The sequence below is a fragment of the Sturnus vulgaris genome, chromosome 7 (genome assembly GCF_052056855.1).
Source record: "Sturnus vulgaris isolate bStuVul1 chromosome 7, bStuVul1.hap1, whole genome shotgun sequence".
In the NCBI taxonomy this organism is placed as follows: Eukaryota; Metazoa; Chordata; class Aves; order Passeriformes; family Sturnidae; genus Sturnus; species Sturnus vulgaris.
In genome coordinates this window covers 8,482,982-8,604,877 of record NC_142249.1, presented here as the reverse complement: position 1 = coordinate 8,604,877, position 121,896 = coordinate 8,482,982, and the positions used below count along the sequence as shown (strand labels likewise).

The window sequence follows — 121,896 nt, the reverse complement described above, 5'->3', positions numbered from 1 at the left end:
CACTCACAGCTGGATGTTCCATGCTGAGTGTAAGCAGAAGGGCTGTGAGCCCTGAGGGCCTGTGCTCAGAGTTAGCCAGTCAGTACTGACACTACAAATCCAAATTGCTGCCTATTTTTAAAATCTGGCATTTCTAGGGGGACAATTAAAACTACCATTTAGTTGAAAACTTACTCTTTAAAGGACAGTTGGCACATCCTAGGGATCAGTTCTGTTTCAAGGGAGTTTGGCTTTGCATTGGCACACTTTAAAATCAATCTGCAGGGCCTTTTTTATGTCCCAGAATATGCAAGGCTGTTCCCAAGCCTTGGCAGAGCTTTGCATTCAGAAGAACTTTTCTGTGGCACGCCCCTCCAAGAGTCTCCTTTTGGACAGTCCCTGTTTCCAGTAACACAGGTGGGACATGGAGGTAAGGGGCAGATGCTGCAGCCTCCCATTCAGGAAAGAAATCTGCACATAAATGCTGCCTTGAGAGGCTACCTAGAACAGAGGCTAGACAATGTTAAAGGAATAAAGTGGGTATTTATTAAAAGGCCTTCAAAGGACACACCTTGGGCAATACAAGAGCCTGGCCAAGGCTACACCCAAGATGGACAATGGATCACGAGTTTTCACACTTTTGTCAGTTTTGGTCCGTGTACATATTGGGGTTAATTGTCCAATTACAGCTCCAGGTTATGAAGTCCCATCCTCCCAGTTTGCTCTCCTCAATTTGCTGTTGTTTGCACTTTTTGGGCCTGAAGCTGTAATGATGTCCTTGGTTCTTGGGCTGCAAAAGGATTGTTTTGTCTGACTGAACTGTGAAGAGAACTTGCTAACACTTTATATGAAGTTCAGAGTTATATAGTAATGTACAGAATCTGGAAAATATGAAAGCTAAAACTTAAGCATCAAAGGAATCCAACCCAATAGGATCTGAGCTACAGGTACTGTGTTCCCATCAGTTCCCTGATACCCACAGACAGCTTTCTGAAGAGGAGTGGAAACAGAACTGTTTCTGCCTGGTGTAAGGGATGACATTTTAAGTAATATGGTGTTCCTAGTGCTGGTATGGTGTGTCTGTGCCCTCGGAAGGGCAGCCACATGGGACACGCTCTCCTGTGATGTGCTAACCTCAGTAATCTGAGTGGAGAAATCGGAAGCCTCGATAAGAACCCAATCATCCCAAACAGGAGCAGTGTTTTGGACAGAAGCAGAAGACTACTCCTCAGATTTCCCTATTTTCTAGTTCTAGGAAAGTTGCTACTGCCAGAGCAGTTTGGGTGGTCAGGACTGCTGGTAAGGTCCTGGATTTGCTTCTGGGAGGGGACAGGAATGCCAAAACATCAGATCCTGCGACACTCACCCTGTAACTTACAGTTGAACAGGGAAAAGCTGCTGCCTCAACACAGCCACCAACCCAAGCACTTCCTGCGCTCTCCACTGCCCTTCGAGAGGTGGCTGGCTTTAGAAGAGACACCCTCACTAATTTTTATTTTTTTTATTTTATGCCGTCCCAGACACGACTTCACATCCAGGCTCTCACAGAGGAATTCTGTCGATGGAAATGTCCATGCCCTATCCTGGGACACGCGCTGGGCTGGGTGGGCTCAGGCTCGGCCACAGCTCCTATTTTCCGCTGGGAGGAAGGAGTGGGGAGAGAAAGAAAGGGCAGTTTCGGTATTTTCAGGAAAGGGGCCTCACCACAGCAGGTGCCAAGGCAACGCGGAGCGTGAGGAAAGGGAAGAGAGCCTGGGAAAAGCAGCGGCTGGATGAGGAGCGGGCGGGCCGCGCTGGGGCCCCTCCCCAGCCCAGGCACGGCCCGTCCGGGCTGCGGCAGCGGCTGCGCGGGGCGGCGGGCCCGGCACCACCTCCTCCCTCCCTCCTTCGCTGCCTGCCGGCCGGGCCCGGCACTGCCCGCCCCCGGCCCGCCCCCGGCCCCACCTGCGGCAGCGCTGGGCGGTGGCTCCGCCGGGCCCGCTCGCTGCTCGCCCACCCGCGCCATGGCGGCGGAGCGCGGGGGCTGCGCGCTGGAGGCCGTGCCGCTGCCGCCCGAGGTGCGCGAGAGCCTGGCCGAGCTGGAGCTGGAGCTGTCGGAGGGTGAGCGGGGCCGGGCTCGGGCCGAGGGCGGCTGTGCGGGGCCGGGCACGGCCGGCGGCGCGGCAGGAAGGCCGCGGGTGGCTGCAGCGGGCGCGGGGCCGCTGATGGCTCTGGGGGCGGCGGTGTCTCGGTTCCCCGGCGCTGCTCTCGGCGGGCCCGGGTTCCTCTCCTGCCGGAGCCCTCGGCCGGGAGCTGGGAGCCGGGAGCGGGCGGCGGCGCCGGGCTCGGGCGGGCCTGCGCCGTCCCCCGCCATCCCCGCGGCTGCACCGAGCGCCCGCGGCCCCTGCGACTGACGCCTGGTGGTGGCCCCTCAGGAGCTCTTCCACATGGGCGGCTAGCGTGCTGCTGGATACTCCGGAAAGACAATTTATTTCAGTTTTAATACCTGTTCCTAACTGTAGCTGGAACCTTAAATCTCGCTCTCTGCATCTGTCATTAATTTCCAACTTTTTTTTGTGCTTCGCCGTATATACAGGCAGGAATATGATGATGCTAGCTCCGTTTTTATAGAACTACAGAGTCATGGGATGGTTGGGGTTAGAATCTTTAAGCTCGTCCAGTTCCATCCTCCTGCCATGGGCAGGGACACCTTCACTATCCCAGGTTGTTCCAAGCGCTATCCAGCCTGACCTTGGATCACTGCTAGGGATGGGGCAGCCACGGCTCCTCTGAGCAAGCTGTGCCAGGCCCTCCCCACCTTCCCAGGGAAGGATTTCTTCCCGATATCCCATCTAACCCTGCCCTCTTATCAGTGGGAAGCCATTCTCCCTTGAAACTCCAAAGTCTCTCCAGCTTTCTTGGAGCCCTTTCAGGCACTGGAAGGGACCCTAAGGTCTCCTTGGAGTCTTCTCCAGTCTGAACACCCCCAGCTGTCCTTGCCTTCTGCAGAGCAGAGGGGCTCCAGCCCTGTGCATTAATGGGCTCAGAGGTGACAATATGCAGTGCCAGGCAGAGGATCACTGTGACTATTTGATGGATTTTCAGCCCCCAAAAGGAGACATCCCTTCCACCTCCAGGTCAGTGTTTGATGATGACAGCCCTTCTGTAATCCCTTTGGGTGTTAGTCGTGGTATCTCTGTTAAAGAGCTGGGGAAGGATTTTCTGCATACTGATTCTCTGGCACAGCCCGTCCTGCAGACAGGCAGGTATAGGAGAGCACGCCAGGGTGGAGGTGATGGAGGCAGCACGTTTTGGGAGTGCTTGTTCATTGCATTTTCCCCAGTTACACTATCAAGCTGTACCCTTGAACAGAAGGGCTAAGAACCTGTTAATACCACCTGTGGGTTTAGGATTAGGAGTATTCAGTGTGCTCCTCAGATAAATTTTCAGATCAGCCGGTGAGCAAAACTGGGGCTATTTCACCCAAACGTGCTGCCTGATTCGGGTCACGGTTTCATAAGTTATTCAGAGGTCTGCTGTCATCATCTCCAGTGTGGAAGCTTTGGTGCAGAGGCAGTGGAGAAGTGTAGGATGGGTGACTGTTGTCCAAGTGTGACCTGTTGCTGCATGTCTGCAGGCACAGTCAGAAGCAGTACCTGGCATGCCCTGTTGCAAGATGAGTTGCTGCGTGTGTGCTGGGGCCGTGTGCCCTGCTGGGTGCAGTGGTTCTTCCTGTGTGCCTGCTGACACGTGCAGGCATATCCTGGGGCTGGCTCCTCTGCTGTGTGACCTGTGTGTTTGTTTAACTGATAAAATACGGGTTTTTATGGGTAGATCTGCAGTATGTTAAACCTGTGAGACGCCTGAGGTGATTGCACACTGTCCTAGTGCTGTGGGTCTGATGTAGAATGTGTATTATTGCTGTGTAGCTGCTGGACTAATGGAGTGAGCTTGAATTTCTTGATCACTCTGAAGACTTAGTTTATGAGCGTAGATATGACTCCCTTTCTGTCTTTCCTAAACTGGAAAACATTTGCACGTAGTTCTTCAACATCTGGAAATATGGTACGTGCTTGTATCCTGCCATTCCTTGATGTTTGTATCGGCAGCTTTTAATGGAGCCCTCCATCATTAATGCTCAGAACTTGGAGAGGAAGGAATAGCAATCTAAGATTTCTTATGCTTAATATGCCTCAAGTTAGAGAAGGTCAGTACTTGGGCGGATGTTCCCATCATTGAGGGGAAGTGTGGAGGGAGAAAAGAGAAAAGGAGAAACGTGAGAGCAAGTTCCTTTCTGCTTTGTCTGTGTGCTTTGAAATATTGTGTGTGTTGTGATGAGGCAGGAATAATGTCTGCTCTCTTTGATTACATTTTTACCTGTAAAAACTAAGTCGAGAAGATGATTAATCTCCTAGTTTGGTTTTGCTTCAGATGATCATAGCAAAAGTTGGGAAAAATGTTTCTGTTGAGGTGTAGAGAAGAAGGAAGACACGAGTACATTGGTATTTTCTAAAGGCAATTCAAAATCCTAAGTAGACCATTCAGCTGAGAAGAATTTTGGATGAGGATGGAATGCCAGTTCATGCTACAATTCCAGTCATGTGCACTGTTAGGAATCCTTCAGCTTTGCAAGATCTTAATTTCTTGCTTGATGTCGTTTGTATTCTTCATGTACTAGAAAAATAATAGTTTGGGATAAAAAGTGACCCTACTATGATGCTACTGCTTTGCTTTGTTATATCACCACTAATTTCGTGTTGAAAAAAATTTGTGAATCTTGTAAAGAAAGCTAAGAGATCTGCTGCAACCTTTTGGGGAGACCTTTTGAGACCGTGCCTGGCGCCTAAGCTGAGTTTCAGCTGATGGATCTGTGGACTAGGCTTGCTTATCTTAAGACTCTAAGATGCTGCAGCTTTCTGATGTAATGGAAAGATGCAGAGTGCCAGAGTATGATGGGGATGCTGTAAAGATCCAGTACTTCAGGTTGTTTATTTGTAACTATAAAACACTGGTGTTTTGGCGTTTGTTTGTTTGTTTTGGGGGTTTGGTGTGATTTTTTTCTTCCCTGCTCTGAAAGAGAGCTAAGGTTATAAACAGTTCTTTAAAAAATTCTTATCTGCAGTGGAGATTCTGTAGGAAAGGGATCACTGTTTTAAAGCCTGTACTTGTTCGATGATATTGCATCATATATATGTATATGTTTTTATGTACCTAAATTTACTTGTACACCGCTTTGGAATTGGGTTGTTTTTTGCTTCTTCTGGGTTATCTGTGTGAGAAGATGCTTCACTTGTTCCTTGATCATTTCAGGACAAGATATGTAGAAGTAGTCAAAGATAAAATTATGTGATACAGCAACGAGGACCTGGTGTCAGCTTGTGTTGGCTTTGTCTTGTAGGATTGGTGGTGGTGGCAGTGCCCTCAGCCAGCAGTTCAGGGACTTACAAGAATATAGGACTACGTTTGTTTCCTTTCTTGGGAATTTTTGGTGCTTGTTGCTATCTGGATCCAGTTAATCTGGGCCTTTTGGATGCACAACATTGAATTTGTCTTCATTAAAAATCAGGAAAAAATTGCAGGAAGAAAAATATGCTTGTACCAACTTTGAGGTGGTGTTTGACCGGCATGTGGATGGTACAACATTTTCTTGGTCTGAATTTCTGCAGCTTGAAACATTAAGTATATGGCTTTGGGTTTCCTTCCTTTTTATTGTTTTGGGGATTTTTTTTGCAAGGATTGGGGATTTTTGGCACATTTTGAGGTACTGCAGGTAATACCTGAGTGGAGGAAGATACCAGCTATGAAGTATTGCCTCAAAAAAGTAAAGGTATTTAATGTCTCACATCTTTGGCTACTGCAAATATTCCACCAATACTTCAGCATGTACTTTTTGTAATTAGTTTGATTGGGATTTTTAAAAAATAAATTGATAAAATAATACTTTTTTTTGTCAGAACGCCTTTCTTATAAAACCTAAAGATAGTGGTCAGAGCTGAAAGGTTTTAGGTCCCTTTGTTACACAACAGTACTGATGTGGTATTAAATTTCCTCATGTGAAATCGGGGGAGGAAGAGACAGCCACACACGCTTATTCCTGCTTTCCTTGTGGTAAATCATGATATTTAGGGCTTAAGTTTTTTCTGATCTTAAAATGGTAGTTTTCTGTAATGGAAGTCTTGGAAATACTTGGAAATAAATATAATCTGAGGCTGTCAGTGGGAAGAACTGTTGTGACTGAGGAGGCAGATGGCAGTCTGTGAAACTTGACCTGCAGCATCTTCCTTGTTTAATTTCTGGGCTCTCCAACAGAAACTATTAATTGTGCCATGGTACCTGGGGCTTGCCAAATGCCCATGGGGACTGAGGAAGTTTTCAAAGCTTGTTCTCACATGTTAACACCCGGCCTGCGCAGGTCTGGGCACCTGGCTGGCATCCTTCAGGCTGTCCCTTCCAATCCCCAGAGCCAGTGAGGAGCTGAGCCCAGCCAAAATCTCCTGCCCTTCCCAAGGGAAAGCCCCTCAGCTACAAGAGTGCAGCCAGGTGTACCCCTCCCTCTCCTCCTTGGCTGCATATTTTGTCTATCTTAAGTAAAGGTTGTTGTCATCTCTTAGGCAGCAGATGGGAGAAAATACCCTGAGAGGGGAAAAAAAATTTAAAAATCCTAACCTCTTGCATTATCCACCCTGATTTTTTTTCCCACACCAACATGTTACACCAAACTTAAACTTCTAAACTATATACATACATGCATTACTTCAATTATATAAATATATACATCTAGATTTAGATACAGACACAGTGTGACTGTCCCCTTGAGGGATGCATCTTGTCTTTCCATCCTTTTGCACCACCACGTGCAACCTGGTCCCTGAGCAAAGACAACCCCACAGATGGGTTAGTCTTTGCTTGAGGCAGAATTAATCCAGTTTTTCCCAGGATACCTCTCATGTGTTCCACCGGAACCTGATCTCTGTTGTTCACAAGGATTCAGATTGGGCAGGTCCAGCTCCATTAGGGGAGTGAGATGTTAACTAGCAAGGTGGTCTTTGCTAAATGCAGCTCCCAGTTTTTGAAAGTCTCCCTGCCCAGTGCTTTCAAGGTGGTTTTAAGCAGGCCATTGCACCATTCAGCTTTCCCAGCAGCTGGTGCATGATAAGCCACTCAATGCCATGTTTTCTGGCCCAGGTGTTTATAAGGCTGTTCTGGAAATGAGTCCCGTTGTCAGACTCAATTCTCTCAGGGGTACCATGCCACCACAGGACTTGTTTTTCCAGGCCCAGGATGGTGTTCCAAGCACAGGGTAGGTCTCCAACCATCCAGTGGTGGCTTCCACCATGGTCAGTACATAGCGCTTGCCCTGGCGGGTTTGAGGCAGTGTGATGTAGTCAATCTGCCAGGCCTCTCCATACTTATATTTGGACCATCGCCCCCCATACCAGAGGGGCTTCACCCGCTTGGCTTGCTTGATGGCAGCGCATGTCTCACAGTCATGGATAACTTGAGAAATACTGTCCATGGTTAGATCCACCCCTCGGTCTCGTGCCCATTTATATGTGGCATCTCTGCCCTGATGACCTGAGGCATCATGGGCCCATCGAGCCAGGAACAACTCTCCCTTGTGCTGCCAGTCTAAATCTATCTTCGACACCTCTATCTGTGCCGCCTGATCTACCTGCTCGTGTTGTTGGTGTTCCTCATTAGGACTTTTACAGGTAGCTTCTCTACCTGAGTGGCAATGTCTTGCCATTCTTCAGCAGCCCAGATTGGTCCTCCTCTATGCTGCCAGTTGGCCTTTATCCCCCTTCCTGGAGCCAAAGCCATGTGCCAACCAGGCTAGGCTAGACCACATGGTGCCGCTTAGCGAGGCTTCTATATTCAGCACACAAAAAACAGGTTACCCAGGAACTGTTATTCCTTTTTCACCCTTTCCTCTCAATGCCCTCAGGCCTCACATTGGGTGCCAAGAGTCCTCTGAACGTTTCTGCACTAGGAAGGTAAAACAAAAAGAAAGCATTTTATTTTTCTTTCCATGTCTGCTGTGCTGGATGATCAGATGAGATTTTTTTTTAATTCTCCCCTCTATTTTGGAAAGTAATAAGACGCTGGTTAAGAGGCTCTTGTTGAGTTGACCTAAAATATTGCAACCATGTTAGAAAGCACTGTGGTAGTATTGGAATAGTATGATTGGCAATGGTTTTCATCTGTAATGTGCCTTCCGTTTTGCTTTCATTCCCACTCCCCCATCATACTCATTTTCCATCATTGTTATTCTGCTGTCCCTCCCTCCTCGTCTTTCTTTCTGCCTTCTGGAACATAGGAGGATAAGCAAGGTATCTCATCTGAGCTGAGAGCATCCTTACACTTCTTAACTTTAACTGTTCTTAATGAAACAATTTTGTGAGCAGTGAGGACATCCAATTTTATTTTGTTGACTCTGGCTTCCAGCTTAAGAATTATGGTAATGCACTTAAAGGCTTGCAGAAAAAAGGACTAAATGTACTATTCTGTTACCTTTATCACTGTGAGGAAACAGAAGATTCTAAACCAGGAAAACTGGGATTGCTAGGTAGTCAGCTTCCTTTCCCATCAAAGCAGAATTTCAGACTCGACCAGTTAGATGGTTGGGGCTTTTAGTGATTGTCTTCTGGATTTCTGCTCTATTTAATCAGTGTTTAAATTAATCTCTTCCTTGTGTTTGAGTAGAAATCTTGTTATTCTTTTACACATTGCTTTGGCAGCGAAGGTTAACACGTGTCGAGGAACAAAAGTAGGACGGCAACCTGTACATTAAGAAAATTAAAAGAAATAGTTCTTCTTCCAGGTGTTCTTGTGCAAAAATAAACTTCTCTTAAAATTATAAATGCACATTTATGAAGTAAATAGACCTTTATAAAATTAGCATTGAACATTAATCTGTGTTTTACCTCCCTATCCTTCCCCTAAACCTAGATTAAGCTCTGCCGATCTTGAGATCATGAAATGACTTTTTATTTTCCATTTGCTAGTTAAAATGCTGTTGGAGAGATTTTTTTCCTTTGGGTTTGTTAGGTTTTCTGAAAGGAATGGATTATTCTTCTGAAATGTGACTTCATTGAGGATGGGCTGTGGCATCTCTTGGACTAAAGAAGGTGCCTGCTTGATGACATTTAATACAGCTGAGTTACAGATGTATCATCCAGTTCTTTTACTGAAAGACTTTAATATACCTGTATGCAAATGGGAGGGAAAACATATCAGTCTGTCTTGATTACATGACAGTCATTTGGTTATTAAGAACCCTTGTATTTACCTTGGAATAAGCATCAAAGTATTTGACAGTTTCTTGGCACAAGGTTTGTAGCTCTCGAGGAAACATAAACTTGGTGTATTAGCCTGAGTTCTCTTGACATGATGATTGCAGACTCAAATTCTAGGATCATAGAATTGTTTAGGCTGGAAGAGATCTCAAGAGTTCATAAAGTCCAGCTGTTAGCCCACCATGATGTGCAGTAAAATACAATGTATGATTTTCCCGTGCAGAGGTCTAACAAAGCAATTCTGCAATGCAGAATTCAGGGGACCGAGTTGAAACGTGCGACTGAATAATTAAAGCTTCCAAATTGTCATCATATCCTTTTATCACTTTCTCACTGCTTTATTATGACCTTTTGTCTCTCTCAAAGTGTTTGCCCAGCAGTGCTCCACAGCACTCAAAGATTTGAAGCTTCTGTGGATTTTTGTTGCTATTGTTTCCCTGTGTGGAAGCTTGTGCCTTGTAGCAGGTGTCTGCGATTTACAATTCTGTGAAGAAAGAAGCAGCTCTTAATCTTCTATGTCTGTTGTTACCTTTTAAAGGTCAAGACACTTCTAGTTTACATCCCTTTAAGAACTTGAAGAGAATTCCAACACTCTTTGAGTCCGGTTGGGCCTCATCCCTCAACTAGCAGGGACTTTTTGTTCAGTGATGTCTGACAAAAAACTGCCTCTTGTAGGATTTGCTATTTATGGACACTAAAAGGATACTAATAGCTGGTGGTGTGTTATTATGAAGATAGATGCAAATAATTTTTCTGGCCTTTTGTTATAATTCACTGCGGCTCAAATTTTCATTTTCTTCTATTTTTCCTTTTTCCTACTTGCAGCCATATGGCCTCAGAGCTGGATTGGGTTGAGGGCAGAAGAGTGAAAGAGGGTGCCAATACTTCAGCTTAGCTGCAACATGAATCCATACCCAAAAATAAGATTTTTCAGCGTCTGCCTGTATCTGCACGGCTGTTCCTTCAATCTGTTGAGGATCCAGCCTCAAATGAAACGTAGGGCTTGCTGATTGTAGCAGCATTTTGTCCTAGAACTTGAAATATGAAAGCTCCCATAAATCATAATCAATATGTTTGTGTCCCACAGATCTGAGATTCATCAGATACAGGGAATATACCAGCTAACTCAGCATTTTATCACATAGTGTTTGAGAAGTTATTTGCTTATGGAGAAATGAGAACTTGTGTTGGGAGGTAGGTTGGCTATAACTGGAGGGGCTTCAGCTCCATATGTACCAGCTGCCTGTGCATTAAGGCAGAATTCTGTCAAAGTCTCTCATTATGAGATTTCTGCCTTACATTGTAAGGAGTAGGAAATGTTAAGAAAGTTCCAGAATGTGTGGTTGCAAAGAGAGCATGTCTGACAGGCCATGTTGTGGAAGCACACAGTTTGTAGGGTTAAGGAAAAGGCATTGCAACCACTAAACTTTAGTTGGCAATTATGTGTTGTCTAACAAAATTAATAAAGTTTCTCATTTCAGATGTTTGTGTATAATTTGTATTTGGTGGAAGTTACTTCAGCTTGCAAAGAATATTTAGTTTTCAGAGACGAGAGCTCAGTAAACATTTTTTTCCTTCATTTTTCTTTCAGAAATACTATTTGAAAAAAGTGAATTTAGGTGTGAGCATCTTTTCTAACTTTTTTTGCCTAAGCTCTCATGTGCTAAGTAAAAATCATGAAGAAGCTTAAACTTTATCAACCAGCTAGTTGAGGTTTTGTAGTACACCTTGTAGGAATTTAAATGGTTATGCTTGGGGATGCTCATTTTTGCTCTTTGCTTTTTTTCTACTGCCTCTGGCTTAGATGTCTGTGTAGTAAAATGCATGACCTTGAAACAACAGTCAAGCAGATGACCCCAGAGTAACTCCTGGTGGGAGCTTGAGGTGTTTTTCCCTGCCTCCCACCCCCCACCTTAGTCTAGTGCAAGCATGTTAAGAGCTTCTCTCTGGAGGTCCTCCCAGTTCGAGTCTGCAGAATATTCAGTTTTCAGGGATAGTAGCTCATTAAAGATTTTTTTCCTTCATTTTTCCTTCAGAAACAGTATTCGAAAAAAACAAGTTTGGGTGTGAGCATAGTCTCAGTTGACTGTGTACACACAAACACCAATGAGGTCAGGGTTAGTTTGACTGCTGTGGGTTTGTGTATTGCATTTTTGCCATGTGTTTGTCTGCCTTGAGTAGTTTGGGAAAGAGAGAAATAATATATTCTGTGTGGTCAGATCCAGATCCGTGGCTGGACATACTAGTTTGAGCAATAGCACAGCAGTCAAGGCAATGGGCACTGCTGTCCCTTGTGCTCATTTTCCATCTGCAGCCTCCTTGTTAGAGAGGACTTGGGTTACTTTCCATGAATAATTGAATAAACCAGTCTATTTAAAAAGCATTACTTACAGTAATCAACCAGTGTGATGGTGCAACAGATGAAGGAATGTGAAGATTAAGGAAATGTTTTTTTTTTTAAACAGGAAACTCTTCTGATGAACTTGGAACAAATTATAGTTGTGATTCCAGACTTTTCATATTTGTGAAGCCAGGATTAGATGCATCGGCAGCTATTGCCTAATTAAATGCACAGTCGTAGTTTTCTTCAGATTTAGGTTTTAACAGATCTTGACAGGGCTCTGATTTGATTTGATTTCCACAGGACATTAATTTATCAGTACCTGAGACTGACTATTAGCAAATGAGGCTCTTCCATTCCTAGCAGATGTTTTCATGTGCTCTTCAGAATGTTTAGATTCTGCTAATTGCAAGAAGAACTTCAGGTGCTGGGAATACCTGTAACACAGGTCTTTACAGAAGACAGGGGCTGGGACAAAGATCTGAAAGAGGTATCACTGTGGATATTGCCCTTTTCCAGTGAAATTGATTTTTGTTTGATTTTTACCTCATTGTTACCCACAATGTAAGCAATTTGTGGCACAGCACTGACAAAACTTCAAAACAAAAACCTTCCTTGACATACATATTCTGTATTTGCTTGTAGCTGTGGCTTGATATTCTAATCTTAAATTACTGTTAAGATTATAAATTATAAAATGTCTGTGCATGAGTCCTTGTATATGTTACTTTTATCCTAGCAAGTTATATGGGTCTTAAATTGGGATAAGTCTGTGTTGCAGAGTTGTAGCAGGGTAGTTGGGATGAGGTGCTTACAGGCTGGTTTGGGACAGAGGAGGAGTAGCAGAATGCTTAGTGAAACCAGAAAATGGTAGATAGTAGTAAGGAATAAATAGTCTTGTATTTTTATTTAAAATGGGAGCCATATAAATTAGATTTGACAAACTCAGTGGCTGAGCTTGTACTTACACAACTGCTATATTGCTGCTCCTTCTTCCTGACAGGACCAGTGTTCCCTGGACTGCAACCAGAGGGGGAAAAAAAAAAAGTTAAACATACAAAACTTGTGAATAGCTAATAACTGACAACTTATTCTTGTGATCATTACATGTTTTCTGTGCCCTGGAGCCCTGCGTCTTCCATGGGCAAGCTCTTGCATCAGGGTTGCTCTTACCATTTATTTGGGTAGTTCCCTTTTTGGGTTAGGGCCTTTTAGCCACTGTTGTGCTACAAACAGGTAGGTTTTTCCTTGCTGTAGAAAGAGCTTTTTCTGCGTTTTATGCACTTCTGTCCACAATATTCAGCACTAATAATAACCCACGAGGTTATTTGGAGGATTTTCATTTCTTTAGTGAATATTTGTAAGTAGTGACTTTATGTTTAACTCGGAGCTGTGCTCTGCAGGGCTTCAGTCACATGTTGGTGCAGCTGGTGCAGTTTGGGAAGCCCAATAAACTGACTCATGACAAGAGGTAGCCTTGCTGTGTTCAAACAAGCAATGTTTTGACACTGCAGAATAAAGAGAGATTCTGAATCGGTATGAGATAATTCCTTGGGGTGATTGAAGAGTACTGTGGGATAGATTGATGACTCATGTGGTACTGATGCTATCAAAATTGTGTTCATCACATGAAATAGGTTCTCAATGCTCTTTCATAAAGGAAGCTATGAGCTGCAAAATTTGAGAACTTATTTTGTGGCCCTCAACAGTGGTTGTCATATTTGGGAGAATGATTGCAGTGAAATTTTTACCTGATGCTGTGTAAGGAGCATTGCCTAATTTTGGGCTAGAAGGACAGTACGACAGTTCACTTGAAGTTAATGCTGCTGTTTTGTAATTAGTAAAAGTATCTTCAGCAAAACATGGTTCAGATTAATTTAAATAGAGATATTTCTGTAAGCACAATGCTTTTACTTTGTGACCAGAAGAGGATCACCTGCCCAACCACACCCCCCCACCCAAACCCCCAAAAAATCATGGTGACATACTACCTTCAGATGATAAACCTAGTGATAGTATACTAACTTCTGCAGATTTGTCAGTTTCTAGACCTTTTTAGTAAAAGTGAAGTAATACGTGTTTAGTAGAATTAGCAATTGGTGTTTTATGGTAAATGCAAGTGAGTTGCATTTTGAGACTGAGGAAAACTTAGTTTTAGAGGAAATCCAGTTGCCATCTTTATAGAAATTGGTTATGCCTTTGAGACTCATCTTCAGGTTTTTTTAGGTGTTTCAAGAAAGTTTCTGATGTCTGGGCTTTCACATGACACTTCTGGAGAGTCTTGAATACATGAGTTTATTAGCAAAGATTCTGAGCAGCAGATCCCTGACTGAGGGCTATTGAAAGTGAGGCATAAACATAGAAATTAACATAGAATCTGAAATCTGACAGAAGAATCTTGCGTTGATGCCTTTAACTCTCTTTTGGTCTTTCTGTAGATCTTACTAGATCTTGACAACATGTTAATAATACTGCTGATTTCCAGCTTCTGCAGGAAAGGCCTTTACTTTCATGGTGTTTGTTTTTTTTTTTCTCACAACATAGAAAGTACAACAGGATCCTGAGGAAAATTGATATGCAGAGTTATTGACTTTGAAATTACTTTTTCTTTTTTTTTCCCAACTGCAGTGGCTTGGAGATTTTTTAAGGGATGTTAGTCTGACATGAGTAGAATTCCTTGGAGATTTCATGAGAATTTCTTGATTTCAGTCTTATTTTTCTGGGGTGTCTTGGTTTGAAAGACAAGTGTCTGCTAAGGAAAGTGGGAACCTTCCTTAGAATGGAAAATATGATCCCTTCCATCTGAATTATTATAACTTTGAAGTTCAAGGGCTTTCAGGTAAATACATGGGAAAAGGAAATAGGTGAGCATATCCTCCTAGGACAGGAGGAAGTCGATCAGTGTGAATAGGGAAGACTTGAGAATACAGTTTTTTGAATGGACCAAAATCTTCTGTGAATAACTGCCACTGGGGAATCCTGGAAAAAAATAGAGGTATTGGAGTTAGTAATGTGATAGTAAGAAGCTGGAAAGGTAAGAAGTCACTGTGAATGAAAAAGCAGCTTAATGATATGACCTTAACAAGGGAATTATAAATTATATTAATTATATCATAATTGTAAATTATAATACTTTGATTCTATTGTGGGCATTATAACACTCATTATATAATAACTATAAATTATAATTAATTGCCTGACCATAGTAGGCTATTAAAACTAGATGAGCTTTAAGGTTCCTTCCAGCCAAACTATTCTCTGATTCTATAAATGTGACCTCCTCCCAAATGACAGCATTTTTGGTAGATTTCTCAGGTTTGGTCCAGTTAAAGGTGCTTTATATTACTGATGTAATTGACAATCAAATACTTTTTATCTTACAGTAGGATTAATAAAGGTAAATAACCAAGTAGCTTGGTAGAGATATTTAGACGTAATGCCATCAAACACATGGATACAGGTGTCCAAAAGATACCTGATCTGCAAAAGATACTGGACAGATCCATATCCATATGCATATTTTGGGAAACAGCAATTGCACAGATTAGGCAGAAGTGGTAAGGAAGAATAAGTGACTTAAGATACTGCTAGCTTGTCTGTTCCTGATCATCATTAATGTTGGTAAGGATATGTTACTGGCAAAAGAGTATTTTTCAGACCTTTGATTATGGGTATCACTGCATGGGATATTCTGGAAACATGTTTGGTATGTTCTAGAATTGGTTCATCTTTTCTCCCTAACTTGCTTGCTTTTTAAGCAGCCAATTTAAAAATAATTCTTGTGTTCAATACTTATTTGTGCTAAAGATGCATTTCACAAATAAGGTTTTAACAAACCTTACTTCATAGAAAATACTCCTGCTGAGCCCCTGCCTTGGCAGCAGCCTGGGATCAGCATGTAACATTCAACCTCAAACAGGTGCTGGCTGGGGGCTGGAGCATCTGAGACACCAAACCTGGCTTTCCTTTGGCTCTTTTTAACAGATAAACGAGGAAAAAGGTGCAGCAAAAAGTTGGCAGAAATCACAGAATAACAGAATGGGCCAGGTTGGAAGGACCACAATGGGTCATCTGGTCCAACCTCCCTGCTCAACATTTTCTGCCAACATTTGGTTCATGCTGTTCATGGAGAGCTCCATTTCATCCGAAAATACACTTAATAAGTAGTGTTGCAACTGGAAATAAATTGTAATAAGTTTAGGCACCACAGGGACACATGCTGGGTCTTCCCAAGTGTGCAAGCACTGAACTGTTCTGGTCCTAATAGGGATTGATGGGGTTTTTTTCCTGCCATGAGAGGATATTTGTGTGCACCAGCTGGCTTACTTTGCTGCCTCCTTCTGTGAATAATTCAGCTGGGTTTTTTTGTTTGGTTTTTTTTTTCCAGTTTATCATTCTGTAATTCAGCCAGGATCTCTGAATCATTCATCTGATCATGTCAGATGACTTATGTGCACCCAATATATTAGTGAGGTCTGATTTATTAGTAAAATTATGTTGTATTATGTTATTTATATAGCTTTAACATGAATACTGATGAAGTTGTTGGTTTTTTTTTAATATGCCAGTGTTTTATTTTAACAAGTCAAAGCGTCTACATTCATCCTAAAATTTTGCCCATTAGCCACCCCACCTCACCCCAATTATTTGAAGATTAACTGTAAATCCTTTCTTTAAAAGCATGGTTTTACAGTGCATATGAGGGCATGGTAATGACCTGTCAGGAAACGAATCAAATCTGAAACCAAGACCTAGAAATCCATTGAAAAAGTTTCATAGTTTACAAATTGAAATCACCTGTGTATGGGGGTTACAGATCTTCTCATTGTATGTTTTTAACATATTTGGTGAATTTTGAGTGTTGTTCTGCTGTTTAAGTGTTTTGGGGTTTGCTGGTGGGTTTTTAAATTATTTTGTGGTCTCATAAATTATTTGGATATTCCCATTGGTCATTTCCAACTTCTTTTGTTGGCTTTTGTGGAAGCAGACAGTACATTCCCTGTGGGCCAGAGGATTCCCATTCCTTCCTCCCCATGTGTGTAGCTTTCCTCAGCCTTTTAAAAGAGATGGCAAAATTACTGATCTCCATCATAATGAGAGCTAGGAATAGTACCTGGTGTGATAGATGTTGTTCACCCACAAGTGTACATATAGCTGGCATCTGTCACTCTGTGTGTGTGTCCTGCAGGGAGCTCCAACAGCACAGAAGAGAAGTGGTAGAGTTGGAGATTTTCCTGTCTCCCTGTGGACCAAGCTTAAGGATTTACGGCAGCAGTGGAAGAACAATTCATTAATTAGGCTTAACTGAGCCTAGAAACTGCTGCTAAGGCTGCTTTTGTGATCCAGTTATTTAACCTTCTTTTGTGCTATCAAATGCTGACTCCTGGCAAATGTAGCAAATCAGTGTTTAAGCCAGGCAGTTCCAGAGTTTGAAAGGAGTAGCTCTCTCTTCTCCCTATGTACACATGCAGTTCTCACGTATGGGTTGCATGGAACAGAATAACCTGGAATGCTCTGACTTTGCACATCCTCTCTGAGCTGTAGGTTTCACCCACCTTGGCTTTTTAAAGTTGTAAAATACAAGTGCTGTCTTTGTCCTGCAAGTGCTTTGAAACTTCAAGGTGAAAAGGTGATATGTAAATGTGTCAGAAGAGACTTTTCTTATTCTAATTCTAAATGTTACTTTGGATTGCTTTGCCAATTGCAAAATTCCTAATGGCTTGATCAGACTAAATCTATTCGTTTTGATAATTCCTTCTATAATTTATTAAACAGTTAATGATATTGTAAAATACAGTCCCACTGTGTAATTGTGAACAGAATGGAAGACCATATATTTTGCTATTAACATATTGGTCAAATTCCTTCCCTTTCTATCATTAAGATACATATAATTAGCTTGTCAGTATTTGCCTAGTGTCTAGAACTTGATGTTTCAGTGATTCTGTTCTATGTGCAAAGGTTTAATGAAATTCTGCATTTATATAGTTGTATATCTCCATGCTGCTACTTTTACATCAGACAAGATTTGTACTTTGATAACTTAAATTCCCTGAAAGGGATGCAAGTCCTGCTGCAAATTAAGAATTACCAGTAACATACATTTTCAATGAAGTCATGCTCAACTTCTAATACTGCTTCAAAGGCATCGTGATGCTCTCAGGATGTTTCAAATAGGATCTTTGAAATAGAATTTCTAATGGCTTAGTCAAATGCATCACCATATGAGATGATCAGATGTCATTTCCATTTTAAAGAGATTCCTGTAATATGAAAGATTCCAATCAAGATGTTTTCACACTTCACTTAGCTCTCATCATATGCAGACTAAATTAAGGTATCAGCCGACCTACCAGATGTGGTAGGCACAGACCTACCAGAGCCCTTATCTCAGGGCAGCAAGTGTTGGCTGCTGTATAGTTTGGAGAGCCAAAATTTTCTTGGATTGCAAGTAATGATTTTCATCTTTTAGTTCCTTCATTGCCTGTTGATCAGTTTGGCTTTTGCCTGATATACACAAGTGTAGTGTCTGGGAGAGCTTGTACCAGGTACGTGGTCGTCTTTGAATGGGTAATAGTGGCAAGTTTGGAGGAGTTGTTCTGGTTCCTAGATTTAGGTGGTGATAAAAGCTTGTGGGTTAAATAAAAATGATTGTGAACTGTCATGGGCCGAATCTTTTGGTGGCACACCTGTGTGTGTCCCAGCTTGAAGCTCACAGGTGTGCATATGGAGAAAATATTTGTCCCAAACCACTTCCAGTTTTCTTTAGACTGTTTAATTTCTGCCATTGTTCCTTAAACTTTTCTCATATTTTCCAGTGTTTCTGTAGTTTATCTTAAAGGATTTGTATGTTCATCTTTGGTTCATCTATAGGGACTTTTAAAAAAGTATCGTTTAAGACATAGAATTAGCAATGATGACTGCTGAATTGATTCTTCACCTCCATCAACTTTTCAAATACAGTGACAGCCTATCCCAGAAACAGGGGGATATGCTTTAAATACTTTTACAGATGACATGTGAGTTACATTTTAGACTGGCAAGTTGTCTGCCTTTCCAAACCACCCAGGAGCCACCTCTGCAATATTCATGCCCTTGACTTTATCCTGAAGGAAATGGCAAAGGTTCTTGCAGTCAGGGTGACAGACCTCCAATTGTGACTGTGCTCACCAGTGGCCAGAGAGTGCTGTTCTTAAAGGTTTCATTTTGCAGAGCTGATCCAGCTGATTGGGTTCATCCACGTTTAATGTACAGTCAGCTAGTTTGGAAATGTTTCTGCTCTTGACCTCTGCAAACTGGGTACCAGGAGCCATTTCCTTGTCTTTAGCAAGTGTCAGGCTCTCACAGGTCCATTCTCAGTCCTATTTAGTGAATTTGGCATTAAGATTCTGTGAAGTCTAGTGCTAATGTGGTGGAATAGAACCATGCCTGGGCACAGAATCGAGGTAACTACATGACAGATTCTTGTGTGCACTAATGAAGAATATATTTTTAAAGATCATTTTAAGAAATGCTTATACTTTCATCTCTCTCTAGATTCATTTTTCTGGTACCTCTGACATATTTTATGATACTTCAGATATTTCAAGTAAAAAGCTCTATCTGCTCAGCTCTGTCTGGCTTTATGCAGGCTTCCCAGCTGCCTTCTGAGGTCGAGGAACCTCAGATTGCTTTTGTGTAATCCAGTAACTCAGGAGAAAGTGAGGCTAAATGACAGCAGCTGTGGCCCCAGCGCACCAGATGTGGCAAAGTGGCTCTTTTTGGAAGAAATGAGGGATCACAAAAAACCCATATGATGGGTGAATCCCCCTGAGGCTCTGGGGGCAAGGGGGGGAACAGTTGTCAGGAAGAGCCCCACCCCCAGGCTTTGGAGAAAGGAACAAAGCCCAGCTTGGCTGGGCAGCACAGCTCGACCTGCCACGGCACTGCAGAAAGCGACAAGAGATGCTTTTGGCTTCGTCCTTTGCTTAACCTCATTCAGGGAAAGTCCTTCAAGTCAGCATTCCAGCAAAATCTAAGGATTTCCAAGTGCAGCAAGATGCCAGCCTGTGAAGTACTCTGGTTTAAACAGGACTTCAACCCTGCCTTTTGATGAGTGCTTCCATGGCTTACCTGTGCAGTTGGGTGGTACCTGGCAGAGGCTGAGCTGCACACAGGGTTGGGATAAGGATTATGTGGAGCATTTATGAATCTCTGCAAATTTCTGTCTTACAGAGCTTACAGTGCAGCACGTTTGTGTAAGGTACAGTTTTGATCCTTAAAAAATTTGCTGAGCTTTAGTTTTCCAAATTACTTCTGGTTTAAGAAAAATTGTTCTTCTTATTGATGCTTCTTGTCTATTAGATTGGGGGTTTTTTTTCTTCCATAACTAAAAATGATGTATCTCTTCTTATTGCCTTTTCTTCTCTTTGTAAAAAGTGTAGTTTGTCATTTTGACCACCTGTTCCCAGGCAGACAAATCTGCTTGGGCATTTGTGGTGCTTTGTTTTAGTTTGATCTAATTCACATTTTTTATAAACATGAAAATTCTATTTCTGTGTATTTCTTCTGCTCGGCTTTTTCCACTCAAGAAAAATGGTAATTTATTTCTTGTGTCCAAATTGTATATGTAATATTTACATGGGTGTATAAAGAAAAACTGGTAGATTGTAGTTTGAAATACCTGCAATGATTGAAGAACTCCAGGATGTACATTTGTTTTTCTTAACTGTTTTGAATAATGTCTCTGAACTCCCATTGCTTTTTTTTTTTAAAGAGTGTCAATAGCTTTAGATGATGCTTACTCACTTGGATGGGGGTTGGGGATGGCAGAATGAAATGACTTTGTGTCTGTTAGTGTTCTCTGATATAGGGGTGGGGCTATATTTGAGGAAATGAAGAATATTAAGCAAAAAATTAAACACAGTCCTTATGGATTAAGGAAAGTATTTGAGAATAATTTAGAAATACAGAGTAAGAACTCTTCTGTGTAAAATCTGACTGAGTGAAAGGAGTTCTATTTGGCCAGAGGTAGGCTGAATCCATATGTATATATATATATATATGTATGTAATTAATGTCTTTTTTGTTGGTATTTTTTCCCTGCATAGTTTGCTTTGTTAAACTCTTTCGGCAAAAAGTTGATGGCAGAAATGTGCTTGATGCAAAGTTTTAAATGTAGAATTTCTCAACAACATGTATTTATTTCTTCTTTTCTTTAGGAGACATCACTCAGAAAGGATATGAAAAGAAGAGGGCAAAGCTGTTAGCACGGTACATACCACTAATTCAAGGTGAGAAACTGCATGGAAGTTACACCTTTGTGCTAAATCTCTGAAAATATAGAATGGAAAACTTCTCACTAAATAGACTGGATGAGTTTTAATAGTGTTTGATATGGCATCTAACCTGCAGTGAGAAATGGCTGCCACAGAGAAGTACAGAGCAAGGAAATAGCCTGAAATATATATTTCTTATAGTTGTATATGAAATGTTAAATGCTAACATTTTTGTCAGCAAAACTTCGGTTTGACAAGTGTGTCTGAGACTTCAAGATAACTTTAGAAATGAGTAAAGTTATTGCTAAAAGCAAATTGGCTGCTTTCATTATGTGAAAATACTCAGTAGTCTTCACTCTCATGCTTTAATGTGCTGTTTTTTCCTTTTGCCCTGTGCCTCACCCCATTTCCACCCACTCCCTCACCCCCTCTTGTTTCTTCAAAGTACTGACTTTTTCGTTATAAACTATTTAATTCTGAATCTGATTATTATCAGACTTCATCATCCATAGCCAAACCAAACCTAAGTGCCCAACTTTTTTTCAATTTATTTTGATACTAGGACACTGAAATCACTCAGGGTTAGGGCTGTTATGCTGCCACTGAGCTTTAGTGTTCTATAATCCCCCAGTTTTCCACAGCTTGACAGATTTTAAGATAAAGGAAAATGAGAAGAAAACCAAGGTGTGTGGAAGCAATAATGAGGCACTGTAAACTGAGACAGTGTTGAACAGTCAGAATGTAATCTGGTGCTTCATCATGGGGGTTCTTAGCAAAGGCTCCTTTTTTGTGGTTTTGGTTTTTTATTTGGGTTTGGGGGGTTTTTTTAAGGATAAATGTAGGTTTTCCCTTAGCAAATTTGTAATCACTGTAGGCCAAGCAGAACCAAACTCATCTCTTTAAAATGGCTTGTTCCTTGCAAAGAAGCAGTTTGGATTTTTAGGATTTTTAGCAGCAAGCTCCAGCCTCACCTGCCACAGCTTCTCTTCCTTACATCATTTTTTTGGAAAGAACTGTCTCAGTTTTCTGTTCAAAATACCCTGTCCTCTGACTCACTTAGCTAAAGATTTTGAGACCGGGTGAGGTATGGATTTTGACTGAGGATTTACAATTGACAGAATTTTCTGTCAATGCCCTTTGTCTCCTAGAAAGTCTTGTCTTTGAATTTCTCTCTTGTTTAATCTCTGATAACGTTTGATTTACTCTGCCTTCATTCCTTTCTATTGACAGTGAGGGTTTTACTTTATATTTTTTCCTTCTCAGCTCTCAAAAGACTTGTTTGCACAAATATTCAAGTACTGAGCTCTCAAGCATAGCTTAGACAACTCCAGTACTTTGTCTGCCATGTTTGTTAAAGTAAGTGTAGATTTTCAGCTGCTTGAAGATTTTTCTCCTTGTTCAGCTCTATTTTCCCTAATCGCCTTAAGCAGCAGTTTAATGAGTCAGCGAATACTTGCTTGATACCACAATTTCGAAGAAATACCAGATTACCTGATCTTTTTTTACCACTTCTGCCTAGTTTAGCATTAAGCTGGCAGGAATTTAGCTTTAATATGCTAAAAAATTGAATAGACTGTCTGCCTCTGAGCATAAAGAATGATGCTCTGGCAAAAAGATAAAATTTGCTTAAAACGTGAAGCTAACTGCCTGTTTCAGTTTTCTGATATATGTTCCATTAACCCAGTTCTAACTTGAAATTTGCTTAATTGACACAGCTTTTCAGCATGGCTCTAAATACTGTGTGGGAGTCCCAAAGGCTTTGAGCCTGCAGAATTCTTTTATCATTAACAATTTAATTGCAGTATTCCTGATAGAATTCATAATGTTCAATATCCATCAAGTTTTTGCTGACTGATGAATGTCAGCATTTCACATTTGTTGAGTTCTTGCTGTATGATTTGATATCCCCAGGACCACTATATCATGTCTTTTTTACAGCTTTATGTCTTAAAAGTGTACTTGCATGCCTGTGGGTTTGAGTTCTGGAAGTTTAACTTTCCCTGTCAGACCTCATCAGCTCCACCTACAAAGTAATCATGTTTGATTAGTGCAAACTCCTCTCATGTTTGAGAGAGCAAACTCCTGCTCTCTCAATACCATGTAAAATGAATTGGGCTATGTTCTGCTGCACTTTATATCTGTATAGCTGAATCTGTGGGGAGCCAAATCATTACCCAGTGTTAACCCCACAGAGGGCTTGGTGAACAGAAAAAGACAGACATGGCTGCAAAGCACATTTTCAATTCACAGGAAAATTAAGCAGAACACCTTGTGATTCAAGAGTCTCATTCCTGTAGATTGTTTTGTATTTTAAAATTCTAAATCTGCAGTGATGAAGAGTCAGTAGAAATGTAAAGATTTTGCTTAGGAACCATAAAACTGTGTAGTTATATGGAAATAATAACTAGAATGAATTATTTTTCACTGATCCAGCCAAGTGCACTGTGCAAAATCAAAAACAAGCGTTGAATAATAGCAAGCATTAAACAGTAATTAATTATTTTAATGAAGTAAAATTTAACAGTCAGAAATTGGCTTCCTCAGTCAACTTCTGCATGCAAATTACAGATAAAACTCTGAGGAAATAATTAATTATATCTGTAGGCAATGTGCCATGCTGCATAGTGAAGCTTCTGAGTGATGGATAACATCAGATACATGGCAGAGGGTGATTTTGAATGAGGGTAGAGCTGGGATGTAAAAACATTCAGAAACAGCACAATAAAATAAGCAGCACTTACAGTGAGTATCCTGTCCTGATGGGCAGGTGATGGTCTTAGGCTTCCTTTCTAACAGCTCAAGTAAAACTTCTGCCTTGTGATGGTTGTTTCCTGATTATCCTGATTTCTTACTGATCTTTTTACAGTGTCACTGATTATTTTCAAGTTGCCTCTTTGGCTGCCTAAATGAGGTTGCAGTTGCAGTTAGTGTCCTGGTGCTGCTTTAGAGAGCAGGATTTAGTCTGGATTTAGTCAGGATTTCACTGGATTTAGTCAGTGCTAGATAAACACCTTGGTGAGTGACTTCATTTCTCCTCTGGTGTCAGAGTGATTCCACTCTAAAATTATTTTCTTTTATTATTTTCATTCTCTTTTCTTCTGTAGCACTTCTTCTCCAGCAAAATTGAAATGTTAACCATTTTCAAATTTTTATTTTAAGGGAAAATGATGATGAAACCTCCTCTAATTTAGGTTGAGGCTGTCCCATACTTTTAATTTTCTCAGTTTTCATGGTTTTATGTCTCTGAAAAATGTATCTGCTGTTACCAGGAATGCATTCTATTTCTGGCTGGACCAGGTGATCTTCAAGGTCCCTCCAACCTTGCTCTGTCATTCTGTTACAGCTGTGATTTTTGTTTTTACATCTTTGTAGGTAAGAAGTACCCACAAATCAGCCTCTCATTCAGTTAGAGTGGGATGAGTTTTACATACCCCTATAGCACTTAGTACCCATAGTTCCATTTTTAAGGAATGTGCAACTTACTCTGGTAAGTTGGTAAGTCTTAGAGTCTACAAAAGCTTTATAATTTCTTATAATTTAAAGGAAAAACATGTAAGTACCTTTCTTGGTGCTATTGAGTTAAAATTCCTACTTTATATGATAGGTATAATGGCTATGATCAAAGGATGTCCAAAGTTTAATTGGCTAATTTTGTTGTACTTGATTTAAATTAGGTCTGTGAAAATGTAATGTGTTGACATGGGCTAGTTGAAAAAGCAGTTTATAGCTTATTGCTCAGTTTCTCAAATTATCAAGAGATTGCTATTCCTGTGCCTTTTCAATTCAGTGCACATCCTTGTACAGTAGGAGTGCTGGGCTGCTTGTGAAGCACCTCCTTAACTGTTGCTTAAAATGGACTATTATTTTGAGAAATTAAAATTCTAGCTAGTGCTATGTAGGTGTTCTGCTTACCAGTCTGCCAAATGTCTAAATAAGTGTGTCTCTTGCTTGTGGGTATTTTCATTGAGATGGTTTAGTCAGTGTTTGAATTCTCTGAATTGGATCCAAATTCTGGCTTGTATTTGGTTTCATTGTCTTCTGTGCTTTTGTGTTCTTTGCAGCTGATTCATGCTTCCTTGAACAGAAAGTGTTAATGCTCTTAAAATTATTTCACAGGCTTAAGTGGACCCTTATGAGCTGGAATTTACTTCCTTGAGTAGAGGAAAATATTACAGAATCATGGAAGATTGTCAAACATAATGCATGTGTACGATGCCTGTTGTTACCATTATTATTTCTAATCTCTTGAATTTCTAGTACCTTATTCTGGGTAATAAATTACATTGGGTAATTATCCTTGTTCAGTCTCTAATCTGGAAGGTGTGAACACTTAGTTTTGGATCTTGACAAGATCCAAGACACAAAAAGTGTGTACAGCAGGTAATATGTTCTGAGATGGGATATGACAGTAAAGGATGATAACATTGAACTCTGAACTTGAGTGAGGACTGGATACTCAGTAACTGCCCCAGAGCCAGACCTCCAGTTTTTGGATTTTCTGCCTTGTCATACCTTTTCCTTTCTTTTTGCACTTTGAACCTGGCTGCTGTAATTTGTTCCTTTCTTATTTACAGACCCAGTTCAATAGCTACAGAAAGCTTTGATAATGTTCAAAGAGTCTGGAGTTTCCTCTTTGGCCTCCCTCTTCCCCTCTCCTCTCTACAGAGCTCTTCAATACATTATGTTTTGAAAATTTGATCTCTACCTACCTGATGTCTTTAGCTGTGCATCCTCCCCAGTGATGCCAGCAGAGAATCTTCCTTGTCCTGGGAGCTCTTCACTGCTCTTATAGTAAAATCATTTTTGCTTGTGTAAATTAAAATTACTTGAAATGGCAGTATTAGTCTTGGTTCTTCAGTGCTTGTGAATGGACAAATACAGGAATAAATCAAATACTATTTTAAATTATATCCTGTAGAAGCAAATTGTTCAGTTAGTTGGAACAAGCAGCCTCTTTTAGGTGACTTCATTCTTGCTGGCTTTGGGCAAGCTAGAGAAAATGCAGTGATAGTGGATCAAGTGCCTTTATTATATTTTATTATTATTATTTTATTTTATTATATTTTATTTTATGTCCTTTCTGTAAAGGTGTTGGTGTGAGTGGGGAGACTTAACCTAATTACCCATCTGCTTTTGCTGAAGGCTGTGGTAGTTATTTGCATAGTAGGAGAATAAATGAACAATCTTCCCAAGCTTGTGGAATGGCATTGTACTGGCACATAGTTATGTAGCCTAAGAGTCAGATGTACTATCTTACTCTTTTTACCAAAAAGTGATGGTTTTCAGGTTCATTGTTGGTATTTTTGCATGATGATATGAAACCTACTTTGAGAAAGCAAGAAGGGAGACTTCATCTGAAGAAACTGAGTTGTAGTTTCTAACAGTGTCAAGGATTTCATGCCTCATCCTAATTTAAAGGGAACTTCTGAGATTCACTGATACATAATTTGTCACAATAACTCTGATTAACAAAAATCTGATCTTAGTCTTGAGAGGAGGAGAATGTTCTGGTTTTGGAGTTGATCATGCACTCCTGTTGTTACGTGTTGTCACTTCTTCCCTGCTCTTCCTGCCCCCAGTATTGGTGTGTCCAAACAGCAGTGCTTGGGTCACACATGACTCAGGACATCTCTCATGCAGGTTGTCATCTGCTGATGGATTATACCAGTCAGCTCATTTTCCAGATTATTTTCCTCCCACAGGGGATCACAAAGTGGAAAAGGGGTTCTTACAAGTCCTCGTTCCAAGGCTCTGTAGTTACTACAAGACTGCAAATGGGAAGAGTAAGGAATTGGGAAGAACATGAATCTCTTTTTCTGCTTACAACTAACAACCCTCCTGGAGGAAAAGAAATGGCACACCAGAAAAAAAGTTCTGGTTTTCTTTTGCTATCTTTTTCACCCAAGGTCTCTTTTGACAAGATCACACAAAAATGATGTAGATACACTGTTTTCTGAAAATTTCTTAAGTAGTCGTAGTGGAGGGAGTCTCCCAGCCCAGCTGGCTGTTCTCTTTTGTACCATTGTAGTTATTGTGTTATCCCTTTGCTTTGGCTATTTGCTTGGCTCAGGCTTAAGGAGATGACTTGCCTCCATCTTCTTAACAAAATCTAAAGTTGTTGTTTATTGTTTCCAGATCAACAAGTTCCCCTGGACTGTTGACCTGTTGTCATGAAAACTTGTGTTCCAGTGAAATGTGGAATAGAATTCTGCAGGGTTTTCACCACTCTATCAGATCTGTTGAATCCATTCAGTTGGTAGAGTACATTTGCTTTTCTCTTACAAACAGAATTCTGCTTAAGTGTTTCAAGGAGTGTTAGGTCTATATATTGGTAAACACACACTCCATCCTGTTCCATGAAGGGTTTTTTTGCTGGGCTTGTCCCCATTTATCCCATTGGCTATTGCAGCTGATGTTAGATATTCTGTCATCTGCTTAAAAAGCTTTACTTTTGGAAAACAGGAAAAATTAGATGAGAATGTGTTTGTTCTTTATTACAATTTGTAAAAGAGAGGAGCATATCTATGGAGTTGGACTGATTTCTTAAAACTTAGATCTGTGTGAATTGTTAAATGTTCCTTTGTATTTCTATTATTTAGGCTCATTTTTCCCACAGACCCCTTCCTGAACCCATATCTAGCTTAAGGTTGCCTCTTCAACATCCAGATGTGTTCACTGTTAGCTGCAAAGGGGATGGGAAAGGGGTTATGGAGTACATTCATCTTAATAGATACCCAAGAAAGCTGGTATATAGTAATTTATCTTGTCATGAAGATGATAAAACACTTTCCCTGAGGATATTGTATTTGAAAGTTCTTTTTCATCAGTTGAGGTAGAAATGGGATACTTAATCCAATTACACTCCTAATGTAAAGACTGTCTTACTGAAAGGCCTTCATAACAACGTCTTACAATTCCTAGGTTTGTTAGTAATTGCCAATTTCTTTCCTGATACTCACTTTGGAACAAAGGGAACAGAAACCCCATGAGAGAGAAAGGAACCTTTTCTTACTTGTTAAAGTAAGATATTTCCTTGCAAAGGAACTGACCCACATTCCTCTGGAATGATGTCTTCAGTTCAGTGAGAGCTGCTTTTGGTAAATATTTGCATTTTGAAAATGTGGTTTTCAAAATCCTTTGTTTCCAAAATGTGTTATTTTGAAAAGACTTGGGTGCAGGTAGGAAAGCAGAAGCTCTTAAAGGGAAGGAAGAAGTGGAATGAATTATATGTTCAGCCCTGTGTGGTACAAGGGCTGAGTAAATACAGTGACCTTGATGCAGCAGGTCTTATATGGCTGAGGAAAGTCTACTGTAAAACGCAGCACTAAGCTAAATTTATGTTAGGATTGTGCAAAAAGCTTACATTGGAATTCTTATATTACATTTTAAAGCGTGGATGTATAATAAAATTGCAAATGGAAGTTCCTATTCCAAATTTATATAGTCCTTGATGGATTAAGAGCCAGCAGAGAGTCTCCTCATTTTGGAGATCAGGAAGTGATAGTGGATATTTAATGATTACTGTCCACGCTTTTGATTTTTTTATTCCTGTTCTGCTACAATTGAAAATTGTGATTCATCTTCCTGAATATTAGCCAGGCTAAACTCTAGTTAAACAGATCCCTATTAACTAGAGCCCTGTTCTAGTAAGGTGCAGAGCAAACAATTATGGAATGGTTCAGTTCCTTTTATTTTTGTTACCTTGTCTTGGGGAAGGTCTGTCACCATTTCAGGAGTACATGAAGCATCCAGACAACCTAAATTACAGCAGGAGCTTTTACACAGCTAAAGCTGACAGTAATTCCATGTTAATTTCTGCAAAGGTTTTATTAGCATTTTTGTAAAATGTGAATCTTCTGCGGGTTGCTCTGTTATATGGGTATATAATAAATTGGATTAAAATGCAGGTAGAAGATCAGCCCTTTTTAAAGGTACTGTCTTGCACCAGGGTAGTGATACAATGTAGACACGGGGAGTAGATATTATATTTGCAAAGCTTAGTTTGAACTAAAATAATCTTCTGTTTCAGGTGTGGATCCATCCCTGCAAGCAGAGAACAGAGTCCCAGGCTCTTCCCAAGCCACTGCTGGGGTGTCCAAACAGCAGAAATCCCGATCCACCAACTCGAGGGACGAGCGCTTCCGATCAGGTAAGCGACAGAGGTAGAGCTGAGGCATCACATGTCCCAGGAGGAAAAGTATACCTGGAACATGGTACCTGCACCTACACACAAAGCTGGAAGTGCTTTGGAAGAGGGAAAGAGATCATTAATATCTTTCAAGTATCTTCTTGTTTTGATACACGAGTGGTTTTGTTTGAATCCAGATTCAAACCTTGGAGTTCCTCAAATTGGAGGAAATGCAAGAAGGGATAGAGATTGTAGGCCTGTCTTCTGATGTGTTTCCTGGTTTGAATTTTACCATGCTCAGTAGCTTTGTCATATTTGCTGAGAAAACAAAATTGGGTTTCCATTCCATTGGGTAACCATTCCAGCCTGTAGAATGGTTACTTAAAAATTTTGAAGGCTACAGTGTGTGAATTTGAGGGATGTTTTTGCTTGCTTGTTTGGGTTATTTTGCTAAAGCAAGGTTATGTATTTATTGTAGCATTCTTTCAAATATTTCCTGGTTTAAAGCAAGTGCACAAAAAAGGGAAATGTCACAATGGATATTCTATTTCATTTTAAATGGACACCACAGTGACAAACCTGTTTTGGAAAATTGTGTGAAAATATTGATATCCTCATTGCATCCTGTTCCCATTGTTACTTTTCAGGAGGTTGAAGTGCACCATTTCCCCGTGAAATTCCTTGTCACAATGAGTGAGGAAAAACAGGTGTTCAGAAGCTCTTCTCTCCTTTTGGACTTCTGGCTGGATATTTTTCTGTTTGTTGTCCAGGATAATTCCACATTTTGGGTTTGGGGATGAGAAATGCAGGTGATGGCATGCATTGCACATCCTTAACAGGAGGCTGGTCTTGGGTCACCTTGTCTTGTCACTGCCTGGGCAGAGTTGTTATTGCATCCTGTTTGCCCTGCTGATATGTAAAACCTTGTTCCAGAGTTGGAGCAGATGTGCCTTGCAGAGTCCTTAGGGCTAATGGAATGATGAATGAGACTTCTTAAATATTCTGTGGATATATACAGACACCTGGGAAAGATGCCTGTATTCAGCTACCCAGAGAAGAAACTTCTGAATGCCAGGGAATATTGCATAGTGTCATAATTAGCTAAATGACATCTTTAAAAATATATTTTAAATTGTTATTAAATTATAGAAATATGTTATAGAAAATTACATTATCAAAAATAATTAGAGTCAGATGTGCCATTGTTAAACTAGCAAATAAAAATCTGCAAGAGCAGAACCACAGCAGGAAATCCTTGGGAGGTAGTCCTTGGTGGGGACTGCTGTGTCCTGTGGTTTCCTATCACTGCTCCCCAAACTAATTTTTCATTTAAAATTTCTGCCTAGAAAATTCTTTACTTGAAAATTTGGAAAATTCTTAGTTACAACACACATCATCGGATTTCTTTCTCCCATTAGTGATATATGACAAGGCTGAATGTGCTGAGGTGATGGTTTTGTTTAACTTGGTTTAGGCTAAACTTATTTAGGTGTGTGCAAGAAAAATGTAGATGTGGCTTTCAGATGCCAATATCTATTCCCCTTTTTCCTCTGTAGTTAAAAAAAAAATTCTTCAGTTTCTTCTTTTTTTTTCCTTCCAGTCTTTAGTTCTTGTTTTCCTTTCTTCAAATCTCATCAGTTCTCCTGTGTCTTTTTCAAAAGTAGTTGATGAGGAGAGAATGTAGCTTTTCCTACAGCATGATCTCTTTCTGGAGAAATTATAGGTACTTAAAATAAGCAAGGAAGTGAAACAATTTTGTCTTTTTATACAATTAATCTGTCATTTATTCTTTGTAAGCACTTTTTGTAATAGTTTCACAGAAGAGCTGTGTATTTAAATCAACTGTATGTTTTAATCATCCCTAGATACTTGTCTTCAAACAGTAAATATTATCCAAAAAATGGCAACAGTGAATACTGCTGATAAATACAAACCTGCTGTCCAGGCTTCAGCTGGAATAGTGTTGATTTTCTTCTTAACAGCTGGGACAGTACTGTGTTTTGGATTACAATGAGAATAATGCTTATGTTTTCTTATTATTGTTCTGGGTTTATTACTATTCTTTTATTATGATCATCATAATTATTATTATATTTTAATTTACTTCAAATAGTATTGTTCATAACTCATGGATATTACCTTTTTCCAGGTCCTCTTCCCATCCCACCTAGATAGTGCTGATTGCTTTACCTGTTGGTGTTTTGAAATCCATGAGCAGCAGGGACACTGGTCAGTCTATAAATGTCATTTTTTTCTTTGACTGACTGTAGAAATTCTTCCTTCTCTGCCTAAGGCAGGGACAAGAATCATAGGCTGATAAATGAGCAGAGGCTGCAAACAGGAAAGAAAAATGTTCTTCTAATAGCTGGACAGTTTAGGAGCTGTATGAGTTTAGGTGATTTATAATCCACAGACTATTTTAGTTTTCCTCCCTTATCCTTTTTTGAGGACACGTGGAAAGAAAGAAAATGAGAATAGGTACAAAGAATGGGAGAGAAGATTATGTGGTTTACTACAGCAGAAGGAGAAGATGTTTATAATAAGTTTTTAATTGTTGATGGTTGCTTGCAGCTTAATAAAGAGCAGAAGCTTAGAAATACTTCTCCCAAGACTTTTTATTCTGCTTTTGGTTGGCAGTATTCTTTTTTTCCTCACTTTGGTACATATATTCTTTGTGTTAATGAAATGCTGGCCTTGCTGGTCATCACTTCCAGTGCTCAGTGCTGAGCATTTGTGATCCCTATTCTCAAAAATGTGACACATTTGGTCTGATTAGAAGTGTTTAATTCCCTGAAGAAAACCGAACTCCACAGTTCTTACATGGTGAATCACTTTCACAGTAAATTCTGAAGAATTTGAGTAACAGACAGTGGTAGAGAACTGCTTTTTGCAGTTCCAGTATCCAGTTAAAATTTAATTTATACTAATTTATGAATTTTTGTACCCTAAGCATTCTGCTTCTTAAAAATAATTTCATTCCTTTAACTTCTTTTATTGAAGTGTGTTCCATCATGTAGAAAATCTCTTAAAGCAAAACTGGAATGGGAACAAAGTGTTCCAGGGAAGTGAAAGCAATTACTTCATTGATTTGGATGAGAGAGGATGTTCCTACTCAGCTGATGTCCAAGGACAAGATATTATAAGAAAGATTTCAAGCCAGAAATAGACCTTAATGAGTATAGAGGGAATGATGAGTTAAATTGGCACTGTAACATGGAACAGAATAAAAATTCATCCTGACTGTTTCCTGGTTGCATTTTTATCAGTTAATCTAGTCTGTTCCAGGTTTTGGGGTGGGATTTAGGACTAGAGGAGGAGGTGGTGGTGATTTTGCCCCCTGGAAATGGAATAAAAAGTAGTTCCCATGCTTGCTCCCACAAATCTGTGTGATGTTATGACCTGCCCTGCTCTGCTTTGTTAAAAAGCCCCAGCCCACCCTTGCCTCCAACGAGGCCTTTCCATTCCCAAAATGCACAACTGTCTAAGAATGCTTTCCTTTTTTCATCTGCTACATTATTTAATGACTTCGTGTATTTATATGCAGACTACAAATACTGTGTGTTATTTTGCTCTTTGGAAGACCTTTTCTGGAGAAAAGCAATTTGTGTTCCCCTGCTTCCTATGAGATGTTAATGTAACAAAAATGTCTTTTAAATTGTATGTAGATGTAGGCATGGTGGAAGTGCCTGCATCTCACAGTTACTGTCTCTTTCTAGAAATATTCCAGCTTGGTTTTGACTGGAAGCTCTGCCAAGGAAATGTGTCCTGCAGAATGGGCATTTTGCCCCTACTTATAGGGCTGCAAAAACAACCTTTAATTGATGTTGAATCCTGCTTAATCTTTCTGAAATCTGGGGACATAAAAGGTTTGCTTCTAGGTATCTATGGGAATAAACTTCGTTGGTGGACAATTACAGCTAGAACTAAGGATCAGGAGAAACCAAGACTTGGCAAAAAGCTTAGATGTGGGAATGAGCAGGCAGACATAAGAAAAGGGTAATTTTTAATTTATAAAACATCTATTATTAAGCCCTTAGTGTGAAGAACAGCAGCAAAAATCTGACAGGGGGCCCGGGACAAAAAAAAAATACTGTAATAAAGGGTAGAGATTTTGCTGATTTTTTTTTTCCTTCTTAATATTTTTCTCTCATAACATCATCTTTGAACCTCCCATGTTGGTTGCACAAAAAATTCTTCTTTGAGATAAGCATCTCCTTAGTACATTCCTGAGTCTTGTAGGAACACACAGGTGGAATAGTGTATTTGCATGTATACATATTTTAAATAGTGCTCTGAACAGATTATCTGCAGGGAGCTGCAGAATGAGAAGTGGCATTGTTGCTGTGAAGAACTGGTTGGTGTCTGGGACCATATGCTCAGGGATTCCTGTGATTTTGTAGAATGCATTTGGCCACACTGAAAGACATGTTCCTTAGGAAGGGCCTTGTGCTGAGCATGACCAAAGGGGTTCAGGGCTAGTACAGAAAGGGTACAACAAAAAAAAAAAAAAAAAAAAAAAAAAAAAAAAAAAAAAAAAAAAAAAAAAAAACAAACAAAAAAAAAAAAAAAAAAAAAACAAACAAAAAAACCAAAAAAAAACAAAAAAAAAAAAAACAAAAAACAAAACAAAACCAAAAAAAAAAAAAAAAAACAAAACAAAAAAAAAAACCACAAAAAAAAAAAAAAAAAAAAAGGTACTGTAAAATACAGCATCTTACCTGTAGTCATCACCAAGGTAAATCCCTGTAGGTACAGGGATAGAGTAATTACATTACATTTTATATTACATGTTAAGTTGTGTAAGTATATGTCTGTCATACACACTTATATACCTACAAATAGTTTCATACCTTCAAATTTGTCTACCTGTTACATATTTGCATCTTAGCAAAAGAATAGGTGGATACTTACTGAAAGAATATGTATTTCCTCTCAAATTGAATAGTTAAATTCTGAAAACCTTGTACAGCAGTTTCCCTGTAGAAGAAATGCGGTCAGCCCAATGCATAATCATATACCCATTTCTGGGTTCTGTTACTGACAGGAGTTGCCACACTCAGCAATTGCAATTCTTTTCTTGTACCCTCTGTCATTAGTCTTGCTGTTACTGTTCATTTTCATAGCTTATTGCAGTTTTCAGTAAATTGTTCTTACCTCAACCCATTATCTTTGCCTTTTGTACCTCTAAGTAATTCTCTCCATTCTGCCACAGAGAGGAGGGAGCAGTGCCTGTCTTGAAGTGGTTTTAGAGGGAAAACTAAATTGGAGAATGCCATTCCTAAACTGCAGCAAGCCCACTGTAATGTTTAAGTGTATTAATGTTTAAGTTTAAAGCCACTATGTTTAAATGTATACATGTTGTATTGTGCTTTTCCTGAGTTTGAGTCTTAGGTGGTTGGTCTAAGTTTTTGGTCTGCCTCATTCCTCCTCAACATCTGTTCATTTCTCATGAATTTTCTTCCTGCATAAGTTTTAGCTTTTGACACCTTTGGAATGTAGATGTCAAAGAGAAAAAGCTGCTGAAAAATCACTGGAATACATTAAATTTTATCTGCAGTGAGGTCTTGAACACTCAATTCCTCTTTAAGCTCAGTTTTGGCTTAAAAATTAGAAAAGTTAAAATATAGCCTTTGAGCCTCTTAGGGTAATTTTTGCTTTCAGGAAAGTGTGTGTCTTTTCCCTAATTCTTCATATAGAATTGTAGGATTTTGTTAGAGTTGGAAAATACCTTTAAGATAATTGAGTCCATTAGTCTTTTTCTGATTTTTATTATTTGCATTGTTTTATGAGAACTTCAGTTATGCACATATGTGTACTTCTTTTCCCTTTCTGGATTTTGAGGATGAAGAATCAAATGCTGTTGCACATTTACAGAATCTGCATTGAAATTTTCCCCTCTAGTGAAAATAACTGGTAGTTCAAAACTGACATACTGGGTACTCTGTAACTGCAGTGTTTATTTCAGGGTGGTTTCTGAAATGCTGCTTACAGAGCGTTTTCATGAGGAAAATGTATCACCTTCCCTCTGTTTATATTCTCCCTTAGCTTTGCAAACCATTGCTTCTGCACTGGATTAGAGCTGGAGGCAGTGGTGTTGATTCAGTCCTCCTGATAAACTGAACTTGTAACCTTTTTGTTTGTTTGTTTTCTCTACAGATGTCCACACTGAAGCAGTACAAGCAGCACTTGCAAAATACAAAGAGAGGAAGATGCCCATGCCCTCGAAGAGACGCTCTGTCCTGGTGCACTCTTCAGTAGAGACATACACCCCTCCAGGTATATGTTATGTGAACACAGAGAATTAACAGAGCTGCCCAGAGAAGCTGTGGCTGTCCATCCCAGCATCCCAGCAAATGTCCAAAGCCAGGTTGGACAGGGCAGCCTGGGATATCAGAAAGTGTCACTGCCCCAAGTTGTTAGTAGGTTGCATTAAGTTCTGTATCATGGCTGTATTCCCAATAATTAGGTCTTGGTTGAATTTATGCTGTGATGTTTTTCCTCATGGTTTTATCTCATCTAGAGATAGTGTAGCTGCTGAAAGTCCAAATGAAAGCAGTCATAGAGTGAGCAGGTGCCCTTTATGCATTAAGTATCTTCTCTGACATCACATCTCACTCAGAGGAAATAATCTAGGCAAGCATGTCAGAGCTGAAAATGCCTCCTTTCACATTGCAGAAGATTCTTCTTTTAAAAGTTGAAGAAAATACCAGAGCATTAAGTGGCTACATTAATTGCAGAGCACTCATCTGATGGTTTCAGCTATTCAGTGATGAGCAAATTGAAACAGTCAGAAAATCATACACTATAATTGTTCAGATTGGTTATGGCAGAATGCCTTCTTTACTTTTCAGGGGGAAAAGTTAATCTTCTGTTGTCTCACAGTGAATTTTCTGGAGGTTAAGAAAATCATACAACATATTATGCTAGCAAGCCAAGTGGTTTGAGGCTAGTGTCTTACATACAAAGAAGAGGGATTTCCTAAGATGTTTGATTTTGAGAATGTGCACATGTCTTTTGTAATTTGGCCCAGGAGCAGAAGCACACTGACTTCTACTGCCCTTCTCTGTCATTTCTAGTTCTAAACCCCCTTCTGTAAAAGAAGAGTTCAGGTATGCTGCCCTCCTACTTTCTGAGCTGTTTTTCTTCTTTCTGTTCTTCCCATTTAAAGAGAATTCCACTTTAGTTTGCTAGTCACACACTTTCGTATATTATTTTTGTGGGTTCTCCAATTACTTCATTAGTTAATAAACAATGATCTTCTGTGTTTTTATGTATGGTCTTTCTTTACCCTTAATGTTTTTGCCTAGAAGATATGCTAAGTATTTTTATTAAAGTATCTTTTTTGTTTCTGAGCGACTACTAAAAAGAAGCTGAGATGTTATGGAGAGAATGTTAAGTTGTGTGGTAAAAGCTGCCCTGCTCACTTGCAGAGGAGCGTGGGACATGGCAGGTGGGGAGCCCAAATAATTCCTTTTTCCAGGAGCCACCAGCCTGTCCCAGTCCCATCTGCACAAGCCCAGAGGGGCACTGGGAACAGCAACAGGCAGGAAGGCAAGTTCGGGACTCTGAGAAGGGTCAGGGCTGTCCCAGGAGAGCCTCAGCCCTGCTGGGCAGGTGTGAAGCCCATCAAGACCAGTCAGCACGAGAACACCTTCTAGACTGGAGGGAGCAAAAGAGGGATGAGGGACACAGTATGGGATGCAGGGCAAGAGCTGTGTGAGTCTTGTTATGGGATATTAATGTGAGGAAGTGCAGACAGGCAAAGGGGCAGACTTAGGAAGGAACAAATGTGGGGATAACAGCAGGATAAGAGGATCATCAAGGGCTGTAGTGTGTAAATGGAACACGTGCCTGGCCATGTCCCTGAGCCTGCACTCCATGCTCTACATGTGTCTACAGAGAAGAAGAGGTGTGGGGTCTGCATGGTTTTTTGTGTGTTTGTGCTGCTGGAGTGTCACCTAACTAACATGCCTGTGCAGGTGGTCAGCAAAGAAGCCAAGGATGCTCAGTGGGATTGAGTAGGGTGCAGTCTCACCTTAAATAATAGGAGCTGAAAGCTGGTTGTGTGACCACCACAGGGATGTGGTCATGACCACAAGCCTGCTGGAGTTGATGAACTATTTGGACAACATTCTTGGGCACATGGTGTCATTGTTGGGGTGCTCCTGTGCAAGGCCTGGAGTTGGAGTCAGTATTCCTCATGAATCCCTTCCAATTCAGAATATTCTGTGAAGAGTTAAGTGCCTCTAGAATCTGTCAAGCTCTTACTAAGAGAAGGTGTTATGAGATCTCCTTATCTCTATAAGAAAATGGGCCATTGGATGAGTTCCATATCATGGGGAACCAGGACATTCAAAAATACTCTAGGTACTTTCTTCAGCTATATCAAATCATAAAAATAATTGTCTTTTTATGGGCCTGCCTTTATTTGCAAAGTTAGTTCAGCGAGAAGGATCCAAAGTTGCAAAAACCCAAGTAGTGCTCAGCATCTAATCCTGAGCCATTCACCCACTGCCTTAAGTCCTTGTATTGGCAGGAGTTGATGAAATTAAAACATGTTTTGATATTAATTACTGAAACTTTGTTTTGAACAACTACCATCAGGTACGAGGAAGGAAGCATTGGATTCACTTTCTTTTCACTGAGGGTGGTGAGGCACTGGCCCAGAGAAGCTGTGGCTGCTCCGTCCCTGGAAGTGTCCAAGGCCAGGTTGGACAGGGCTTGGAGCAACCTGGGATAGTGGAAGGTGTCCTTGCCCTTGGCAAGGGGTGGAACAAGATGAGTTTTAGGGTCCCATTCCCATTTTGTGAATCCGTGATTCTCAGCACAGTGTTAAATTGAAATCCAGCTCCTGGCTGACAGTAAAGGAACGACTTCTATCAGTCATCCACCAAAAATATTACCCTGCTTTTGGTCTTGTCCTTGTTGAGTCTCTGATCCTTCCCACATGGATTTCCTGTGATCAGAACTGGAGCTGAGCCTTCGTGTTAAGCCTGACTCTAAGGGGGTGGCTTCTGTCACTGTCTTGGGTCAGCTCCCAGCCAGGAAGGGCTGGAAGCCAGGCACACAGTATTCTGTCACTATTCTGTCACCACACACCAGAATCCGTGGATTAACCCATGCCACTGCCACAGGGCTGCTGCTGGGGTGACCTTGCCACTTCATGGTGTGTTTATGTTTTGATAAGGATCCTCCATTTTTGTACACAGACTTCATTTGTCTTGAATCTGAATAAGGAGATAGTGTCAGAGTATGTATTCTGTGAGAAACCTGCTTTTTCTGTAGTTTTATTTCTTGCTCTGAAGTGATTATAAATTGCAGACATGGTGGTTTGGTTTGGGGTTTTTTTTTTCGTAAATCCCTGGCTGTTCATAATCCTATCTTGTTCCCTATTCCTGGGATTATTTATTTTTGATTTCCGCCTAAAAGAAAGGGAAGGTGCAAGCAATATGGGATAAGTTTGGCTTCTCTCCAGGAGCAAATGAAGTCAGCTGCCAAAAGTTCCAAATGTAGCAGCAGCCTGGAAGTATCACATGAAACATGGACCCAGGAACGGGGATGCACCACAGCTGAATCTTCTCAGAGATCTGGTTTTTGGGTATTTTCATTCAAAATTGTCCTGTTTGATGAGGGAGGTCAAATAATGAGAAATCTACAATTTTAACTTTGAAAATGCTATCAAGATAGTGAGATTCTTACGAAATGGTTTTCTGATTTTTGTGATTTTAGACTCCCAAGAGAAATTATTCTGAAGCTATTGGAAATGCACATATTCTTGAAAATCAGAAAATTAAAGAGCTGGTAACTGAAATGTATTGCCCAAGATGAGGAGTAGGTTTATGTTGCTTCAAGAAATTTATACGGAATTGTATCTAGCTGAGCAGTTGTCTCTAAATCAACAATTATGTCTCCAGAGGATTAAGAAAATAACCCAAATTAAGGCTGCAGAATTCCTGATATAACCCACCCTAAATTTCCATGTCTGGGCCTCTTAGTGTATAGTAACAGACACCCTACTTTATATAAAGCATGTAAAAGATCAAGTCGTTAAAATTCAGCAATTTCCTTATGAGGGCAAGATTTCTTTCTGTAATAAGACTTTCTGTTTTTCACTCAAAATCGTGAGGGATGTGTTTTCTTAATATTTATAATGACCTTTTAATTTTTTCTTGGATGGTTAATAAATAAGGGAAGATTGCGTGCCAGAGGGAAATGTCTGGAATGTTGTAACTGGATGGTAATTAAATTTGGATCCCTTTGTCAGACTTCTAACAACAACAAATACATATCTAGAATGTAAAGATGTTTTACTAAGCATTTCTGTGTGTTACTCATTAATATCAGTTTATGTGGTTAAATATATGCTTTATAACTACTCTTTCATTGAACTTCAGAGCACCATGGCTTTTTTTAGGAATTAGTACTCAAAACGAGTAAAAAAGCAAATAAACAGAAAAAAAATAATGGGTTTTATTTATTCGGGTATGATGAGATGAAGTTTACCTGTTCAGAACAGAAATATTTTTTTCAGTAGAATAGGGACAGGATGGGATGCTCACTGATCCTCTACTGTAGGTAGAATCCTTTTTTAACTCTCATGTCATTCCAAATGTTGGAGGTAACTGAAGCTTTGCTCCTAATGTGTAGAAGTTGTTGCGTTAAGCCAAAGAGCGGCAGCGAGAGGGATGGGTGTGTGTGAATATCCCATTCCTTTGGTACCACCCGCCACGTGTGCACGTGACAATGCTGTGCAGAGCCCATGGGGCACGGCCCAACGCCGTGTTCCTGGTGCTGGCTCATTGCCATTCCCACATTACAGGCCTCTCATCATTATTTTGACCACAGACACATCGTCAGCATCAGAAGATGACGGCTCGTTGCGGCGGCAAGGGCGGATCAGCTCCACTCCGTTCCAGAGCCATTCCAACGTAGAGCCCTGGCTTAACCGGGTCATTCAGGGCTCCTCCACCTCATCCTCTGCATCCTCCACCTCATCTCATCCTGGAGGGAAACCTGCTGCTGCTTCCAATACTGCTCCTGCCACCACTGCTGCCACTGTGCTTGCAGATCTCATGGCACACACGCAGATAGGTCAGTAAACCTGCCGGTGTGGTTGGAATGAAATCAGATTACAAATTCCCAAAGCAGGGCTAAACACAAAGGTCTTCACCGGGAGATACCTGTGAATTGCCTTAAAATGTGCAATTCACAGACCAGGTAGGTAATGATGTATGTGTATTTAACCCAAGCGAGTTGCTCATGAGATCTGAATGTGCATTCTTCTTGGTAAAATGCTTGCTTTACCAAGAAACTAAGGTTCAGTTTTAGTGGATTCCAAAGCAGAATTTCAAAGGATTCCTGGTTTTGGTGCATGCTTTCCAATCTGCATGTATTTACCCTAAACAATGTCAGATTGTGTATTTCAGATATGATTCAGGTGATAAGCACCCAAAAGACAGAAAAACACGCAGAATCTTTGGAAATGTTATGAAATCAGAGGTACTAATCATTAGGGAAGTTTTTTGCTATTTGTACAAAACCTTTAAAGAAATCTAATTTTTCATATTCCCATTTCCAAGCTTACTAATAAAGAGAAATTTGCAATTTTGTTTGTTCCTGTAGGTAAGAAAGAGGTAATCTGTCACCACTTCATTTTGAGCCATTCTGGATTTCATATTATGGATTAATAGAAATCATGTTTAACTCCTTAAAATTACAAAGTCAATTATGGCTAACCTTTTAAGCTTAACTGGGATTGATTATATTCTTAATATAGCTGTAAAAAATTGCAAGATAAACAAAATCTAGCCCAGCATACATTGTCGTTATATCTCATGACCCAGGCCAGATAGACCTGTCTGTCAGGACTATTAAATCAACAACATTGTATGCAAAATCAAAGTCTTACTGAGGAGTTCAGAGTCCAGCATTTAAGCTGCTGAATGTTGGGCTGTATGCAGGTTTAAAATTTCATTAATGGGAAATTATTATAGTACCTAGAAGGAAGGAAGCTCAGGGATCATTAAGAGCTGATCTATTAAAAATATTTATAAAGATAAAATTTCTAGTGCCTTTGACAAAAAGAAAAAAAAAAGAGATGCATTTTCACATAAGAATGGTCTTCCTCATTTCTGCAATGCTTGCCATGTTCTGTCAGTTTTCATTCCTAGCTTGGTAACATTCATGCATGGGCAATATCAGTTCAGTTGGGACATTTTTCCTGTTTGCATGTACTTCTCCTAGCTCACAAGATTATGAAAACTTTCTCAGTTCTTACCCTGCAAACTCTAATGATTCTTGATAAATACTTGCATACTTTCTGAAAGGGGCTTTGATTTGTCATAGAGCATAGAAGAATTTATTTATTTTTTCAGATAGTGTGCTGATATCAGCAATCTGAAAGGCTGCCCTACTTAAATATTCTGTGTTTTGGTTATGTACTGAATACTTAGTCACAGTTTTGAGATGTTGGAGAATTTAAATTTAGCAGCTTGTTCCCTTGCAGCTCATCTTCTCCAGCCTGCATTTTTAATGGTGAGCTCAAACTAAGTTCCCAGGCAGTAAACTGCAGTGTTGGAAGTGCAAGGTTACAGTATTTAATGGAGTCAGATAGGAATGTACATTATTTTTAAGATGTTTGTCTTTCACTTAATAGCAACAAGGACAAGCCTTCCTGTTGAGGGCCTTTTTTTTCTTTTGTGTAATTTTAATTTTTTCAAATAGATAAGGCTGGCAGTATGTCTCAGGTTTTTTTTAAAGATCACCATTCAACTATGGAGTATTTCCCACCTTAGCTCTTAGAACAGCTGGAAATACAGATCATTGTGGCTTTTAATTCTCTGTCATATCCCATATGTTCTTTCTTTGGACACTGCCTTCTTGCATTTATCTCTGTCTTGTCATCCCTAATGAGAAGGTCCTTCAGTCTGAATCAAATTGATCTTTCTTCCTGAAGTCACAAGTCTGCTCAGACTTTTTTTTTTTTAACTCCTCGCTACTTCTCTTACCCTGCTGTGCTATGGTATATCTGGAGTATACAAACTAATAGCATGGGGTCTCATGGGCATTTATTAATAAAATGCTCAAACGATTAATTCAGCTAATGTGGTTTTTATCTGTGCATAAATCCTGAAAACTGAACCTATCCCTTCTCCATACATAGTGAGACATTGCTAGTCCCTGCAGAGTTTGTCAGGTGGGAAGTGCGAACCAGGCACATTTATCTCTGTGGCCAGGTTGTATGCTGCAGGAAGCCTGTGTTTTGGGAATTTGGGAAAGCCAAGGGGGAAAAAAAAACAAAAAGCAACTTCAAAAACATATACAGCAGAGTGAGGGCATATACATGAGGCAGGTGTATGAGTCCTGTGCTGTGGTTATACAGGTCAGCTTTACACAGTTGTTGTCTTTGTGGTTACTGATTGCTGGGCATTGAAGTAACCATGAAGTAACACTTTGCCCTTCATGTACCTCACCCACATGAAAGAAATTGAGTCTCTGCAATGCAAACATTGGCATTGCAGTGAGGTCCATTGGAAAGGATGGGAATGGATTTAAATTTTTCTCCTGATGATCCCTCTAAACCGCTTAGAGCTGGACTTGTAGCTTGTGTGTCAGCTCTGGAAATGTGGGACCAGTGCAGTAAGCATTTGCTATCTTGGGGCTGATCACTGCTTGAGTTGGGGATAATGTGTGTATTTCACAGCACTGCCCAGATCTCCCTCTGCCTGGAGTTTTTCTGGCAGTATTTGTGACATTCTGAGGTCCTCCAAGGACTGTGTCTATAGAGGCAGCTCCAGCCCTGGGCAGCAGGATTTTCTCCAGCTCTTCCCTGCTGCATTCCTATTTTTACTCATCAAGATTCTGAATATTGCAGTCCTCCTATTGTTGTTGTCCATTGTTCAAACACTTCTCAAGAATACTGCCATTTCCTAACCCATTCCATTCAGAACCATTCTATAACCTCAGTTACAGTTTTGGAATGATGTTAGTAACTTCTTACAGGGGCAGTTAGTGATAGGACAAGGGGGAAGGATTTTAAATTCTAAAGAGAGATTCAGATGAGGAAGAAATTCTTCCCTGTGAGAGTGGCAAGGCCCTGGCTGGCACAGGTTGCCCAGCGAAGCTGTGGCTGCCCCATCCCTGGAAGTGTTCAAGGCCAGGTTGGATGGGGCTTGGAGCAGGCTGGTCTGATGGAGGGTGTTCTTGTCCGTGGGAGCAGCTGGGAACAAGATGAACATTGAGGTTCCTTCCAAGTTGAACCATTCTGTGACATTCATTAAGCATTGCTCTACAGCCAGGAAATGGGGCACAGCTCTAAGCAAAGCAGGCTTGTGCCTCTGGGTTGTAAGGAGACTCTCAAGCCCTGGTGAGGATTTGTGAAATACCCTCATGTAAGAAGCAATTTTGATGATGTTGATTCTGAAGGTGCCTGATGAGCTCCTCTGTGTGTCTTGCATTTCTGCAGAGAACCACTCTGCCCCCCCTGATGTGACCACTGGCCTGGTGGAATACCTGCACCACGAGCGCCCGCAGGTCGCATCCGTGCGAGGAGTGCCCAGAGGCTACAGCAGCAGCATTCTGGAAACTGCTGATGGTGATTGCATTATAGACCTCCTACCTTTCCTTCTGTGTCCCCTTGCATATATATCTCCATATATAATTTTATATTGCCTCTGAGCTTTACATCTTCATACATACAAAAACATGTATTTACATTTAACATACACAAATGAAAATCAGCAGTTAACATGTTTTGTGTTGTGATTATTTTTACAAGCCCTGTAAAATATTGAAAGATTCATTCATTTTTTCCAAGCATTCTGATGCTTTCAGAATGGAGTGAATGTTAAGGTGTAGTAAATACCTAGATTCTTGGAGAAAAGGACATTCTTCATGTTTCAGTTGAAATCTCATGAAGGGGTCAGTCGCTTGAAAAGGTAAAATAAAAGTGTGAGAAGATGCATCAGCCAGGTAGTCAGGGAAGAGCATTGTTTGAAGGCACATAAATCCATGGTGGAAACTCTTACTAGTTAAAGCTGTTTTCTTCCAAACAAGATACTCGCCCTGAATGACTTACCCACCTGAAAGTTGTGTGTTTTAGTGTATTTTGGTTAGCATAAGATAAATAATAAATATTTTCCATTTGGCAGGTGTCCCAGTGAATAGCAGAGTGTCCTCTAAAATTCAGCAGCTGCTAAATACTTTGAAAAGACCGAAGCGCCCACCTTTGAAGGAGTTTTTTGTGGATGATTTTGAAGAACTGCTAGAAGGTTAATTTTCTTTCAGATACATTTTTTACTCCTTGTGTAAGTGGTTCATGACAGAACTGATACTTAGCAAGTGTTGGTTTCTTTTTCTCTTCTCAATAGAAAACTAGTCATGGTAAAACTAATGCAGTGGAGCGAGAAAGGGCATGTGTTTATCACAAGTGGAAAGAAATCTTTAGCTCAACTCTCCTACTCAGTGCGACATTTCTGAGCAGCTACCACTAGAGTTCCCCTGCTATTGGTTTGATACTTGTAAGACACAAGTTTTTGTGATTCTAATTGCTGAAGTTTCTCCAGATGAACTTCCATTGAGGTGCACGTAATTGTGGAAAGCATCACTTGGAACCATTCATTTTGCTGGTTGTCTGCATTGAGTATTCACTAATTTCAGTCAGGACTTTGCTAATTAAGATCAAGATACTTCACTTTCTGGAGCAGCTTGGAGTAGGATTTTCACAGAAGGCCTTTCTTTAAAAATATGTTGTTAGGCATAGTATCATTTTTCATTACCTGTTGAATTCAGTGCAGCAAAAATCAGTGTCCAGGCATCACTGAAGCCATTGTCTCTGATAACCCTTCTTGACTTGGTGGAGGCTTTCATTGAAATAGATAGGGAGGACAAGCAGCAGAAAACAGCAGCTTTCCAAAGTAGAAAGAAGTGGCCTAGAGATTCAGATTCTGGTCTTTTGATAATGTGGCACCACAGCTCTGAAGTGATGGTCACTGTTTTTTGGGAAGCCAGCAGATGATTAACATAGCATCATCATAAAGCAGAGGAGAAGTAGTGATAGCTGTGAGGAAGAGGTGAACGGTTCATAGAATAGTCTGTGAAGTATAACTGACATGTTTTGTACAGATTGACATTTCCCTTTCACTGTGCTCTGATTTTAGTGCAACAGCCTGACCCAAATCAACCAAAGCCTGAAGGAAATCAAGTGAATGTACTTAAAGGAGAACCCCTGGGGGTTGTGACCAATTGGCCCCCCTCGCTGCTGGCTGCCCTGCAGCGCTGGGGAACCACCCAGTCCAAAGCCCCTTGTCTGACAGCCTTGGATACCACTGGGAAAGCCATTTATACCCTGACCTATGGTACGTGTTGGAGCCAGCTGGGAGCAGGAATTAGCTGTTCATCATGAAACAGCAGTTTGCCTTACTTCAGAAGGGCTGCCTGTGCTTGTTTGAGATTGCTGAAGGAATGTAAATCATTAATTCATTGTATATGAAAAACGTTTTTAAAGAAGTTAAGGAAGAGAAAATGTTTATTTCAAAACATACTGATTCTTTCCAAGTAGCTATTTGTAAATCTCTTAGAATTGTGTGGGGTTTTTCATAAAAGAGCACTAAAAATAGCCTAGTGTAAACTGGGAGGTAGAAACAGATGACTAATAATGCACTCCTCAGATTGCCAGAGGAGACATTCCATTTTAACATCTTCTTGCACAGCCTTATAAAGAAGACTCGTACCTCAGGAGCATAATCAGGATGTTAATGGTGGGAATTGAAACTTGCCTGTATTAATGAACTAGAAGTATTATAGTAAATTACATTTCTGGGGGAAATAACTGTGTCCTGCAGGATAGCTCACTGCAGCATTTCATTGTATAATGTTAGAATGTTAAACTTCATTGTTTGCATTCTCACAGATGAAGGATGCAGGAAATATAGCTGAGCAGCTGCAGTAATTTAATTACTTTGCAGTGAAGCTTTGAGTGTTGTTTAGAATATCATGTTTAGTTTTACATTTAAAATAGAAGAAGAAAAAAGGTAAACCAAAAAGAAGCCAAGTTCTAGATTGTACTTGGACTCAGCCAGCTGTTCTGATACAGTTATGTTTAGTGCATGTGTGAGGGACTAAGTGTTAAAATTTTAGTTTCTACTTCTTAATTTCTTCTTTTTTTCTTTAGGCAAGCTGTGGAGTCGAAGCTTGAAGTTAGCCTATACCCTGCTAAACAAGCTAACCACTAAGAATGAGCCCCTGCTGAAGCCTGGAGACCGGGTAGGCTGCTGTTGGAAGTGGTCCCTATGGATGAAATAGTGAGGAACAGCTTTAGCTGAAGAAAGCCTTGTAATAAAATACCGTGATAATATATTGTGAAATAATCATTACTGTGACTTACAATAATACACTGTCTCAATACTTAGTATTTCTCTGCCTGGTTATCTATGAACCTGGACATTACTGTGAAAATTTTGTTCCACAAATTAAAAAGCAGCCTCCCTCTCTGCCAAATGACGAAAAAAGAATATTTTCTTATTTTACTCTATTTTTGTAGGTAGCTCTCGTATTTCCTAACAGTGATCCAGTTATGTTTATGGTGGCATTTTATGGATGTCTCCTGGCAGAACTTATTCCTGTCCCAATAGAAGTTCCACTGACAAGGAAGGTAGGCAGATACATTCAACATTTTTATGGTTTGATAAATAAATGAAGTGTTTGTCTGTGTGTTGTGTGTATGTCTAAATCCTACAGTCCTTACATGGGGTCCTTCAGAGCCTGCTCTTTAGAAAGCATCAGGTGGAGTGTTCAGTGTACATTCTGTGCTTGGAATTATCAATATTTAGTTAAGGAAAGGGGGCAATAATATTAAGCTAATGATTTAAGTAATTTAGGGTATGTAGTTGTAGGAATTCTTTAAATTCATTATTTTTGAAAAAATATATGGAAGTGTTTCTGAGTATATCAGAGAAAGGTTGTCTTTTCAGCTCTCGTGCTGAGTAATGAGGCAGGCAGAGACACACCACGGTTACTGGAAATACAGGTCTAAGCCTACACACCTGGAGATGGTTAGGAAAGAGCTAAAAAGCTACAAGCTCTGCTCCTCTGTGTGTCAGGACTCAGAAACAGCATCAAACCAGTTTTCTGTCTTAGCAGAATTTTTATAAAGATCCTTATTGGTTGAGGAGGGATGCACAGCCATTGCTTCTAACACTGCTTTCCTTACTAGATCTGCTGCAAATCTTAGCTGGCACTAAGCAAAACTAAATTTTCTCAGTCATTTAAAGGTCTTAGGGGATAGACTTTTGCTTTTTCCTGTGATAAAAATTGACTTTATGTTTTCTAAACATTAAGAAGTTACAAGAAATTGTCCAAAAGCTTTGTTATTTGTAATTTTTTTTGTTTGTTTGTTTCTATACAGGATGCTGGCAGTCAGCAGATTGGGTTTCTTCTGGGCAGCTGTGGAGTCACGTTAGCTTTAACCACTGATGCCTGTCAGAAAGGCCTCCCAAAAGCACAGACTGGCGAGGTGGTGACATTCAAAGGTGTGGTTTTACTTTTTATGGGATGAAAAACATTCATTGTTGCTGTCAAACTGCAGCTTTTGGGTTTGCTTGCATGGTTCTTACACATAAAGAGCTGCCTTGATTGTTGTGGCACTGCTTTTTTTCTTCCTCTCCAGTGGGAGATTCTGCCTTTGCTTGCCTCCTGTAATTATCCCTGAATACTGGGGAAAAAAATCTCTGATTTTTGGAACTGTGGTGACAGTAGCTTTTATTTCTTTTTGAAGGCTGGCCTCGTCTCATGTGGTTTGTGATTGATGGGAAGCATCTGGCAAAACCAGCCAAGGACTGGCATCCACAGGTCCGGGATGCCAGTGCCGAGACTGCTTATATCGAGGTGATGCAGTGTAATGTGATAACTTCTATGGGTACTCTCAATACTTCATGTGATGTTCTCTTCCTTTAAATTCTTGATACAATCGGAGAGACAGCTATAATATTTTAAACTGTGAAACAAGAATGTTTCCTTCAGGCTGCTAGGCACACTCTCGGTTGAGTGACTGTGTGGAGTCAGATTGAAGGTCGGGGATAATCAGCATTTTGGGGTCCCCAGGACAATTTAATTAGACTAGAGAAACAGATTTTTTTTACCATATTAGGGTATTCTGTGGACATAAATATATTTTTATGCTAGCTTTTTGAATTTCAAAAAGCTGGGGTTTTGTAATATGTTTTCAATTCTCTACTGTAAAGTTTCTTAGTGCTGTTGTTAATGTAATGCTTGCATACACTTTCTCTTCTCAGTACAAAACAAGTAAAGAGGGCAGCACAGTGGGCATTACTGTATCTCATGCCTCCATGCTGGCACACTGTCATGCACTGACTCAAGCATGTGGTTATTCAGAAGGTAAGTTAGATAGGTGTAACTTGAAAATTACACTGACAGCTTTGCGTCTTCAGACAATTTATGTTGCATAATTGTGTGCTGTTTTCTGAGAACTTTAGATACTTTTAGAGTTGTAGCTTCAACTGCCAAGGGAAAGACACACCTCATTCATAAAGGGTGTGATGTGTGAAAAAGCATTAAGCCATCTTGTGACATTGTAATCAAAGAGGGGATCTTCCTTTTACCTAGTCATGTCCCACAAAAGAACATCTCCCCAGGGATGTGAATATAGTGAGAGATCTCCTTGTTTGCAGTCATTCTTCCAGTGAACAGCCAAGAACTGCACTTGGTTTTGACCATCTGCATGGAGTTAATCTGTGCTACCATTTAACCAAGTACTTTCCTGCATACATCCATCCTACATCAGTGATAAACAAGTTTCACCTAATCAATACAAGATATCCCTCAAAAATCAGGTTGAATCCTTTATAATCATATAGTATTTTATATTTTATAATATATTATAATCAAAGATTTATAATCTTTGATTCTTATTTGCTTTCTTGAATCACATAAGATACTCAGATTCTACAGAGAAAATACTCAAGAAAATTTAGTAGAGCCATGGTGATATTTCTTACTGGATCTCATTCTTTCAAATACAGATTAACATTTTCAGTTCAGCTGAAGAAGTTTGCTTGAAGACTGAACTTTCAGTCTGCATGGTTCTTTGGCAGATGTTACAAACACACATGGAAGGGGTATTACAATAAATCGAGGTCTTAAATACCTTGTAATATTCTAGTCTGGTAATCATAATTCAAAGGTGATTGGAATAAGTAAAACAAACCACTTGGAGCTTAAGCAGCCTGTTTGTTATAGGCGACAGAGCTTTGGTTTCTTAGCAGTCATGGAAGTTTCAGAGTTGCTTTAACAAATATTTGTAGTTTTTAAGTATTTTTATAAACATGCTTTTTAAATCTGATATTTTTCTCCTTCACTTTCAGCTGAAACACTAACAAATGTCTTGGATTTCAAAAGAGAGGCTGGCCTTTGGCATGGAGTGTTAACTGTGAGTATTGCAAGAAAGGCAAAAAACTGCAATTTGCTTCTTTCATTGGTAGTGTACTGGTATCAGAATGAGGCTATAAATTCATCAGTTCTCTCAAATGTTTTTTATTTCAATATTTATATATTTCAGAATAAACTGTTGCTCTTTCAGTAACTTGTGTAGCTTATTTTTTTGGAATAAACTCAAAGTTTTCACTACCAGTTAACTGTAAGAGTTATGCTGTAGCTGTGATGGTGGGGGTGTTTATTTAAGCATTGTTACATGTTCTGTATTTTTTAAGCCACTTGGAATTTTATTTTTAATCTCTTTCTTGTAGAGTGTTATGAACAGGATGCATGTCATCAGTATTCCCTATGCATTAATGAAGGTTAATCCACTTTCCTGGATACAGAAAGTCTGCTCATACAAAGGTACCCTAAAGGTTGTTTTAATTCACCCATCTCTTTTTGGGTTATTAAAAACAAATTAAATTGTTCGTGCGAAATGTCTTTGTACCCCACCGAGTACCCTATTTCAGTATTCTGTGTGCTCACAGTTTCACTGATGAGTGACATTGTTGGCTTCTTCCGAGAGACCTTTAAAGAAACTGTATTTCTTAGTATTTGAATTTATAGCAAACATTCAAATTCTGTAATCAAGTCCATCTGGAGACATTGAGTATGCTTATGTTACAGTGGTTGAATGTTTGGCATTTGTGTTTGTTTTTTACATTTGTAGTGTCATAAATTTTGTGTACAGTTTCATGAATCTGTGTAAATACACAATAATACTTACAGAATTATATAATTGGTCTTTATTTTGTTCTGCACATGCAGCATAATTACTGGTTTGCTTTCCAGCACGTGTAGCAGTAGTAAAATCCCGTGATATGCACTGGTCACTTTTGGCTCAGAGGGATCAGAGAGATGTCAGCCTGAGCTCCCTCCGCATGTTAATAGTGGCAGATGGAGCCAATCCGTGTGAGTATGGATGTGATTCCTCAGTGGCAGTCTTGACAAGATTCTGTTTGTTGTAAGCCCTATGTCAGAGCTGATGCTTGGGGAGTTAAGCAGTTTGTTCTGTAGTAAAACATTATTTGTGTGCCAGTGATGACATTGCTTTTTCATTGCTCTTGGCTATATATACCAGTGTAAATTTATTTTTTGAACTACATGTTTTCATTAGTGCTATAGTCTTCCATTAATTGACTTGAACAGATATCTACAAGATATAAATACAGATAGAACCCACTTTGTTTCAGATAGAATTGTAAAGGTATGTCAGAACATTTTGGTATTTAAGTGCTGTAACCTCTGTAAGAAACAGATAGGAGCTTTATAAGAAGTTGACATGAAGTTACCCTTAGTGACAAAGTATTCTGATCCCTGAAGGACTTTTCATGATACTGAGTGCTGGTGAGTGCTCCCAGAGGAGGAGTATGCAGTTGGGAATTTCATTCAGTGTAGTTGTTAGTCACTAGGAGTTCTTCCAAATCTACTTTCTTGCAAGAAACTGGAATGCCTTTCAGACAGTTTGAAAGAATATTTGGTTTGTACATGAATGCAGCAGTATTCGTGTAACTGAGCTGAGAGTGAGCACAGACTTTGAATTCCTGCAGCTCAAACTTTCCTGCTCTTAGAAAAAGGTTTCTAATTATGTGATGGTTCTTTCTAGGGTCGATATCTTCCTGTGACGCATTCCTGAATGTATTTCAGTCCAGAGGTTTGAGACCAGAAGTAATCTGTCCCTGTGCTAGTTCTTCAGAGGCTCTAACTGTTGCTATTCGCAGGTATTTCCCTTTTCTGAGAGGTGAACTGAAGCTTTTCTTGTCCATTGAAATGTGTCATAGTCACAGAATGTTTTGGGCTGGAAGGAGTTCAAACCCCCTGCCATGGACAGGCACACCTTCCATTACACCTGGTTGCTCCCAGCCCCATCCAACCTGGCCTTAAACACTTCCAGGGATGGGGAATCTCATGTTAAGATGATAGTCAGAAAATAAACCATGACCCACACAGAGATGCCCAAAGATCTAGGCAGAGGAAATATGAGGCTCACAGGTGTATCCTTCAGTGAAGGATGCATGATTTTTGTTTGGTTTCTTTTAAAAGTGTAATATTTTCCAAGAATAGTCAAGCAGAAGGTGGTTTTTTCATACTTTGGGAAAGCAAGGTCTCATCCTCACTGAAGTTATTGGAGGGCCTTTTAAAATGCCCCCAAAGCAAGACTTACTTTTTTGGGAGGAAAGAAGATGGCGAATTCTCAATCAATTGCTTGTGCATGATGATTTGTAAAGAGGGACTTAAAATAAAAAAAAAAATTATTCGTAACTGGTCTGAAAAATACCGTTGGATTTCTGGAGATAGTAAGAGATGCTCAGAGAAAAAGGAATACTTTAATTATAAATAGACATATGGATGGGATATGCTGGAATTTTTAGATAGCGGTTCTGATCAAAATGTGCTTTTTCAGAAAGTCAACTTCAAGGAAACTTGAAACCAAAAACCTTGAAATTTTGGAAAGTTTTGGTTTCGCTCTTTCTTCATTTAGTTACTGTATATAAGTCTTGAACTCTTTTTTGTTCAAAGTGAGAAACCATTCTTTTTCTTAACCTTACCAAGCCTGAGAAGCCAGCACAATGTTTTTAGTGACCCTGTCACCAGTATTGGTCTGTTGATTCGTATCTAACTGGAGTTTCTGTCTTCTAGACCTTCTGAGCTGGGTGGGCCCCCTCCAGGAAAAGCAGTGTTATCCATGAATTGTCTGAGCTTCGGCGTGATCAGAGTGGATACAGAGGAGAAGTTGTCAGTGTTAACTGTGCAGGATGTTGGGCAGATCATGCCTGGAGGTAGGAAAGCATTTTGTGTAGGTTTCAGCATATTCCAAATAAGTCATTTTTACTACTACACTTGTGTGCATGGAATAAATAAAAATGTTAAATACCTTTAAGGTAGTATGAGTTGTGTTTTGACACATTACCTAAACACATGATGGATTAGAGATTCATGCACAATAAATCTGAATGACCACAGATTTTGGTATGGGCAAATGCTTTTGACTTGTTGCACAATTGTTCTTGGAATAGAATAGAATATTTCAGTTGAAAGGGACCTCATTACAAACCCTGCAAAGGTGAACTAATTCTAACTAATTCTAGAAACTATTTTTTCATGCCCATGGAGAACAAGAAAGTGATCTGGAGTAACCTGGATTAACTATTTCCTAATGACATCTGTTTGCAACACTATGGGGTTCCTGAATTAGATAGAGCTTGGTATTGTTCCTCAGCCCATTAATTGAAGCTAAGAGACTTTGTCTCATCCTTGTTCTCATTTGAGACCCAACTGCATTTGGAGAGGAGGGCACTCTGAAGAAGGTTAAAGGTAGAGTGCCAAACCAGACCTAAGACTGTGAACAGTGGGGTGAAGGACGGGACACTTAGTGCCATCTACTCCAGATTTTAGGCTGGCAGTTCCATGGCACTGTCTACTAGTAGCTTCAGGTCCTGTCCTGACCTGCTCTGGTGTGCTTGGAGAGGATGAAATACAGATTTTTTTTGAACTCTCCTCACCCCTCAAGTTTATTATGTAGTTACCAAAGAACTTGATTGATTCTGGTCATGCCCTTTGGCTTTGCTGTTCTTGGTTTGCTTATGAACTTCCTGCTCTGCAGAGCTGTGGTTCTAAAGCCCTGCTCTCTGTGGAGCATTTGCTCAAGGTAAAGATAAAATGGAGACTCAACTGGTGTGATTTCAGCAACAACCTCTTGCCTGTACACCAAAGCCCCTGTTACAAATAAGAGGAGGTAGACAGCTTCCCACTCTGCTGATGAAGATTTCAGCCATTGTGTGCAAGTCTCATTGGTCTTGTTTAATTGTCCTTATTATCCCTGTTATCCCCTTTGCCACCCCTGAAGTCAATGATTATTGAACTTAATTGTTATTGAACTTAAATTCAACAACTGCTGAAGACTGAGCTCTGCACTTCATACCAGAACAGAGCATTCACTTAGTTGTTGTATAGCTTCTTTCAAGTTTTTGTTTTGTATTAAGACTATTTGAAGTTGTTTTGAAAGTCCATAATAAATTCCAAGAAAGGCAGTAGTAACTTAAGCCTTACAGTTGGACTTGATCTTAAAGATCTTTTCCAACCTAATCAATTCTCTGATTCTGGGACTGGCATCAGTGTTTCAAAAAAATAGTGATTTTTTTTTTTTTTTTTTGCTTCCACTAGAATACAGATGGCATGTACTGCTACTGCTGTCTGTTTGGGGTGTATACACTATTGCTGTCCCCTTGAAACCTCACTGAAATTCAGCTGTGATCCCAATGTTTTCCTCAGGTTACAGGTTAGACACAGGGACACGAAGGGAGCGAGTTTGCATTCCCTTCAGGTATTCATGAATTCTTTGGTGAGCTGACTGAACTTAAACTCAATATTACTGCTGTTCAAAAAAGTGGTATTAGATGTAGGATCAATTGAAATCTTTCTTTGGATCAGTGTATCTCATGTGGCTCCACCTCTATGGCCCCTCCTGCTACCAAAAACCAGGCCATGCAAAACCAACACAGAGAGGCTCCTGGCTTTGCTCTGGGCTTCTCTCACAGCAAAGTGTGCTTGACTACACTAAGGCACAAAGCTGCCTGCAGCTACTCTTCATATTCAGTTGTTGGAGCTGCAAGTCCCCTGGGTTAATTTTCCACAGAGCATCTGCTCAGTGGCAGGTTCAAGTCTGCCTTAGGATGTTGGAAAGGTTCCCTGTAAGCCTATAGCTAAGTAATTTCACCTCATTATGAGTTGTCAAAAAATACGTCTCTGTCCTTGTGAAATGCCTGATTGAGCTGTCAGAGGGATCTGGGATAAAACCCTTCTCCTTTGTCCAAATTCCTTGGAGCATTGTCTGGCAAATCTAGGGGACCCGTCTGGATTGGGGGCCACTGGCAGGCAGTGATAACACTACCATAACTTTCTACATGAGTAAGAAGCATCAAGTCACTTGTCTGATTGTATGAGGGAAGACCAGTTAAATGTGTACTCTTCAGTACCTCAGAGTGATATGACTTGTAATTGATGGCTGTTGCTATTTTGAAAATACATTAGTAAGTGGTAAAACTACTTGTTGGTTAAGCAGAATTTGGGCAACTTAATTCATTAACTCCTTTAAAACAAGATTGAGCTGTCAGAATCTGGGCCAGATTTGCTTCTGTTTATCCACATATTAAGAATTTCAGCAGAAATTTCTCTGTACATTCCTTAAGTCAGAATATACATGATAGATTTCATTATAAAGGATAATTGATAACTTTTGTCTCTTAAAAAATCCTCTGGAGTACGAAGTCAGAAGACACTAACAGCTATTTACAGGGGAGTGCTAAATGAAAAAAATCAACGACTTAAGTAAATGAATGACTTAGTTTCAAATGAGTCTGCATGTACATTCTAACAGTGGAGATACTTGTGCCTTACTTGGTAAGATTTATGCTTTTTCCTGTGTAGTATTCGTGGAGGGTGTGCCCTCATCCATTCTGGCTTGATGTTTGGCATACAGGAGAGAACATACCACCACCTGTTCATTGCCCCTCTGCTGACTGATGAGTCTTGCTCTTGATTTGTTTTTGGTTTTATATTTCTTTCTGAAGGCTTTGTTCCATCTTCTGATCCCCACTGAACTTGGAAGTCTGCCCTAGCCTTTCAAATACTTTGTGACATAGGAGCTCACATTGCTGAATTTCCTTTGGAAATGGTCAAGCCAAATGGTTTTGATCTCATTACATGTGAAGATCTCTAGCATGCTTTATTCCAGAACTACCTGGTTAAAAAGTCATGGATAAAATGTTCCCTTGCACCCTCCTTTTCTTTGGATCTTGCTTTTTTTTCTGAGATGCTGAGCCCACCTGCTCATGGGGTCTTACTCAACAGAGCCATCAGCACCAGGGTCATGTCATGTGTCACTGCTGTTTAACCCATAGGCCAAGGATGCCACATTCCCTACAGGTTCATTATCTACCATGAATACCCATCACAAGACCCTCAAGGGAAGAATCAGCATCCACAGAGAAACCTTCCCCTCAAAGATAGCATGGGAATTCTTAAGAGAAAATCTGCTATGCATTCCCATGGAATCCTATCCTGGAGTAATAATGTTTTACCCCACCTGTTGACCACCTTGGGCTATTTTGCATAGTTTCTGTCTGGGACTGGCATTGCTAAATTTGGCTTCTCACAATATTCAGTTCATTTTTTCAAATTGGACTGGTAAAGATGGTAGAGAGAGTGTCAAAGCTCTTTTCTTCTGCCATTCTCAGCCTCCAACTTTCACATCAACTGGAATGTGATTGCTATGTTATCTGTCATCTTGAAAGCATATTATACCTGAAGTTTGAGCCTGGTTATGTTGCATAATGGATATGTTAACTGCAGTTAAGTTTGTCTCCCTTCTACTTCTCAACTAATCCTTTCCATTCTTTTATCAGGATCCTTCTCATATTCTTTCTTTGACAAGAGCTAACACTCTTGAATCTGAAAGTTCTAAATCCCTGTAGCCTCTAATCATACAAAGGAATTGTAGGTTCCTAGAAACAGTGCTGCTGCAGCAGCTGCTTTCTTATACTCAAGCAGAAGACTTCGGTTTGGCACCAGATCTTGGCTTCTGCAAGAAGATCTTCTGCAATGAACAGAATCATGTTCTGGATTGTGACTGCATTCAGTATCTTTTCTAGAAGTTTAGGGAGATGGTTCCAGTTTCCTAAACGTTGGGATGCTCACATTGTCTCCAGCCCATGGATGTCTTGTATTTCATTGTTTCCTCTGTCCATGTATGAGCAAACATTTGCCTAGGTTCTGGTACTTACCACAATGCATCTTCACTGCAGAGGGATCTCGTTCCTTTACTCAGTGGAAAGAGTTGTTGGTGAAACTTCCCATTTTTTTCCTTAGATTCTGGGTTAACAGCACCTCTTTTCCACTCAGCCCTTAGAATTTATCATATTTATCAGTTCTTTGTTCCTCAGGGCTTCAGTCTGTCATACAGTGGCACAACAGCCACTGCAGAAAGACTTCTCTTGGAGACCTGTGCCAGTGCACTCTTGGGATGAGATGTTTTCTTCCAATTTAAATGCTACACTTTGGATGCTAATGGTCACTTCTTGAGTCTAGATTTATGCTCATCCTCATCTAGGAAGTTGGCTTGTTTTATGCCTATTGCTCTTTCCAGAGGAGCAGGAAGAGATTCAGTTTTCTGCATTTGATATCCCCATATTCTGTTTTTCTCAAGGATAAGGTTTCTCTGGAAACCCTGGAAATACCTTCCACAGTGATTCTAGAGGCATTTTATCCTGGCATTTTAGAATTTTTCTTAAGGCTTCATGTTTCTAGAAGAGAGGTTCTTACTAAAGACTGTAATGCAAGGGTAGCCACTGTATATAGATCTACTATGAAATGCTGGAAAGGGAACAAGAGAACACTTTCTGACTCTCCTCAGTACCTTTGGTCACAGCCCTCTGCTGTGCAGGCCCCTGGCATTCTTCTTGCATTCCTGCTGTGCTAGTCTTGAAACATCCAGAGCTGAATCCAATCTTTGGTAGGGCGTCAGCATCGTCCTTTGAACAGCAGGATTCTCATCTCCTGCCAGGATACTCCTTGGCAGGTTTGGCTGCTGCAAGTCACCATCTGTCAGAATGTACATGTGGACTCATTTGAAGACAGCAAGCTTTCTTAGCAGGAATCTATGTTCTTCGTGACGTGCAGTCCACATGTACATTCCTATCCCATCTGCTTTTCCCTTCTCTTTAATTCTTTTTCAGATGCAATGCTGTTGAGAGAGACTGAAATGGTGGTAGATGCACTCTCTTGTATGTCACACATGAAGCAGGAAAAGGAGGAGAAGCGAGAGTAGAGGCTCCACAGATACTGCAGAAGGGCAACCTTGCAGTATAACCTGGCAGGACAGAACTGTGCCTGCTGTTAGAATGTACCTGTAGACTACCTGTATCATACATTGGTTACTGGTAAGTATTTTTTCTTTTACTTGATCAGGGTGATAGGATTGTCCTTTGACTTCATGACTGGAGCATCATTTAGGACTGCAGGCTGATCCATTGGTTTTTCCATGTTTGTGAATGCAATGAGGGCTGTACATTTATTAATGCCCACAAACTGTGGTTTCTCCAGTTATTAACACTTCTCTTTGCATCATTGTTTAAGTGTTACATACAGAGTTCTGATGTTTGCTCAAGTTCTTTCCTGTAGTAATAAACTATTTCATCAATTTACTAGTGAATTTTATTTTTTCCTCCTAAATTGCAAAATGTGGGGTTTAGCATGAGTGATAGTTCATACTGTAGATTTTAATTCCAGACATCTAGTTGACACATACAATATCCAGAAACTTTACCAGAATTTGAGTAGCATCTCTTTACTCGGCCACCCAAGGTTATCATTGTATGGTTCCAAACAATTACTAGTAACTCCTAGTTGTTTGATAGGTAATTTTTATGAAACCAAGATAATTTAGAAGTTGATCTATTGGTAGGGTGAATGATGGTCTCACCTGTTCAGACCTAGGATGCTGGCAATTGGAAGACTTCTCTAAGGTTTGAAAATGTACCCACAAATCTATTTTACCAGCAGTCTTTGGTCCATGCAGGCAGCAGAGTTGGCTTTGCCATGTTTATTTTGTATTGACCTGGGTAGATGTATTGATTTTTTTCTTGATCTTGACTCTTAAAATCCCTCAGTCCATTGTGCCTTGGATTCAGCTGCAGCTGATGTGGAGGCTGTGAAGCACTGTAAGAATAAAACATAGCATTTGTGAACTTAATCTCGGAGAGCAGATTGCACAGGCTGTCAGGAAGCTAAAGTGAGCTCTCTTACATGCTGTGTTTTTGCTGTAGCTGATGAATAATTGATACTAAAATCTTTATCTGTCAGTGGCAGAGCACCACGTGTGTCAGCTGCTGGAGCAGACTAACACTGTGATTCTGTGTTCTTCCTCTGTGCAGCCAGCATGTGTGTTGTCAAGGTGGATGGGACTCCTTACCTGTGTAAAGCTGATGAGGTTGGAGAAATATGTGTGAATTCAGGAGCAACTGGGACAGCGTATTTTGGCCTCCTTGGAATCACCAAGAATGTATTTGAGGTTTGGATTTCTTTGTAATTGTTATATTTCTAGTATTTCTTCTTGCAGATAGACTTATTTATTTCTTAAAGGTCCTTGTGTGTGTGTGTGTTTTATTGTTTGGTTTGCTTTGGTTTCTTAGCTAGTTAGAAAAAAAGCCCTGGCCAGGTACACTTAGCTTCATTCACAGGATTATAACGAGACATTCTGTCTCTTACAACCAAAAATACCAAGTGTCATAGACAGTTAGCTGATTTTGTATTCCACAGTCCAGTGCAGTGCATATGTGAGCATTTAAAATTATCTTAGCTCTGAATTAACACAGCAGTCTTATGTGTAGCTACCTGAAGTCATTTCAATCTTTCTGCCCATATTTTTCTTTGCAGTGGTTCCCTATTTCATGTGTTCTGGTAGTAAAGGAATGAAAATCCTTATCAGTCCAGTGAGTGTCTGAATTCTTTGTTCTTGCAGGCCATTCCAGTGACAGCAGCTGGCATGCCTGTATCAGACCAGCCCTTCACAAGAACAGGATTGCTTGGCTTTGTGGGTCCTGTAAGTGTGAACGAGCCCTCAGGGCTCTGCTTTGTCCTGACTCCCAACTCTAAAGTGATGCCCCTGAATTCAGAGGGGCTTTGTGTCAGGGTGCTGACCTCCTATAGATCTCAAAGAGTATTGTTGGCTTGAGTCAGGCATGTATTGCCAGTAGTGAGGAGGTTTTTCTGCTCTGTTCCTAATCCTTCCTTCTTTTCAGGACTATTTGGTGTTTGTGGTAGGAAAATTGGATGGCCTGATGACAGTTAGTGGCCGCAGGCACAACGCAGATGATGTGGTAGCCACTGCCTTGGCAGTTGAACCCATGAAGTTTGTCTATCGAGGAAGGTGAGTGTATTAAAAACTTCAACACTGCTGGTTGGACTTTGTTGCTTCTTTTTTAACCCACAGATGGTAATCAAGTGACACAGCATACACAGGAGCAATGCATGTGAACTTTTTCTTGTGTGTTTTGTAGGAAAGTTGGCACTAGGTTGTGAATTTGGTTGTTCCTGCTAACTTGAAAGACAAATATTGACACCCTGCTTCATGCATAATAGATTTTCAATTCCTTTCACACAAATAAAGGCAGATCTTAAAGTCTCTATTCAAAACTTCTTTCAAGGCTTCTCTTAAGACATTCAAAAGAAGCTCATATGCCAGATGAAAAACACTTCTGTCCCCTAAGCCTTCTGGGTGGCTGAGGGAGGAACTGTGCAGCCTCTTCCTAAAGAACAAGCTAGGCTGCTGAAGGGCCCTCAAATACCGGGTGTTGTATCACCAGCCTGAGTGCTCTTGAGTGGTCCATGGCTCAGTGTCCAGATGGAGATCAATGACAAGTCGAGTCTCTTAGGGTTCAGACTGGGACCAGTCCAGGCTGAGCCATTATTAATATTTTATCCTAAAAGAGGCAAGCCTAAAACTAAGGTAATTCCCCAATGGGAGTTAAGTATTTTTCAGTGCAAGCATCTGGTGGTCAGTAAATTGGCATAGTTGGCATAGTTGTCTTCCAGAAGGGACATTGTATGTAGGGGCTAAAGTCTAGTGTGCATAATGGAGTTCTATTCTGTTTGCACAGCCCCTACATGTATGAAACTTGCCTGTCAGACACGTGCTACATGGGTGACTGGAAATCCACCTGAGCCCCAGCAGAAATCAATTACAGCAAGGAACCCATATGTGTTGTAAATTTTTCTGTGATTTTGTGATGATCTGGCATGAATAATGCTTGTGTGTGCAAAACAGTGCCGTGAGAGGTTGCAGCCATTCCCATGTGATGAGAAGCCATGCTGTGTTCACCCCGTGGTGCATCCTGTCATTGTTCTGTGCTGTGTTTTAGGATAGCAGTGTTCTCTGTGCCCGTTCTGCACGATGATCGCATAGTGCTTGTGGCAGAGCAGCGCCCCGACGCCTCAGAGGAGGATAGTTTTCAGTGGATGAGCAGGGTTCTGCAGGTACTCAGTCTGTCCTTTTCTCTTTCCAGGTGAATAAGGTTGATGCATGAAATGAGAATATTAAAGCTTTTTTTTTTTTTTGGTCCATAAGCAAAAACTATATCAGTGTAACCACAGAGAGCTGTGGTAATTTTTTCAAGGTTGAGAATTAACAGAATTTTGTAAAAAGTAAGACTTTGTTTCAGAATGTTTTTTTAACTTCCTACTACTAGGATTCTCAAAGTCCTAAGGGTGATGGGTTTTGTTTTGGGTTAATGCTACATGTCTCTTCTGTTTTCATACTGAGAGTTACCTCTGAAAATATTCACAAGTATACTGCCAAGTATCAGAACACTCCCAAAAGCTTTTTATCACTAACAACTTTATTCTAGATCAGCAATAAGAAATATTAAAAACTTTTCCCCTAATTATTTTAATGTTTTTTCTTGGGGATGAAGGGCAGGAGGAAGGGGAACTGTGATAGATCTGCATTTGCAGATTTTAGAATTAATCAGTTCTCAGGAAGTGAAAATGGAGAGATCAATTATGGAAGACTCTGGTGACAAGTGAAGGGAAGGATCCAGAGAGCAACTTAAAGGAAGTTTGCTCTTAAGAGTAAGGGAGTTGGATAATAATGGTTTTTGTCTAATTTCAGCTCTCTTATCTTTTTGGAGAGTATCTCTGGTATTGGAAGAAAATATTTTTGTTTCTTTTTAGAAGTGTCATAGTTAAAAGAGACACTTAAGATTTAGGCAGCAAAGATGCTTCCCTTCTAAATTTTGTGAGTTTTATGTTCTACTGTGCTTTTGTGATTGTGCCATACATGCTAAATTTGCTGTGCTATAACTTTGGCTTTTGAAAATCTCTGCACTTTTTGCCCACTTTTAAGAGACTTTCCTAATCCCTGATGTGCAGGTGGCATCCCCTTGATAGAGGGCACAAGCAAAGTCCTGGGTCTGCTCCTGCTCCCATTGAAGTCATGGCACAGCTTCTATGAGTTCAGTGAGTGCAGAATTGGACCCTTTATTTGCAAATTGTGGTGCAAGTAAAAATTTTAATGTTATAAATGAATTGAATTCAAATTCTTGCTCTAACTACATCCCAGTTGATAATGTGGAATGTTTTTTTGTTTTTTTAATTTCTGTGAAGGCAATTGATAGCATTCACCAAGTAGGTGTGTACTGCCTTGCCTTGGTGCCAGCCAACACTTTGCCAAAGGCTCCACTCGGAGGAATTCATATTTCAGAAACGAAGCAGCGCTTTTTGGAGGGTGCTCTGCATCCTTGTAATGTCTTGATGTGTCCCCACACCTGTGTTACCAACCTGCCCAAGCCTCGGCAGAAGCAGCCAGGTGAGGAAACCAGAGCATGTGCTAGTTCTGCCAGACCTACAGGCCACTTGCAGGCTGGATTATTGCCTGTTCCTTTGGTTGTTTTTCCTCATTTTGCACTGCTCTTTTCACAATGCAGATGTTGGTCCTGCGTCAATGATTGTAGGAAACCTCGTAGCTGGCAAGAGGATTGCACAAGCCTCGGGGAGAGATGTTAGCCAGCTGGAGGACAATGACCAGGCAAGAAAGGTGACGCTGGGGTCCTGGTGTTATTAAATATTTGAATTAGCTTATTCAGAATGAAAGAAGACCAGATCTGATACTCTGCTGGAAACAAACCTGAGGCACTTTGAGTGAATTTGAGCGTTTCATTTTTCTTCCCTTTCAGTTCCTGTATTTAGCAGATGTTCTTCAGTGGCGAGCTCAGACAACTCCAGATCATCCACTCTTCCTTCTGCTGAATTCCAAGGTAAGATGCACTTTAGATCATACTTGGAGATCAAGACCAAAACAAAAGATTATTTAGATTCTAAGAAAATTCCTTCTAGGAGTTTTTCCCTGAAATGCTGCAGATTATTTTAATGAAGCAGACAAAATTTGCTAGTTAGTAAGCAGCATACATTTTTTCACGTCTGGAATTTTGCATCATTTGTTTTATTCCTCATCTGGAATTTCAGGATGCATTCTCCCTAGCTTAAAACATTTCCGTAATTGCATTTCCTGCAGGGACACAACTTTTGTCATATTAATGGAAGCCATGATTTGGTCTTCATTCCTGAGCACAAGGGTTAACTGTAAGTCAGAAATTGAGGATTTCCTGATTAGAAGATCTAGAGCCTAAGTAGAGAGCCCTTGGGACAGCTTTGGAGTCAAATTTTCCAGGAAAACTGTCACACCCTGCAGGGGATACTGGTGCCTTGCCCTGGGCTAGGTTTTGCCCTCAAAAAGAATGGCACATAGAGTGACAGTAACAGCCCAGGGACACATTGGATCTGCCCTGTACTGCAGAAAGCAGTCTTCCAGAAAGTCTAGCAGCAGTCTTTGGAAAGTGAAGGATTTGTATGTCTCATTCAGAAGGGCAAAAGAGTTTAGGACATTGTTCAAACTCTCTAACTTTTCTTTTGAGACTGTGCTTTAGCAAAAGAAATTGTTGCAACGTTGTTATTGTTAAATTAGTTTATTCTCTGAGTAAAGAAGATTTTGAGGGAAGTTTTCTAGTGTGAAGCAATCCTTTCCCAAGTCATTTTGGTCAGGCAAGTTTTACCCTTGGTATGGAGACTCTGCAAAAGGAAACACAAAACTTGAGCACAAAGAAACTTAACTACCTCTTAGCAAGCACCTGTCTTAAATAGCTGGGGATTAATGTGCTATATGTTGGTGTGTTCACATATCTCCAGGAGAAACCCTTTTGGTTTACACCTTTTCTTATTAATATCCAAGGCACTGAGCTGCTGCTGTTCCTTTCAAGGTTTCTGCTGTCCCTTGTCTCCTGTGCAGGGTACTGTAGCCAGCACTGCCTCGTGCATCCAGCTGCACAAGAGGGCAGAGAGAGTGGCAGTGGCACTGCTGGAGAAGGGACGGCTGAACGTTGGTGACCACGTGGCCCTGGTTTACCCTCCAGGTACAGCAACACAGACAGCAAAACCCAGAGTCATGCTGCACAAGGAAAGAAGTTCTGTCCATTAATTGGATTGGAATAATTTTTGCTAGCTGTTAAATGCAAAACATCTTAAATTGGGTGTGGATTTCAAGAGGCACTTGTGACAAATCTTTGCGTCTTAATACCGTAAATCAATGTGTATTTTGATTTTGGTCAAAGAGTTCAGCCTGTTGATCTGATAAAAATGGCTTTAATTTCACAAATGTCCTTTCCAGGAGTAGATTTGATAGCAACTTTCTATGGCTGTTTGTATGCTGGCTGTGTTCCCATCACTGTGCGCCCACCTCATCCACAGAACCTTGCTACCACTCTGCCCACTGTCAAAATGATTGTAGAGGTAGGTATGAAACATTCCTGTCCTCGTGCTTTTGGGGAGTGGTGAATGGTTGATGCAGCCTGATGAATTGCTTTGCCATGGTCAGTGTAAAATAAGCTAGAAAATAAATATTCAGTGTGCTGTGGGTGAGTCAGTAATGACTTCTTCTTTAAATTTATTTTAAATGGTCTTTTCTTATCGTGATTTATTTTGCTTTGTTTCCTATTATTTTCTTCATCTCTTCATCTCACTGGTTATGTCATCTGGATGCATAGGACATGACTTTGAGCATGCACTGCCTGGTTTTATCAATGCTCTTAATGCTTTGCCTTTTGCAGGTCAGTAAGTCTGCATGTATATTGACCACCCAAGCTATAATGAAACTGCTCAGATCCAAGGAGGCTGCAGCAGCTGTAGATATTAAAACGTGGCCCACTATTTTGGATACAGGTACGGTAGTCAAAATGGAAATAGTGTGAAGAGTGATATATTTATATTTATTTTGCTGCACCACAGCTACTTGATTGAGTGGATGTGTTGTGCGTTGCACTACAGTAGCTGTACAGAAACTATAGGGAGGATCTGATGATAATGCTGCAAAGATATATTTTTTGTCCTGTGCCTATTTCCCAAAATAATATGGTACTCTCCTCTATTCACTTATTTTAAATAGATGATATGCCTAAAAAGAAGCTGGCTAATGTTTTCAGACCTACGTCTCCAGATATGTTGGCATACTTGGACTTCAGTGTGTCTACTACTGGAATATTAGCAGGAGTAAAGGTACAGTAACAAGAGATAATAATGTTTTATTCCTTTACTTTTATGAAGAAATATGTAAAACCGTGTTTCTAGAAAGTGGCCCCTGAGAGGTCCTGCTTTGCTCTTGCAGATGTCACACGCAGCTACAAGTGCCTTATGTCGCTCGATAAAGCTCCAGTGTGAGCTGTACCCATCCCGACAGATTGCCATCTGCCTGGACCCCTACTGTGGCTTGGGCTTTGCACTCTGGTGCTTGTGCAGGTAAGGCTCTGGAGCTCTGGGTCTCCTCATGTGTGCCTAGCCTTCTCTAGAAGCCCAGGGAATGGAATGGGTGGAACTTGTTGGAATCCTGAAGCCTGGGAGTTTTGAACTTTCTGTGCTTTCTGACACCGACCCCCAAAAAAACTCTGCTTTTGACTTGAGGCCTTGGAGAAGGCTTTCAAAACTGAGTGATAGGGTTAGAATCACTGGTGTGTAGTTTGAATGGAAGAGTGTAATTTCACATGGTGAAGGTTTTAGAATTTGGGGTTTTAGAATATAGTAATAGGTATGGGACAAGATGGGCGTTGTCTCTTTCTTCCTTCTTGTTCCTCCTTCTTCATGATTTCAGGTAGTAGTTTTTGTTGGCTAGAAAGTACCACAGTGCAGGTCACAGGTGTTTGGTTATTGGGTCAAAAGTATAAATAATATAGATGTTAGTTTTTAATTGGATAGTTAGCCTTTAAAAGACCTTGTAACCAGCTAGATACATCTCCATTTTCTCACTTTTGGCTTGTTAGCTAGAAGTGCTGAAGAACTCTCTGTACTATAGATAAGATTTAATAAACAACCAAGTCCAAACAAGAAAATCTGTCTCTCGAGTTTCAATCCTGACTCTGAGTGAAGGCAGAGGAAAAAAAGAAGATAGTCAGTAATATGTGGTGTCACTAATAGAAACTGCCAAAGAAACTCAAATTAACCTTTTTATCAGTAGTTCAGAAAACACCTTTTGTGGTAAAAAAATCCGTGTAAGTCAGTTAGTTAATTGAGTAACTTCAGATTTGCAAGTGGATTGGATTGGATACCAAATTCAAGGAAGGAAATAAAAGGGCTCCACTGTCTGTTTCGCATTGATTTAGTAAATCCTTTTAAAGTCTTTTGAGATTAAACCATATGTTTTGACAAGACCTTTAAGGTGTTCACAGCAAGATTGGTATGCAGTAAGACAAACTGCTAAAGTAAGCACTTAAATGTTTCTTGAAATGAGTGAGTCTTGGCTTGATTCAGCCAGATACCTACTCCAATGCAACACATCTCACAAAGCTGCAAGGGTTTTTTTTGCCTTTTAAAACTTTTTTGCCTTTTAAAATGTCATATGCATTAATGAGTAGAATTTCCATGTTCCTATTTCTTCCTCTCCCCAGTATATATTCAGGTCACCAGTCCATCCTGGTGCCTCCTCTGGAGCTGGAGAGCAATGTGTCCCTGTGGCTGTCTGCTGTCAGCCAGTACAAAGTGCGTGTCACCTTCTGCTCCTACTCTGTGATGGAGATATGCACCAAAGGCCTTGGGACACAGACTGATGTTCTCCGGGTGAGTGGGCTTCATTTTTCCACATACTGACATCAACATACATGTATCTTTCTAAAAACTTCATTTTGGCTTGGAGAAGGTAAGGTTTTAAGTGTTCCTGTGAGAGCCTTCCACAATTATGACTTGATTTTTGGGGAGTGTTGAGACTGCTGGAAGATTCAGCTTCCATGTTTCTGGTGGAGGGAAAAAAAAAGAAGTCTTATATTTTCAGTTTTAGTTACTTGTGCAACCTCTGTGCTGCTGGATGTTTTTGAGATTTTAGGCAAAATACACAGCAAGCCTATCAATTTGTTTGTGTCTGAGATAAGGAAAAAACCCAACACTAAACAAAAGAATCCCAGACAAAACACACACCAACAGAAGGAAAAATCCCAAAGCCCCACCAAACACAAAAAGCCTCACCCAAAACAGCCAAAAGAAAAAGGCCCCCAAAACTCAGCAAGTCTCACTTAGTTTCAGATATCACTTGATACCAAAAGTGTTGAGTTCTAAAATGGATATATAATTTTCCCCAGTCCTGGAAGTGTTCCAGGCCAGCTTGGATGGGGCTTGGAGCAGCCTGATCTAGAGGAAGGTGTCCCTGCCCATGCATAGGGTTTGAAATAAGATGAGCTTTAAAGTCCTTTCCTTCCCACTCAAACATATGCTGTATGATTCTTTGATTCCTAACAACATCAGTTACACTCTAATACATCTATTTATTTTTGAGGAAAATCTCTCAACTCAGATTTAATTTCCTTAAAGAGGAAAGAGCATTCCCACAGCTGTAGTAACTCAGCTGCTCAGGACTTCCACTGGGAATGTGTGGTTATAAAAAAAGTGTAAAAAGTGGTTGTATTGTGTGCTCTCAATAGAGACAATAAAACTTATCCCTCTGTTTCCCTGGACCTCACCAAAGGGAATCCTGGCCCACAGCCAGTTGCTCCAGGTTCACATTCACATTGAGAGGAGCTGATGGTGTCTGGGACACCTAAACTGTGCAGTGCTGGGAGCCAGCAGGTCTCTGGCAAGCCCTGCCCTGTGACAAAATGACATTTCGAGGGTTTTTCAGCCCAAAATGCTGACTGACTGTGTTGCAGCTACACAAAGTCTGTAGTGTTAACCCATGTCTTACTCTAGTGCTTTTAGAGCCGTTCTGTTGCTCAGGTAGAAGGGTTTATTTCTGGAATTGCTGCCTTTGAAGTGACAATGTGTGTTCTCTCCCCCTGCCCTCCCAGATGAAGGGGGTTAACCTGTCGTGCGTGCGCACCTGCATGGTGGTGGCAGAGGAGAGACCCAGGATCACCCTCACCCAGTCCTTCTCCAAGTTATTCAAAGACCTGGGCCTCTCTGCTCGTGCAGTGAGCACCACCTTTGGGTGCAGGGTCAACGTAGCAATTTGCTTACAGGTGAGATTCAGCTGCTGCTTCCTCACACAGAATATCTGGGCACTTGGTAGAAAATCATGTTCAGCTGAATGGATTTATTTTTCTAATGAGCTAGAGCTCCACTGCTTGCTTGCTTCATCACCAAGTTAGAATAAGCTTTTTAATAAGTTGTTCACTATGATGTTGATTAGGATAATTTCACTTTCCTGTACTCACTGATCAATTGATTTGCTTTTCTAATCCAGAGAGTCAGTACCAAGAAACTTTTTTTCCTTCCTACTACACAGGAGAAGTATTCAATAAGCAGCTTCCTATTCATAAATATTCCATGTTACAAGCAGTGCTGTTTCAGCTTTTGTGTGCTTCAGATTTTGTCTTGTTTTGCATAATGTGGAATTAAATGGAAGACAGAATTTCACAAGTAAGACCCAGGAAAATTGACACAGTTGGCAGGGTTGTTTTATTTTTAATGATCTCAAATGAGTATTAGCAACATGCAGATATTTTTGCCTCACCTTGTGTGAGAGCTGGACTTCTTTTTTTACTTAAAAGTGTGAAATTGGAAGCTTTGAGAGGGAAGATACACCCATAAGGTACTCAGCCATGCTTCACAGTCTGCAGATAATGACATGCTATGGGCCAGAACCACTTTTGATAGTTTAGTATTCAGCTGAAAATCATTTTCTTTTCTGTCTAATTTAACCAGATGAAGTCTAACTTTTCATAACGAGGTATTTCTTTTCCAGTCAGGAGATTAAAAAAATACATATTATATATATATGTATATATATATATTCCAAAAGTTACTGAAAAATCAGGTATTAAATAAGCATGGACTAGTAAATGAAAAAGTACACTGGAGTTTGGAGGATGCTCAGTTTATTAAATAAAGCTCAGGTTTCAGATGAGTCTGTGTAGCTTTGTATGTGGGGAATATTTTAGGGGGCAAATGGATTAAGTATGTGTAATTTTAAATTTAATTTCCAATTTTATTGGTATGGATCACAGTTAACAAAATAGGATTCTATGAAAATTGCTACTGTACTTCTGCAAAACTTTGTTTTTCCTTTTTTTTTTTCTTCCTGGTGCCCACTAGATGAAGAAAAGCCTTTTTAGCTCTCAGAATATATTACAGTGTACTAAGTTTCCTACAAGAGAGATATTCTGGGACATGAGTTACTTAAATATGTTGCCATTCACAATTGTTTCTTTAGTTACTATAGTTTGTTTCACAGTTAAATGAGGAAGGATTTTTAACAAGACCAAGCTGAATGGCTATAAAGAAATGTCAAAGTGATTTTATGAATCGGTGGGTGGAAAAACAGGAAGGATACACATGAAATCAAGATGACTGCAAATTAAGATTTTAAATTCATTGTATTAAACATTTCAGCTGCCAAGTGTGAAAGAATAGCTTTCCAAATTGCCTGTGTGAATAAAAATTTCAAAAGCCAGTTTGGGATAAAGGGGTGGGGAGCAGTTTTTCTGCAGAATACTGAATGGCAACATAAAAAGTACTTGAAATAAATCCAGTGAGGAATACAGGACTGCTGGGCAGTTCAGCTTCCCCTTCATTTTGCCTTTTTCATCTCTGTTTTCCATTCTTGAGCCCCTTTTTCGTGGAAGGGGTTTTCTACCCCTTTTCCCCCATTCTTCCAAAGTGATATCTCTGTTAGACTTTTAAAATTGGATTTAAATGAATGACCAAACTTCTGATACAAATCAGCAGGCAGATAAATATACATCTTCCAGCCCTGCTGAACTGGTTCACTGAGAAGGTGTTTCTGAAGCTGCAAACAGGCTTACAGAGGGGGAAGAGATTTATTATAAAGCAGTGTATGAGTTGCTGTGGCCCTCTTTTGTTCATGATCTGAGATTTGCATGTTTCCAAAAGAACTGCCTAGAAGTTATATAATCTGAAATGGAAATTTCCTTTTCATTCTAAAACTGTAAGTTTTGTTTTCTGTCTTACTGTGTGTATCTTATGTTTCCAGTGCCTCTTTGTTTGTATTTTCTTTTTTTCCCCTTTCTCTCTGTTTCCCACACTTTGATGGCCTCTGTTACTTCTGTTTGTGGTCCTGCTGTCAGCCAAACAGGCTGGGCAAGCTGGCTGAACAGGTATAGTGATGCATGTGTGCTTGTCACGTCCTAAAGTCCATCTGGTTCTGCAGTGTTAGGGACTAGGCCCACATAGGTTTGTGCTTACATCCTTTTGCACTGGCTGTGTGGGTTTTAGAGCAGGTGTTTACTCAAATAAAATCCTAAAAGCTGAATTCTAGATTTAACAATTTTGTAAACTTAAGACTTACCTGTACTACATACTTCACTTGTGCATTCATTGACTAATTCCATAAAAAGCAAAGGCTCTACAGAACTCACTGTAGAAAGGGGGGCTGCTTTATTTCTTGTACATTAGGGAAGTGCTTTGTAAGTGTCAGTAAAAAAGGGAGAGAAATTTGTGAATTTATGTGGCTGTGAGAACAAAAGCAGGGTATTGTGGCTTCTGTTGAATTTGTTTCTTCCTCCTTATTCTTAGGGAACAGCAGGACCAGATCCAACAACAGTCTATGTAGATATGAGAGCACTTCGACACGACAGGTACGGTCTGTGTTAAAGCATTCACTCTTCAGTGGCTGTGCAGAAGAAACTTCAGCCTCATTGCATTGGTTTGTTGAAACATCCTTGGCAGCAGCCAGCTGACTCCCTGCCTTAGCACATCCCTGTGCTGTGCAATTCCAAGAAATCTGCTCTCTGGAAATCATTTAGGTAGTGGAAGTAGCACAGTTAGAATCTCCTTTAGTCTTTTTTGTCCCCCTTCAAATCAAAACAACTCTGTTCCCTCAGCCTTCCCTGGGCTACACTGTGTCACTTAACTCAGTCTGCTTGCTCTCTGTTTGTAATTCCTCCTGATGCTGTGCCATGACTCAGTGTGATAAGTAGAGGTCCATAAGAATCCAGAAAAGAAGGTGAATTTAAAATGCTGGTGAGACTGCAACCTTCAGGCTTTGTTGGGAAAAGTTACTCATCTTTCCAGAGAGCAGAATTACAGATTCTTGAAAGAAACATGTTATATGGGAATGCTAATAGGGAAGTTTTGAAGACAGCTAGAAGCCAGTGCTTAAAGCCTTGTACAAATGTATCCTCTTGTTTTCTCAGGGTGCGTTTGGTAGAGAGAGGTTCTCCACACAGTCTGCCACTTATGGAGTCTGGGAAGGTGAGAGACTGACTGTGGTCCTTCCTCCTTACAGAATCACAGAGTGGTTTGGGTTGAAAAGGATTTTAAAACTCATCTTATTCCAGTCCCTGTCTGCCATGAGTGGGGGGACACCTTCCACTAGACCAGGTTGCTCCAAGCCCCGTCCAACCTGGCCTTGGACAGGGGTGAGGCAGCCACAGCTTCCCTGAACAACCTGTGCCAGGACCTCACCACCCTCACAGGGGTGAATTTCTTCCCAACATCTACTCTACACGTCCTGTTTCAGTGTAAAGCCATTATGGTACTTGTCCTCATGGCCCTCACCAGGGTGGGGAGCTGCATCACCTGGATGTCAGTAAAGAACATGTGGGACAAGCTTGGCTAATCAGAATGTGTTCAGGAGAACAGGTTACGATTGAGTAGTTAAAGTGAAGCCAGGTGTGTGAGATGAAGCAATGGGATAAATTGCTGCCACCAGAACAAATCTGAGGCCTTCATATGGAAGGTATTTTCTAGGTCTGAAACCAACACTGAAGCTGCAGAATGGCTGCTGAGTTAAAATTATTTAACAAATTACACAATAGTGGTAGGAAGAGATGGTTGGTATCTGTGGTGCAGAAAGGAGGAGTAAGGGAAGCACAGACTGTTGACTTCTGATTAACTTTTCTTTTAATTAATTCATTTTCTTAACTTCTGTTTGCTTCTTATTCAAGATTCTTCCGGGAGTAAAGGTCATCATAGCACACACAGAAACCAAGGGACCTCTGGGAGACTCACATTTAGGAGAGGTAAAGGTTTGGTACTGTTGCACTGTGTGATGTGATACATCGGTACCTCCTGTCAGATAAATCCTTCCTTCCCCTGAGTGGCACAGCAGGATAACCCTGGTGTGGCAGTGAATGAGCCCCACAGAGAGCAGCACTGTGTGTATTCCTGCACATGTGGCTGCACAGCAACAGGTGAGACACTGGTCTGTGTCTGCCCAGAGCTAGAACAGGTGGGGATGTGCTCCAATCAGTGAGCAGCAGCAGTAGGTAATTTGCTGTTTGCTTTAACCTTTGTTTTATAGGCATATTTTGTTGTGTAATAGGATGCCCAGCTAATAGGTTAGCAGATGTTCCTTTCCAGTAAGCCACATGCCTGATTCATTTTTTTATGGCCTTTACTATCTGCCAATATAATGTATATTATATATACATGCACCCTTTTCTCTGGTCAGAAGTTAATGATTTCCCAAAAAATGGCATTTTGGAGTAGTCAAAATTGTCAGTGAAACGGATTTTTTAAATCACTTAATGATGCTGTCTGTGTCTGGCAAAATATCCCGTGTTTATTCCAGTTTGGATTGGGTTTATCCTGCAGATATGGGTGAGTAGCCCACACAATGCCACTGGTTACTACACAGTGTATGGAGAGGAAGCACTGCACGCCGATCACTTTACTGCTCGCCTGAGTTTTGGGGACACCCAGACCGTGTGGGCTCGCACCGGGTACCTGGGATTCCTGCGCAGGACAGAGCTCACAGATGCCAGTGGAGGTGAGAGCAAACACCTGCACCCACGGGGGCACTTGTGTCAGGCTCCGTGGGGAAGCTGAGCCAGCAAAGATTGGGCTGTACAGCAAGTTTGTGCTGACTTCCATCCCAGAAGACTCCTGAATTAAGGAGATGTTCTGTCATTCAGCAGGCTCAGACAAGCAGTCTTTAGAAAATAAATTGTAAACTTTAGAGGTTTTTTGATCTAAGCCAAGATGTCTAAGTTTGGGAGAAATTTATCTTCCATCTGCTCTGTTTTCTGTACACAGAAAATACAAAGTGGATCTAGCTCTTGATTATTATATACTTAAAAAAATAAATCTCTGAACATTCTAAGGAAAGGAGTTTGAATGCTTATAACTTAGTAACAAATGTATATTGCTTCTTTTCTGTGATAGGACTTAAATGAATACTGGTGTCTACATGAGTAGTGTCAGTGTCCCAACTGCTGCCACTGAATAATAATAGCAAGTTTTCGTGCCTTGTAGCTTTCTGAAAAATCACATATCACAGAGATTTTTATCACCATGGAACAATGTCAGTTGTCCTATAGTTTTTAAGGGGTTTTGTGCAGTGAATTAACATACAGTATACATGAAATAGAGCTTCTCATCATGATCTTCTCCTCCAGTGACACAACTGAGCAAGACTATAAAATAGTTAACAAAGAAAAAGCAAAATTGAACTTAACAGAGTTAACAAGGATGAATGTGGAGAGTGTATACTTCAGGTAGGGTTTAGGAGAGCTTTGCTTATTTAACCTGGCAGAGCTGAGGCTGAGGAGAGGACAGAGTTGTTCTTGCTGTGTAAGCTGTGGGATCTTAAGAAGCTGAGTAGAATTTTGCTGGCATGAGGACAAGTGGGTATAAGCTAGTGTTAAAAAGAAAAAAGAAGTTAAATTTGGGAATTTGAAAAGTTGTGTCAATCAGAGAAGAAAAGTTCTCTGGTAGGAATAGTGGAACAAAAAGATGCTTAAATGGTGGATTTTGCTTGGGTTTATGAACAGAGGTTACATTATATGAGAGAGAGGACAGAACTGGATGACCCAGAAATTCTTTTCATTGTGGTTTCAGTTGCTTGGAGTCATAGGCATAAGAGCTACATGAGCTCTTAATTCTCTCCAAATGCAAGAGCTTGTGTTCTAGACTCTTTCCCCTAGGAAGCACTGGGAACATCTTAGAACATCAGGAATAAGGCCATACAAGTGACTGTGCTGTAGATATGCTGATGTTGAAATGTGTGTGCTGTGTTGCAGAGAGGCACGATGCCTTGTATGTGGTGGGCTCTCTGGACGAAACACTGGAGCTCAGAGGAATGAGGTACCACCCCATTGACATAGAAACCTCTGTGATCAGGGCACACAAGAGCATTGCAGAATGGTAAGAACCACAGCATTATTCTTCTGTGTCGTTTTATTTCTTCTAAAGTAGAAGAACTTTTCCTTGGCTATGTCAAAATGTAAACATGTGAGTGTGGTAAACACATCTCAGGGATTTCATGGATAATGTCTTCTCACACATACTATTCCCATTTGGCCCTAATGAGTTATGCATATCATTGGCTGTAGGTCCTCTCCAGCCTCCAGACATTCAGGTGTAGTTGTAAGCTTTGGGAAGTCTTGTCTTTCTTCTAATCATCTCTTTTAACAAGGTGATAAAAACCACCTATTTTGTCAGGTGTTTTCCCTCCCCATTAACACGTGTGTCATGCCCACAGTGCTGTGTTTACATGGACAAACCTGCTGGTGGTGGTGGTGGAGCTGGAAGGCTCAGAGCAGGAAGCACTGGACCTGGTGGCACTGGTGACAAACGTGGTGCTGGAAGAGCATTATCTCATCGTGGGTGTTGTGGTCATCGTGGATCCTGGGGTCATTCCCATCAACTCCCGTGGCGAGAAACAACGGATGCACTTGAGAGATGGATTTTTAGCTGATCAGTTGGATCCTATTTATGTTGCCTACAACATGTGAAAACAGCAAATCACATCAAGGCTAAAGCACCAAAATCCAAGGGGCTTTCCTCATAATAACATTGGAATCCATGCTCTTGTTTTTAAAAGCTGTTGAAGACCTTAGGAAAGTGGAGATACTTCTCTTTACATACAGCCCTTCATCTCCCAGATTGTATTTGCTTTCATAAACACATTGTAACAGTCACAGCTGTCTTAGGATGGAGAGTTTACTGGAATTCCTGAAGGAAGCTTATTAGAATTATCATGGACCAATTTTATTTTAGGGAGAGGGGCAGAGGGGAGAGAATAATTATGAATGTCAGTACTTGATGCACTGCATAAAAGGACATAGAGTGGGGTGGGGAGAGAGCACCAGCTGTGAGGAGGACTCCTGGAAACAGCACCCGAAGTCGTGAGTAGCCATCCAGAGTTCACCCTCCACATGACTGCAGTATCAGGATTGGGGCATATCCTTCAACATTGCACACACCTCTACCACATTCTCTACTGAAAGGAATTTTGCACATGTTTGAGATTTAAAAATGCAGCCTTTTTATTTTAAATCACTGACTCATCCCTATTCAGAAGAAGCCAATCCGTTCCAATCCTGGATTCAGTGTAACAGTTCTGCTGCTGTTCAGCTTTTTTGTACCAAGCAAAAACAAATACTGTAACAAGGTTACTTATGGTGCCATGCTGGACTCTGTAATGCTATAAACTTTATAATAAAATACAAAGTAATACCCAGTTTTAAGTACTTGATGCAGGTGCCTTCAGTGCTCTTGCTCCTGTAACTCCATGTCAAAGTTGCTTGTTTTCCTGCTGTTAGCTGTTAATTCCTGCCCTGTGTAATGCCAAGGATTTGAAAATCCATTCCAAAGCCACTCTGAATGATTTGTAAAAGTGTTTACAAAGCATAGGATTACAGAATGTTTTCCCTGAATATTCTATGCTAAAACTTGAAATAGTAATTTTTTTTTCCCCACCATGGAAAACCTATTCAGTGTTAGTTAGCTTGAGCTGCTGTGGTACAAACTTCCTATGTTTTCTTCGGAGTTGTATTTAAACTCTTTTGTTCGGGCTAAAATATCCACTTGGTTGAGTCACACTTGGATTAATTAAGGTTTTGAAGTTTCTGCCTGATCTAATACTGCAGTAGACCTAATGCAGAAAGAGAATATGAAGTTATTAAAATAATTCTGTGTTTGAAGGTAGGCACGAGACTAGCAAATAATTATTTTTATAGATTTGTTAAAGACTTGAGAGCTACATAAATTTTTTAAATAATGCACAAGTTTGCAAAAGAGCCAGTTTTTTCTGCAAGGCAATTCTGCCTGGATCAGTGCCTAAGAAAGATGGATGTCAGTCCCCTGATAGATCAGATTTATCCATGGTCAAATAAACTCTGAAATCTTAAGGAAAAAGCTCTCCTTTATAGTAGTTATGGGCCCTGATGGTGTTTACCTGTGGTGTATAATACAGCTGCATACTCTGACTGTAATTATGTACAGAACTTGTGTAACTTATTGTTTGAGTCCAGCAGCCTCCAGCAGCAGGCTGTGGGACCCCTCCTACCAAAACAGCTGGCAAAAGGAGACAACTCCCTAACCCCCAGTTCCATGTTGTAGTTTTTTAGCAAATAAAGCATTGTAAGACTTTTGTATTGAGATACTGATGAAAGTGATACAAGTTGCCTTGTAAAGTAAATCTTAAAACAAAAAGCTTATTAAACATTTCAAAACAGCTCTTGCCAATCTGACTTGATGAATGTTGAAGCTTAAGCTGTTAGGTCTAAAACCTTGGCTTAGCACAGTTCTCACTCATATTACAGACAGTTTAATGCCTTAAGAGCTTTTTCTGCCAAGTTTCACTGCAATTGCTTTGCCGGTAAAGCAGTTGTAAAGCCTGGATGCTCCTAAATTTCCTGTGTTTTGAACCTCTGCCAAGCTGCAATGCCGACATCACTACATCATCTATGACATCACTGGTGATGCCCTCCTGCAACTTCATGAGGCTGACCCACAGCAACTGCTGTGCTTCCGAAATTCTCCAGAAGGGTAAAGAAGGTTCTCTCTCCAGGCTCTCCCCCTTTGGCCCAGTAAGTCCCATGGGCCCCTGGGAAGGAGAGATGAGAATGAGAGGGAGTGTTGGGTGTGAGAAGGGCTGCAGAGGGCGAGGGCCATACTCAGAGGATCCCCTCGAGGAGCAGGGATGCCCTGGAAAACATCAGCTCAGGCCCCATCGCTGTCCCACAGCACCGTCAGTACCATCCCTGCAGCTCCACAGCACACGGTGGGCAGTGACTCCCGACCCAAGTGACACGGGCAGCGTTGCTCCTGGATGCCTCCACCTCCAGCTGGGTCACCTTCCCCACCTGCTCGGCACTGTGACACCAAGAGGGCCACTGTCACCCATGTTCACAGCAGATGTCACCAGATAGCGCTGTCAGGCAGGGGTTACCTCACCTGTCCGTCCCGTGGCAGTGACGGGGCTGCCCTCACGGCCATCCACAATGGCTGAGACACTGAAGGTGTAGACAATGCCGGCGTGCAGCCCCTCCGTGGTGGAGGAGGTGGGGTCAGCAGGGAGGAAGCGGGATTTCTTCAGACCTAAGAGATGGCTGGGATAGGAAAGGGCTCCAGCACTGCCACCACAGCATCCCATGGTCCGTACACTCACTGTCACTGCCTTGTCATGTCAGCAGGTAGCCCCTGTCACCTGGTAGCCCTGGCCAGGTGACCCGCAGCTGACTGGGACCGGCCTCCATCACCCGCAGTTCCGAAATGCTACCCACCTCTGGATACTCTGCACCACCCCATAGCACCGCAGTGTCACCCTGGGGAGTCCAAAGGCACCCCACAGCCAAGCTGCCACCCCAAGGGGTTGCAGGGGATAGAGGACAGATGCGTGCCAGAGTGGGAACATGCAGTACCAGCACTCGTGGCACCAAACCCTGATGTGGACTTGCTGAGGCGGATGGTGAGCGTGGCAGCATTGCCCTCCTGACTGCCTGCTGGTGCCAAAACACACCAGGTAGGGAATGGCCTCCTGGAGATCACCCAGCTCCAGCCCCATCAGCTGGTAAGTATTGGTGCTGCTGGGGACAGACCAGGGCATCTTGGAGCCTTTGCTGTTTTTCTCACTTTTCATTCCAGCCAAGCATTGTGCCTCACATCCAGACAGTGCTGTGTGTGACATGTTTAAAGCACACTGGATTTCAATGCCAAAGCAACTTATCTTTCTTGAAGCTAAGGAGGACAGGATTCAAAACTCTGCAATTCATCTTAAATTGAATGAGTGTGACCTTGAAATCTCAGCTCATAGTAAAGGTGTAAGGACCATTTTTAGGTTAGTTGGTTGGTTGGTGGATTTTTACATGATTTGTGGGAGTATAAATTGTACTAACCAGGCAATTCTAAGCCCTGTCTCCTGAACTGATACTGCTGTCACTGGCTCACTGGGCCTCAGTGCACTGAGGAAATGCTGTTGAAACTTTCTGAATGGCCTGGCGTCCCTCCTGCCACAGAGGTGACACCAGAGCAAGCTAAACTGGCAGAAAAGCCCCTCCATGTCTGTGCACTGCCCAGGGACCAAACAGCTGCTCACAAATGTGGCACCCATCAGCACCCCAGGACAGAAAAAATGCCTTATTAATATTTATATAATCATTAATACTTAGAGTATATAATGCACACTTACAAGTATAATTTAAAATACTCCTAACAAATAGCTCTTCACTCATGTCCAAAATAACGTCAGGGATTATTTGGAGAGGATACAGTAATTTTATTTAAGAATTAAAGGATTAATTTGGAATTTATTTCATAAACTAGGCTTAGGTCACTCACAGTTCAGTTCTGGCTATGTTCAGTAAGAGCAAAATGTTTTTAGATGGTGCTGTACTTCTCCTGGAGGGAGAATGGATGGGGATAATATCTTTGATTTATGTCTCATCCCACTGGTCCTCAGTAGGGAGAGCTGTGCTGCTTCTCTTGCACAGTTTATATGAACAGAGGAAGCTCTCGAAGTTCACTGACGTGAGTGTTGTATTTGAGGTTCAATAGTCTGTTTATTTTTTGTTTAAATAAAAAATTGTCATAATGAGCCTGCATGAAATGAGGTTCATGCAAGTATCCACTTGTCCGTGGATGCCAAAATCTTAAGATAATTTATGGTAATATGTGCCTAAGGGGAGTGATGGAGGATGAACAACTTGGTTTTATTTTTCTGTCTCTATACAATCCACCTGTGCCAGAAATTTTTAATGATTGACAAATTCCTGTTACTTAGGCATTGTTTTCATCCATGTTTTCCTGTGTCTGAACCTCAGCTGGATTCAAGGCAGGATCTAGCTCACCTCTGCCTGCTGTGTCAGTAGGTGCCAGGGAACCTGCACCCTGCAAAGCTGCTGAGTGTGCTGGGACTGTGAGTGTAGCCCTGCAGAGGCACAGGCAGTTTCTTTGCCCTCCCACCCAAATTCCTCTGCTTTCATTCCTTTTTTTTGTCTCAGTTCAATGACTGCTGACTTTTGTCTCATGGCCTGGCAGAGCCTGGGGCCATACACAGCAGAGAGACAAAGAAACAGGCTGGCTTTTCTCCCGGAGCCTGGTATGAGAGCCCACATTGTGAGGGAGACAGGCAGAGGGCTGAAGTGTTTTGCTCAGCCTTGGACACTGTAAAACCCCTTTGCTTCTTCAAACATATCAGCCCAAAGCTCTGCCAAGGAAACTCTGACCCTGAGGAAAGAAACCCCAAGGTTGCACCCTCCTGTTTGAAGATCAAAATGTGAATTTTAAAATAACAGAAGCAGCTCTTTGGGCAGTGCTGAAAGCACAGCCATCTCACAGCCCCACACCCATATCCAGACCTCCTGGGGTTAGGGATGACCCAGGCCAGGAGAGCAGTCTTTGCAAAGGATATGAGCCTGGTCAAGGATCAGGAAAGTTGCTTGGAGCTGCTCATTAGCAGAGGCAGAAGAGGGTCCAAGTTTCTGGTGTTCACGTCTGATCCTGCTGCTCCTTGCCATCCTATCAGCATATCATTGCAGATCATCACTTGCAAAATACAGAAGTCAGAATGATTTGGGGTGAAATGGACAGCAAAAATGACCAGGAAGGAGAATTTCAAGATTGTTCAAGTTTTGATCTGTCAGATGTTACTTTTTCTGTTCCATTTTAAGTAAAAGTCACTTTCCGGGATCACATCAGAAAATGATTAAAGGAGATGAGATAGGACCTTGTCCCTGACTAAAAAAGGTTTGCTTTAATGCATTTCTTGGCTGAGGACTGAGCTAGAGATCTACCAGATCAAATTGCTATCAACAAAAAAAATGCTGTCTCTTTGCTGCTGACAGAGAGCCCCATTTATAGCCAGTTCTTACAGGAATGCAAGTACTCTTGGAAAAAGTCAAATAGTGCAAAATTGCTGACAAACTACCTCTACACCAGAAGCACCACTGCCTAAAAGCATCTTGCTGTCCCTGCTAGTCCCACCAGAGCACAGATAACTGGTACAGTTTGCAATGCCCTAAATGCAAGAATTTCAGTGGTCAGGTAAATATTTAAAGTTGACATACTCAACCTGAATGCTGGGGAAATTATTTTTCCCCAAACCAGAGTTTGAGCCTGTTACAAAAGCTTTTGTGAGCTAATGTAAGGAAATGATCGACGTCGATTAATTTCTTTTATACCAGTGTGTGAAAAGGTTTTTTAAGTAACATGGTCAATGTTGTATCAGTAGATTTGGAAACACAGGAACTGCCAGGGAATATGTCTATCCAGCAACAGAGTTTAGATATAAGTGCATTTAATGCCAGTTCTTGGTCACTGTTGGGGCTGGCAAGGGACTTGTGAACAAGTTTGGTATCAAGACTCTATTTAAAAGTAAATAAAGAATTTAAGTTTGAGATAACTTTTCAGTTTCTAAAAATAAAAGATTTTTTTCTAGTGTGACTCTGTATACAAACAGTAACTCATCTTTTTCTGAGTTTTGCATGTTGGTTTACACTTTCCTTCTCAGAATTGCTTCAAAATATTCGCAGTTTCACTTGTCTCTGGTGTTAGGTGGATATTCCTTGAACATTTCAACATTTCTTGAACAATGCACACAGAAAAGTATGAGGCTTATGCTCACACCGACTGCAAAAAGTATTTTCCTTGATGCTTTCAGTCCTGTGATATAAATGCAGCTGCAATGCACAAGCAGCAATGGTTTCAGTTTGGCAAAGCATTTTGTTGGTGGTATGTTTGGTGAAGCTGAGTGAATTGAAATAACCTTATTTTCCCTGTCTGGCCTGACTCTACAATCTTAAAACAGTAGAAAGCAGAAAAAGTGTGTTTAATGTCAATAGTGTGCTCCCAATGACTTGCTGTAAACATAGGGAAAAGATCAGGGGTACAAGGAGTTGCTATTTTTGCACACTGACTGTTCAGAGCAGAGTAGTGGCTTTAAAGGAAGCATTCACATATTTGAATTGCAAGCTCGATTCAGAGAACATTCTGTGCATTGGAAGACCCATTTTATGAACAGTGAGTAGGCATTCTATCTTTGAAAAAGATGAACAAATAAATGGCATAATAATAGATTTATTTGTAATGTGTAACTGGGTCTTGGGAATAACCTCCAAGTGCTTGTTTACAAAAAAAAAAAAAAAAAAAAAAAAAAAAAAAAAAGTTTACTGCAATACATTTTGAAACGGGATATATCACTACGTACGTGTCACCTATAAGAACTGGCTGATTGCAGCTGTGTCTCCTTAGCATTTTGAGAACAAACGAGTAAAGCAGGCGGTGTTTTCTCTCACAAGGGCAGCTTTCCAGCGGCTCCAGTCCCAGCGAGCATCTCTGCGGGGCGGGCACAGCGCCCGGCTCGGACACCCCGCCCCGGCCGCCGCCTTCCCGGCTCCCCCGCGGGCACACGGAGCCAGAGGGTGCCGGGGTGTCCGGCCACGCCACATCGCTGTGCCACCAGCCAGGAGGTGAGAGAGAGAGGCCGGGGGATGCCGGGGGACGGGGGGTGACATTGTCAGGGCAGTGTCACCGCTCACATCGCCTCTGCGGAGCCCCAGGAGAGCTGGAGCGCTCCTCAGCCTTGCGGACGGGAAACAGGCAGGGATGGAGTGTGAAGAAGGTGTTTTTGTTAGGGTATTTTCTACCTTGACTGGTAACAGTCTTTTCCGTTCGGACACTGACTGCTGAGCGGGGGAGGGCATCTGCTGTGGGGTCAAATTCAGTACCTTGTGGTGAAGAAACAGGAGCCAGGAGACATTTACCTAAGGTATATGAACGAACCGAGTGCCAGGCAATAAGGCTTTTTTTATTTTCCCAGCTTTTGGGGAGGTGGGTTGGCAGCTCTCCCTCTTTGATCGGATTCTCTTTGGTTTGTGAAGTCTGCAGGGAGCGCTGCAATACGAATTATTATCGTTCCCAAGAGGGTCTCCAGATCAAGTGCTGGAGAGGGAGGTTCGAGAGCTGTTCATTTTGACCTGCTGGCACTCATCAGAACTGGTTCGTACCGGGTTCCCCTGACTGCTGGGCTGGAGACAGGTCTGCAGTCAAAGGCACAGGCGAGGGGACCTGTGACAGCAGGGACTGCAAAACCTTTCTTAAGCTCCGGAGCTGCCCCCTGCCTGTCCCTCTCCTCTTCTTACGGCTCTGCTGTCTTCGAGAGCCGCTGGCAGCAGAGTTACGGTCTCCCCTGGCCTTCCCCCTGAAGCCAGAGCTGCTGCCAGATCTTCCCAGCAGATTGCCTTGAACGCGGCTCCGACCTTGCCGATCCATGGGCGGAGACCCGGGGTGGCCGTGCTTCCAAATTAATCAATGGGAATCGCTGGAGATTTCCCAGGCTGGCGTTCTCACCGTCCCCTCTGTTCTCAGGGCCACGCCACGACCATGTCTGAGCTGGAGAAGGCGATGATTGCCATCATCGATGCCTTCCACCAGTACTCCGGGAAGGAGGGAGACAAGCACAAGCTGAAGAAATCGGAACTCAAGGAACTCATCAACAACGAGCTGCCTCACTTCCTCGGTGTAAGTACTGCCCTCCTCAGCCTGGCTGGGCTCAGGGGTCACCACACAGCCACTGCACTCCCCTAGCTCTGCCTCCCACGGGAAGCCAAAGAGGTTTATTTACACAGCAGGCCATTAAATCCTTTGCTCCAGCTCTACGGAGCAGCAGGATAAGGGGAACAGCCTGTATGGCAGACTGGGGGGTGGGTTGGATACTAGGGAAATCACCTTCCTTGACACGGGGTGGAGGGGACAGCCTTGCCCCAGGGGACTCAAGATGTCCCTTCCCAGCAGCACAGCTGTGGTTGCAATTCCCAGGGGCACAGGGCATAGACTGTGCCCCACCATAGACTGGGAACAGCCACAAGGTGTTTGGGGTGTGTCTGAACAGAGATTCAGCCATGAGACCACTTGAGAAATGGGGACATGTTACTGTCTGGGTATCACTGCGGTCCTCTCCAGCTTTGGCTGCTCGTTTCTATCCCTTCAGGAAATCAAAGACCAGGAGACTGTGGACAAAGTCATGGAGGCACTGGACTGCGATGGGGATGCAGAATGCGACTTCCAGGAGTTTGTGGCCTTCATTGCAATGGTCACTGCTGCTTGCCACGAGTTCTTTGAGCATGAGTGAACTGGTGGGAAGTAGGTGAGCCCCTTCTGCTCACGCTGGAGAGAGGCAAGGCAGCATTGCTCCTCCAGGAAAAGGACTGGGTGTGATTACAGACACCTTAGAGCTCAGCTTGTGCTAGACTTAAGCAGCTTATTAAAAGTGCTGTGGCTTTGTGAGCACTAAACACTTGTGTGGCTCAGGAAAGGCTCAAGTGCCCATTGGGCTGGATGCAGTGAGCGAGTGCCTTGCCTCAAGCACCTTCCCTGCTGTTTAAAGTCAGGAATGTGCATGGGGCTAGAAGCAGAGGGATGCTGTGATCCAAGCTTGCATGCAAAGGAAAAAAAGAAATTCAAGGCTTGAAGGGAGAGGTGATGCAGAGGGGGTGATAATGGAAATTTGCTGCTGAGCCCACTGGCCTGAACGGGAAGGCTTCCAGTGATTCCTGTGGGTTCTATGCATGGCATTAGAAACCAGCTCTTGTCCCCTCACAGGTGCTCAGCAGAGCCCACCCATTTCTTGGTACATTGTAACACCCCTGGCTTGTAAGGCAAAGTGTAACAATCTAAAAGCATAACCACGGGAGTGCTCAGGCTTTTCACTTTTTGATCAATCCTGCTTTTAGCAGCCTGCAGAACTGGAAGCAACAGCATATGAGGCTCCTGCACTGGGGTCAGCTGGGATGTGCCTTGACAAGGTGTCCAGGCTCAGTCAGAAGGGAAGTGGGATTGGCCCAGTGTGACCACAGACCAGGCACAGCCTCCTGAGTGTGTGGAAATGACAGGAATAAAATGTTGGTTTGGCCTCTGGTGAAAAATGTGTCCTTTTGTGCCAGGCTGCTCTGCACTGAGAGAGAAAGGCTGGGGAATCTGGCCTGAAGCACTGCTACAGATCATGCCCCTGGGTTTCTTGTTGGGCATCGACCCCTCATCTCTTCTCTGGTGTCATTGTGACTGGCCAGACAGCCCATGATTGTCACCAGCACCTGGCTGCCCACATTGCCAGGTGTACCTGCCAAGACAAAGGAGCACAAGGGCCCTCTGCAGGGTGTGGCTGCTGCTACCAGGCTCATTCAGGGCCTTGCAGTGGTGAGCCCTTGCAAAGCCTCAACTAAACCCAGGACAACCTCCCCAAAGCCTGTGCTTCTGCCTTTTCAGTCTGCACCTGCAGACCAGCTCAGCAATAGCTGTGAGCTGGGCCTTCCTGACCTGCAGCGCCAATAGTGACAGATTCACAGCAAAGATGCTCTCAGATAGTACCAGTTTTACGTCATTCCAAATTTTATAATGATTTTATGCACAAAATTACATCTTTGGACAGGAACCATCTTGCTATTGTCACCAGCCTCCCCCAAGCTGTGCAAGGGGACACAGAGCCAGGCATACAAGGGACAGCATCTTGTACTCCACCTACCACAAAAAGCCATTTTGCCATCCCAGGGTAGTGCTCACTTGATGAAAAGCAGTTTAGCACTCCATTTAAACAAATATATATTAAATTTCCACCCAGCCCTTCCAACAGCATAGCAGCAGCAAGTACAGCATCTCTGGGATTTACAATCCCTGCATGCCTCCTTTTGGGAAGCATTCTTGAGCCAGGGGGCTTTGAAGGGCTGAAACAAACCCGCTTGCTCACCGGCCATGGGAAGGCAGTGATGCTACACTGGGGGTGTTAGGAGGGCGAGGGGGACACAGCACTGGGACAGAACATGAGCAGCTCTACCATCTCATCATGGACTGCTGTCCCACGGCACTACCTGCACGAAGGTGACACCCTCCCAGCCGTGCTGGGGATAGCTGACTCACCTGCAGAGCACAACACAGTGTTTTATGGGCGCCACCCCCGCCGGCCGCACCCCTCCTCAGGGCCCCGGTGTTGAACGAGTGCCCGACACCCCGGGAAAGCAGATCTGAGGACCCTGATCAAGGGTGGGAGTGCGGGCACACGAGGGTCAGGGTGCACTGTCCCCATGGTTGGCACTGCACCCAGACACTTGTCCCCAGTCCCTCGTGGCCCACGAGGACGTGAGTTGGGCACCCAAGCGTTGATTTGTTATTTTTATTAGTGATGGAAACCACTCTCTCGGACTTTGGGGGTGCACGGAGGTGCAGACAGTCGTTCTAGGGGCTGTAGCTGTCACCAAAGGGACGGGAAGGCTGTCGGGGTCTGTGGGGAGGGATGGCACTCCTGGGGAAGCGAGCGCGGAGACAGACACGTGGGACGAAGGAGCTGAGCCCCGGCAACAGCCGACGTCCCACGGCGGGAGGGGACGGGGACAGTGAGGGGGCGGGACGGGGCGGGACGGCGAGAGCGTGGGGGCCGAACGGGGCGGGCGGGGCGGGACGGGGATAGCGCGGGGGCCGAACGGGACGGGACGGGGCGGGACGGGGATAGCGCGGGGGCCGAACGGGGCGGGACGGGGGCCGGCCTTGGTGCCGGCCCGTGGCCCCATTGGCTGCCGCCCGTGAGGCGATATGGGCCCAGCCGGCGCGGCCGCGGCGCTACCAGCTGGAGCGGCGATGGCGGCGGGAGCCTTGTGGGTGCCGGCGGTGGGCTCGGGGCGATGGCGGGGGCAAGGGCAGGGGATGGGTCCCGGCTGTGGGAGCGGGAGCGGCGATGGCGGGGGGCAGTGGGTGGATTCTGGCTGTGGGTCCCGGCGGGGCGCAGCGGTGTGGTGGTCGCGGCTCACGGTGCCCGTGTCCGGCAGGGCGATTCGGCGGCGTGGCGGCCCTTGGCGCACGGCGGCGGCCACGGAGCTGCCGGCCTGGCGGCTGCGCTGCGAGGGTGGGCGGCAGGTCTGGCACTACCTGGGCGATGGCGACGCCGGCGAGCGGCGAGCGCAGACAGCGCTGGAGCAGCACAGCCTCGGGCTGGACACGGTGCGGGGATCCGGGCCGGGTTGGCGGGGCCGTGCCCGCGGTGGCGGGGCCGTGCCCGGGGCGCTCCGCTGAGGTGCCGCTGTCTCCCCGCAGGGCGAGGCGCTGCGGACGCTGCCGGCGGCCGGCTCGGCCCGGGAGGCTGCCCGCAATGGGATGCGGTTCTACGCAGCGCTGCAGGCCGAGGATGGGCACTGGGCGGGCGACTACGGCGGGCCACTGTTCCTGCTGCCAGGTAAGCTTGGGCACCTGCCCAGGGGTGAGTGCCCTGGGGTTCTGCTCTCTGGCTCTACAGTGCCGGCCTGTCTGGTCCTCCAGGTCTCCTCATCACCTGCCACACGGCCAAAATCCAGCTGCCCGAGGGGTTCCGGAAGGAGATGATACGCTACCTGCGCTCTGTGCAGCTCCCAGATGGAGGCTGGGGCTTGTGAGTAGCAAAGATGCGTCTTTGAGTGATGGCAGCTCCAAGGTCCAGGACCTGGAGCTGCTGTCAGATCTGCCCAGGTTCGGGGAGGGAGACTCAGCACCTGTGATAGTTGTGGGTGGTTGGACTTGCTTGTGCAGCACTCCAGGTACACTCTTTGTCACAGCAGTGGCTGTAGCACCAAGTCTGGCCACATCTCCTCTGTGGTACTATATCCCAAAGCATCATGTGTTACATGATAGTAGTATGCAGAGCAATGTTTCCTCCTGTATTAGTCAGGTTCCAAAGTCACCCCAGCATTCCACTTCACCCTAACAAAGACAGCCTTGTGTCTAGCTAATGACAATAGCTGACTAATGGATGTGGTGTTTCTGTATATGCTCCTGACAGACATGTGGAAGACAAATCAACGGTGTTTGGCACAGCCCTCAATTATGTAGCCTTGAGGATCCTGGGGGTTGGACCAGATGACCCTGACGTTGTACGGGCCCGTGTCAACCTGCACAGCAAAGGTCAGCCATGGGGCTGGTACACTGGTGAGAGAGGTCTGGCCAGACCTGAGGGCTGCAGGGAACACTGGGGGCTGCCAGGTAGTGGAAGAACTGTTGTTCTTAATTACCTTTCATGGCAACTGCATTTTCAATTAATGATGGGAAGCTGTATTGCATTTTTGTACCATTGCCTGCTTGCCCTGTTTTGGGACATGCATCTCAGCCTGAGTAGTGTTCTCCCAAACTTGGGGAGAAGTGGGCCCTGAGATGGGGAAGAAAGTTGGGAGCTGGCATGGCTGTGTTAACCCTGAAAGCTGATACTGTTCTGTGCAGGAGGTGCTGTGGGAATCCCTTCCTGGGGCAAGTTTTGGCTGGCTGTCTTGAACGTTTACAGCTGGGAGGGAATGAACACGCTTCTCCCAGAGATGTGGTATGTGCCCCCCTCACTGTGGAGACAGGAGCTAGTGTCAGTCTTGCCACCAGCCTTGACCCAGAACTGTCCCAGGCGCTGGTGATTGCTGGGATAACTCCAGCTATAGCCAGGAATTGGAGGTGCTCAGGCTGCTTGTCAGCTGGGAGCCAGCAGCAGGCCAGCCAGTAGGTAGATAGCACTGAACACTGCATCCAAGGGAGATGCCAGAGTGCAGCCCTGTTAACATTTCCCACAAGGTCCCCAATACATTCATGTGCTCCCTGCCTGCCATCAGTATCTTCCAGCAGCCAGAGCTGGACCCTAGCAGGAAGGGACAGTCACATGTAAGACTGCTAGCCCTAAACCCTTGCTTCTGCCCTCTCTGAATACTCAGAGGGCTGCTGGGTGTCAGAGAGGGAAAATGTCTGACACTATCCCTGGAGGAAATTGGGGGCTACACAATACCAAGGGCGGCTGATGTTATGTCAGCAAATGCCATTAACTGACAGTCCAGGCCTCTGCTTTCAGTTGTCCTATGTGACTGAACTGGCTTCTCTCCTTCCTTTTTGAGCTCAAGGTCCTCCCTGCCCTGTGTCAGCTGGGCCTGGAGTGGTGTCAGGAGGGAGTATCCCTGTTGGAAGGGGAATCTGAGCAGGGCCAGGCTGTGTGTATATCCCCTAGTGCAGGGGACCTGCCCTGCTCTGGTCATTCTGCACAACATCTCTCCAGTGGCCCTTGGCCTTCACTGTTCCACACAGCAGCACTTTCTCTGTTGCAATCAGGCTGTTTCCCACGTGGTTTCCAGCCCATCCATCACGGCTCTGGTGTCACTGCCGCCAGGTTTACCTTCCCATGAGCTACTGCTATGCTAAGCGTTTGTCAGCAGAAGAGGACGAGCTTATACGGAGCTTGCGGCAGGTAAGGAAGGAGCTGATCCTGCTGGACAAGGATACACGGTTCCATGGCCACCTGCTGTACTGGCCATGCCCCTGTGAGCCAGTTCCTGACAGTAACTGGCCCAGGTGTTTGGATGGCCAGGCTGCCCTTTGCTGTCTCTTGCCAGGAGCTGTATGTGCAAGACTATGCCAGCATAGACTGGCCAGCACAGAGGAACAACGTGGCTGCCTGTGATGTGTACACCCCACATAGCTGGCTGCTGGGTGCTGCCTATGGTGAGTGCAGAGCTGCTGTGAGAAATACTGAAGCTGCCTTGTATGCTCAGAGCTCTTTAGGGTCTACTGCTAGCTACTGGGGTATGCCCTGCTGCCGGGATGGAGACAGGAATTATGTGATCCATGCGGTTCTCCCTCTCTGAGAGCAGCAGGGCCTTGTGCCCATGTCCTTAGGCCACTCTGGGGCAGAGCTTTGCTTTGTCCTGATGCTTAATGGGTTGTTGTGTGAGTTGGGGTGCAGCCTGCCAGAGCAAGTGAATCTGGCTCAGCAGGGTGGGGTTTTTTCATTGCATGTCCCTTTCTTTTTCTGTAGCCATCATGAACATGTATGAAGCTCACCACAGCACTCACCTGCGGCAGCGAGCCATCACAGAGCTGTATGACCACATCAAGGCTGATGACAGATTCACCAAGTGCATCAGCATCGGCCCAGTAGGACACTTGCTGTTAATCTTTTCATATCCCACTCTTTGTTTTTTGTTCAAGAACCAACTTGTGCAATTGTGGCATGTAATAATAATCTAGTAATAATCACTAGATCTTGCTCTGCTCCTGCTGCTTCTGACACTCAAGAGCTTAAGGCTAACAGGGCACAGGAGATACAGAGGGCATGGGGACAGCTGTGGCCCTGGTGAGGAGTATCTCTCCTTGAGGTCCAGGGAGATGATCTGAGAGGAAGCTCTGGAGTAATCTCGTGGGCCCTGCCCTACTAAGCTATGCTGGGTGATGCCACAGGTGGAGCCATTGGGATAAAGGCTGAGACAACCTCTGGATGGCTTTGTGTTGAGTGGGGGAGATGCATGTCTCTGGGGCTGGAAGAAGCTCTATCCAGAGCAGTGACAATGCTCCTCTTGGCAGATCTCCAAGACAATCAACATGCTGGTTCGGTGGTTTGTGGAAGGGAAGGACTCCCCAGCTTTTCAGGAGCACGTTTCCAGGATCCCTGACTATCTTTGGTAAGGGCTGAGTGTGTCCCATCTGGCACAGCACACCATGGCTCCTGACTCGCCTCCTGGTGCTCCTGCTGTGCCTATGCTGCAGCACTGTGCTCTCTCCTCCCACAGGCTGGGCCTCGACGGCATGAAGATGCAGGTGAAATGCTGTAGGAGTTCACCTGTGACTGAAGGGACCCTGGTGTGCTGGGGCAGCCCGTGGAGTAATGGGATAGCGTGTTCATCCCAGGCCTGAGCTCCTGGCATCTCACCTCTGGTGCCTGGTGGCCTTCTCACTGCCAATTCCCCCAGCTGTGCCAGGAGGGAGTACTGTCTGTCCTGCTAGTTTGCTTCCCTGTGGCTGGGAGCTCAGAGGCCTCTGTTCCCTCCATCCTCATGCGTCCTGGGAGAAGGGCAGGAGAAAGCCTGATCCTGCATGTGGGCTGAGCTCTGTTTCTCTCAGAGCAATTGTGTCCTTCTGTTCCTTAAAGCTCGCCACCTCTCCTGCCTTGGCTGTGCACAGAGCAGACTGAAGCAGTTGTCTTGTTTTGTGTTCCCTTGCTGTCCCTTGACCTGCTGCATCTGTCCTCTCTGTCCCGGCATGTCAGCTGTGATGCAGGGTCACCATAGGAGGGAGCTATAGGGGGTAATTTGGGAGAGATGTGCTGTCCAATAGCCCCACAGCCTGGGTCAGGCTGCTGCTAGCACCTGCCTCTCACTATCTATTTTCTCTCTTCCAGGGCACAAATGGATCCCAGCTCTGGGATACTGCTTTTGCCATCCAAGCCTTCTTGGAGGTAATGCACCCTTCAGTGCTACGTGCTGCCTTGGGAAAATGATCTCTGCTCATGAGTCCCTAAAGTCCAGAGCTCCTGCTGTGCACCCCCTTGGAACATCATTGTGGCCTGGCATCCTGTGGCTGAGCTGGGAAAACATGTCTGGCTACAGCCCCTGCTGACTGCGTACTGTGCATCTCTGTTTCTAGGCAGAAGCCCAGGAGATGCCTGAATTCACCTCCTGCCTCCAGGATGCCCATGGGTTCCTCCGGTTCTCCCAGGTGAGCAGAGCTGGTCAGTGGTGTCTCACACTGGTTGTGCAGGCTTGGCTGTTGCACAGAACCTTGTTGGATGCATCTGTTGCTTTCTGAAGGACTGACTAGCAAAGTCCCAGGCCCAGCCTCCTGTTTTCTACTCCTTGTTTTCAGGGAAGCATCTTTGAAGCTTAGAGAGGACCTTGGCAAAGCCCAGGGATGCTTGGGTTGTCTGCCCGAGCTTAGAGAGGCTGGAAAACTGAAAGCTTAGGCTTATTTGCCCTTCATCTTCTCTGGTACTGACACATTTGAAGCACCCTTCTGGGAAACCCAGGATCAGGGGATAGGGACTGTATGAGCGCAGCTTCTGCTGGCCAGGCCAGTAGTGGCTCAAGGTGAGGGTCACTGTCACCAGCAGCTTGGTGCATATGCTGTCACAGGGCTTGTTCATGGTGCTGCCAGTGGGAGATTGCTCCCTGCTCCAGAGCTGACCTCTTTCCTGTCTACTTCCCTCAGTGGAAGGCAGGTACTGTCCACTTCCACATGGTTCTGCACCCGCATTGGTTCCAGCCCATGGTCCTGCAGCCAGGCACCTGCAGGCCGTCCTCACTTGTTTCTTGTCTCCTGCAGATCCCAGAGAACCCACCTGACTACCAGAAATATTATCGCCATATGAACAAGGTATGATGGCTGGCACTCGTCTCTCAAGGACACATGACTGGAGCAGGGATTTGGGCAGAGGGAAGAGGAACCAGGGGCAGCACCTGATCTCTTCCAAGAATAGAGTGGGTGAGGGAAAGTGATCCTGCTCCCTAAGCCCATCTGATCCTTTTCCAGGGTGGCTTCCCCTTCAGCACACGGGACTGCGGCTGGATTGTGGCAGATTGCACAGCAGAGGGGCTGAAGGCAGTTATGCTGCTGCAGGAGAAGTGTCCCTTCATAGCCAAGCCTGTGCCTGCTGAGCGCCTCTTTGATGCTGTCAATGTGGTAAGAGCTGCAAAGATCAGGCCAAGGGACATGCAGGACTGTAAGAGAAGCCAAGGCCCACGGAATTGTTAGATCTTATATTAGATCTGGTTAGATCTGAGCTAGTATGAGGCCTGGTGTGGCAAGCTCTGTGATTCAGAGCTGCCTATGTGACCTAATGTCATGTGATGGCCCGGATTGGGCCTGCCTGTCATGGTGGTTTGGGACGTGGGTTTTCTGCCAGCCCCATAGACCTTTAGGTCTGAGTTTGTCCTCACAGCTGTACTACTGGAGTAGTACTGCTCATGAGGTTGTCTCACCCCCTCTCTGCTTGTCTGGGCAGTTGCTGAGCATGAGGAACTCGGATGGAGGCTTTGCCACTTACGAAACCAAGCGAGGAGGGCACTTACTGGAGCTGCTGAACCCCTCGGAGGTGTTTGGTAAGGGGAGCTGTGGGGGTTGGTTGTTCTGCCCACTGTGAAGGAACAAAGTGGCCTTGGCTCACCATGCCCAGTGGGTGCTGGACAGGGGATCAGTGTGCCCTGGGTCTGAGGGACAGGCTGGCAGCAGCTGGCCTGGAGGCTTGCCCACACAGGGGCTGTGGCACTGATACCCATTGCCTGCTGGTAGGTGACATCATGATTGACTACACGTACGTGGAATGCACATCAGCTGTCATGCAGGCACTGAGACATTTCCAGAGCCAGTTCCCTGAGCACCGAGCCCTGGAGATCAGGTGAGGCACTGAGATGAGAGCTGGGCAGGGGAGAAGACAGGCTCTTGGGCCTAAGGTGCCTGCCATGGCCTCCTGAACAATGTAGCTGCCTGTCTGCATGCTCTTGTCTCTTGTGCCCTCCAATAATGGGACCCATCAAAGCTTCCGAGGGGCTGATGGAGCCCAGTGAAGCAGACACTGAGTTTGAGCTGCTTCTGAAGTGGATGACTTCTTTCCTGTCCAGGGAGACTCTGCAGAAGGGCCTGGATTTCTGTCGCAAGAAGCAGCGAGCGGATGGGTCCTGGGAAGGGTAAGCAGTGTTCCCAGCACTCAGTTTTCTTCTGGCTGTCCCAGTGTGAGAGAGATCATCATGGCAAGAGTTCCTGGCTGGCAGGATCTGTCGGAGGGAAAGTAGGGGCTGATCGTCCCCTAGCTGTTGTGCTTTGCTCTCAGTTACTTTCCCTCCAGCCCAGCTAGAACAGGTACCTTGTGTGTTGCACAAGACCCAGAGAAGTCTGGGGTGGCTCCAGCTCCTGTGGTCCCAGTTCTGCCGATACCTGAGTTAGCTGGGAGCAGGTGCTGGTGAGACTGGCAATGGTTGGGCCATAGGGGAAGGCAAGCTGCAGCTCTGTTCCTGGCTCAGCTCTTCTGTGAACACAGCTGTGTTGCATCCTGCCTCTCCCTGGGGCCTCACACCCCTGACAGTGCTCCTCTCCCCTTCTTCCTAGGAGCTGGGGGGTTTGTTTCACCTATGGCACCTGGTTTGGTCTGGAGGCGTTTGCCAGCATGCAGCACACATACCACAGCGGGTGAGAAGGGGATGTCTGGGTGCCCTGCCTCTACTGACCTCCTGGGCCAGGGTAGGACTCTGTGGTGGGGCTGGATGGATGCTGGGGCTGCACATGGACTCTCCTGTCTCAAGGACTACTCCTCCCAAATCCTGTGCCTGCAATATGGCCAGGGCACTTGCTGCTTGACCCTCAAGCTCTTGGGGCAGTCCCGGCCATGGGCACCGCATCTCTTTGCAGCTGAGGACTGTGAGCATCTAAACACTCTCTGTCCCCAGTCGTGTCTTGATTCTGGCCCCCATCCCTGCAGGACTGTCTGCCGAGAGGTGGCCCAGGCCTGCCAATTCCTCATCTCCAAGCAGATGACAGATGGCGGGTGGGGAGAGGATTTTGAGTCCTGCGAGCAGCGCACATATGTGCAGAGTGCTGAGTCACAGATCCACAACACCTGTTGGGCCCTGCTTGGCCTCATGGCTGTCAGGTAAGAGCAGCCTCACCTGGCCCCAGTGCTCAGGGAGAAGAGATGCAAGCTGTGTTGGGTGGCCTTGGGCCTGGCTGGTGTAACCCAGTGCAAAGCTTTTGATCATGACTGCAGGCCTCCAGCCTGGGAAAATGGTGCCATATTCATAATATCTAGTGTCTTGTGGGTTGTGGGGAGCCCTTCCCAAAGCACTGAGCATGCCTGGGGCAAGCTTGAGGCAGTGTGGAGGTGATTGAGTTCCTCAGGCATGTGGATGAGGGTTTGCAGATGTTTTGGATAAAGATGCTTACATTTCCCGTGTGCTTTGTAGGTACCCTGACATCAGTGTGCTGGAAAGGGGCATTAAAGTGTTGATGGATAAGCAGCTGCCCAACGGGGACTGGCCTCAGGTACATCTTTAGTCTTTCCAAGGTGTTCCTGAACATGCAGCAGTCTCCTGTCACTCATACCATTCTTCTCTCTGCTTGTTTCCCAGGAGAATATTGCTGGGGTGTTCAACAAGTCATGTGCCATCAGTTACACCGCATACCGCAACATCTTCCCCATCTGGACCCTGGGGCGTTTCTGCCGGCTGTATCCCAACAGTCCTCTGGCTGGGCAGCTGCCAGCCAGAGCCAGACCCTCCGCTGGGGCAGGGCAGGAGGAGCAGAGAGCCCTGTCTGCTTGAGCCCTCGACACCGGGGGTGCCATGGCCCTGGACTCGTCTTGGATCCCGGTGTCTGCATGGGGCCATGGCAGTGTGTGCTGCATGGGATATCTCAATGCTGACCTTAGCATGTGGACTGCTGCCTCTGCCAGGGAGGGGTGCTGCGCCAGTGCTGTAGAACCTCTGCTTGCTGTCGAACCTCTTCTAAACATTCCCTTTCTAAGGTTTTTCCCAGGTGTATTCTCTATCCCCAGATGGGGAGTGAAGTGCCTTTTCAGACCATTTTGAAGATCTGACCAAGCTGCCAAGCTGTGTTGTATTCCACATCTGGACAGACTCTCATCCTCGTTTGCAAAGCTGCCTTTATCGTCACAGGCTGTCTGTCTATACCAAGAGTGTGGGATTTGAGGTCTCCCCTATGCCCACCATTGGGGGTAGGGAGGGGCACGGAACAATCCCTGCTGAGCTGACCTCTATACTGTGGGTGCCAGTGATGGCCTTTGAATTACTTGCTCTGCTCTGGAGCCCGTGCTAGGAGGGGAACGTGTCCTCCCCAGATGTGTAGGAAAAGGAGTGCTTTGCTTAATTTTGTTATTGTTCTGTCCCCCAGCTAGTGGTACCTAGCTTCTGCAGGTGAAGTCACCACCAGCCCTTGGAAAAGGGGCAGCTGAAGCAGAAAGCTGTGAGGTGGTTGGCATCATGGCACAGCATGAGCCCCAGGGCTCCAGCCTTCCCCTAGCTCAGGCCGTGGTGCTATGGGGCATTCACAGGTCATTGTCAGAGCTGGAAGTCAGTTGGGATAATAAATTGCTAAGGGTGATGCAAGAGGAACTTCACTGTGTTCTCCTTTCTGTCTGCTAGTGTGTGTCAGAGGCAGAGGGGAGCTGGCACAGCAGCCTCATGTCACGTGGCTTAGGTTGCCTGTCCCCAGATGTATGAGCACCATATCCGCTTGTGCTGGTTTTGCATTAATTGATTTTTGGTGAGGAAGGAAAGGGCCAGCCATGTAAGTGATTTTCTAAGAGAAGCTGCTAAGAGCTTCCTCTGTGCCTGGCAAAACCAGTTGCTGGCTGGCTCTGAAAATAGGCATGCTGACAAGCCAATTAAAGAGCTCAACACACCTCTGTGAGATTCATATTTTAAGCCAAACAAGCCCAGGAAAGAGCTCTCTTGCTTCTAGTTTATTTGGATTGCCTGAAATCATTGCAGTTTAATCTCAGAGCATTACCACGATAATTCTCTGCAATGACAGGCTGAGCATTTCTGACTTCTACTGGTGCATTGTGTAAATGGAAAGATGTGCTGGCTCAACCACCATCATCCAGAGCAGACGTCACTGTCACCATCACAGGCCTGGAAGTATTTTTGGTGAGAGCTGAAAATGCAGTCCACAACATAGAGAGAACTGGAAAATTCAAACGAAACCCCCAAAACCAAGCTTTGAAATGTTTGAGAAATAATGAAAATGTACAAGAAGGCAATGATTCCACATTTAAAGGCAAGCAAGTAGCTAAAGCTTGTCAATTCTGTTTAAAACTGATGGTTGAAGTGAAGCAAGGTGTAGGTAGGTGTAAATACGGGACAGTGAAGTAGTGAAGTGATTGTAACTGAGCAGAAAAGCAGTAATAGTGTTGTTGTATGTTTGGTTTGGGTTTGTGTGTGTTTGTTTGACACTGAGTTGCGTGAGGCAAAATGAGATGTTTGGTCAGTGCATATGGTGTTGGGTTTTGCTGTCCATCTCAGCCTGTGTGTTGCTGAGGCAAGTGAACCTCAAGTACTTATATTTTCTATATGCCCAGCCAAGTCACAGAGCAGCTAAGGTTTGTCATGCAGGATGTAGCCTCTGATCAGTTCCCTCCAGCAGTGGCATTTGTAAAGTCACCAGAACTAAACTTCACCATGGGGGGAATCTTCAGGGTTGAATTGCGTGGGTTTTGCATCTCCGGTGTTCACCAGCGCCGAGCGGGAAGTGAGGAAGACACAAGGACAGTTCACCTCCCTGCTCCTTCCCTACTGGATATCTCCACTGAAAGGCCACAAGCACAGTAAGTGTCAGGGCAAAATTTCATGATGAGACAACTGACATTCTGTACGGAGCTCAAACCCGAGACTGCTGCATTCTTGACACAGTGTTTGAAGCAGCTGAGTGACTGTGAACAGTGACTCATTCTGTGATTCCCGACTGAGTATCCTGAAAGGAAGGCCCCCAGCACTTTGACTGGCATCTATACTGGGCAAGCTCGCACGCTTGAGGCCACAGGGAGGCTGTTGCAGACATTGGGCCAGCCCAGCTACAGTGATGGTCCTGCCCTGACGGGGGCAACGGCCATCCCCTGACCCTGGGCAGAACCTGTAGCCCACACCACAGGTCCCCTCGAGAAGTGCAACAAGGCACAGGTGCCTCTCACAGATATGAAAAATAATACATGAATCATATCAATCTATCAATCTGAATACACCTTGGTGAATAATATTCTTGCCACCTCCTGAAATACAATGAAATCTGATACAGACAAGTATTGCCACCAATTGCTCCAGGTGCTCCTGCCAACAGCCACCTGCAGAAAGGAGCGCACACACCAAGGCACGTGGATTTTGGCTGTCCTCTGGCAGAGAAGACCCCCGGGGACACAGGTGTCTGTGGCAGGAGCAGGCACCAGCATTGGCAGGGCTTGGGGGTGGCAGGTCTCCTTTGGCAGGGACTCTGCCCCACCTGCTGATTTCAGTGCTCCCAGGGCCCCAGGGCTCAGAGCAGCACTCGTGTCCTGGGCCATAGGTCCCGCGTCTGCGTCACACTCCTGTGTGTGTGACGGCCACCCAGCACCAGGTCTTGTCCCAGAGAGGCCCTGGCAGCTCCCGTGGAAGGCCCCGGTGCCCTTCCTGCTGCAGCTGCATCAGCAACCGTGGGGGCTCCTTCTGCAGCCCTGAGCAGGCAGGCCAGAGGAGCATCTGCTTGTTGTTTGAGCCATTCCTAAAGTTCCTGTTGGGTTGTCTTTGAACCTTGTCGGAACGTCTTCCTTGCAAGCTGGGGCAATTTGGGGGGGGATGGGAGTGTCCCCAGGGCACGTGGAGGTGTGTCCTAGGGCTCTTTGTGACACAGTGCAGCGTGGTCACCGTGCAATAGGAAAGGGACAGAGTGTACAAGGGCGACCCTTTGTGACATGTCGTGACATAGGTGCCGGCGTTGACACGGCCACCCCACAGTGCTCAGTGCACTCGTCGGGAGAGGACGGAGAGAGCGGTGCTGTGAGGAGCCCCCACACAGCCAGCTCGTTCCTTGCTGACCCCGAGCTTTTCCAAAGCGTTATCTGTGCAGGTGACCTCGAGGCCAGACTGCGGGACTTGGCGACCCGGAGCATTTCCGAAGCATCTGCCATCCCTGCGGCCGGTGCCCTCGAGGACAGACTGCAGGACTTAGTGTCCTCTAGCCTGCCCAAGGCTTCTCTGTTGCAGGTGCCTTCAAGGCACAACTGCACCACTTGCTCATCTGAAGCTTTTACAAGACATCTCTCCTGCAAACAACCAAACTCCAAAGAGTGACATGGAGCAGACACCTCCCAGAGTGCCCAAGCTGGCCTGGGTGAAGGAGGAGGAGGAGGCTGCAGCTCCCTCAGCACAGCAGCCTGAAGAGCTGGAGCAGATCCAGCTGCTGCAGGAAGGTGAGTGGCAGAGCTGGGCCACAGGACTGGTGCCTGCAGTCAGCCTAGCCCCATAACATCCCATCCCACCCCATCCCATCCCACACGCCCACGGATGGATGCCCAGAAGAGCGGCTGGGGCTGAACCCCCTGGCAGCCACAGCCCATGCCTGGGGCATCCCGGGGCTGTCCCTGCCTGGGAATGCAGGGCTGGCCTGTGTTCTCAGGCGTCTCCCACAGCCCCTCAGCCCTGGCTGTGCTCGCTCTTTGCCAGGTGCCACCACGGAGCCGACACAAGAGCAGGAGCCTGCCCGTGGCCGCTTCCGCAGAACAGCGCAGGTACTGCAGCCATCCCCACCTGGGCTGGGCCTGCTGTCACTGCTCAGCCCAGCACCGTGCTTGGAGCACTCCATGGATTCTCCCTCTCTTCCTGCCCTTCTCCTGCAGATGATCTATGAATTCATCATGAGCATTTGGCGGGAAGAGACCACCGGTGTGGGCACTGGGCTCTGGGCAAACTTTCAGCTCTTCAGTGCTGAGACCGGTGCTGCCATGCTGGATTTGCTTGTGGAGAAGGGCATCTCCAATCCAAAGCAAGTAAGCAGCCTGTGGCCGGGGCGTGATCACCCCAGGAACTGTGTGGTGCCTCAAGCCAGCTCTGCTGGGTTCCCTCAGCTTTTGAGGCCCAGCCCAATGTGGTGGGAAGGGCAGCACCTCTCAGGGGAAGCTGGGGCAGTTGCTGCTCGGGCAGGTGTCCAAGTCTCGCCGGGCCTTCTGCAGGTGCCAGCCATGGTGAGGTACATCCACAAGTGGCTCACGGCCAATGAGTCTGCTGGGCACAGGCTGGACAAGGCCCTTCTGGAGCTGACCAAGGACTACCCCTACGATGTGCTCATGACTCTCTTGCGCTGGGCCCCATCGGGTGACAGGTACGGCAGCCCCACCTGCCTTGAGGGCTCAGCGTTCCCCGGCCCGTTACCCGGTAGAGCCTGTCCCTGGTGACTGCCAGACAGGCGGACAGTTCCAGGAGCCTCCGGCTCCTCCGTTTGCCAGTGCTGGCATGCCAGCCCCTGAGCGTGTTGCCACGCTCCCCCCCTGCCCCTCAGGATGCCTGCATCCACGTGGGCTGGCTGGGTGCTGCCAGCGAGGGCCAGTGCGGGCCCCTGCAGCAGCCCAGGCCACAGTGCTGTGGCCCAGACCCCCCTGACACAGAGCTCTGACCCCACAGAGCTGCTACGGCCATGTGGGGAGTGATCATGTCCTCCGCTGGGACTGCGGAGCCGGCGCTGAAGATACTCCTCAACGTGCTGAGCACCTGGCCAGAGGACAGCGTGTACACCTCCGATGGGGACAGCACAGGAGTCTTTGCCCTGGCTGTGAGTTCCTGCAACTGACCTTGGCTTGCCCCTAGGCCACCTCTCCAGCAGCTGGCTCTCTGTCCTCCCCCCAAGTGCATCTCTCTGCCTCAGGCACTGGGCTGAAACCTGCCCTAGGGGCAAGGTTCAGGGGCACCAGGCTGGCTGCCCCCGCGCTGTCTCCCCCGGCCTCTCCCTCGCATGCTCGGGCCCTGCCACACGGATGTCTTGGCACTGAGTGTTGTCTCTGGGTGGTTTATTTTTTGCAGGCAACCGTGACACTGTGGAGGGTCTTCAACCTGACCTGCTGCCCACCTATAGTGCTGGAGAATTTTCCCCATCTCTTCCTGTGTCTGCTCTTCCAAGTTTACATTAGCACACTGGATACGCCAGAGGAGGTTGATACCTTCTGGAAGGGGTGCCAGGAGCAACTGGGACTTGCCACCAATCCCCAAAGGTGCTCCATCCCAGTTCTCACGGTCTCCCCATCCCTCCCATGCCCCCAGGGCAGGAGCCAGGGCTGCCAGCATGACCTGGCCTTTGCTCTGCACACAGGTTTGCAGTGCAGACCCTGAAGGTCCTGCTCTGCCGAGTGCAGTGCGAGCATGTGGTGGTAGCCATGGAAGACAAGGGTGGCTGGGACACGCTGCTCTGTACTGACACCCACCACTATGCAATGGGTCTGCTGGCCAGGTGAGACCCACTTGTCCCTGCTGCCCCCGGCATTTGTGCCCAGGATGCCCCACACAGTTCCCATGGGCATGGGTGAGAGGGCTTTGTCACAAAGAGACCAACGAGCAGACTGGAAAAGGCTGGGAGAGGAGGGTGCCCGGGAACAGCCGCCTCCCAAAGCGCCCACGGGGTGCTTGGGAAAAGACCAGACCTGTGTGAGTCAGTCCTGGGAGAGCTTTGCCCACCCGGCTCAGGGGCAATGATGCCTTTTTTCCCCCCCACCAGGGAGATGTGCTGTGTCTCCATGAGCTGGTGCTGCAGCATCATCTCCTGCCTCTTGGAGATCCTCAGCCAGGACATTTCAGACTGGCAGCTGCCCGCCATGGCCTACCTTGTGGAGGTGAGCCCCACGGGCAGCGCAGCCTCGCCGAGCTGCCTCCCACCTCTCTGCCCTCTCAGAGCTGCAGCTGCCTGTGACGCTGCCCGTGCCCTGTGCTGCTGCCTCGGCTCAGCCCTGTGCAGTTCTGAGCTCCTGCCAGCTGGGCACCCCGCTCACTGCTTTGTGCCTTTCAGGTCCTGGACTTCCTGGACTTCAATGAAAGGGGTGACAGCCTCCTGGACATCATGGCAAGGCGCCTGCAGAGCACGTCCAGGGAGATGCGTCGCCTGGCGCTCAGAGGCCTCGTGCAGCTCAGCAAGGACCCCTCGATGGTGAGAAGGCAGCAGCGGCTGAAGCTGTGCTGGCAGCGTGGGGCTGGGGAAAGCAGCCCCTTGGGCTGGGCTGGGCTTTGGGAGCCGTGGCAGCTGCTCCCCTCTCTCCTGCGTTGCTGTTCAGCTGCCCGAGTGCTTCAGGACAGGCCTTCGGCCCCTGGGCTCCATGGCGGCAGCAGCAGCAGCAGCAGCAGCGTGGGCTTGCCCAGCCTTGTCTTCCATGCAGTACAAGAGAATGCGCAGCCTGACTGAAAGCCTCGCGGACCTGTTGTGGGATGCCGACGAAGACATCGTTGAGATGACCGTCGTGGTGCTCAGCTTTCTGCTCTTGCACAGAGACCTCGCAATACCCAGCCCCATCGCCCTGCAGCTGGCTGGCGCGCTCTGGCCGCTGCTGGACAACGTAAGGCTCTGTGCCCCCAGCCACGGCCACTGGGTGCTGCCCTCAAGTGAGGTGCTCCGTGGATTTTTGGGCCGGTGCACAGAGGGGCCTGGAGCAGCTGATGTGGAGGGCTTTTGCTTCCTTTCCGACAGGACAACCACCATGTGCAGCTGCTCTCCATCCAACTCTTCCAAGAGGTGATGAGGTCGGTAGAGGCAAATGGTAAAAAGCGCCTCAAGATGCATGTGAGCAAGAGCCTGCTCCCACTCTTCTTCAACTGCCATGACGACAACATGCGTGTGGCAGAGGTGAGGACTCCTGGGCGCTGGTGTCCTCCTGGGAGGGGGCTCAGCTGTCTCCCTGCACCCTGGCACCTCACGGGCTCCAGCCTCCTCCTGGCCTTGGCACAGGGAGGCAGGTCCTGTGCCCTGGGCTGCGGTGCCATCTCTGGGTCTCTGCCGCTCTGCAGGCCTCTTGTGAAGCGCTGCTTTGTGCGCTAAGCTTCCTGAAGAGGAGGGATCTTGAGCGCCTGCTGCTGACAGACCAGATGTGGAGGTTTGGCGAGTGCTTGGTAAGGACAGCCTGCAAACCCCAGCCCCAGCAGGGAGAAGCCCCCTGCCCACGGCGCCCACTCTGTGGGGCTGGCAGCTGTGGCCGCTGCCCGGTGCTGCACCCAGGGGCACCGGCCTGCGGCCCACACGCTGCTCCCTTCCCTGGGCTGGCACGGCGGGCTCTTCTCCAGGCTCCTCTGGCCCCAGGCCAGGAGCTGATGGAGCCCCGAGGCAGCCGGGCTCTGCTGCGGGGCAGCACCGCGGCTTGCCGGGCCCTCTGCCCCGCTCAGGGCTGTGCGGGCAGGCGAGGCCGGGGGCCAAGGGACAGAGCCCGCGCCAACCCTTCCCTCCGTGCCGTGCCGCTCTCTCCAGCTGGCAGAGGACAGGAGCCGAGTGGCCGAGCTGCTGCGCCAGGCCCTGCCGTACCTGCGGAGCCCACAGGAGCCCCTGCGAGAGGCGGCCGTCAGGTTCATCGGTGAGCCACAAGCCCGGCTCCCTCCCCGCCCCGCCCCGCCCCGCCCCGCCCCGCCGCAGCTCGGCCCCAGCCCCGCCTGCTGCCCCGGCAGCGCCATCCGGGCCGGGGCTCTGGAGCCCCGCCTGCCCTCGGGGCTGCTGCCGCCCTCTCCCAGCCGCGTCTTCGGGAGTCAGGATGCGGCGAGGGCCCGGCTGGAGCCCTGCACGGCAAGGCGGTGCTGTGGCCACAGGGCTGGCAGCGCCGCTGTGGGGCAGCTGTGCGGCTGGGGCCGTGACAGGCTCTGTGTTGCCAGGGATGGCCGGGCGGTTCCTGCGAGAGCAGCAGCGAGAGTTCCAGCTCGTGTGCAGGGGTGAGTGAGGCCAGCGGGCTGTCAGCGGGGGCTGGCGCTGGCAGCTGCGTTCCCCGCCCCGGCTGGGAGGGCTCTGCTGCCTGCGCACACGACGGGCAGCGTGGGCAGAGCACAGAGACCTTTCAGGGGCCTGTGGGAGGGAGATTCATGGGCAGCACCTTCCCGCTCATCCTTGCTGTCTCCTGCTTCCTCCAGGCCATGGCAAGAGCTGCCGTGTGGGACGGATGGGCCAGGAGGGTCTCCCCGGGTCCCTGCAGATCCAGGCTCTCTGATTGTGGCTCTGTTCCTCTCTCTTCCAGCTCTTCAGGACATGGCATATGACATCAGCCCTGCCGTCTCATGCCTGGCTCTTCAGACTCTGTACGTCAACATAGCCGTACAGAGCATTCCATCCTCCCGACTCCAGCAGGTGCGAGATGGATTCCGCCGGCTCTGGAAGTCACGGCCTAGCCTGTGTCGCGCTGGCTGGATATCCTGCATGAGCTCTCTGGAGAACTGATCTGGGAGGATGCGTCTGCTGGGGCCACCTGAGCCTGCAGGGAACACCTCTGCACATCAAGCACTCCCCTTCACCCCATTGTAGGATTAGTAAATTGCTGTTGTCATACACAAAGGTCCAGGAGCTTTCTTTTGGTGCCCAGAGTCTTCAGGCCAATGGGGAGGAGGGCAAAAAGGGTGCTTGTGCTCGGCAAGTTGGCCAAGCGTGCGGTGTGGAAGGGAAAGTGGCCAAAAGGCCCTTGGCCTTTGGTGGATGTGCAGAAGGCTTCCGACTGAGCGGGTGAGCAGAGGCCGGAGCTGCGGCGGGGATCCCTGAGAGACTGGTCCTTGGCAATTGCCAGCACCCCTCTCCCAGGCAGGAAGCGCCATCTGTGCCCTGCCCGTGTGTTGCTGGCTGGATTGCTGAGGCCTCTGAGGTGCCTCTTGATGTGGCTCCTCAGGAGCTCCTTCAGCAGCCAGGCAGGCCTGGGGGAGGCCTGCAGGGCACGGGACAGTGGGAGGCCACGAAGGGCTGGGGTGCTGCCAAGGCCTGCCAGGAGAAGGCAGTGGGAAGGCGCGAGGGGGGATGCGTGTGGCGCTGGGTGGCAGGAGGCTGTGACGGGACAGGAGGATTTGTGTGGAGGGGTTGGCAGGAAGCCCTGAGCAATTGGGTGGCAGAGGCCCTAAGCAGCCCCCAGACAGCCGCCTTCTTGCTGCCAGCCGGCTGCTCTGGCACTTCCCCGACGCGTGTCTGGTGCCTGTGGCAGAAGCCCTCGAGGCCTGGCCTCAGCAGGATGGTGGGGACACCCCTGAGATGCCCAGGCTGGTTTGGCTAGGGACAAGGAGGGACAAGTAGACCAAGAAGGCCCTGCTGGAGCATGGCCACTGGCTGCTGCAGGCGAGAAGCAGTGGGAAGTGGCAGCACTGGCGATCAGCCCGGGTCCGCAGAGCTGCCCAGACCACGGTGCCGTGTGGCCGAGACCCCTCCGACACTGAGCTCGGGGGCCACGGAGCTGCTGCCACCGTGGCAAGGACGATGTCTCTTGGAGCTGGCCTGCGGAGCTGCTGCTGTCAACGAGGCTCTGGACACCGGAGAAAAATCACCAGAGTGTGCACAGGAACAGCAGCACCCAGAAGGCTTGTACCTGCTCAGGAAGACTTCCACACCAGCCAAGATGCCAAAAGAGGGGATGCTATGGCCACAATTTTTCGTGGCTTGGCAAAGGGTGTCAGGGAAAGTGGTCACCATGGCTTTCTCTTGACTTGCCAGCCTCACAGCAACGCTTGGCAGCTTCAGCTGCAGCCTGTCCCCCTGACTGACTTCGGTGGCTGTGCTTGAGCGTACATTCACCTTGCACCTCGTCGGCCGTCGCAAGGCAGCAGCGTTGGTGCCATCGTTAGAGACTCTGATGGGACACGAGCCTCGGGCTGCAGCTGCTGACACTCTCCTCCATTCGGGCACCTTCATCAAAACAGCGGGAGCTTCTGAACTCGAAATGGAGAACTTGCTCAAAAAGCAGCAGATGCTGAAGAAAAGCAGGACTCGTGTGCCTGAGGTTCAGGGATGGTGGGAAGTAAGCGCTTTGGCGTCTGCTGGAACAGATGGCCCAGGTCACAAGCTCAGGCTCTGCTGAGTGAGGATTCTGCTCTGGTCTTGCTGGAGGACGTTCTCTACCAATGCACAGCCCTCCCTTGTTCCTGCATCAAGTCTTGTGGAGCCGTGGGAACAAGTGTGTTCCGTGTCCATCGAACAGAAGCAAGCGGCAGGATATGTTTGCTCCCAGTGCTTGTCTTGGCTGTTCCTTCATGGTGCTGGCACCATCATCAGAGACACAGAACAGCTTGTCTCACCCCAGAGTTATCCCTATCTTCTGCACTTGCCCAGGTTCCTCGCAGGTTCACCAGGGAAATTCACTGCCAGTGCCTGTCCGTTCCCTTGCCCAGCAGGCACCCGCTTGTGTTTGGACGTGAGCGCCTGGCCACAGCCACACAGGCGGCAACCTGGGAGCATTGGGCATCACACGCTGGGCTGATGATTTTTACCAGAAAGCAAGAAAAGCAGTCAGAGGAACAGAAGGAAACTTGACAGGATCTCCGTAAGAATCTAATTGTGCTGTGAAAGTCGACAGTGGATGGGGTTTTTGTGCTGAGCAGAATCACTTCCAAGCAATAATCATTCCAGGAAGGAGTAACAGCTTCTGCCTTCTGACAGAGACCCAGGTGTTGCCAGCAGGTGCTCCTGCCAATGACCTTATCTGCAGAAAGGAGCGCACACACCAAGGCACGTGGATTTTGGCTGTCCTCTGGCAGAGAAGACCCCCGGGGACACAGGTGTCTGTGGCAGGAGCAGGCACCAGCATTGGCAGGGCTTGGGGGTGGCAGGTCTCCTTTGGCAGGGACTCTGCCCCACCCGCTGATTTCAGTGCTCCCAGGGCCCCAGGGCTCAGAGCAGCACTCGTGTCCTGGGCCATAGGTCCCGCGTCTGCGTCACACTCCTGTGTGTGTGACGGCCACCCAGCACCAGGTCTTGTCCCAGAGAGGCCCTGGCAGCTCCCGTGGAAGGCCCCGGTGCCCTTCCTGCTGCAGCTGCATCAGCAACCGTGGGGGCTCCTTCTGCAGCCCTGAGCAGGCAGGCCAGAGGAGCATCTGCTTGTTGTTTGAGCCATTCCTAAAGTTCCTGTTGGGTTGTCTTTGAACCTTGTCGGAACGTCTTCCTTGCAAGCTGGGGCAATTTGGGGGGGGATGGGAGTGTCCCCAGGGCACGTGGAGGTGTGTCCTAGGGCTCTTTGTGACACAGTGCAGCGTGGTCACCGTGCAATAGGAAAGGGACAGAGTGTACAAGGGCGACCCTTTGTGACATGTCGTGACATAGGTGCCGGCGTTGACACGGCCACCCCACAGTGCTCAGTGCACTCGTCGGGAGAGGACGGAGAGAGCGGTGCTGTGAGGAGCCCCCACACAGCCAGCTCGTTCCTTGCTGACCCCGAGCTTTTCCAAAGCGTTATCTGTGCAGGTGACCTCGAGGCCAGACTGCGGGACTTGGCGACCCGGAGCATTTCCGAAGCATCTGCCATCCCTGCGGCCGGTGCCCTCGAGGACAGACTGCAGGACTTAGTGTCCTCTAGCCTGCCCAAGGCTTCTCTGTTGCAGGTGCCTTCAAGGCACAACTGCACCACTTGCTCATCTGGAGCTTTTACAAGACATCTCTCCTGCAAACAACCAAACTCCAAAGAGTGACATGGAGCAGACACCTCCCAGAGTGCCCAAGCTGGCCTGGGTGAAGGAGGAGGAGGAGGCTGCAGCTCCCTCAGCACAGCAGCCTGAAGAGCTGGAGCAGATCCAGCTGCTGCAGGAAGGTGAGTGGCAGAGCTGGGCCACAGGACTGGTGCCTGCAGTCAGCCTAGCCCCATAACATCCCATCCCACCCCATCCCATCCCACACGCCCACGGATGGATGCCCAGAAGAGCGGCTGGGGCTGAACCCCCTGGCAGCCACAGCCCATGCCTGGGGCATCCCGGGGCTGTCCCTGCCTGGGAATGCAGGGCTGGCCTGTGTTCTCAGGCGTCTCCCACAGTCCCTCAGCCCTGGCTGTGCTCGCTCTTTGCCAGGTGCCACCACGGATCCGACACAAGAGCAGGAGCCTGCCCGTGGCCGCTTCCGCAGAACAGCGCAGGTACTGCAGCCATCCCCACCTGGGCTGGGCCTGCTGTCACTGCTCAGCCCAGCACCGTGCTTGGAGCACTCCATGGATTCTCCCTCTCTTCCTGCCCTTCTCCTGCAGATGATCTATGAATTCATCATGAGCATTTGGCGGGAAGAGACCACCGGTGTGGGCATTGGGCTCTGGGCAAACTTTCAGCTCTTCAGTGCTGAGACCGGTGCTGCCATGCTGGATTTGCTTGTGGAGAAGGGCATCTCCAATCCAAAGCAAGTAAGCAGCCTGTGGCCGGGGCGTGATCACCCCAGGAACTGTGTGGTGCCTCAAGCCAGCTCTGCTGGGTTCCCTCAGCTTTTGAGGCCCAGCCCAATGTGGTGGGAAGGGCAGCACCTCTCAGGGGAAGCTGGGGCAGTTGCTGCTCGGGCAGGTGTCCAAGTCTCGCCGGGCCTTCTGCAGGTGCCAGCCATGGTGAGGTACATCCACAAGTGGCTCACGGCCAATGAGTCTGCTGGGCACAGGCTGGACAAGGCCCTTCTGGAGCTGACCAAGGACTACCCCTACGATGTGCTCATGACTCTCTTGCGCTGGGCCCCATCGGGTGACAGGTACGGCAGCCCCACCTGCCTTGAGGGCTCAGCGTTCCCCGGCCCGTTACCCGGTAGAGCCTGTCCCTGGTGACTGCCAGACAGGCGGACAGTTCCAGGAGCCTCCGGCTCCTCCGTTTGCCAGTGCTGGCATGCCAGCCCCTGAGCGTGTTGCCACGCTCCCCCCCTGCCCCTCAGGATGCCTGCATCCACGTGGGCTGGCTGGGTGCTGCCAGCGAGGGCCAGTGCGGGCCCCTGCAGCAGCCCAGGCCACAGTGCTGTGGCCCAGACCCCCCTGACACAGAGCTCTGACCCCACAGAGCTGCTACGGCCATGTGGGGAGTGATCATGTCCTCCGCTGGGACTGCGGAGCCGGCGCTGAAGATACTCCTCAACGTGCTGAGCACCTGGCCAGTGGACAGCGTGTACACCTCCGATGGGGACAGCACAGGAGTCTTTGCCCTGGCTGTGAGTTCCTGCAACTGACCTTGGCTTGCCCCTAGGCCACCTCTCCAGCAGCTGGCTCTCTGTCCTCCCCCCAAGTGCATCTCTCTGCCTCAGGCACTGGGCTGAAACCTGCCCTAGGGGCAAGGTTCAGGGGCACCAGGCTGGCTGCCCCCGCGCTGTCTCCCCCGGCCTCTCCCTCGCATGCTCGGGCCCTGCCACACGGATGTCTTGGCACTGAGTGTTGTCTCTGGGTGGTTTATTTTTTGCAGGCAACCGTGACACTGTGGAGGGTCTTCAACCTGACCTGCTGCCCACCTATAGTGCTGGAGAATTTTCCCCATCTCTTCCTGTGTCTGCTCTTCCAAGTTTACATTAGCACACTGGATACGCCAGAGGAGGTTGATACCTTCTGGAAGGGGTGCCAGGAGCAACTGGGACTTGCCACCAATCCCCAAAGGTGCTCCATCCCAGTTCTCACGGTCTCCCCATCCCTCCCATGCCCCCAGGGCAGGAGCCAGGGCTGCCAGCATGACCTGGCCTTTGCTCTCTGCACACAGGTTTGCAGTGCAGACCCTGAAGGTCCTGCTCTGCCGAGTGCAGTGCGAGCATGTGGTGGTAGCCATGGAAGACAAGGGTGGCTGGGACACGCTGCTCTGTACTGACACCCACCACTATGCAATGGGTCTGCTGGCCAGGTGAGACCCACTTGTCCCTGCTGCCCCCGGCATTTGTGCCCAGGATGCCCCACACAGTTCCCATGGGCATGGGTGAGAGGGCTTTGTCACAATGAGACCAACGAGCAGACTGGAAAAGGCTGGGAGAGGAGGGTGCCCGGGAACAGCCGCCTCCCAAAGCGCCCACGGGGTGCTTGGGAAAAGACCAGACCTGTGTGAGTCAGTCCTGGGAGAGCTTTGCCCACCCGGCTCAGGGGCAATGATGCCTTTTTTCCCCCCCACCAGGGAGATGTGCTGTGTCTCCATGAGCTGGTGCTGCAGCATCATCTCCTGCCTCTTGGAGATCCTCAGCCAGGACATTTCAGACTGGCAGCTGCCCGCCATGGCCTACCTTGTGGAGGTGAGCCCCACGGGCAGCGCAGCCTCGCCGAGCTGCCTCCCACCTCTCTGCCCTCTCAGAGCTGCAGCTGCCTGCGACGCTGCCCGTGCCCTGTGCTGCTGCCTCGGCTCAGCCCTGTGCAGTTCTGAGCTCCTGCCAGCTGGGCACCCCGCTCACTGCTTTGTGCCTTTCAGGTCCTGGACTTCCTGGACTTCAATGAAAGGGGTGACAGCCTCCTGGACATCATGGCAAGGCGCCTGCAGAGCACGTCCAGGGAGATGCGTCGCCTGGCGCTCAGAGGCCTCGTGCAGCTCAGCAAGGACCCCTCGATGGTGAGAAGGCAGCAGCGGCTGAAGCTGTGCTGGCAGCGTGGGGCTGGGGAAAGCAGCCCCTTGGGCTGGGCTGGGCTTTGGGAGCCGTGGCAGCTGCTCCCCTCTCTCCTGCGTTGCTGTTCAGCTGCCCGAGTGCTTCAGGACAGGCCTTCGGCCCCTGGGCTCCATGGCGGCAGCAGCAGCAGCAGCAGCAGCAGCAGCGTGGGCTTGCCCAGCCTTGTCTTCCATGCAGTACAAGAGAATGCGCAGCCTGACTGAAAGCCTCGCGGACCTGTTGTGGGATGCCGACGAAGACATCGTTGAGATGACCGTCGTGGTGCTCAGCTTTCTGCTCTTGCACAGAGACCTCGCAATACCCAGCCCCATCGCCCTGCAGCTGGCTGGCGCGCTCTGGCCGCTGCTGGACAACGTAAGGCTCTGTGCCCCCAGCCACGGCCACTGGGTGCTGCCCTCAAGTGAGGTGCTCCGTGGATTTTTGGGCCGGTGCACAGAGGGGCCTGGAGCAGCTGATGTGGAGGGCTTTTGCTTCCTTTCCGACAGGACAACCACCATGTGCAGCTGCTCTCCATCCAACTCTTCCAAGAGGTGATGAGGTCGGTAGAGGCAAATGGTAAAAAGCGCCTCAAGATGCATGTGAGCAAGAGCCTGCTCCCACTCTTCTTCAACTGCCATGACGACAACATGCGTGTGGCAGAGGTGAGGACTCCTGGGCGCTGGTGTCCTCCTGGGAGGGGGCTCAGCTGTCTCCCTGCACCCTGGCACCTCACGGGCTCCAGCCTCCTCCTGGCCTTGGCACAGGGAGGCAGGTCCTGTGCCCTGGGCTGCGGTGCCATCTCTGGGTCTCTGCCGCTCTGCAGGCCTCTTGTGAAGCGCTGCTTTGTGCGCTAAGCTTCCTGAAGAGGAGGGATCTTGAGCGCCTGCTGCTGACAGACCAGATGTGGAGGTTTGGCGAGTGCTTGGTAAGGACAGCCTGCAAACCCCAGCCCCAGCAGGGAGAAGCCCCCTGCCCACGGCGCCCACTCTGTGGGGCTGGCAGCTGTGGCCGCTGCCCGGTGCTGCACCCAGGGGCACCGGCCTGCGGCCCACACGCTGCTCCCTTCCCTGGGCTGGCACGGCGGGCTCTTCTCCAGGCTCCTCTGGCCCCAGGCCAGGAGCTGATGGAGCCCCGAGGCAGCCGGGCTCTGCTGCGGGGCAGCACCGCGGCTTGCCGGGCCCTCTGCCCCGCTCAGGGCTGTGCGGGCAGGCGAGGCCGGGGGCCAAGGGACAGAGCCCGCGCCAACCCTTCCCTCCGTGCCGTGCCGCTCTCTCCAGCTGGCAGAGGACAGGAGCCGAGTGGCCGAGCTGCTGCGCCAGGCCCTGCCGTACCTGCGGAGCCCACAGGAGCCCCTGCGAGAGGCGGCCGTCAGGTTCATCGGTGAGCCACAAGCCCGGCTCCCTCCCCGCCCCGCCCCGCCCCGCCCCGCCCCGCCCCGCCCCGCCGCAGCTCGGCCCCAGCCCCGCCTGCTGCCCCGGCAGCGCCATCCGGGCCGGGGCTCTGGAGCCCCGCCTGCCCTCGGGGCTGCTGCCGCCCTCTCCCAGCCGCGTCTTCGGGAGTCAGGATGCGGCGAGGGCCCGGCTGGAGCCCTGCACGGCAAGGCGGTGCTGTGGCCACAGGGCTGGCAGCGCCGCTGTGGGGCAGCTGTGCGGCTGGGGCCGTGACAGGCTCTGTGTTGCCAGGGATGGCCGGGCGGTTCCTGCGAGAGCAGCAGCGAGAGTTCCAGCTCGTGTGCAGGGGTGAGTGAGGCCAGCGGGCTGTCAGCGGGGGCTGGCGCTGGCAGCTGCGTTCCCCGCCCCGGCTGGGAGGGCTCTGCTGCCTGCGCACACGACGGGCAGCGTGGGCAGAGCACAGAGACCTTTCAGGGGCCTGTGGGAGGGAGATTCATGGGCAGCACCTTCCCGCTCATCCTTGCTGTCTCCTGCTTCCTCCAGGCCATGGCAAGAGCTGCCGTGTGGGACGGATGGGCCAGGAGGGTCTCCCCGGGTCCCTGCAGATCCAGGCTCTCTGATTGTGGCTCTGTTCCTCTCTCTTCCAGCTCTTCAGGACATGGCATATGACATCAGCCCTGCCGTCTCATGCCTGGCTCTTCAGACTCTGTACGTCAACATAGCCGTACAGAGCATTCCATCCTCCCGACTCCAGCAGGTGCGAGATGGATTCCGCCGGCTCTGGAAGTCACGGCCTAGCCTGTGTCGCGCTGGCTGGATATCCTGCATGAGCTCTCTGGAGAACTGATCTGGGAGGATGCGTCTGCTGGGGCCACCTGAGCCTGCAGGGAACACCTCTGCACATCAAGCACTCCCCTTCACCCCATTGTAGGATTAGTAAATTGCTGTTGTCATACACAAAGGTCCAGGAGCTTTCTTTTGGTGCCCAGAGTCTTCAGGCCAATGGGGAGGAGGGCAAAAAGGGTGCTTGTGCTCGGCAAGTTGGCCAAGCGTGCGGTGTGGAAGGGAAAGTGGCCAAAAGGCCCTTGGCCTTTGGTGGATGTGCAGAAGGCTTCCGACTGAGCGGGTGAGCAGAGGCCGGAGCTGCGGCGGGGATCCCTGAGAGACTGGTCCTTGGCAATTGCCAGCACCCCTCTCCCAGGCAGGAAGCGCCATCTGTGCCCTGCCCGTGTGTTGCTGGCTGGATTGCTGAGGCCTCTGAGGTGCCTCTTGATGTGGCTCCTCAGGAGCTCCTTCAGCAGCCAGGCAGGCCTGGGGGAGGCCTGCAGGGCACGGGACAGTGGGAGGCCACGAAGGGCTGGGGTGCTGCCAAGGCCTGCCAGGAGAAGGCAGTGGGAAGGCGCGAGGGGGGATGCGTGTGGCGCTGGGTGGCAGGAGGCTGTGACGGGACAGGAGGATTTGTGTGGAGGGGTTGGCAGGAAGCCCTGAGCAATTGGGTGGCAGAGGCCCTAAGCAGCCCCCAGACAGCCGCCTTCTTGCTGCCAGCCGGCTGCTCTGGCACTTCCCCGACGCGTGTCTGGTGCCTGTGGCAGAAGCCCTCGAGGCCTGGCCTCAGCAGGATGGTGGGGACACCCCTGAGATGCCCAGGCTGGTTTGGCTAGGGACAAGGAGGGACAAGTAGACCAAGAAGGCCCTGCTGGAGCATGGCCACTGGCTGCTGCAGGCGAGAAGCAGTGGGAAGTGGCAGCACTGGCGATCAGCCCGGGTCCCCAGAGCTGCCCAGACCACGGTGCCGTGTGGCCGAGACCCCTCCGACACTGAGCTCGGGGGCCACGGAGCTGCTGCCACCGTGGCAAGGACGATGTCTCTTGGAGCTGGCCTGCGGAGCTGCTGCTGTCAACGAGGCTCTGGACACCGGAGAAAAATCACCAGAGTGTGCACAGGAACAGCAGCACCCAGAAGGCTTGTACCTGCTCAGGAAGACTTCCACACCAGCCAAGATGCCAAAAGAGGGGATGCTATGGCCACAATTTTTCGTGGCTTGGCAAAGGGTGTCAGGGAAAGTGGTCACCATGGCTTTCTCTTGACTTGCCAGCCTCACAGCAACGCTTGGCAGCTTCAGCTGCAGCCTGTCCCCCTGACTGACTTCGGTGGCTGTGCTTGAGCGTACATTCACCTTGCACCTCGTCGGCCGTCGCAAGGCAGCAGCGTTGGTGCCATCGTTAGAGACTCTGATGGGACACGAGCCTCGGGCTGCAGCTGCTGACACTCTCCTCCATTCGGGCACCTTCATCAAAACAGCGGGAGCTTCTGAACTCGAAATGGAGAACTTGCTCAAAAAGCAGCAGATGCTGAAGAAAAGCAGGACTCGTGTGCCTGAGGTTCAGGGATGGTGGGAAGTAAGCGCTTTGGCGTCTGCTGGAACAGATGGCCCAGGTCACAAGCTCAGGCTCTGCTGAGTGAGGATTCTGCTCTGGTCTTGCTGGAGGACGTTCTCTACCAATGCACAGCCCTCCCTTGTTCCTGCATCAAGTCTTGTGGAGCCGTGGGAACAAGTGTGTTCCGTGTCCATCGAACAGAAGCAAGCGGCAGGATATGTTTGCTCCCAGTGCTTGTCTTGGCTGTTCCTTCATGGTGCTGGCACCATCATCAGAGACACAGAACAGCTTGTCTCACCCCAGAGTTATCCCTATCTTCTGCACTTGCCCAGGTTCCTCGCAGGTTCACCAGGGAAATTCACTGCCAGTGCCTGTCCGTTCCCTTGCCCAGCAGGCACCCGCTTGTGTTTGGACGTGAGCGCCTGGCCACAGCCACACAGGCGGCAACCTGGGAGCATTGGGCATCACACGCTGGGCTGATGATTTTTACCAGAAAGCAAGAAAAGCAGTCAGAGGAACAGAAGGAAACTTGACAGGATCTCCGTAAGAATCTAATTGTGCTGTGAAAGTCGACAGTGGATGGGGTTTTTGTGCTGAGCAGAATCACTTCCAAGCAATAATCATTCCAGGAAGGAGTAACAGCTTCTGCCTTCTGACAGAGACCCAGGTGTTGCCAGCAGGTGCTCCTGCCAATGACCTTATCTGCAGAAAGGAGCGCACACACCAAGGCACGTGGATTTTGGCTGTCCTCTGGCAGAGAAGACCCCCGGGGACACAGGTGTCTGTGGCAGGAGCAGGCACCAGCATTGGCAGGGCCTGGGGGTGGCAGGTCTCCTTTGGCAGGGACTCTGCCCCACCTGCTGATTTCAGTGCTCCCAGGGCCCCAGGGCTCAGAGCAGCACTCGTGTCCTGGGCCATAGGTCCCGCGTCTGCGTCACACTCCTGTGTGTGTGACGGCCACCCAGCACCAGGTCTTGTCCCAGAGAGGCCCTGGCAGCTCCCGTGGAAGGCCCCGGTGCCCTTCCTGCTGCAGCTGCATCAGCAACCGTGGGGGCTCCTTCTGCAGCCCTGAGCAGGCAGGCCAGAGGAGCATCTGCTTGTTGTTTGAGCCATTCCTAAAGTTCCTGTTGGGTTGTCTTTGAACCTTGTCGGAACGTCTTCCTTGCAAGCTGGGGCAATTTGGGGGGGGATGGGAGTGTCCCCAGGGCACGTGGAGGTGTGTCCTAGGGCTCTTTGTGACACAGTGCAGCGTGGTCACCGTGCAATAGGAAAGGGACAGAGTGTACAAGGGCGACCCTTTGTGACATGTCGTGACATAGGTGCCGGCGTTGACACGGCCACCCCACAGTGCTCAGTGCACTCGTCGGGAGAGGACGGAGAGAGCGGTGCTGTGAGGAGCCCCCACACAGCCAGCTCGTTCCTTGCTGACCCCGAGCTTTTCCAAAGCGTTATCTGTGCAGGTGACCTCGAGGCCAGACTGCGGGACTTGGCGACCCGGAGCATTTCCGAAGCATCTGCCATCCCTGCGGCCGGTGCCCTCGAGGACAGACTGCAGGACTTAGTGTCCTCTAGCCTGCCCAAGGCTTCTCTGTTGCAGGTGCCTTCAAGGCACAACTGCACCACTTGCTCATCTGGAGCTTTTACAAGACATCTCTCCTGCAAACAACCAAACTCCAAAGAGTGACATGGAGCAGACACCTCCCAGAGTGCCCAAGCTGGCCTGGGTGAAGGAGGAGGAGGAGGCTGCAGCTCCCTCAGCACAGCAGCCTGAAGAGCTGGAGCAGATCCAGCTGCTGCAGGAAGGTGAGTGGCAGAGCTGGGCCACAGGACTGGTGCCTGCAGTCAGCCTAGCCCCATAACATCCCATCCCATCCCATCCCACACGCCCACGGATGGATGCCCAGAAGAGCGGCTGGGGCTGAACCCCCTGGCAGCCACAGCCCATGCCTGGGGCATCCCGGGGCTGTCCCTGCCTGGGAATGCAGGGCTGGCCTGTGTTCTCAGGCGTCTCCCACAGCCCCTCAGCCCTGGCTGTGCTCGCTCTTTGCCAGGTGCCACCACGGAGCCGACACAAGAGCAGGAGCCTGCCCGTGGCCGCTTCCGCAGAACAGCGCAGGTACTGCAGCCATCCCCACCTGGGCTGGGCCTGCTGTCACTGCTCAGCCCAGCACCGTGCTTGGAGCACTCCATGGATTCTCCCTCTCTTCCTGCCCTTCTCCTGCAGATGATCTATGAATTCATCATGAGCATTTGGCGGGAAGAGACCACCGGTGTGGGCATTGGGCTCTGGGCAAACTTTCAGCTCTTCAGTGCTGAGACCGGTGCTGCCATGCTGGATTTGCTTGTGGAGAAGGGCATCTCCAATCCAAAGCAAGTAAGCAGCCTGTGGCCGGGGCGTGATCACCCCAGGAACTGTGTGGTGCCTCAAGCCAGCTCTGCTGGGTTCCCTCAGCTTTTGAGGCCCAGCCCAATGTGGTGGGAAGGGCAGCACCTCTCAGGGGAAGCTGGGGCAGTTGCTGCTCGGGCAGGTGTCCAAGTCTCGCCGGGCCTTCTGCAGGTGCCAGCCATGGTGAGGTACATCCACAAGTGGCTCACGGCCAATGAGTCTGCTGGGCACAGGCTGGACAAGGCCCTTCTGGAGCTGACCAAGGACTACCCCTACGATGTGCTCATGACTCTCTTGCGCTGGGCCCCATCGGGTGACAGGTACGGCAGCCCCACCTGCCTTGAGGGCTCAGCGTTCCCCGGCCCGTTACCCGGTAGAGCCTGTCCCTGGTGACTGCCAGACAGGCGGACAGTTCCAGGAGCCTCCGGCTCCTCCGTTTGCCAGTGCTGGCATGCCAGCCCCTGAGCGTGTTGCCACGCTCCCCCCCTGCCCCTCAGGATGCCTGCATCCACGTGGGCTGGCTGGGTGCTGCCAGCGAGGGCCAGTGCGGGCCCCTGCAGCAGCCCAGGCCACAGTGCTGTGGCCCAGACCCCCCTGACACAGAGCTCTGACCCCACAGAGCTGCTACGGCCATGTGGGGAGTGATCATGTCCTCCGCTGGGACTGCGGAGCCGGCGCTGAAGATACTCCTCAACGTGCTGAGCACCTGGCCAGAGGACAGCGTGTACACCTCCGATGGGGACAGCACAGGAGTCTTTGCCCTGGCTGTGAGTTCCTGCAACTGACCTTGGCTTGCCCCTAGGCCACCTCTCCAGCAGCTGGCTCTCTGTCCTCCCCCCAAGTGCATCTCTCTGCCTCAGGCACTGGGCTGAAACCTGCCCTAGGGGCAAGGTTCAGGGGCACCAGGCTGGCTGCCCCCGCGCTGTCTCCCCCGGCCTCTCCCTCGCATGCTCGGGCCCTGCCACACGGATGTCTTGGCACTGAGTGTTGTCTCTGGGTGGTTTATTTTTTGCAGGCAACCGTGACACTGTGGAGGGTCTTCAACCTGACCTGCTGCCCACCTATAGTGCTGGAGAATTTTCCCCATCTCTTCCTGTGTCTGCTCTTCCAAGTTTACATTAGCACACTGGATACGCCAGAGGAGGTTGATACCTTCTGGAAGGGGTGCCAGGAGCAACTGGGACTTGCCACCAATCCCCAAAGGTGCTCCATCCCAGTTCTCACGGTCTCCCCATCCCTCCCATGCCCCCAGGGCAGGAGCCAGGGCTGCCAGCATGACCTGGCCTTTGCTCTGCACACAGGTTTGCAGTGCAGACCCTGAAGGTCCTGCTCTGCCGAGTGCAGTGCGAGCATGTGGTGGTAGCCATGGAAGACAAGGGTGGCTGGGACACGCTGCTCTGTACTGACACCCACCACTATGCAATGGGTCTGCTGGCCAGGTGAGACCCACTTGTCCCTGCTGCCCCCGGCATTTGTGCCCAGGATGCCCCACACAGTTCCCATGGGCATGGGTGAGAGGGCTTTGTCACAAAGAGACCAACGAGCAGACTGGAAAAGGCTGGGAGAGGAGGGTGCCCGGGAACAGCCGCCTCCCAAAGCGCCCACGGGGTGCTTGGGAAAAGACCAGACCTGTGTGAGTCAGTCCTGGGAGAGCTTTGCCCACCCGGCTCAGGGGCAATGATGCCTTTTTTCCCCCCCACCAGGGAGATGTGCTGTGTCTCCATGAGCTGGTGCTGCAGCATCATCTCCTGCCTCTTGGAGATCCTCAGCCAGGACATTTCAGACTGGCAGCTGCCCGCCATGGCCTACCTTGTGGAGGTGAGCCCCACGGGCAGCGCAGCCTCGCCGAGCTGCCTCCCACCTCTCTGCCCTCTCAGAGCTGCAGCTGCCTGTGACGCTGCCCGTGCCCTGTGCTGCTGCCTCGGCTCAGCCCTGTGCAGTTCTGAGCTCCTGCCAGCTGGGCACCCCGCTCACTGCTTTGTGCCTTTCAGGTCCTGGACTTCCTGGACTTCAATGAAAGGGGTGACAGCCTCCTGGACATCATGGCAAGGCGCCTGCAGAGCACGTCCAGGGAGATGCGTCGCCTGGCGCTCAGAGGCCTCGTGCAGCTCAGCAAGGACCCCTCGATGGTGAGAAGGCAGCAGCGGCTGAAGCTGTGCTGGCAGCGTGGGGCTGGGGAAAGCAGCCCCTTGGGCTGGGCTGGGCTTTGGGAGCCGTGGCAGCTGCTCCCCTCTCTCCTGCGTTGCTGTTCAGCTGCCCGAGTGCTTCAGGACAGGCCTTCGGCCCCTGGGCTCCATGGCGGCAGCAGCAGCAGCAGCAGCAGCGTGGGCTTGCCCAGCCTTGTCTTCCATGCAGTACAAGAGAATGCGCAGCCTGACTGAAAGCCTCGCGGACCTGTTGTGGGATGCCGACGAAGACATCGTTGAGATGACCGTCGTGGTGCTCAGCTTTCTGCTCTTGCACAGAGACCTCGCAATACCCAGCCCCATCGCCCTGCAGCTGGCTGGCGCGCTCTGGCCGCTGCTGGACAACGTAAGGCTCTGTGCCCCCAGCCACGGCCACTGGGTGCTGCCCTCAAGTGAGGTGCTCCGTGGATTTTTGGGCCGGTGCACAGAGGGGCCTGGAGCAGCTGATGTGGAGGGCTTTTGCTTCCTTTCCGACAGGACAACCACCATGTGCAGCTGCTCTCCATCCAACTCTTCCAAGAGGTGATGAGGTCGGTAGAGGCAAATGGTAAAAAGCGCCTCAAGATGCATGTGAGCAAGAGCCTGCTCCCACTCTTCTTCAACTGCCATGACGACAACATGCGTGTGGCAGAGGTGAGGACTCCTGGGCGCTGGTGTCCTCCTGGGAGGGGGCTCAGCTGTCTCCCTGCACCCTGGCACCTCACGGGCTCCAGCCTCCTCCTGGCCTTGGCACAGGGAGGCAGGTCCTGTGCCCTGGGCTGCGGTGCCATCTCTGGGTCTCTGCCGCTCTGCAGGCCTCTTGTGAAGCGCTGCTTTGTGCGCTAAGCTTCCTGAAGAGGAGGGATCTTGAGCGCCTGCTGCTGACAGACCAGATGTGGAGGTTTGGCGAGTGCTTGGTAAGGACAGCCTGCAAACCCCAGCCCCAGCAGGGAGAAGCCCCCTGCCCACGGCGCCCACTCTGTGGGGCTGGCAGCTGTGGCCGCTGCCCGGTGCTGCACCCAGGGGCACCGGCCTGCGGCCCACACGCTGCTCCCTTCCCTGGGCTGGCACGGCGGGCTCTTCTCCAGGCTCCTCTGGCCCCAGGCCAGGAGCTGATGGAGCCCCGAGGCAGCCGGGCTCTGCTGCGGGGCAGCACCGCGGCTTGCCGGGCCCTCTGCCCCGCTCAGGGCTGTGCGGGCAGGCGAGGCCGGGGGCCAAGGGACAGAGCCCGCGCCAACCCTTCCCTCCGTGCCGTGCCGCTCTCTCCAGCTGGCAGAGGACAGGAGCCGAGTGGCCGAGCTGCTGCGCCAGGCCCTGCCGTACCTGCGGAGCCCACAGGAGCCCCTGCGAGAGGCGGCCGTCAGGTTCATCGGTGAGCCACAAGCCCGGCTCCCTCCCCGCCCCGCCCCGCCCCGCCCCGCCCCGCCGCAGCTCGGCCCCAGCCCCGCCTGCTGCCCCGGCAGCGCCATCCGGGCCGGGGCTCTGGAGCCCCGCCTGCCCTCGGGGCTGCTGCCGCCCTCTCCCAGCCGCGTCTTCGGGAGTCAGGATGCGGCGAGGGCCCGGCTGGAGCCCTGCACGGCAAGGCGGTGCTGTGGCCACAGGGCTGGCAGCGCCGCTGTGGGGCAGCTGTGCGGCTGGGGCCGTGACAGGCTCTGTGTTGCCAGGGATGGCCGGGCGGTTCCTGCGAGAGCAGCAGCGAGAGTTCCAGCTCGTGTGCAGGGGTGAGTGAGGCCAGCGGGCTGTCAGCGGGGGCTGGCGCTGGCAGCTGCGTTCCCCGCCCCGGCTGGGAGGGCTCTGCTGCCTGCGCACACGACGGGCAGCGTGGGCAGAGCACAGAGACCTTTCAGGGGCCTGTGGGAGGGAGATTCATGGGCAGCACCTTCCCGCTCATCCTTGCTGTCTCCTGCTTCCTCCAGGCCATGGCAAGAGCTGCCGTGTGGGACGGATGGGCCAGGAGGGTCTCCCCGGGTCCCTGCAGATCCAGGCTCTCTGATTGTGGCTCTGTTCCTCTCTCTTCCAGCTCTTCAGGACATGGCATATGACATCAGCCCTGCCGTCTCATGCCTGGCTCTTCAGACTCTGTACGTCAACATAGCCGTACAGAGCATTCCATCCTCCCGACTCCAGCAGGTGCGAGATGGATTCCGCCGGCTCTGGAAGTCACGGCCTAGCCTGTGTCGCGCTGGCTGGATATCCTGCATGAGCTCTCTGGAGAACTGATCTGGGAGGATGCGTCTGCTGGGGCCACCTGAGCCTGCAGGGAACACCTCTGCACATCAAGCACTCCCCTTCACCCCATTGTAGGATTAGTAAATTGCTGTTGTCATACACAAAGGTCCAGGAGCTTTCTTTTGGTGCCCAGAGTCTTCAGGCCAATGGGGAGGAGGGCAAAAAGGGTGCTTGTGCTCGGCAAGTTGGCCAAGCGTGCGGTGTGGAAGGGAAAGTGGCCAAAAGGCCCTTGGCCTTTGGTGGATGTGCAGAAGGCTTCCGACTGAGCGGGTGAGCAGAGGCCGGAGCTGCGGCGGGGATCCCTGAGAGACTGGTCCTTGGCAATTGCCAGCACCCCTCTCCCAGGCAGGAAGCGCCATCTGTGCCCTGCCCGTGTGTTGCTGGCTGGATTGCTGAGGCCTCTGAGGTGCCTCTTGATGTGGCTCCTCAGGAGCTCCTTCAGCAGCCAGGCAGGCCTGGGGGAGGCCTGCAGGGCACGGGACAGTGGGAGGCCACGAAGGGCTGGGGTGCTGCCAAGGCCTGCCAGGAGAAGGCAGTGGGAAGGCGCGAGGGGGGATGCGTGTGGCGCTGGGTGGCAGGAGGCTGTGACGGGACAGGAGGATTTGTGTGGAGGGGTTGGCAGGAAGCCCTGAGCAATTGGGTGGCAGAGGCCCTAAGCAGCCCCCAGACAGCCGCCTTCTTGCTGCCAGCCGGCTGCTCTGGCACTTCCCCGACGCGTGTCTGGTGCCTGTGGCAGAAGCCCTCGAGGCCTGGCCTCAGCAGGATGGTGGGGACACCCCTGAGATGCCCAGGCTGGTTTGGCTAGGGACAAGGAGGGACAAGTAGACCAAGAAGGCCCTGCTGGAGCATGGCCACTGGCTGCTGCAGGCGAGAAGCAGTGGGAAGTGGCAGCACTGGCGATCAGCCCGGGTCCGCAGAGCTGCCCAGACCACGGTGCCGTGTGGCCGAGACCCCTCCGACACTGAGCTCGGGGGCCACGGAGCTGCTGCCACCGTGGCAAGGACGATGTCTCTTGGAGCTGGCCTGCGGAGCTGCTGCTGTCAACGAGGCTCTGGACACCGGAGAAAAATCACCAGAGTGTGCACAGGAACAGCAGCACCCAGAAGGCTTGTACCTGCTCAGGAAGACTTCCACACCAGCCAAGATGCCAAAAGAGGGGATGCTATGGCCACAATTTTTCGTGGCTTGGCAAAGGGTGTCAGGGAAAGTGGTCACCATGGCTTTCTCTTGACTTGCCAGCCTCACAGCAACGCTTGGCAGCTTCAGCTGCAGCCTGTCCCCCTGACTGACTTCGGTGGCTGTGCTTGAGCGTACATTCACCTTGCACCTCGTCGGCCGTCGCAAGGCAGCAGCGTTGGTGCCATCGTTAGAGACTCTGATGGGACACGAGCCTCGGGCTGCAGCTGCTGACACTCTCCTCCATTCGGGCACCTTCATCAAAACAGCGGGAGCTTCTGAACTCGAAATGGAGAACTTGCTCAAAAAGCAGCAGATGCTGAAGAAAAGCAGGACTCGTGTGCCTGAGGTTCAGGGATGGTGGGAAGTAAGCGCTTTGGCGTCTGCTGGAACAGATGGCCCAGGTCACAAGCTCAGGCTCTGCTGAGTGAGGATTCTGCTCTGGTCTTGCTGGAGGACGTTCTCTACCAATGCACAGCCCTCCCTTGTTCCTGCATCAAGTCTTGTGGAGCCGTGGGAACAAGTGTGTTCCGTGTCCATCGAACAGAAGCAAGCGGCAGGATATGTTTGCTCCCAGTGCTTGTCTTGGCTGTTCCTTCATGGTGCTGGCACCATCATCAGAGACACAGAACAGCTTGTCTCACCCCAGAGTTATCCCTATCTTCTGCACTTGCCCAGGTTCCTCGCAGGTTCACCAGGGAAATTCACTGCCAGTGCCTGTCCGTTCCCTTGCCCAGCAGGCACCCGCTTGTGTTTGGACGTGAGCGCCTGGCCACAGCCACACAGGCGGCAACCTGGGAGCATTGGGCATCACACGCTGGGCTGATGATTTTTACCAGAAAGCAAGAAAAGCAGTCAGAGGAACAGAAGGAAACTTGACAGGATCTCCGTAAGAATCTAATTGTGCTGTGAAAGTCGACAGTGGATGGGGTTTTTGTGCTGAGCAGAATCACTTCCAAGCAATAATCATTCCAGGAAGGAGTAACAGCTTCTGCCTTCTGACAGAGACCCAGGTGTTGCCAGCAGGTGCTCCTGCCAATGACCTTATCTGCAGAAAGGAGCGCACACACCAAGGCACGTGGATTTTGGCTGTCCTCTGGCAGAGAAGACCCCCGGGGACACAGGTGTCTGTGGCAGGAGCAGGCACCAGCATTGGCAGGGCTTGGGGGTGGCAGGTCTCCTTTGGCAGGGACTCTGCCCCACCCGCTGATTTCAGTGCTCCCAGGGCCCCAGGGCTCAGAGCAGCACTCGTGTCCTGGGCCATAGGTCCCGCGTCTGCGTCACACTCCTGTGTGTGTGACGGCCACCCAGCACCAGGTCTTGTCCCAGAGAGGCCCTGGCAGCTCCCGTGGAAGGCCCCGGTGCCCTTCCTGCTGCAGCTGCATCAGCAACCGTGGGGGCTCCTTCTGCAGCCCTGAGCAGGCAGGCCAGAGGAGCATCTGCTTGTTGTTTGAGCCATTCCTAAAGTTCCTGTTGGGTTGTCTTTGAACCTTGTCGGAACGTCTTCCTTGCAAGCTGGGGCAATTTGGGGGGGGATGGGAGTGTCCCCAGGGCACGTGGAGGTGTGTCCTAGGGCTCTTTGTGACACAGTGCAGCGTGGTCACCGTGCAATAGGAAAGGGACAGAGTGTACAAGGGCGACCCTTTGTGACATGTCGTGACATAGGTGCCGGCGTTGACACGGCCACCCCACAGTGCTCAGTGCACTCGTCGGGAGAGGACGGAGAGAGCGGTGCTGTG

General features: G+C 47.1%; 3 protein-coding genes and 1 long non-coding RNA gene across 12 annotated transcripts; 3 read left to right on the top strand and 1 right to left on the bottom strand.

Moving 5' to 3' along the window:
• Positions 1-502: 502 nt before the first annotated feature.
• LOC148223146 (uncharacterized) lies at positions 503-1,776 on the bottom strand. The gene is made up of 2 exons (XR_015804699.1): positions 1,346-1,776; positions 503-769 (listed from the first exon to the last, which is right to left on the bottom strand). It is a non-coding gene; the product is annotated as an uncharacterized LOC148223146 (long non-coding RNA).
• A 187-nt stretch (positions 1,777-1,963) lies between these two features.
• DIP2A (DIP2 acetate--CoA ligase A) lies at positions 1,964-75,910 on the top strand. Of its 8 annotated transcripts, none has more exons than XM_088167725.1 (39): positions 1,968-2,079; positions 20,796-20,867; positions 28,882-29,001; positions 35,137-35,256; positions 39,826-40,071; positions 43,445-43,573; positions 44,130-44,249; positions 45,138-45,335; positions 46,151-46,242; positions 46,520-46,630; positions 47,384-47,507; positions 47,753-47,862; positions 48,270-48,372; positions 49,359-49,423; positions 49,740-49,833; positions 50,263-50,382; positions 51,077-51,191; positions 52,111-52,250; positions 58,401-58,537; positions 58,988-59,068; positions 59,268-59,395; positions 60,387-60,501; positions 61,630-61,831; positions 61,950-62,050; positions 62,199-62,279; positions 63,308-63,431; positions 63,686-63,807; positions 64,125-64,236; positions 64,460-64,569; positions 64,679-64,809; positions 65,952-66,120; positions 67,338-67,508; positions 69,576-69,605; positions 70,024-70,085; positions 70,644-70,701; positions 71,397-71,471; positions 72,046-72,220; positions 73,473-73,596; positions 73,934-75,910. In XM_088167725.1, the coding sequence occupies exons 1-39, from the start codon at positions 1,983-1,985 to the stop codon at positions 74,184-74,186; spliced, it is 4,737 nt and encodes a 1,578-aa protein (XP_088023851.1). In that variant the 5' UTR covers positions 1,968-1,982; the 3' UTR covers positions 74,187-75,910. The 8 variants fall into 8 exon arrangements, 7 of the variants coding, with proteins under 7 accessions (XP_088023854.1, XP_088023851.1, XP_088023850.1 ...); XM_088167724.1 differs by having other exon boundaries at positions 61,950-62,059; XM_088167726.1 differs by lacking the exon at positions 39,826-40,071 and having other exon boundaries at positions 61,950-62,059.
• A 4,733-nt stretch (positions 75,911-80,643) lies between these two features.
• Positions 80,644-83,597, top strand: S100B (S100 calcium binding protein B). 2 transcript variants are annotated; one of them, XM_014891702.2, is made up of 4 exons: positions 80,644-80,694; positions 80,973-81,143; positions 82,042-82,194; positions 82,664-83,597. In XM_014891702.2, the coding sequence occupies exons 3-4, from the start codon at positions 82,057-82,059 to the stop codon at positions 82,802-82,804; spliced, it is 279 nt and encodes a 92-aa protein (XP_014747188.1). In that variant the 5' UTR covers positions 80,644-80,694; positions 80,973-81,143; positions 82,042-82,056; the 3' UTR covers positions 82,805-83,597. The 2 variants fall into 2 exon arrangements, with proteins under 2 accessions (XP_014747188.1, XP_014747187.2); XM_014891701.2 differs by lacking the exons at positions 80,644-80,694; positions 80,973-81,143 and adding an exon at positions 81,233-81,442.
• Positions 83,598-85,259: 1,662 nt separating this feature from the next.
• On the top strand, positions 85,260-94,544 carry LSS (lanosterol synthase). Its single transcript, XM_014891727.2, has 22 exons — positions 85,260-85,316; positions 85,488-85,659; positions 85,753-85,891; positions 85,975-86,083; positions 86,471-86,592; positions 86,905-87,001; positions 87,766-87,901; positions 88,047-88,155; positions 88,469-88,587; positions 89,014-89,111; positions 89,220-89,247; positions 89,828-89,884; positions 90,073-90,144; positions 90,748-90,798; positions 90,955-91,104; positions 91,427-91,523; positions 91,714-91,819; positions 92,043-92,108; positions 92,527-92,607; positions 92,897-93,067; positions 93,378-93,456; positions 93,543-94,544. Exons 1-22 carry the CDS (start codon positions 85,300-85,302, stop codon positions 93,732-93,734), a joined length of 2,268 nt encoding a protein of 755 aa, XP_014747213.2. The 5' UTR covers positions 85,260-85,299; the 3' UTR covers positions 93,735-94,544.
• The last annotated feature ends 27,352 nt before the right edge of the window (positions 94,545-121,896 follow it).

Coding starts and splice junctions, on each gene's coding strand:
- LSS (XM_014891727.2), top strand. Junction 89,112..89,219: donor AGGATCCCTGACTATCTTTG/GTAAGGGCTGAG, acceptor CTCCTCCCACAG/GCTGGGCCTCGACGGCATGA. Junction 92,109..92,526: donor GCGGATGGGTCCTGGGAAGG/GTAAGCAGTGTT, acceptor CCTTCTTCCTAG/GAGCTGGGGGGTTTGTTTCA.
- S100B (XM_014891702.2), top strand. CDS start 82,057: ATGTCTGAGCTGGAGAAGGCGATGATTGCCATCATCGATGCCTTCCAC. Junction 82,195..82,663: donor AGCTGCCTCACTTCCTCGGT/GTAAGTACTGCC, acceptor CTATCCCTTCAG/GAAATCAAAGACCAGGAGAC.
- DIP2A (XM_088167724.1), top strand. CDS start 1,983: ATGGCGGCGGAGCGCGGGGGCTGCGCGCTGGAGGCCGTGCCGCTGCCG. Junction 2,080..20,795: donor GGAGCTGGAGCTGTCGGAGG/GTGAGCGGGGCC, acceptor TCTTTTCTTTAG/GAGACATCACTCAGAAAGGA. Junction 59,069..59,267: donor TGCTTGGCTTTGTGGGTCCT/GTAAGTGTGAAC, acceptor CCTTCTTTTCAG/GACTATTTGGTGTTTGTGGT.